General features: G+C 37.2%; 5 protein-coding genes across 9 annotated transcripts; 4 read left to right on the forward strand and 1 right to left on the reverse strand.

The window, feature by feature from the left end:
* The first annotated feature begins 21,828 nt into the window (after window positions 1-21,828).
* On the forward strand, window positions 21,829-36,949 carry LOC136753071 (type-1 angiotensin II receptor). The gene is made up of 2 exons (XM_066708889.1): window positions 21,829-21,916; window positions 31,988-36,949. The coding sequence occupies exon 2, from the start codon at window positions 32,098-32,100 to the stop codon at window positions 33,157-33,159; it is 1,062 nt and encodes a 353-aa protein (XP_066564986.1). The 5' UTR covers window positions 21,829-21,916; window positions 31,988-32,097; the 3' UTR covers window positions 33,160-36,949.
* A 3,164-nt stretch (window positions 36,950-40,113) lies between these two features.
* cpb1 (carboxypeptidase B1 (tissue)) lies at window positions 40,114-46,742 on the forward strand. Of its 2 annotated transcripts, XM_066708892.1 has the most exons (11): window positions 40,114-40,214; window positions 40,336-40,411; window positions 42,759-42,883; window positions 42,981-43,083; window positions 43,189-43,290; window positions 43,747-43,851; window positions 44,400-44,510; window positions 44,912-45,002; window positions 45,382-45,584; window positions 45,869-45,953; window positions 46,503-46,742. In XM_066708892.1, exons 1-11 carry the CDS (start codon window positions 40,144-40,146, stop codon window positions 46,688-46,690), a joined length of 1,260 nt encoding a protein of 419 aa, XP_066564989.1. In that variant the 5' UTR covers window positions 40,114-40,143; the 3' UTR covers window positions 46,691-46,742. The 2 variants fall into 2 exon arrangements, with proteins under 2 accessions (XP_066564989.1, XP_066564990.1); XM_066708893.1 differs by lacking the exons at window positions 40,114-40,214; window positions 40,336-40,411 and adding an exon at window positions 40,474-40,966.
* Window positions 46,743-48,516: 1,774 nt separating this feature from the next.
* Window positions 48,517-63,713, forward strand: gyg1a (glycogenin 1a). 2 transcript variants are annotated; one of them, XM_066708894.1, is made up of 8 exons: window positions 48,517-48,671; window positions 53,771-53,906; window positions 54,174-54,348; window positions 54,740-54,902; window positions 59,640-59,766; window positions 60,826-61,045; window positions 61,942-61,992; window positions 62,426-63,713. In XM_066708894.1, exons 1-8 carry the CDS (start codon window positions 48,665-48,667, stop codon window positions 62,594-62,596), a joined length of 1,050 nt encoding a protein of 349 aa, XP_066564991.1. In that variant the 5' UTR covers window positions 48,517-48,664; the 3' UTR covers window positions 62,597-63,713. The 2 variants fall into 2 exon arrangements, with proteins under 2 accessions (XP_066564991.1, XP_066564992.1); XM_066708895.1 differs by lacking the exon at window positions 61,942-61,992 and having other exon boundaries at window positions 48,518-48,671.
* On the reverse strand, window positions 55,383-86,993 carry hltf (helicase-like transcription factor). 3 transcript variants are annotated; one of them, XR_010817394.1, is made up of 28 exons: window positions 86,726-86,993; window positions 86,185-86,403; window positions 85,385-85,551; window positions 82,319-82,452; window positions 81,661-81,749; window positions 80,145-80,216; window positions 79,631-79,822; window positions 79,342-79,437; window positions 79,038-79,110; window positions 78,678-78,771; window positions 76,508-76,584; window positions 76,373-76,420; window positions 75,813-75,905; window positions 75,246-75,338; window positions 72,692-72,783; window positions 72,171-72,314; window positions 71,934-72,066; window positions 71,034-71,169; window positions 70,431-70,610; window positions 70,042-70,166; window positions 69,702-69,877; window positions 67,834-67,953; window positions 67,343-67,455; window positions 66,169-66,349; window positions 65,390-65,470; window positions 64,404-65,023; window positions 56,724-56,916; window positions 55,383-55,588 (listed from the first exon to the last, which is right to left on the reverse strand). XR_010817394.1 is itself a non-coding variant. In XM_066708890.1 (26 exons), the coding sequence occupies exons 2-26, from the start codon at window positions 86,386-86,388 to the stop codon at window positions 64,877-64,879; spliced, it is 3,060 nt and encodes a 1,019-aa protein (XP_066564987.1). In that variant the 5' UTR covers window positions 86,389-86,403; window positions 86,726-86,993; the 3' UTR covers window positions 62,361-64,876. The 3 variants fall into 3 exon arrangements, 2 of the variants coding, with proteins under 2 accessions (XP_066564987.1, XP_066564988.1); XM_066708890.1 differs by lacking the exons at window positions 55,383-55,588; window positions 56,724-56,916 and having other exon boundaries at window positions 62,361-65,023; XM_066708891.1 differs by lacking the exons at window positions 55,383-55,588; window positions 56,724-56,916; window positions 82,319-82,452; window positions 86,185-86,403; window positions 86,726-86,993 and having other exon boundaries at window positions 62,361-65,023; window positions 85,385-85,471.
* A 9,858-nt stretch (window positions 86,994-96,851) lies between these two features.
* Window positions 96,852-111,625, forward strand: bdh1 (3-hydroxybutyrate dehydrogenase, type 1). The gene is made up of 5 exons (XM_066708897.1): window positions 96,852-97,153; window positions 102,925-103,035; window positions 103,804-103,945; window positions 104,568-104,720; window positions 110,504-111,625. Exons 1-5 carry the CDS (start codon window positions 96,944-96,946, stop codon window positions 110,968-110,970), a joined length of 1,083 nt encoding a protein of 360 aa, XP_066564994.1. The 5' UTR covers window positions 96,852-96,943; the 3' UTR covers window positions 110,971-111,625.
* The last annotated feature ends 3,787 nt before the right edge of the window (window positions 111,626-115,412 follow it).

Consider the following 115,412-nt stretch of genomic DNA (forward strand, 5'->3'; position numbering starts at 1 on the left):
CATCTAGATAAAATAAAATTATTTTTTAAATATGTCCCATATATATTGTGAATAAAGATGATAGTAGTGCAAAGACCATGATTTACTAGCATTTCATGGCTACAAACTGTTGTGCACTTTTAATACAGCTTACACTATTTTAAATTATTGAGATTGTGTTTTGTCTTCATGCTAAAATCTTCAATGTTCCCTAGCAGTTCTGTCCCTGAAAATCTTTCCCAACAGGCTTATTTTCATATCAGTGTCTGTTGTATGTCTTCACTCCGCAAAACGCAGCTGTCAATCCTGATTTGCTTTTTTCCCAAGAAAGTGAACATGCTTTATATACACTCACCTAAAGGATTATTAGGAACACCTGTTCAGTTTCTCATTAATGCAATTATCTAACCAACCAATCACATGGCAGTTGCTTCAATGCATTTAGGGGTGTGGTCCTGGTCAAGACAATCTCCTGAACTCCAAACTGAATGTCTGAATGGGAAAGAAAGGTGATTTAAGCAATTTTGAGCGTGGCATGGTTGTTGGTGCCAGACGGGCCGGTCTGAGTATTTCACAATCTGCTCAGTTACTGGGATTTTCAAGCACAACCATTTCTAGGGTTTACAAAGAATGGTGTGAAAAGGAAAAAACATCCAGTATGCGGCAGTCCTGTGGGCGAAAATGCCTTGTTGATGCTAGAGGTCAGAGGAGAATAGGCCGACTGATTCAAGCTGATAGAAGAGCAACTTTGACTGAAATAACCACTCGTTACAACCGAGGTATGCAGCAAAGCATTTGTGAAGCCACAACACGTACAACCTTGAGGCGGATGGGCTACAACAGCAGAAGACCCCACCGGGTACCACTCATCTCCACTACAAATAGGAAAAAGAGGCTAACATTTGCACAAGCTCACCAAAATTGGCGAAAGGGGGTCAAACATAGTATTAGTATGGTGTTCCTAATAATCCTTTAGGTGAGTGTATATATATTGCACTGATTTTATGGCATTTACAACAAGTACCTAATCTGAACCTTCTCTGTACTCCGGCAAGGGATCAAAGATAAGCTATCTATCTTCAATGAGTCCTGTAAGTGTAGCAGTCATCCTAGATTTCTGTGGTGTGGGATGTTTTTCTGGCAACAATATTTGGAAGTTTTCCATGCATCATAATTGTTTTCTAATTTGGTATGTTAAGTATCTAAATAATTTGGGAACAGTAGATTAGATCACACAGAAAAAGAGAAACTGTCATGTTTTGTTTCCATTTCAACCACTTTTGCCTACCTCAAGGCTGAGAAATCATAATTATATGAACCAATGTGGAAGCTGTGGTCATCATATTCAGTTAAGATGGCACAATACTTACAGCATTTTGTGGTGTGTCCAAAAAAGGAAACACAATTTTGGTGGTCTTTGTGTAGTCCAAAATATAAGTCTGATTATGATATGTGGAGAAATTGAGTAGGAGTACAGTGAATCTCATTTTCATTGTAATAGAAAGAGATTCCACCCACTAATATGTTTCTATTAATTATTTGTATTATTATTATATTCTCTGAGATAATCTTGAGTGTTATGTCATAGCCATGTATCCAGTAGATATGGAGAATAGTGACAGGCCTTCAGTATTTTGTTGCATTTGAAGTTGCAGACCACAAGAGGGCAGACTTTGTGTGAATTTTTCATCATTTCAGTTGGATGGTAAAATTTTCACTCATCAAGCAAATGGATGGATATTAACATTCCTACATTTGATAAGTTGTTGGGAAAAGTAAATCTCATCAAAATCAAACTGTTCACAAGACGGCCTTGACCCAGATAAAACTGATGGTTATAATGATAAAAAGGGATTCTACTGCCATATTCTTTTAGCAGCAAATGCATCTCAATATTCAACTTTCTTTATACTATTTCTCTTATCAGGGCAAACTTCTATTACTGATCTAGTCTGTATTTGTTTGTTTGCATAAAAAAAAACTATGTGACCTGTCTTTTAAACATCCTGTAATGACTGCACTTATCTCTGTAGCAAATAGATACAAGCCTGGAGTTAATCTGTAAAAGCCAGAGTACCAACATCCCCATAGTGACCGGAGTCAAGTGGTTCATCTGGTATGTATGTGTGTTTGTCTGTTTGTGTGTGTGTGTGTGTGCATATAAGGAAATAAAAAAATTGACTGGTAATGAGTCAAATCCTCTCTAAATATATTTAACAAACAAATCATCCCCCTAAAACATCATACCTTCCCTCACTTTGGTTCTGCTCAGTAATTATGTGGTCAGCATACATTGGTTGGATATTAAAACCAGTGGCCACAGGATGGCAGAATTGAGGGACCCTTCTATTACTTATGTTATGTTCAAAATTAGAAAAGGAAGCTCAGCGAAGTACAACAATAAAGCATCAACTTCCGGCAAAGAAAAGCAAAATGCAGTAGACACTGACAAATAAAATATATATCATATGAAGAAGGAAAAAATGCCTACAATTGCTATCACTGACTTGCATGTTTATGACACTCTAGAGACAATGGGGTTTTCAGTCTGGTTATTTTAACATTTAGGAAAGTTCCAAAGTCATACACAGGTCAAAATACTGGTCCCACAACACTTAATTCATTTCCTGAAGTTTTACGTTATAGAATACATAAAATAACAAGCTGTGAGATTCTAAATATACAGAATATACACAGTGTGCTACTCGTTCAGGAACTGTTCATATTGCTCATCAACTTTGACAAAATATAGACTATTTAATTTACTGAGATGATTGTGTAATCCTAGGACAACATAGCCACAAATACACAATCTATAGAAATGTGGATTACTGGGAACATTTATTTCAGCATATTTCTACAATTTTAGCTTAACTAAATTGCCCACGTTGGTTTTGTTAGATCTCGCAGAACAGCACAAAGTAAACAGAATTCTAACCACTTTAGTCTGAATTGTTACTTGCTAAAATGCTAAAAATGCTATAATGGAATGCTTTGGGGGAAAAAATTGCCACCTCTATTTACAATATGGAAAACCATAAAACACGATTTAATTCTATAAGAAACAGTACAATATTATTAGGAATTAATAAAAAGTAAATATGCAATATATTGGTCAAATGCAACAAAACGCTTAACACAATAACAGAAAATGTTATATTTCTTTTTATACTTATTTTAAGTATAATAATGTGCTTTATAACTCATTTAAGAGTCTATTTGTATTTGTAATTGTACTATATATTTTTTTAAATAAATATCAAAATGGTACTGTATGATGTTGTAAACTCTTCAGTTTTAAGATAGAGTGTGCCTTGATGCTACACTTTACAACACTTTGTTGTCTGTTAAACCAACAGAAGGTGTTTTTGTGACATACAGTATGGAAGCCAAAGCATTTATTGTTAGTCCTCAGACTAGAGATGCAGTGGTTTTCCCTGCTGAAGCATGCTGATGCTGAATTTCCAGAAATCTACCATGAGAGTTGCTTGTGCACTTGTTCTGAGGAAATGAGGTTGCATTTGATCTGCCAGCATGTCTTTGTAACTACTTTCTTATCTCTGAGTTCAAGTGATAGCCTCATGGCAAGCAAGGTCTCAGAGCTTGTTTTATGTCATGTTGAACAACAGTTCCAATTAAAACTGATAATGTGGAAATGGAACAATACTGGTTACCACCTAGTGTTTTCAGCCTGGGGACCCGGAGCATCCAGCAACAATTTCTCAACCCTGCAAGCCCGGGTTTGGCATAGGTATAAAAATAAATAAAAATAAAATAAAAATCATACTTGCGTGCACAGTGCAACAGCGAACTCTTGTATACTTTTGTGTATTTTTTCATTCAGTGAGAAGACTGAAGCGGGAATGTTCATTCAGTAATCTGCCGGCAAAACCTACAATATAATTGAGCACTATTCCAAAATAGTTCAAGTTCAAGAAAATAGTTCAAGAAAAATGTTCTGATCCAAGCTCGGTTTGGTTCTACTTCCTAAAAGAAGGACATGGCCAATCAGCCAAATGCAAAAAGTATGCAAACAAGGTATTGCAAACAGCTGGGGGTCACTTCAGTTTATACAAATGATCAATACATAATAACTATGTGAATTAATAAATAATAATAATGCAGTATAACTGAGTTTGTGTTTAATTTCAGCTCCACATAAAGTACAGACACAAAAAATGCAAAATTATTTTACTTATTTAGTTTAATTAATAAAATAAACTAAGATTTCAGGACTTCAGTCAACTAATGTGTGGCAGTGTGGCAGGGTGAGGCATGCGCCTACAAGGTACAGTGGCGCACATGCTGTGCTGAAAGCATTGTATAATTGCATTTGAGAGAGAGATAGAGAGAGAAACGCCATCGGAAAAGTTTAGAGTGAGCTTAGTGTTTTTTAGTTGCTTATTTTTGTTTCCTATTTATATGCCTATGAAATAATTTGTCATCAAGCCCGGGTGCCCCAGGGATTTTAAACTCCAAAATCCCGGGCCTGGAATTTTCTCCCGGTTTTGGAAATGCTATTATCACCATACAGTAATATAAATGTTTAAGGACCCTTTAGTGGTTTTCTGACACCATTAATTTAAGTTATTGCTTATTCGAGGTAGAATGCTTCACTATGTTGGTTCTATGATGGAAAACAATGCACCACCAGTGCCAAATTGTAAGGTAGTTTATATTATAATGCTTTTAAATATTTCTTTATATATAATTCTATGCTTTATAACATATATTAGTCAAATTCACCTGAGGTGTATGTACTATGTATAAGAATTAAAAAGGGTATTATGAAATCTTCTTCTCAAATGATTCTGGGTTTCTTTTCAGACATGACACATTTTTAAGTATTGTTCACTTCAAAATTGAAATCTCATTTATCCTCAGATAAGCAATGGTACTTTCGTGTACTTTCATTCGGGAGATGGATTTCCAAGTTTATAAATTAGTATTATCAAATTTGGATCTATACCCTTAGATGTTATCTCTCATTTCACATTGCAACTAAAGCATCCCTGTCATTGATTCTGTAGATATATACATAACTAGAGTGGTGCATCATTTCTTATCTGGGTTTTGTATGTCATATAATCACGTTTTTCATTGCAAGCAAGTAAGTCTGTGAGAGAGTAATTCTCTCTGATCCATCAATAGCAACACATTATGTACTGGGAGGTCTATTCTTTCAGAGCCAAATTAGTAGCTTTATTACTGCCTCAATTAAGTATTGTATTAAACTTCAAGTAGATTAACGACTGGATGGCCTTATCGCCACTTCAATACCTGTACTTGTACCTGTGCATTTAGTTTTATGATAAAATGACCCAGCTAACCAATGAAAGACTGAATTTAGATGCAATACTGTGTGAACACCACATGACAGTGCACTGATCAAATAACCTAGGAGATTTCCATTTTAACTTATTAAACCATGCCATTCCCTTTCACTCCATGGCATTTCAAGGGCACAGTGCTTGGAACAACACTGCTTAAAAACTTCAGGTACAAAACATTACACTTTTGTTATGTTGCTATCAAATTACTTTGTGTGCAAGCTTATCAAGATCCCCAATAACTATTTAATTATTATTTCTAGTAGTAGGTGGAGTGTTCATTAGCAATGGTTAGCATTAGGGTTAGAGATAGTTAAAGGTAGTATTAGGGAGAGGGATGGACATGTGGTCAGTGTGCAGTTTATCGTTTAGTGTTATATTTTGGACTAGGCCTTTGGTTAGAGTTAGTAATGTTTTTTTTGTTGGGATATGTCAAATTGTACTTGGGTTAATATTAGAGTTTACTTTTAATGTAGTGCTGTTTAGTTATACTATAGCTTCAGGCAAATGCCAACCACTGTGTAAATCTAAGGAATCAATGAGCTTCCCCACACAAGACTAACTGAAATGTTCTCTTAGGTCCCCCAGGCAATTTTCTACATAAACAAAACCCATCAAGAGGCAAATTAGGTGTATTCATTCAGTTACTGCAGTGACTAACACTTCAGTCTGCCAAAGGCCAATGTACTCACTATGAAAATAACTGATGCATCCTTGTGATAGTACACTTGTTTCTGTTTAACATGTTCAATTCAACTGCCTACTTTTCCCCGCTCAGCTTATGTGCTGTTTAAATGTAATAAATTAAGTTTAATAATGTTGATGGCTTTGGGAAGTGCAGTATGTAGTTGTTCTGTTGTTGTTTGCTACCAGTGGGGGGGTGGGGGGGACTTAATTACATTGCTTTTAGTGTAATTTGCCGTTAATAAATATGATTAAAGAGATGTCCGTCAGTTGCAATTTGTGTAGACTGACAATTAGACACAAGCTCAGTGGAGCTTTTTCAAAAATGAATCTAGCTTCTAAGAGCCTTTACAGAGTTTTAGGGTTTGAGTCCTCAGAATTCTCTTTTTTAATGATTCTGCCATTGTCTACTACTGATTTAGAAATAATGACTGATGAAAATAAAAGTGTCTGATTTTGCATTTGGCTTCATGTTTTTGTTATCTGGAAAAAAACTGCTTTCCCTTCTTTAATGACTTGGGTGTCCCATGAAATGTTTAATTAACTGACTACAAGTGGGGAGGAGAAAAACCACGACAGTTTCATTCTAGAAGCTTCACTGGAATGTATTTTGCTGCCAAAGAAAAGCTACCTCCCTCTGATGGTGGTATCATAGAAAACGATCTGTCGTTCTTTAAATTAATTATTGGCATGATAAATGAATCCATGAAAAACAGACTGTAGGGGTTCATTTTTGTTTTCACTCAGAAATTTCATATACACATTTTAAAAGAATGATAACAAATATTCTGAGTCATATATATTAGCAAACACCAGAAACCAAGAGTTGTGGCAGCTGCTCAGAGTCCAGGTGGAGAATACTCTTGTATTTTGCAAGTCAATCAGAAATGAAGATCTCTCCTGACAGTATTTAAAAGCACCTGAATGTATTCAATGTGATATGTAGTGTTGTAAAAAATGATGCTTAAAATAATGTTACTCCAAAGTGCTTTTGCTGCATCAGTGGTGGTATCTGGTGATCCCATCTATATCTGAAAGTTTCAGAGCACCCTTGTATGAAAAAGACAGGTTTCTGGAATAATGCTCCAACTAATTTCTTTGCAAAGTGAAATTAAAGTATGTTTAAAAGTTGCTTTTTTTACAAGCATTATAATTAAAACAAAAATTATAACGGGAATGTTCATCTCTTTTAATCTAGTAGATTACTAATCAAAAATTTAACAATCTGGTTCTTAAAAGATCCCAAAGATTTAGGAGCCACAAATAGAATGTTTAAAAACATTGCAGGAATGATACTTTTTATATGTGAAGAAGTTCGTGTCACTCATGAATATAGATTAAAAGAAAAACACAATTGAAGTATCAGGGTGATATTGTTTATTAGAATTGCAAAATTATTAATGTTGTGCAGTAAATCTAATGAGAATTTTACAAAGGACACTTTGGGCTTATATGTTAGGAACACTACAGCTGAGATAAAAGGAGCTGTTGCACAAAATCTGTACCATTCTGATTTGCAACTCAAACAGGAGATGCTGGTATTTCAAATGGAATCAGAATATGATTAGATAACAGTGGTTTTGGCTCTTCCAGTTCAGAGTTAATTTTAAGGGCACACAAAAATAACTTGATTGATGATTTATGAGCACTGTGTTTAATGAAAACACAATGAATTCCAAGGAGTATTAAACATTCTTGGGTTGTAATTAAGATTTGAAGAAAAACAAAGCATCTTGGACCAACTGACTGTGAAGTTACAGTGCAATTTACTAGAGTGACAGGAGCAGTGCATATATTGCATTTCTTATTGATCAAAACTGATAGAACCTCAAAGTATACAGAATATGTAGTAGTTATTTTACAATGTCAGTGGTTTCCAAAAAATAACTTATATTTATAAATAATATTGTATATGGTATTATTCAGCTGTTGATTCATTCTGAATTGTAATCCATAAGAAATGTTGATAAGATTCAAACAAAGAGAAATAAAAGTCAATATCAATGGTATCAAGGCTTAGGGAATTAAATTGTATTCACACACTATAAACAATTATCTTGCAATGCTGTGCATGCAACAATATCTCAAACACTCCACAAATTGGTCCTGTATGGTATGGTGGCAAGAAGGCCATTAATCAAAAAGCCCACCTTGAATCCCATTAGAAGTATGCAAACAAACACTCACACTCTGTTTTTATGTTAAAATGGAAATTCTTGCCATAAATGCAAAGCCTTATGTGTGTGGCGCATGTTATGTTATGGAGATGTTTCTCATCAGGGCACTTATTATAGGGGGGGGGGGTTTCTGCACACTTCCGTAGCAACAAAAAGGAACAAAAAGGTAAATGTCCTAGAGTGGTTAGAGCCCTGACCTTAATCCAATCGAAACCATGTAGCATGATTTGAAGATTGCTGCCCATCAACGCTCCTCAAGGAACTTGACAGACCTTGAACCGATTTGTAAAGAAGAATGGTAAAATATTGCAATATCTAGGTATGCTAATTTGGTAGAGACTAATCCCAACAGATTTACACCTGTAATTGCTGCGAAGTATTAACACTGGGGAGTGAAGACTTATCAAATTATGATATTTCAGTTTTGTATTTTTAATATATATATATATATATTTATATATATATTACACAATAAAACCTTTTTCTCCTTAACAGTGTGGAGTATAGTGTTTATTTACATGCATGGAACTGATACAACAGAATGCTCTAATCATGAAAACAAAACACATGGGCAGAGCAGGTACTTTGTACGTGTATGTGCCATGTAAGAGACACACAAAATATCTAGATTAATGTGTACAGTGACAAATTCTGTGTCTGAAATAATACACTGCCTTGTCTTGCTTTTAAGGTATACTAACATTTAATACAATGAAAAATGAATATACTGGGCTAATTTTATTATGACCCAACATAATCTAGCCAGACCAGTGAGAAAAGCTGCAAATTCAAAGGCAGATGAAAGCACAAGGCAAGGCTAGTAATTTGATTTACATGTATCTTTTCTTGACTGCTGTTGTTTATTAACATTATAGGTAAGATAAGTCTTTTCCTCAGTAGGCATCATGACAAAACAACAGGTACTGGAAAGGTCACTCTGAGAAATTACAACATGTTATATGCCCATTCAAATCACAGTAAAGGTTTTCTTGCTCTACATTTTAAACAAAAATAAAGATATATGGTGCAAATTGACAGTGTAACACAGTAAAGCCCAAAACCTAATGAAAGTGATGTGTAGTGCATAGTGCATTTGTATTCTTATTTTTTTATTATTTTGAATTTCACAAGGTAATGTGTTTACACTAGTTATTTTGGTTACATAAGCCCTTACTAAACCAGTACTAAAGGAAATCTTCTGGACAAGTTGTCTAAAATCAATTCAGTGCCTTTATATGCAATAAGTAAGAATATTTGTTAGTGAGGAAATTTGCATCAGGCAATAGGAATACATTACAAATACATTGCCTTGTATACATCAGTTTGGTCCCACTGCCACTGGAACTTCATAATATTGACACTCTCACCCATTCAGGACACATATTCGATCAGCAGAGTTGTGTGATCACCTAGCTTTCAAGAATCAATTGGTGTTTTGGATCATTCCAATGTGGATTAATTGGCTTTAATTTAGGACTAAATCACCACTACTGATTTTCCTAAGAGGAACTGCCATCCTAATGCTATCTCCTGTACCTCTTAACAATAACCTGCTATGATTAATTAGGAACATGCTATGGAATCAGTCAATCAGCTGAATCAGCTGACACTGAAAATATTACATAGCTCTTTAGCTTGTATTTCATTAGGAGCAACTGATGAGTTTATGCCTCAGTACAACTCTCCTTGGAAACGTGTGGGGGAGGAGACTGCAACTCACCGAAGCATGTAGAAACACCAAGCAAATACATGACAACATCAGAGCATTTGTATAGCCCCACACACCTGGTGGGAGAAAATGGGTTAGAAACACATGCATCTTGGTCTCCAATATGACATGTTGCTGAAAGACAAAAATGAATGAAAACTTGTTTGTTTGTTTTGAGGGGATTTTTCTTTTTAATACCTTAAATCAGAATCACTATTTAATTCTGTTACCATGAAGAATATTTTTCACTATTTCATATTATGTATTTATATATATATAGTTCATATTGACAGCACAATAAGCAGAAATAATAAGAAAATGTACAACCCGCAGGCTGTTCTCTTGCAGAACGTGATGCTGTGGGCACTGTGTGCACGACACGAGGAGGTTGTATGTTTATTGCTTTCCTTCACAGACAGATTTCTGATTCTGATGAGGAGCCCCGTGGCTATGTTATTTCCTGAGGCTATATGACTTTCCTCAGACCCCTGCCGGAGTGAGCTCAATCAATACTTTCTTTACTTGCAGTTTTTGAATGCATCAAGTTGGCCAAGCAGCACTGTGGATAATCTTTTATTTAATTTATGAGATCACCACAACTACCTTAAGAACAATAGAATACCAAATTGTTGGATGTATACTGCGTATGCATGCATCTTAATATATGTATACATAAATATATAGATACATTCATTCTGGAAGTCAAAATGATGGGATCACATCTACCCACTACCTGACTAAAATATAGTTAAGAAGATAGATTAATGATGGAGTGTATGAACTGTCTCTAAAGAATAGAGAACACAAGGCGTCCATTTGTTATTACCCTTACAGCTGTCATGTGATTATTTATTTTGTTAAAAATAAAAAACTGGTTTAGATCTTGATGGAGTAGAAGCATTTTAAGACTTACCTTGGTAGCTGTTCTTCAGTTTCAACTTCAAATTTTCCCATTCATGTGGCATCCTGTTTCTATAAGCTGTCCAATAACCAAAACTGCAGTTCCCCATCAGACTTTTAACATTGTGACTTCTGTGTTGCATGGTGGGCTGCAGATATTCCCCTTGGAATTCTCATGATAGGTTTCTCCAACCATCATCTTCCCTTCTCTGAAATATAAGCATGTCAATTAAAAAAAAAAATTGGGAGGAATTGTTTAAACAGCTTAATGACTGACAATAAACAAGTATGTCCAAGCTGGGCCTGAAACCAAGCATTTCGATTTCACTTTTAAACTTGACTTTCCAACAGTTTCACGTTTCACTGTTATTCATCAAACAGTCTCCACGTACACTTGGCAAACCGTGAGTTATTCACGCAGAACAGTAAATTAATTGGCAAATAACATGTCATACGTCATCTTTTTCATGAGGATTTTAATATTAAGTGCTTTCTATGACATTTGTAATGATATAGCAGGAGCAATGTATTTAACTGAGGTCTGTTAGGGTATGGTTTGTCTCTTTTCATGTGCGGATATCTGTATTATGAGACTTTACATTACTAGTTGTTAATTAATAATTGTGATCAAACAGATGTGTATTTTTGTAATGTACATCTTTGTACCTTTTCGCCCTCATAATCATACAATTTATTTTTTAATGTTAGTAATTATTGTGAAAGTAATTACTCTCTATTTGTGATTTTACGTATTACTATCAAACATTCACTTTTGTGATTAACAATCACCTCAATTGTAACCAAAAAAACCTCAATGTTGTATTGCAATTATTAAATGTATGATACTATAGATAAATTCTCACGTAATTACTTCTCCATCTGTGATTAATTTAATTTGAAAGGGTTAAAAGCATATGTGTTGCATACATACCCTGACCCTGATGATGAAACATTGTCTTTCTAATAAATATTATTTTGGGGGATTGCATTTTTAGTGTGTTGCTTTTCTTTTCCTTTTTGAAGTGAATTCTTCCAGGTGACTTGCACCTCATCTATACTACCGGTGTGCGTACAATTTTGTATTGCTTTATTTTGCAGTCAGTTGTATGTTGAAATACGGCCACTTTTGCTGTAATTCCTCATAATGTCTACTCTACAGTCACAATCTGTGGGAAATAAAATCAAAGGTAATGTCACATGAACCTACAGATTAGTTCAGGGTCATAAAAGGTGTTTTAAACTGCAACATTTAGTTCCCGAGGAAGAGAGTGTACAGATTTGAAGGAAATGAACATTAAAATAGTTCATACAAGCCAATGTCACAGTGACCTAGTTCGAATTACAGTACGGCAGTCATTAAGGCCCGTGAACAGCTCAGCTTTTACATAAAAAGTAGACAAAACTGAGAGGACCAGACATACCCTAATACTCACTTCTTAAAGTGAAGTTGCAAAGCCTGAGGCCGAACAAACATACAGTGTGGATGCATTAAGAGATTACGCCATTCAGCAGAAGAAAATGTTATATGTCACCCTGACATTTTACCGATAGCTTCATTTCTCTGTGTACCTTGGAATAGCAGCTTCCAACACTTATCACTTAAAAGTGTGCCTCATCATTGTGTAGCTAATGCATTTTCTTCATGTGTTAATCACATTATTAGCAATACACACGTAGGCCCTGTGGCAGTTGTCACACCTGAATTTTGTAATCAATGTTTTTGGGGAACTTTGTATTTGATTAGAAAAAGAGAAAAGAAAATTCACATCCGGAAATGCACGCCAAAGAACAGAGAACAGTATTAAATTAGCTTTCATAGGCAATATGCAAGACAGTTGCTTCATCTCTTCAGTTCAAATGACTGTGAGAAAGATTGCTGTGTATCCACTCCAAGAAAAGATCAAGAGACTTTGATGGATACCAGTTGGTTTACATCACAATTAAAGTGCCTGAGACTGTATTCTTACACTTTTCAATCCCACTTTCACATGATTATTATTATTATTATTATTATTATTATTATTATTATTATTATTATTATTATTGCTGAATACTGTCCTTGAAAATACATTGTGAAAAATGCGGCTTTAAGCCTTACAGTCAGCTAATTATTATGTAAATTAGGCTACACATTTCTGACTGAGGAGAGTTATAACTAAATTGATGGAGTTATCCAAAGCAGGGTACTGTTTACATGTTTAAATCAGCTGACTCACAGTCCTGAGAATGGGTCACTTTTATCTCCTAAGTACATTTAATTGGCAATCAGTCTCACTATCCTGAAGGTTCAATTTAAGTACAAGAATACACATCACATTCCCACAAGACTGGTCCCTTGTTTGAGATTTTGTTTTTAAATATACTACTAAATAAGTGGTGACTGTACTGGTATAACATAAGAAGACAAATTTGCAAAGGAACACAGAACTGAGTTTCACTGCTGTGCATTTTCCACTTTCACTCATAAACACCATCACAACTAGTTCCTTTTGAGAAACTAACAGTCATGGTGTGAAGTTCTGAACTAGCTAATTGCAGAGGGTTCGTCAGTGCTGTTAAACAGTTGAACATGATCTGTTTGATTAAATTGTTTATTGATAAGTTTTATATAAAATATTTGTAATGAAAATGTGAAATAATTTAGTACAAATGACAAAATTGCCAATTTCAAATTTTGAGACCACCCTATGTCGCTCAGATAAGTCCAACCATGTTAGACCATGTCAAAACCTATGTTAGAACATCATTAATATTTGCTTTAATAATATAATAGCTATTATTTTTTATATGTGACAATGGAAATACTGCATCAAAAGTACCAATATAATTATTTCCACGCAACTTTTTTATATTAAAATTCATTTTTATTTCATTCATTTAAAAATACCAGTACAACTATGATATATGTATGTATATCGATTAACCCCAGGTCACCATTACCTAAAGTATGTGATTAAGCTGTGGAGCATATTTTAAATAAATACAACATTTGACCATAGTCAGAAAGCCTGGGTTTATCTAGAGGCAACTATTTATTTATTTATCACACTGTTGGACCCAACAGAAGAATTAAATCATACCAATATTACCTTCAATTAATCTGTCAAAAGAAGCTGAACTGTTTGTTACAAGAACATAAAAATGTCAAAACATATCGCCATGGATCAAGTCACCAATAACCCAAAGGATAGAAGTTGTGTATTTAGATTTACTCAAAGTCATGAAAGCAAAATATTGATTCAGCTGCTGCTCCACCTTGCTGCAAGGGAATGACATGGGGAAACAAAGGCTATCATGCAGATAACTATTCCCAAATAGAAACCTCAAATCCCTCTGGATTCCTTCAGTTTGTTGGTCACAGACAGATCAGTTCATGTTCATACGTAAAAGTAAAGCACATTCATTCATGTGAAAGTTTCAAATATGACTGTTAAGGGCTTTTGACATATTTACATTTTCAAATTGAATTTGCTTAGAAACATATTGCAAGGAATACAATTAAACTGTAGGTGAAGTGAAGAAGGCTGTTCCTTCCAGGACAATTAATACCAGATTACATGTGTTTATACCTTAAACAATTAATCCTGTAGAAAATTATGTTATTCAAATATTAACATTTGACATAATGTCAGCTCAGTGGTAGGTTATCAATTTTTAACAAAGCCACACCATTTTGACATTCATATTAAAATGGGGGAAATGGTAGTAAACAGTATACAAATTAAATCAACACATCCAGAATATTTTGAACATTCTGGAAATAATGTTAGTACAGTGAGCATTTTGTGTTGTTGACTTCTTTATGAAATCCTTTCTCTAGTCTACTTGCAAAACTTTCAGAATGTGCTAGAAGCTTTTTTGTAACAAATAACTTTAATAAGAGAGAAGATAAATCTGCTGTTTAGCAGCAAGATCATCACATTGCTTGCTTGTGGGCAGCATTAGCTTCTCGCTATAAGAGTATCTAATTTTGTCCGCACTAAAGTCGTAGTAACCCGTTTAAAGAAAATAAATATACCCAGGTCTGCTTCGCTTTATCACAGACTTCAGAAATATTGAATTACATTTACATAATAGTCTCCTAATCTGAAGATGTTGTTGCAAAAGCAAACATGACATTCAGAATCTATTCAGATTTTTTCTACTGTAAATCAACATTTCCATTGCGGTTTTGAAAAATAACATTATTCTGAATTTTACAATTTGTAAAACAAAATGTACTGACATTTTGAAAACAGATAAGTTTAAGTCTGTATAATTTTAGAATGAAATTAACTCAATATAAAATATGATTGTTAATCCCTATTGCATTACCTCGTGTTAATAACTGGAATAATTTTCCTTTTATTATTTAAATACTCTCCTTTGTTGCTTATAATTTTCTTGAGGTATGGAATCCATTCTATTAACTTTAAAAAATATTGACAGTTTAAAGTTTGGTGTACTATTCCCAGTGCTTGGCAGTCAGGGAGATATTTCCTGTTTGTGTATATATTTGTTCTCTCTGACATATCTGTTCCTGCTCCTGAGTTATAGTGTAAATGTTGGGGTCCAGTATTAGACTGATTATTATCGACCATGTTTCTGTAAACAAAAATGTCTCCATGTGTGAAACAGTGTAGTTTCCATGACGTGAAAACTTACATCGGTCAAGGCTGTGTTAACTAAACCAGGATGTGCATCCTCCAACGTTTTTTTTTAAGGAGTTCACCCTATTGACATTAATAATTTTTTCTTTTTATTATTCCTTTCTCTTCTCCTTAAAACAAAAACTTTGTTACACTCAGCTTCAGAGTATCTTTAAATTATCACCTTCGTTCAAGATACAAACAAAGTGTTTAGGTTTTTTCCATGATGAGCCTCCTTTCGGAATGAACCCAAGGCATATCTATAGTCTCTGAACAGTTAGAAAAACAGTGTTGGGCTTTTCATGTCAATGGCGATGTAAATATTTTAACAACCTTGATAATTCATCTGAGATGTGTCAAGTAGGTTCACCCAGAAGAGTCTGAGGAAGTAAGGAAGATATTAAAAAAGAAAGGAGAAAGAAAAAGTGAATAATACTTTCAGTTGTTGGTTTCCTCAAAGAACATCATGTTATTAACAGAAATGTTAGCTTTACCAGCTCTGTAGTAAGTGGGATGAGAGGAGGTTGGATGGCACTGATTTTGCTTGGCCTCAATGTTATTTAACAAACCAGTTGGCTCTACCTCCACTGTGCTTCCTGTGGAAAATTCTTACTCCCCTGGGCTGCATTGTGGAGATGGTTTAGTTTTTCATTTTCACGTATTAATTAAAAAGCTCTGAAAGCACAGCTGGCAGGGCTGGCACAAGTGTGTGTCATTCCCTCCCTTTCAATTTGTGGTTCAGTAAAATTCTGCACTAGCTGTAAATCTTTGAATAGATTTGAAACCTTTTCCTTGGATTGTTTTCCTTCTTCGTTGATTTTGTTTTCCAACCAAGGCTTACATTTCCCCGTCTCCCTGTGGAAACACAAGTTATTATATTTTAATTATTGTATACTACGATGTGAGAGAATATTCTAAATCTACTTTCCAATATAATGTACATGTGCGACACACTGAATCTGATTTCATCATGCAGGTTATATTGGAAAAGGTTAATGTTTCCCCAAATACATTAATTATACCTGCCTTTCCATGAGGTTTCATGAGTGTTTATAATTGCATCAACTCTTACCTTGGGGCCATATCCATTTGATTTTGGTGATGTTAGCAGCACTAATACTGCCTTGTGTCTTTCAAGCTGATCTTAACTATGTTAAGTCATTTGATTTGCGGAGGCTTTGCTCAGTTATACTCCTCCAGGTACAATTGATTTAATACTTTGGCTCAAGTTGTTCTCTAATTAATCTGCAACTGCCAGGCTGGTAACCAGAGACACACTTCTCTCTGGAACACTTAAAGTGAACTTTCCAGGAGAGGTTTTGTTTCTATGCAGCTACCAAATAAGTACATTTTCAGTGTATTTAAAGGTTGACTGCAGCATATTAACTAAAGCAGTACTTAAATGTGAATGGAAGGAAAATGTCAAGAAAAATGTATTCAAGATGATCCTGTAGCACTTGTAGTAGTAGTAGTAGTACAGTGCGTTCTGACTTATGACAGAGTTCCGTTCCTATGTATGAACTGTCGTAAATTGGTTTAGAACGTAGGTCGGAATTGTGTTGTTATTACTGTCGTAAGTCATGCTAAATTTTAAAAGTTGTAACCATATTTAAACGCATATACTGTACAGTACATACAAATTGCATACACACAGGTAATGTTCAAGAATGATTATTACATCCATAAAGTTCACACTAAAAAAATATGAAAATAAAGGTGAAGATCTCACACAGGTATGTCTAACTTATGCGTAGGTCAACAATTGCCAATATTTACACATACGGCAGAGTTGCTAGGTAAAAAAAATAAAAATAAAAGTTTAACACTTACTCTGTATCCTGATGCTGACTTGCACACATGAAGGGTCATGTTTGGAGGAGGAAAACTTTAAAGTCATTGGAGGAGTGAGATGCTGTATTTTTCCTCGCTCTTCGTAAGTCACGACACAATCCATGTCAGTCGAAATAGAAAAATAATGGGGCTTCATTGAAAGTATGGAATGTCGTAAATCGAGGTTTGCCCTAGGTCGGAACTCACCTGTAGTAGTATCCTATACTGCAACTAATAATAATCATATACTTTGTTTAGCTGATGCCACTTTTATGTTTATTTTACTTTGCAAGTGGGCTGATGATAGGGGCAGTGAGAGGAATACTAGAGATCACAGCTTTTTATAGTGTAATCAAATCCATTTTGAATGCACTAAAAACATTTAACTGTTTTTGTACACCTGCAAGATCATATATATGATATAATAATAATATATATGTCACACTCTTATTTTTTAAACTAATGTAATTTTGCTATTTTTCAATCTGTTTTAACATTACATTCTGATAAAAAAAACTGCAGATTAGAAAATAATAATAATGCTTTTTAAAGAATATTAAGCTATAGCCTACATAATGATATAAGAGTTACTTGATTAAATAATTGCATAAGATTTATTAGCGCTGTTGGACATATAAACTTACGTTTAATATCTCTGTAGTTTTCGAGATTTTAATAAAACCAACCATAATTACTCGTTTTTACAGATCAATAATGAAATCATAATGCTATTATATAGTTAGCCTACATTTTCAAGATAGAAAGATTATACTGTTTTCAAACTAATATGTATATCTATGTGCTAGTGTTTACTGGTAATCACAAAAGTGATTATTTACTTTTGTGGGATATTTATAGGATCACAGAAGTGTGCTTGGAGAGTACTAACATTTTCAAAACTGGCTTGCAGGCTTTTGTTTATTTTTCTGTAAGAATTTTTTTTAATTGTTTTCATATATAAACAATAGCAGATCTGCTGTATAAATTATTTACCTTGATAAATTATTTTAAAAACAAGTAGGGCCTAACATTTTTCTAAACATGATCAATAAATTCCATATAATCCTTACATCCAATAGTCAAATGGAAAGACTGGTGTATAAGAATAGTATAAAAACTAGCCTATATAAATTAAATTGCACCCTTGTCAGATTGCCAGTGGCCTACAGTAAATAGATTTTAGCAGCTGTGCTGAAGATTGTGATGCCTGTATGTGAGGTTACAAAGCAAAATTAAGATGTATGCAGCATGGTGGCTGACTATCAATAACATCTATTGAATTTGATTTCTTTCTCTTTTTTTCCAGGAGATAGGAGCAGTTCTTCAGAGCTGTCTAATATCCTTCCGCATTTCATATGGGGAGGCAAAGAGGGGGTGCAATAAACCCAGGTCATATTCTTATCTTCTTACTACATTAGAAGACACTTTCCAACCCCATTACAAAGTATTGAGTAAACAGTGCAACAAATGCTATAAGGCTGGTGGTATGTTGTCCCAGAGAGCAAAGCTTTTTTTGTTGAAAGGAGATCATAATTCATTATGTATATATGTATAAGCAGTGTGGAGTAGTGGTTAGTGGTTAGGAATGGAAGGTAGTGGGTGGGGGACACTGCTGTTGTACCCTAGAGCAGGTTACTTTGCCTAGATTGCTCCAGTAAAAACCCAGCTGTATAAATGTGTAATTGTATGTAAAAATATTATGATATATTGTAACAATTGTAAGTTGCCCTGGATAATGGTGTCTGCTTGGAAATGTAATGATAATAAAATAATAATAAGTAAACTCAAAACTGTCCTTTTCTCACTTCTCTAACTAGTTACCTTCATTCTGTGAGACAACTGCCGATGTGTCTGTTAGATGGCTTTTATATTCATGTATGTAAGGTATACCAGTAGGCTTTATTTATTTAATATAGAGTATATCCAATTTGAAATTACTCTTATGGATATTATAGTTGTGTGAAACATCACCATCCAACAGTTTTTTAGTACTTTTAGAACTATGTAGTGTATTTAGTGGTGTTTCACTCCTGAACAACAATCCATTAGTTAAATCAAACCATGTATTCTCAAGGGATGTCATTGAAATAAGATTATTCTCTGAAACTCAACCATGCCACACATGTACAATCATGACATTTTGTCATGGTTCACAAAGAGTGTGGATGGAAAGATTGACCTCACAAGACTTTGGGTTTTGTAGCTCTCTAGGGTACAGCCTCTCCCCTCTGCAGAAAAGTTATCAAATTCCAAAAGATATTTGAAAAAATATATATATTTTCAACTTATTGTCTAGCAAACAGCATTCCCAGAAAGATAATATTGTATGTTGTATACATGTTATACTGTAACTTCATGTCATATAATTTGTGACATATCCCAGGGGTTTTCTTTAACCCAGTCTGCAGCTTACAACCCACGTCCCGGGACACACCTGTCCCTCGCCCCTCGAAGTGTCACGAACCTTACAAGAGCCCATGTCTAATTACAAAACTGTTCAGTATTTCTTATAACTTTCAGCATTTCTATCATAAAGATATTCGCACCATTGATAGTCTAATCTAATCTGCAATCAGACCTTGATCAAAAGTCTGGAAACTTGAAATTGGAAAAGGCCTTCAGGACACAATCTTTCTAGACCTTGAGAAGATTTGTGGACACATAATGCAATTATTTCTGTAACCTAACTGGGAGCTGGCCACAGGCTCCTCCTGCACACTGCTAAAGGGTATATAAAGATAATGAAGATAATTGGAAAAACCATAAGATTGCAAGCTTCCACAGTTTATTATCATTTGCATATTATTTATTACCATTTTAATAATTAAAATTGCTTATTTTCCTTTAAGCATGTAAATCAGCTTTGGGTAATTAATTGGTATGCTTAGGAAAATTAGTTTTGGGAAAAAAAAATCATTACATATTACTAATATTATGAGAACAGGCACAAATGTTAATAGGATATGTTATTTGGTCGTTTTTTTTTCAGTGTCCCAGTTTATGTGTGCTGCATAAAGCACAGCTTTGTCATCACTGCAGAGGAAAGACAAAGTTAAACCCTTAAAGGGGGGGTGTAAGATCATGAGAAAGACAAATGAGTGGTTGTGTGACAGAACTGAGACAGAATGTATATACAGTCAAGAATTCCAGTCTCCTTAAACAACCAATCTTATGGCCACATGCTCATACTACAACAGAGGACAAGAATGTGATTGTAGGTATGAGCCAGTGTTGAATGTCTGTTGGAAGTACTTCATCAGCTAGTTGACAAGAGAGGTGTTATAAGGGCTTCCCAGTTCAACCCAATTTGGAAAACCTGAGTAAAAAAAGGAAACCAATTTTCTTGCTTTTCAGGGTGGGAGGGACTGCAAGAACTGACGATATAAATGGGATATAAATATGATGCTGACAGGTCAAGAGAATAGGTAAATTAGTTAATTGGAAATGAAGTCTGAGGTCAACTTGCAAGAACTGACAGCACCACAGGACTAAGAGGCTTAGGGCCTGTTCCAGGAAACACAAATCTTAGTTTTCCTGTGATATAACAGTAAAAGGGTTCCAATTTTAACTTTCTTATTGAAAGGATTTCCTTATTCCAGTATAGTCCATTATGTGTTACTTAAAATAATAGGATCCTCTAGTATAAAAAGGTTCAGAACAACAATAATAATAATAATAATAATAATAATAATAATAATAATAATAATAATAATAATAATAAAGTTAGTAGTGGGATATTTAGTTTAATATCCAGATGCTGCTGAGATTTTCATGTTATCCGTTCAGACATCATACATTTATAAGATGAGTCTTAATAGGGGCAGAGATGACAAATATAAGAAAATGTTACAATTCAAGTCTTAAGATAACCAGCTATTCCATAGTGGTTAATGCTATTGTGTGATAAATCTAAAGGCCTTTTATAAACCATACCTAATATGACATTAAACACACAGGGAGAAAAAAAAATACATGTTTATTTCTCTCCTGGGTGTTGTATTGAATCCTGCCATGCTACAGATAGCATGTGATTGTTTTTCACATCTTCACTTCAAATGTAAGTGCTAATTAGTTATATGCTATCAGAAGTTGGGTTTATCAAGGTATATAATACTTAGAGGCACCTTTATGTGTGAAAGTCAATGTTCACAATCCAAGGAAGAGGCAAAGAACGAGCATTGGGACTGTTTACTAATACCTGCCACAAACCCAGTTATATCATTGACTGTGCCTCGAGGCAGGGGTTGGATTTGTAAATTACAGCTGGCACATCATTGCAGGAGAAAACAAAAATATTGGCCATGATAACCAGTGAAAACCAATCCCGCTTCCAGCTTCCTTTCTCAACAACCTGATGTGGTTCAAATGCTATGGAGGTGACAGAGCTATTAATACAACCACTCAGAATGCCAGTCACTGGACTGCTTTTAAAGTGGTCACTTGTGAATAAAGACAAGAGAGCTTTTAAAATGGTGGCTGATGGAGGGTTCCCAGATTGGAGTAGGGCTGTACCATGAGAGAAGTGTGTGCGGGGGTGGGGGGCTGAGCTGAGAACTGATGAGCAGTGTGCCTCTGTTCACAGTATCAGAGTACAACTTATTTGTCCAGCAAAGTTACATAAGGAGCGCTCAACACCAGAAGATCACAGATCCTCTCACAGCATCTAAAGCGTCTTGCAAGGTAAGGAAAATAATGTATAAGTTAATTTTAAGTTAACATGGCTTTTTCTGATACAGCTTGTGTTTTATTGTATGTTATTTCTTCTATACTATAGGTCAAATATGTATAATTGTTTATTAAAGTGTGATCTCTGGACAGTTGTGATAGTTTGGTTTTTCATCAGTCTCCATTCATTCCACAGCAAAAGGCTACATTCCCTTTTTCAATATTTCATATATGTTTAAGGGTTTTTCATTTGATTCAGGTAAAGGAAACTTTTAGACTTCCACCTTACTGTAAATAGCAAAAACATGAGAACCATTTCCTGACTTTGTCATATGATTAAAGTATATTTCTGTGAATTATTTACAATACATATATTATAGCATGCACATATAACATTGACAAGTTATATGAATGTTTGTGTTTCGTTTATTGTAATGGATGTTAACACAAATCCCAAAATAAATTGTCTTTTGCAAAGTAAGGCATGGGAAATATATATTTGGCTTGTTGTAAAGAAATAAAATAAATGAAAATGTAATTTTAGAAACTACTTTGTCATTTATCTTTAGTGCATAAAAAATGCAGGAAATTGTGCTTTGCGAATCAAGGCTTCTTCAATCTGATTTTCAGTCTAAAGATTTTTTTCTTTTTAAATTTTTCATCTTTTTGTTGTTGTTGTTGTTATTTGTTTTTTTCCCAGTTCTTTTTCCTTGCGTCCTGATTTTCTATTAGAAACACCAGTGCAACTTACTGTAAAACGTCCAGTACTCGCCGGGTCTCAAACAGCAGCCGGTCTCCAGTCGCCGGGTTGATTTGCATAACCATGTAAACAAAACGCCGGTTTACGTTAGATAGTGTCTCTATTTGTTGCGTTATGACGCGATGCGCACCTGCAAACAACCAAGCAGTGACAATATCCACAATAAACAATTACAAACATACACACACACACACACATATATATATATATATATATATATATATATATATATATATATATAGAGAGAGAGAGAGAGAGAGAGAGAGAGAGAGAGAGAGAGAGAGAGAGAGAGATTTGTTTGCTGTCAATTGTGCTGATTGAACTGTCAATTGCGACATAGACAATGCATTAATTAAGTATAATGTGGATGGTTTGGTTTAAAGACTATTTCCACAGTTTTGTTGAAGTGCTTTGTGTTTATTTAGCGAGAGTTCACAGTATATCGAATATTAGACTGCTAACAGAATTGCCGGTATCTTGTTTTCAATCGAGTGTATCGTTCACCATACATTGAATGTGATTTGTTTACATCTTTGGAAAATAATAATTAAAAATAAATAAATAAAACCCTGGCCTATTAGTCTACTTTTACAATGAAGTAATGTTCCCATGCTCTTCTGATCTTCTTACCCTGCATGAGTCCGCAATGTCTTTTTATTTATGAATGTATAATACACAAGCTCCGGTCTCCAATTGACGCCGGGGTTTCTAGCACTTATGTGGAATAAACTCCGGGGGCGTTTAATTGAAGTTTTACGGTATTTACGTCAGCAAAGCGTACAAAATGTACAAAGAAAAGCCCTAAGTACACTGCTCACTGATGTTTCCTAATATACACAACGTTTTGTGAGTAAATTACTTAAATAAAACTACATTTAGACGTGATTGAGTCCCATGGGAGAATATTCTTACTCTGACTAAAAGGTCACAGATTTTCTTTTCCTTGGGTATAGTTTATTTAATAGCTTGGACAGATTCTCATTTCCTTAAGCATCTAAATCTTGTATTGTTTCGGCCCCTTGTGTAAGTGCATAAACCTTTTTATAACCTTTTATACACTCATTTAATGGGGTAAATTGCATCTAAAATCAACGTAATGCCCAAATTATACTTATGACATTGTTTGACATACACACACATATACACACGTATATATATAATACTTCGCTCTCAGGATAAAAGTAAACCCTTGAAATGGTGTGCTAATGAATAACTTCGATGATGATTAAACTTCCATTGCTTGTATTTATGATGGAACTCTCTTAGTAGTGCCATATGATGGTACTATAGCACTTGGTGCAAATAGCAAACTGATTATGTAAGTTAAACATATTTTTGTGTCCAAGATTCTACATCATACGCAGCGTTGGCAGTAGTTTGTTGTGGAAAAAGGCTAGTGCAGAATTTTTATCAATATTCTCAGTAACACCAACATTTGGTAGGAAGGTATTTGCAATACTCTGCATTGCCTGGTGTGGGATCAGATACATTTATGCAGGTGTATAGAAAATAAGAACATAGGAAAGTTTACAAATGAGAGGAGACCATCGTGCTCGTTTGGTGTCCATTAAAAACTGAGTGATCCAAGGATCCTATCCAGTCTATTTTTAAATGTTCCCAAATTTTCAGCTTCAACCACATCGCTGGGGAGTTTGTTCCAGATTGTGACTACTCTCTGTGTGAAGAAGTGTCTCCTGTTTTCTGTTTTGAATGCCTTTATTCCATGTGTGTCCCTGGGTGCGTGTGTCCCTGCTGATCTGGAAAAGCTCCTCTGGTTTGATGTGGTCGATGCCCACCTTGATTTTGAAGACTAGAATCAAGTCCCCATGTAGTCTCCTCTGTTCCAGGGTGAAAAGGTTCAGTTCCCTCAGTGTCTCCGAGTAGGACATTCCCTTCAGACCTGGAATAAGTCTGGTTGCTCTCCTCTGAACTGCCTCTAGAGCAGCGATATCTATCTTGAAGTGTGGAGCCCAGAACTGTACACAGTATTCCAGATGAGGTCTAACTAGTGCATTGTACAGTCTTAACATTACTTCCCTTGTTTTAAATTCTACACTTTTGACAATATACCCTAACATTGTTTGCCTTTTTTATTGCTTCCCCACATTGTTTGGATGGAGAAAGTGAGGAGTCCACATAGACTCCTAGGTCTTTCTCATGTGATACTTCATCTAGTTCTATTCCTCCCATAGTGTAATTATACTGGACATTTTTGTTACCTGCATGTATTACCTTGCACTTGTCCACAATGAATTTCATCTGCCAGGTGTCGGCCCACAACTGAATATTATCTAAGTCCCTTTGAATAGCCTGTGCTGCTGAGATCTGCTGAGCCACCTATTTTAGTATCATTGGCAAATTTGACAAGTTTGCTAACTATCCCAGAGTCCAGATCATGAATATAGATTAGAAAAAGCAAAGGCCCTAGTTCTGATCCCTGTGGAACTCCACTAACAACCTCACTCCAGTTAGAAGCAACTCCTTTAATCGACACCCTCTGTTTCCTATACATCAACCAGTTCATAATCGATCTACTTACATTACCCAGAATACCTACAGCTTCCAATTTGAGGATCAGTCTCTGGTGTGGAACCTTATCAAAAGCTTTTTGAAAATCTAAGTATATCATATCATATGCTTTCACATGATCTACAGCTGCAGTTACATGTTCAAAAAATTCGAATAAATTAGTAAGACATGATCTGCCTCATCTAAACCCATGTTGACTATCTCCAAGAATATGGTTTTCATTAAGATGCTCCTCTATTTTCTGTCTAATAATTTTTTCAAACATTTTACAGGTGATGCAAGTGAGACTGATTGGTCTGTAATTTCCTGGCTCAGTTTTGTCCCCTTTCTTGTGGATTGGTATGACATTTGCTGTCTTCCAGTCAGTTGGCACATCCCCTGTTCTAAGTGTCATTTGGAATATTTGAGTTAGTGGCCTAAAAGTAATTTCCCTCATTTCTTTAAGTACTGTTGGAAATATACCATCTGGCCCAGGTGATTTGTTTGATTTTAATTCTGCTAGTCCCTTTAGTACATCCTCCTCATTTATCCTGATCTCTCTTAGGGTTTGACTGGACTGATTGTTAACCTGTGGCATGTAATCCGTTTTTTCTTTTGTAAAAACCTCTGTGAAATATTAATTGAGAACATTTGCCATATCTTGTTCATTTTCCAGGATACGTCAATTTTTGCCCTTTATCTGTTTCACTTCCTCCTTTATTGACCTCTTGCTGTTGTAGTATTGAAAACAGCCCTTTGCATTAGTTTTAGCTCCTAGAGCTATGTTTCTTACTATTTCCCTCTTTGCTTTCCTGATCCATTTCTTAAGATCTCTTTGCAGTTCAACATATTCTATGTTTTTAGTTTCATCTCTATCCCTTTTGTATGCGCTATACAACATTTTATTTCTCTTGATATTTTTTTGCATACCTCTATTAAACAATTTAAGCCAATGTTTTTTGGTCCTCAATTTGCTAAGTTTTGGTACAAATTTCCCACCCCCTCTTCGATTTTGCCTGTCTCTCCTAAACTGTGTGTATCCTTCCAACTTGTATTCATCCCCATTGTTTTCTGTAAGCCATGTTTCGGTCACTCCTACAACACCATAGTCACCCGCCAGCACTGTGGCTTCTAGGTCTAACATCATGTTCCTTATACTCCTGGCATTGAGGTACAAACACTTCAGGACTTTCCTACTAGCAGTTTCCCTTTGTTTTCTTCCCTTAGTGGAACATCTCCCATTGCCAGAGCTCCCTGCCCCCTGGTCCGTAGTTTAAAAGATTCTCAATTACTCAGTACATACCCTCTCCCAATGCATTATCCCCCCTTCTGTTCAGATGTAGACCGTATTGTGAGCTAAAGGCCAGTTACAGACATTAAAGACCTTAAATCTTTGGTAAACATACTAAAAGTACTGCTATGGCATAAAGTAGAGTTAAAAGTGTAATCCATTCATAATCAATTGGTCACTTGAAACTCTTCAGTTTATACAAAATATGAATGTTGTGCCTGTTCCTACTGCAATTAAGAAATTAAATCTTAAATCTGCAGAGATACTTGGTAAGAATATTAATTTATAGCAGATGTTTTTATCCAAAAAGTCTAGGAGTGATCTATGCTAACACGCTCAACAACACCTTGTATGTCCATCTCTTCTGAAGGACTAGGTGAGGGTGGGCCAAGTGCATGACTAGCTCAGGGTGACAATCAGAAAGTTACTGGAAAAGTTGATGCTTGAACTTTGGTTACTAGTTATTTTACCTCAACCACTCTGCTACCTAGATCCTTCTGTCACAAGCAGCTGTTCAGTATCAGCCACTACTGCAACATGTTTGAAACTGGTGTCCCCTTCATAAATAAAACAGCTTGTATGAAACTGCGTGTACTACAGATATTAACAGATTATAATTTTCTAATTAAACACTTATAGAAACTATACAGCCCCCTTTTGTATACAATTGTTTCTTATAAATATTTTGAAACATTTTTGTAGGTTAAACTTGACTATCCTTTAATGGTCTTTTCACAATAGGTTGTGTTTGTTTGGCTTCCTGTCTATCATCACCTTAGGTTAAAGATTCAATCCAATTCTATCCTGAATAATCCCAGCCCTAACCTTGCCCAACATAGCAAAATTTATTGTTGTTAATTTATGTATTAAATGTATTATTTTTCTTAAATTCAGCATCTCTACATGTATGGCAGCCATTCCATTCCATTCATATTTTTATTTGGAATTAGGGAGAAATGTTGTCAGTAGTTTATAGATTAAAACAAAAATGTTAATTTTACCCAAACACATACCTATAAATAGTAAAACCAGAGAAACTGATAACTGATGCAGTGGTCTCTTATTTTTTTCCAGAGCTGTATATATATATATATATATATATATATATATATATATATATATATATATATATTAAATCAAGGAATGGTAGTAGGTTGTCAATATGTCAGTTTTATTTATTGATCGATTTATTTATTTGTTTATATATATTATCTTAAATAGCAAACTGCAATACATACATTCTTCTGTTATCTCCTTCTTAAAATGTAAAAGGCAAGAAAACTAAACCAAAGCTGCCTCTTTACATATACATTTCCATACCTGTCTTTATCTTTGTGCCATATTTTTTGCAACAGCCTACTGATTAAATGCACAGTGTTTTCCTTCAGGGCTTTAGTACAAGCCAGGAACTTAAAACTTGAACAGAAACATGTGCAGAAAATCTCAGAAAATTAAAAACAAAAAAATTGAGATACAAAACTATTTTGAATTTAAATTTTAAAAAATCAAAAATAGTATTGCATATTTTTGTATGCCATTATCTGCAGCCCAGGACTCATAATCATTAACTAAAGAAAACTTAGAAATCTAGCTTGTGACATCTGTGTCATTCATTTTATTGCAAACTCGGTCTTGAGAGGAAACAAAGTGAGTGATATTTCATAATTTTGTTGCCTTTGGCACCATGACATCTTCCAGATGCAATAATCCAGCACATCTGCAACTAATATCTTTGTTAGTTTACACAGGAAGTTATTTTTCAAAGAATGCATTAACTGTGCAGCTTAGTAGCACACTCCTTCATACACCGAGACAACCGTACAGCATGTGCAAACGGGGTCAAGATTTCAGGCATTTACAGATAGCTAGTCAGGTTCTTATTCAGTATTATACCATATTATGAATTGTATATATACAGACGGGTGACAGATTAAAGGAAAAACCAACATAAATTGTCTCAGTAAGGTGTTGGGCCAACACAAGCCGCCAGAACAGTTTCAATGCTCTTGGCACAGATTCTACAAGTCTCTGAACTCTACTGTAGGGATGGAACACCATTCATCCAAAAGATATTCCCTCATTTGGTGTTTTGATGATGGTGCTGGAGAGTGATGTCTAACATGTCGGTTCAAAATCTCCCATAGGTGTTCAATTGGGTTGAGAACTGGGCCTGCTCAGCATTTTTATACATACCACAGAGCATGATAGGATTTTAATTGCTTTATTGTATCATGTAGTACACCTCTTTAGAGGCATCTGCATTTGTCATGTTCCTCCACTCATTTATTCAGGTTCTTCCTTTAATTTGTCACCCATCTGTATAGTCAGGGAATCACAGAACAATCACACTTGCCTGTCCCCTACACCCATAAGGCTATAAAACACTCTTTCTGTAACAAACTCCTTCTTTAACAGTCTCCACTGCAGGGAATTCAGTGTACATAGTCTAGTCTTGGAGTGGTCATATTCACTCCAGCCCACGTTAGAAATGTTCCCCAATCAGTCCTCCTGGGTCCACACCTTAAACAATCCTGCTGCACTGAAGCCCAGTTGTCACAAACACCTTCTCCCACATACCAGCTATTTCTCCCTTTTAGCAAAGCATCACTATGTAGAAAACTAGGTAGCTGATATCAAATAACAACTTGTTGCAGTACGAAGACTAATAAGGTGGTCCACTAGTAATGGAAAGGGAAGGTTACCAGATTATTACAGGTTCAAACCATAGTTCTTCATCTGACACCTTGAGCAAGTCCTTTGAATGAGATGGAAGATGTAAGATGTTTTGATAGGAGCTGTTATGAAGGCATTTTTCACGAGTGGTTCAGGACCAAAAGCTCCACTAGTTTGCGGGACAGTGGAACATTTTCCAAGCCTCAAAGTCTCTGAGCTGCCACAGCATTGAGCCCCAATTACATTATCAGCCACTGCAGTGGTCCTGTTGATTGGACTCCCCTCCTCCTCTGCTGGGGACTGGAGGAACTGTGACTGCCCCTAGGCTGAAGTCTGGCACTATCACGTTAGTACTGCTGGGATTCTCTAGGGAGACCGTATAGATACAGCTCTCCAGATTTTGTGCTAATTGCCATGATGACTAAATAAAAGCTTTCCACCTTGCTCTAAAAAAAAAGAATGTCTAAGACAGTATTTGTATTTAATTGAAAGATAATTGAAAAGGAATGGTCTGTTTTGACAACAAGCAGCCAGCAGGTTTTTCACTGTGTCAATAGCAAATAAATAAATAAATTACTATTGATGTTTGTATTTATTTATTTGAGGTATTTCAATCTAACAATTAGAAGATATAAACAAGGGCAGACATTGCTGTACCAAATATGTACTGTGAGGCATTTTCTATTTTAAAGTACATCTCGTCCTGCTACAATCCTTGTCTTATCTCTGCAACTCTATTTATGGGGTGACAATTAATGTGGATCAGTAGCTTGACAAACACTAGACACCCTAGAGCTTTCAATGAGTCACAGATAAGTGTCAACAGGAAATGAATATGAGAACTCCTTTTTAATTTTTTTTCCCTTTGACATCTGTTGCATGTCCGTCTCCAAATGCTCACAGGTTCTGCCAAATAGAACACTCTACTAAAGTCTAAAGTCACGTGCTTGTTTTCTGCTTTTCACAATGATATCCTGATCAAGGTTTTATTTTAATCTTTTTTTCTGGCTGTATGTTTTCAACCTTTATTTTCTGTGACTTTATGTTGGATAATAGCAAATTACAAATGTGTACTTGACAGCAGATATTTTCATGGGTACAAGAAATATTATCTGACCAAAAATATCCTGTGCTGGAGACCATATAAATTGAGCTCTGTCACATATGAATACCCCAAAGTAAGCTCATAATAAATCTGCTTAGTTACCAAAGATTTGAATAAATAATAATTTAATTACTTTGAATCTTGATACAGATGGGTCATTTCCCCTGTCTTGTTGTCCATGTGGAATTGTTCGTTTAGAGTTTATTTTTAAATGAAGAACCAGACTGACGCCTTGTGGTATTTCACTGATACTGCAGGTCAACCCTCCCTTGTACATTCTAATGCAGCAATTTTCTTAGAAAGAAAAATACTTTTACACACGTTGCATGCTAATATACAGCAGGGTATAATAAATAAATATATATTATGTTATTTTGTTAGGTGTTATATTAATATTAATAATAATAATAATAATAATAATAATAATAATAATAATAATAATAATAATAACATATGTTCTAATTGGGACAATTTTAAAGCCGTTATTAAACAATAATGTGAAAGTCAGTGAAAATAAAACGCCTTTTATTTTTAAATGTATTATTTCATTTTTTGTTGTTTTTAACTAAGCTTTTCGTTTAGCAAGATGTACTGTTGTTATTTATGTTTGTGCTCTTAAGCTAAAATACCATTCTACAATGAACAAATTTCAAGGGAAGCTATCAATATTTCTAAATTACAGGTGGTGGGAAGTCAGTAGATTACCTGTAAAAAAGATACAATGGAAGTGCAGAAAAGGAAATTATATTATAAAAAGCTAATATATATATATATATTTCTCTGTGTTAGTTGGAAGGTTTGGTTTTGCACAAGGTTAACTTCATGCTCAGTTCATTCTAGCAGGTTGGGTTTTCTCACACATTAGGGTTACTATTCCAGAGTGTCTAGCCGTTCTGTTTATTTAGGTGTCTGCTGAGCAGATATTCTCAGGTGCAGGAAGTACAGATGAACATAAGAGTTATTCTTAGAAAATTGTCACCCAGAGAATGTTAATCTCAATATTAACCCAGACACATTTTAGTAATACATTTGTTTTGGATAATAAAAGGCATGTTTATTAATTACTGTATAAATTAGAATACAAAACTTATTTTTTTAAGAAAACATCAACTCCCTTAGCAAGTGAGATGATAGCATACATTTACTATTGTCGTGCATTATGCATATTTATAGCAGGGTTAAATATAGGCATTTTTATGTGCCTATGAATCCTTATTTTGATGGATGGTGTGCTAAGAGATTTAACCCCTATGTTTTATATAGTCCTATCTTTGTGTTTTGATAGATTGTCAAGTTAGACATGCAGTACACAGAAATCACTCCTTACAGATTCATTCAAGTAAATAGTAGTGCAAAATCATATTGAGGAAATATGGACAATATTAGGACAATAAGTCTTATGTGTGCTCTTTGTAAGAGTGTTTTACTTTAGTAATGCATCTAGACAGTCAACATAATGATCAGTGATGTGATTAGTAATAATACAATGCTCATATTTTAGTACTGGGAAGAAAATATGAATTTTAGAAACTGGTGGTAATGTGTTCTTAAAGTAAAACAGTCCCCAATGGTGAATTAATGTTTAATGACAAGGTGTAAAAATAAATACATCCCAGAAATGTTAAAATGCTTGTAAAACTGAAGTTTACAGTGTGTGTGTGTGCGTGTGTGTGTGTGTGTGTGTGTTTGTGTGTGTGTGTGGTGGGGGTGATAACAGATTGTTTGACATCTGTGTTGTGTTCTTCACAGGAAGCTGAGTGCACTCCACCCTGAGACTCCTTCCAGAGGTGGAAGACCTATCCCCCAGTTTGAAGGACAAATTGGTCATACCTTAAACACATAGGAGTAAAAGCAAAGTGATGAATTCCACAAAGGAAGTTTCATTGAACTGCAGCCGGTCTGGGAGGCACACCTTTGTTTTCACTTTGATCCCTGTAGTGTACAGCTGTAACTTCATTATAGGCATAGTGGGGAACAGTATGGTGGTGGCAGCCATTTACTGTTACATTAAATTGAAAACAGTCGCCAATGTCTTCATACTCAACCTGGCTTTGTCTGACCTCACGTTCCTGATCACTCTGCCACTGTGGGCCACTTACACAGCCATGGGCTACCAGTGGCCTTTCGGGGCTTTCTTTTGCAAAGCCAGTGCTGGTTTGGTGACGTTCAACCTGTACACCAGCGTGTTCCTGCTCACTGGCATGAGCATTGACCGATACCTGGCCATCGTGCACCCAGTGAAGTCCCGCCCAAGACGCACTGTGTTCTACGCCCGCATCACCTGCATTTTAATCTGGATCTTCTCCTTCCTGCTGAGCGTGCCGTCCATATGGTTCCGTGACATCATCTACTTGAAAAGCCTCAACATCACTGTGTGCGGGTTCCTGTACGAGAAAGACAAACTTAATCACATCTTGGTAGGTGTGGGCCTAATCAAGAGCATCTTCGGCTTTCTGATTCCCTTTGTGATCATCATAACCTGCTACTGCCTCATCGGGAAGGCCCTCCTAGAAGCCTATCAGATCCAGAAGACCAAGTCCCGCAGCGACGAGGTCCTCATGATGCTGGCAGCCGTCGTTGTTGCTTTCTTCCTGTGTTGGGTGCCACACCAGATATTCCACTTAATGGACTTGCTGGCTCACCTGCACATCATCAAGAATTGTCGCATTCTTGACATTGTCGACACTGTCATGCCGTTCACCATCTGCATTGCTTACCTAAACAGCTGCCTCAACCCCATCCTTTACGGGTTTGTGGGGAATAATTTCCGAAAACACTTAATTCGCCTGCTGAGGTGCGCACCTCCCATAACCAGCTCCCACCCCAGTCTTTCTACCAAAATGAGTTCAATTTCCTATAGGGGGTTGGAAACATTGCATTTAACAGCAAATAAACCTATTCCCTTATGTGATGCCAGATAATTCTAGAACAGCAGCAAATGGTATTTAATTCATTTTTCTATAGGGAAAATGTTTGGGGTTGCAGGGCTGAAACCACTTTCTAACATAAAGGACCTGGAGGTGTCAGCACAAGCAGGGGAAAACTTTAACCCAAATATATATTTCAGAAAAATCACAGACACTAAAATTATATTTTTTTAATTTGGGTTCAAACACATGAAAAATACATTAATAAAAAAAACAGAAATTGTGATGAGAAAAGCAATCAAAATGGTGAAAGAGAAAGGCCCAAGGTAAATAAAAAAACCAGACACAACCACAAACTGCAAATTCCTGGATTTAGTTTAGTATCATAGTTTTGGGTGAAAGGAGAACATTTCTTGCAAACAATGGTGGATGGGTCAAAAATTTGATTTAATCCTGGCCTAAGACTAGTTTAAATATGATACAGTCTATTACGATGAGTAATTTTTTTAATAAATCTTGAATTTTAGTACACTTTCTTTTTCCATACCTCTGTGTTCTTTCTGTAATTCTTGTGAGCAAAGTTGAAAAGGGTTCAGTTGAGAGAATTGTTTCTACTTGGACACAACTTGATGCCCCATTGAAACATCGTTTTTATTTCTGAATTATTGGAGAGGAAAATGCTCTTTCAAATGATCTCCAAGACTTTTCTGGAAAGTATTTAGATCTTTCTGTTTGATCTCAGAATCCTGCTCCTAAAAAAGCTGATGTGTTGTAAAGTATGCAGCATTCCATTGTTCTGTACCAAATGTAATCCATTTGTAGCTCCCAGAGTGTGCTGCGTTGTGTGTATTGTCTTATTTCTATAAGCCTTGTTTCAAGTAGCTGGTAACATAAATAATATACTTCTGCACATCATATATTTTACTTTTATTACAATGTATCAGGTTTTTCCACTTGGCTCACTCTTTAGATGGAAATATGAAATGGAACTTGGCCGAGACTAAATCAAAACTTTGATCCACAAATTCCAAACTACAGGGGACAGGTTTCTGTTTGACAGAATCATCCTGCGTCTTACTCAGTGGCCAGATAGGCATCAACATTTGAAATTGCACTTGGCATATGGGTCTTTGGCCTAGGCCTATACCAAATTCTGACCTATCCATTTATTGCAGATATGTATCCAATTGATTGTCAGAAGCCATTTGCTTCTACTTGTATATAATACCCAATACAGGAGATACAGACTGGTGGCAAATTAAAGGAAAATTCAACATAAAGGTGTTGGGCCACCACGAGCTGCCAGAACAGCTTCAATGATCTTGGCACAGATTCAACGAGTCTCTGGGACTCTACTGGAGGGATGGAACACCATTCTTCCAAAAGATATTCCCTCATTTCGTGTTTTGATGATGATGGTAGTGGTGGTAGAGAGCGCTGTCTAAAACGTTGGTCCAGAATCTTTAATAGGTGTTCAATTGGGTTGAGAACTGTTTGTAATTAGTGATTTGTTGGGGGAGGACAAAGTTTAGATTTTTATCTGGGTCCTAGTTTTTATGTAACCTGGTCTTTTGACATAGTACATATGCCCAGCCAAAGACCCCCATTTAAACTCAAACATATTTAATTCACTTTTTCTGCCGACCAGTGAATTCACAATTTTTATGTTATTTTCAGCCTAATCTTACCCCCAATTAAAAAATAAAAATCTGCCTTAATTTATTTTAATGTATTTATGAAACGTGTGTGAATGCATGTCTGTGAGATTAAGAACAGCATGAACTAGAACCAACGTATGTACAGAGTGCTTCGTTACTCAGATATAGTCTAAACATGTACAGAGTTATTTTTGTTGTTTAAATTTTATGAGCTATTTAGGGCTGTTACAGATGCTAATTCCAGTAGCTTTCTCATAACAAAATTTAAAAAATATAAAAACATGCACGGAATTAATACCAAACAGAATCTGAAGTTTACATTCATGACAAACTTTTTGTTTTTTAATTAGGGTGATGGTATGTTTTATGCACAGTACTACACTGTAAAACCTGTATATTTACAACTTTGTGAGAAGTCAAATTTGATTGTGTTAGAGTTTTAAAAGAATTTAAAATAATGTAATACAAAAAAAAAAAAATGTTAGTGTGATGTTAGAGCCTGCAGTTAAATTATAATCTGTCTGATCTAATATAGATTGTTTTTAAAAAGGGAACTAGCTTTTGTTTAGGCTGTTTAGGCCTATTGTGAACTTGGGCTTTTCCTTGTTCCTTCTTGCAGATTTTTGTTTCTGCATTATAATCTTATCAATACCATGTGATTGTGGAACCCACTTACAGTACTTTATTATATAAATATGTGATAGTTTGATGCTGGGGTATTGTTAATTCTGAACTACTCATTTTGGTATGAAAGGTGTTTCTTCTACTGTAACATTTGCTATTGATGTAAAATATCTGTCAAGTGTTTTAAGAGTATTTTCCTGTGATGGCTGCTATCCATGTATTGACATGAATTCCATTGTACAGTATGGGTGGCAAACGCAGTCATGTATTTGTCTAGTTAGGAGTTTTGAGTTATGAGTCTAGTTAGGAGTGAAATGCTATGATTCATTTAGACAGCCACATTTGCAAAGACTGCAGCAATGAAGATTTCCTGCCTTGGCCTTCTACAAACCTAAGGGAGACCGACAATTTACAGTTAACTTTGAGAGAGATTTGGCCCCTACAAAATAAATAAACAAATAAATACATAAATAAAACAAACTAAACCATAAAACAACAATGAAATCGTTGTTGTTTTTTTCCATTGCTCCATTCTGGCTCAGAAATACTCAGTCTGCTTCATACACAGGAGAAAATATGTCAAGGTTTAAACTGATTGGAGGAATCCCAGAAAAACTTCCATAAGATAGTTCTAGAAAATTCTAGAAAATATCAAGGACTGCTCTCATGATGTTGTCTTTATACAAATAGGGTCACACCTAAACAAAAGTATAAAATGGTGTTTCAGACTAAGGCAGTGGAAATTGAAGATAATGGGTTCAGATCAAATGGACTTTGATCATCTTGTATTGTGTTTCGGTGACTTATGTGATGTCCTTAAATAAATCCAGTTATAAAGATGGGGTATACAATGTACAACCATAACATACAGGGCATTGATTTGTCTTAGAATATTGCTGTTCTTGCTATAGTTGGAATGTTATGCTGTATTGTAGCATAATTCATATAAGGCAGATACCTTTTGTGGCTCTGTTGTAAATAATACATCTTGAATAAATCTGATAGCGTCACACTAAATATTAGGCAGGTATTAGCTTGATAACCAGCTATCTGGTAAGAAAGATAATTCTACAATATCTGTAAAAATCACTAATAATGTTATTTTTGTGGTTTGTTTATTGTTGTACTTAATGTAAGCATTACAAATTAGCAATGTTTATATGTCTTCATGTTTGTGACTTTTTGGTGCATGTACAGTTCAATGGAATGTGTTTAAAAAAATATTTCCATACATAACTTATGGTTTTGTGTGTTAATGTGTTATCTCCACCCAAGGCCTTTCTGACACAATTAAGCTTTCAAAACTAAGGTAAAGAGGCCATGATACTCTTGAATACACTACTAGTTGCTTACTTCTGAAAAAGTCTTCCTTAGTATGGCTGGCAAAAACTCTTGTTGAATGTACTAACATTAAAAAAAAAACACTTTCCAAGAAATTCAAATTAAGCTGTTTACATTAAAAGCATTAAAACAAATTACTAAAAGTAACTTCCTTGTTTTCTAAGGGATGTGCAAAGATTAGCTGTAGATACCAAGAGCAAAACTGTGACTCCCTTAGGTGTGAAAGTCTCCAGATGGCACTGCAAAACTGGGAAATGTAAACAGGTTCAGATGTAAGATACAGTAAGATTATAAGAACATAACATAAGAACTTAAGAACATTATAATAAATTAAAAGCACCATGCGTTGAGCTCATTGTTGCAGGTCACATCTCTCTTCAGAATCTATTTAATCCTGAAGAACCTTTTAAAGAAGTAAAGGAGGCTTTGAAATGCAAAAAATAATATATTTATTTAACAAGCCAGCTTGGGATTAATTTTGGGAAGGTCCCATCAGTTAGTCTCCCCGAACAATAGAATGTAACAGCATTTATCTAATCTATATTAATGATTATTCTAATCTACACCGATCAGCCATAACATTATGACCACTGACAGGTGAAGTGAATAACACTGATAATCTCGTTATCATGGCACCTGTCAGTGGGTGGGATATATTATGCAGCAAGTGAAGATTTTGTCCTCAAAGTTTATGTGTTAGAAGCAGGAAAAATGAGCAAGCGTAAGGATCTGAGTGACTTTGACAAGGGCCAAATTGTGATGGCTAGATGACTGGGTCAGAGCATCTCCAAACCTGCAGCTCTTGCGGTCTGCAGTGGTCAGTACCTATCAAAAGTGGTCCAAGGAAGGAAAAGCAGTGAACCGGCAACATGGGTGGCCAAGGCTCCAACAGACGAGCTACTGTAGCTCAAATTGCTGAAAAAGTTAATGCTGGTTCTGATAGAAAGGTGTCAGAACACACAGTGCATCGCAGTTTGTTGCGTATGGGGCTGCGTAGCTGTAGACCAGTCAGGGTGCCCATGCTGATCCCTGTCCACTGCCAAAAGCACCTACAATGGGCACCTAAGCATCAGAACTGGACCACGGAGCAATGGAAGAAGGTGGCCTGGCTGATGAATCACGAATTCAAGGTGTTGACTTGGCCTCCAAATTCCCCAGATCTCAATCCAGGAGTGTAAGTGGACTCCTCACTTTCTCCATCCAAACAATGTGGGGAAGCAATAAAAAAGGCAAACAGAATGTTATGGTATATTGTCAAAAGTGTAGAATTTATAACAAGGGAAGTAATGTTAAGACAATGCACAATGCACTAGTTAGGCCTCATCTGAAATACTGTGTACAGTTCTGGGCTCCACAGTTCAGGAAAGATATCGCTGCTCTAGAGGCAGTTCAGAGGAGAGCAACCAGACTTATTCCAGGTCTGAAGGGAAAGTCCTACTCGGAGAGACTGAGGGAACTGAACCTTTTCACCCTGGAACAGAGGAGACTACATGGGGACTTGATTCAAGTCTTCAAAATCATGGAGCTTTTCCAGATCAGCAGGGATACACGGACCCGGGGACACAAATGGAATAAAGGCATTCAAGACAGAAAACTTCTTCACACAGAGAGTTGTCACAATCTGGAACAAACTCCCCAGCGATATGGTTGAAGCTGTAAATTTGGGAACATTTAAAAATAGACTGGATAGGATCTTTGGATCACTTAGTTATTAATGGACACCAAACGAGCATGATGGGTCAAATGGCCTCCTCTCATTTGTAAACTTTCTTATGTTCTTATGTTCTTATAGAGAAAATTATGTATGGTCCTGTGAGCAGGGTCCAGTCACGTGCTTGCAAGAAATGTAACCATGGGGTCAGGTCTCTGGCCTTTGGGTTCCTGTGTCGTCAAAACAGATGTATCCTGCTTTGTGCTTATGACCGGCCTTGAGCTGAAAAAAGGAAAACCACAAACGGCCACCATGACAACTAGTAAAAACAGTATTTAGTTTAACCCTTAACATGCCAGTATTACGTTTAATGCAAATGAAAATAGAGATCATAATGGATCCTGCAACTCCATAAATATTTGTCCTATTCATACAGTTGCCAAAGAGGATCCATTAGAAATGTATTTGTTTGTGTACTAATTCCCACTACAAGAGGAGAAATGCATTAAAAGACTAGTGCATTTGTTGCAAGGGCAACATCTGCCTCAGAAATCAACAGCCCTACAAAAAATGATCAATATTGCGGAAACTAGACAGTGGAACTCATTCAGGGCACTACCTTTTGTCCTGAGCACTGGGATATGCAATGAGGTATATGTACAAGTCAGGGCTGAGGCAGTCTCCCATTAATCTAGATGAAGGAGCTCCCCCACTCCTCCTTAGACAAGGTAAGATCTGTAGATATGGAGCCAGGGAGTGCTGAGTTTAAATCCTTATGTACCCCAGTGCAAAGATGCAATAGTGACCCTGTAGTAGCCAGTAGAGTCATAGTTAAATGGATGGTGAGACCAGATGGAAGGCAATGACTGTCAGGAAATGAATTTAAAAAAATCTATATAGCTCTTTAAGTGCTGTCTGTTGCATGGGAAATGGCTGTGAGATTTGGATTTAACGTCTGCTTCTTGCATCTCCATCAGGTATTTTGTCCATGTGAAAAAGAAAACTAGCACATTAGGTATCATCAGTGAGGAATAGCTTTCTATAGCCAAGGTCAGGAGAATTACCTTTCCAAATGCTAGGCATAAGTTTAAGTCATATCTATACTGCTAATAGTACCATAAATGGTAGGTAATATTTCTATACAGTGAATTGAAGAACCTTTGGAGAAATGTGTGTAGAACATTATAGACTGCTGTACCTTAAGCATGGTTGTTGTAACTGATATACTGTACCTAATTCAATATATCCCATGCCACTCCATCCCATTATTAGTATGCATCATTGAACACAGACCACGATTTATGTAAATGTAATGCTTTTCTGTGCGGATTTAATAAATAATGACTGTAATGTCTCTAAAAGTATGTATTTATTTCAATGTTTTCCATGCCCCAGCATTTGAACCTAGATCAGGTTAAAACAAACACACACACACAAAATAGTACTTCATTGTAGGTTTTAATTGTTCATTTACATTAGTGAATAAACTGATATGTTCAAACCAAAATAGATTCTGACCTCGGCTCAAGGCTTTTATTTTCCCTTCAAAACCCTATGGTTGAATGCCATGGGTACATATGTATTGGTCAATTATTACTTTTTTCTGCTTAAAACACTGCTCTATCGGAAAATAACAGGTGTTGAAACTCCAATGGAGATAGTTCTGAGGAAATCACGTGCACTACAGAAGGAGCTGACTGGTCAATGCTGGGATGTGAATTTGGTATAAATGTCACAAGGAGCCATTCTGAGACCACAGCCAACATGAAGGTTCTTCTGTTCCTGCAGTTTGTTGCAGCCGCTTTGGCTGTACCCTCATCCACAAGATATGATGGGTAAACTCTTATGTTTGCATAGTTTTTTTTTTAATATAACTAGAAATTAATGTTTTTCTATAACATTTTAACTGTCAGTAGACTTAAGCTTATTGAAGTACACTTTTTATCTTCTTTACAGGGATGTGGTTTATCGTCTGAAACCAGAAAACCAGGATCATGTTGAAATAATTAAAGAGCTGGCCAATAGCATTGAGGTAAAATTTGCACACACACATATATGAGAGCTTCCTTTACAGTTCTCTTTCCTAATTACAACTGCTATCTCTACCAACTTTGGACTCTAATTTGGTGCAATTTTTGGCCATTCTTTTTGGCAGATTTGCTACAGCTCACTCAAGTTGTGTGGCATTTGCTTAAGGACAGCAATTTTCAATTTTCAATTTGACTGGTCCACTCACGGACATTCACTTTCTAACGTAATACAAGTAACGGCATTACGTAGTCAGATTACAGAATTCTGATAACTGTATTTCCGTTACAGTTAATGCTGTCAGACGAGTATTCTGATTACTGATTACTGAATACTTCTAGATCGTTTACATGAAAGTGTACAAGTGTAAGGGAATCTGAAGGGGTCCACGTGTAGTATTTTTGCAACATTGTTTTTATTTAGGTCTTATTTTAGGCAATTGATAACTTTCAAAGAAAGAAAACTGAACAAATATTAAAGTGCAATACAACATGTGCCCACCACGGGACAAAGTCTGCTTCCAAGAACTCAACTTCAAAACTTAAAAAAACCTCTGGAGGTAAGATTTTATTTTTTAAATGTGTGCAGTCCTAATACAATTATGCTTGACATGCGATTAGAAAATATGCATTTTAATATAAATTATTACATATTTCATATTTTTATGAAAGCATAATAATAATCAAAATGGCAGCACAGCCATAGTATAAATACGAATAATATGAAATACTTAATATAATACCAAAATAAAAATAAAATTTAAGAAAAACATGTTTATAGTCTAAAACCAAACAAATCACACAGACATTTAAAGGGTATCAAAATGCAGTTTCAATAGTTTAAAATGCATCCACTAATACACAATGCAAAGTATAAAGATGCAAGAAAATTAAACTGATGTAAATCTTAATTACCATCTTAATTATTTGTACTGTGGATACAAATAAACAATTTCAGTCCGTCATCCATATTAGAATGTGTAGAACAATTTGTTTCACTTCTTGAGTTCAGCTGCTTTTGTTTATTTAATAAAGGAAAAAAAGTATTCTGATTACGTTACTGATTTGGAGTAATGTATTGGATTAGGTTACAGATTATTTTAAAAACAAGGTAATCAGTATTATGTAATGGAATACTTTTTAAAAGTAACCCTCCCAACCCTGTTCTTTAGCCATTTGGATAGTGTAGCTTTGGCATTATACTTTGGATCATTGTCCTGCTGAAAGCTGAATTTTCACCCCAGTTTTAAGTCTTCAGCATACTGAAACATTTGTTTTCTCTGATATTTGCCTGTACTTTGCTCCATCCATTTTTCCTTCAGTCCTAATAAGCTTTCCAATCCAATGATGCTGCCACCACCAGGCTCGACTGTAGGGATGGTGTTGACTGGGAGATGTGCTGTGTTGGGTCTGGGCCAAACATAATCCTTGGCATTTAAACCAAAAAAATAGAATTTGATCTCATAATTTTTACAGGATCACACAGGTGCTTTGTTACAAACTCATTGCAGCCTTCAGATGGCCTATTTTTTTAAGTAATGGCTTCCTTCTTGCCACCCTGCCATACAGGCTTATTTTGTTAAATGTTCTGGATATTGTTGACTGATGTACATTTTCTCCCATCTCAGATATTGAACTCTGTAGCTCTTTCATAGATTGAATTGGCCTCAAGGTGGCATCACTCACCAGTTTCCTCCTTGCCCGGCTGATCAGCTTGGAGGGATTGAGTAGACTGTGGTCACAGGGATATTCAGAAACTTCAATATTTTTTCAACCCTTCTCCTGACAATGATTTTGAAAGCTTCTTGGTCTTAATGGTTGAGTCTTGGGTTGGAATTCACATCCTGACCAAGGAACCTCACAGAGAAAGATGTTTTTATTCAGAAATTATGGGAATCACTATTACTGCACACAGACAGAGGCTATTCAACTAATTGTGTGGCTTGTTAAGGTCATGTTGTATACCTGAATAAACTGAGGTTTGCCATACCAAATGGTTTGAATACTTATGCAATTTGACTTTTCCAATTTTCTTTAATATTATTGATCTATTTACTTATGTGTTTTTGTTTTTGTTTTGAATGTGTGGAATAGGTTGTGTATAACATATAATAAATCGTACTTCAGAGTCATGACTGCAAGCTGTAAAGCAACAAAATTTGAAAACTGTGAGAGGGTCTGAATACTTTTGCAAGGCACTGTAACTGGATAATTTTAGTATATTAGAACTCCAATTGAAATTAAATGTATAACATACTGAGTCCCCTCCAGGAACTGAGTTTGAGACCCCAGTAATATAGCTTTCAAAATCTGTAAAAAGGAGCTTAATTGTGTTTTTATGATGCTCTACAGGTTGACTTCTGGAGGCCAGAGAATATTGAGTTAGTCACTGCCAACTCACATGTGGACATCCACTTCAGTGCTGAACACTTTCTGCTTGTGAACAACCTTCTGCAACAAAGTGGAATGAAGCATGAGTATGTCAGTGAACTTTACCATTGAAATGTCCAGTTTTATGCAGGTATAACAGAGAGCAATGCATTCAAACAGTTTACTTTTTCTTTCCATGTCCAGAGTACTGATTGAGAATCTGCAGGAGGCAGTTGAGGGGCAGTTCAATGCTAAAGAGCGTTCAACTGAAATTTACAACTACGAAAAGTACAACAACTTGCAGCAGGTATGTTAATTTAAAGCCTTTTCAAGATGTCTTTAAAACAGGTGTGTTTTCCTGGTAATAGCAGTACTGTATGCCAAAGTATAACTACTGATGTCCCATCCTCAGATTGAATCCTGGGTTGCCAATATGGCAGCTGCAAACCCCAGTCTGATAACAACATCCCAGATTGGAACAAGTTACGAGGGACGCAGAATGCACCTGCTCAAGGTGATGTCCACTTAAAAATCTTTACAGGTTTTGTATAGGGTTTCTTCTTTGAAGATATTTCAAAATATTTGTGACATAAAAATCCTGTAGATATTATTATGATGATGATGATGTATTTATTTATTAGCAGACACCCTTATCCAGGGCAACTTAAAGATTACATGAGAAATATTTTAAAACATTACAAATTGCAGTAATACCATAAGCATACATCCTAATGCAATGAGCTAACAAGTGCAGACATAGTTAAGTCCTAGATATGTGCTAAATGGAGTGGTAAGTATAGGACAATTTGCAGTAAATCAAAAGAAGAGCTAACAATAAATAACAGATTTCCAAAGGGTGTCTGTTCTTATTCGAACATGGAACATGCAAAGAGAGGTTCAGATATAATTCTATGTTGCTGTATATTTACAGTTATGTGTTCTGACAGATCACTGCTAATTTCTCCTACAGCTGGGTAAACCTAGTAGCTCTCCTAAGCCTGCAATCTTCATGGACTGTGGAATTCATGCCAGAGAATGGATCTCTCCTGCTTTCTGTCAGTGGTTTGTTAAGGAGGTCTGTTTATTTAACAAGGGCTTCTTGGTATCTACCTCAAGTAAAATAATTAACTAATTAATGTATTAATCAATGCATACATGTTCAGTGTCATCTTATGATGTCATTAATGTCTTGTGGTTTTCTTTCTATGTTTACTGTTGATCTAAAGAGCACTGAAGGAACCTTGAAATGACATCAAGTTCATGATGTCATGATTGCATTAGTGCAGTTGGGTATGTCCTCAAGTTTGCTGTCTGTCTGGATCTCTCACAACTGCTTTAAATTGTATCTAATACCTGTGAGTGGCACTGAGAAGGCAGCACCCTTCAGGGCATAGTCTCTGCTCAAATTCCTGCAGATGTCATTAAATTATTGCTTTAGATTTGTAATATCTATGTTTAAAAAACCTGTCAGGATGGAAAGAAAACTTAAACCCATGTTACTTGAACATTGGTAGCAACTTACAAATAGAAATTCTAGATTTGTATTTACAAAGTTAGTTCAATTTTAATTAATAAATACATTGGTTTTGTTTTGTTTGTTTGTTTGTTTGTATATCTTCTCAGGCTTTAACAACATATGGAAGTGATTCTGCAATGACCAGTCTGCTGAATACCATGGATGTCTATGTCCTGCCAGTTCTTAATGTTGATGGCTATGACTACACTTGGACGAATGTAGGTTGACAATATAGCTAACACTAATAAACTGGGAAAATAGGTCTGTCTTTAATCTTTTTGCATGACCAAAACAGTCCTCTTCCTTTTAATACTGGGTAACAATCTTAAAAAAACTACTTACATGCTGAACCTTCGCCTACTGTACAACTGAAATCCCTAATTTTAAATGTCATCATGCTTCAGTTTGGGGTATGAAAGAAGACCCCATGTTTTAATGAGACTGATTAATAATTCAGTTGCTGAACAATGAAATTCAGACACAATTTACACCACACTGCCATAGGTGTTCTAAACATGCTTTCAATAGGTTATTGAGAGCAGCTGTTACATATAACACAAACTTTCTAATATTGTTTTCCTGGAGATATATTCTAATGACTGATGTCTTGGCCTTGCAGAATAGGATGTGGAGGAAGACCCGGTCTAGGAAATCTGGCAGCTCATGCATTGGGGCTGATCCCAACAGGAACTTTGATGCAGGCTGGTGCAGTGAGTACATGGCAACTACTTTTAAATACTGAAGAGATATGAAATACTAGCATAATATCAGGAACCAGCTTTTTCATCAGATCATAATGAGAAGGCCTGCTTCTAAATTAAAAGGTCTGTAACAGTAATAATGAAGGGCATTTGCAGAGCAATATTAAGTGGCCTGAACACTGGTAAATATGTTGTGGACAAGGTTTGTAACAAAACAAACACTAAAAAAATGTATTAAGCTATTGTAATGAATAGCATACTGCCAACACTTATAGGATTTGTTAGAATGACTTTTACATAGACCACAAAATTATGTATTGTGTGTTGTCCCATTTCGAATGGTCATACAGAGCACAGCTGTAGACTTAAATCTGTTTTATTATTTCAGGAATTGGGGCTTCAACCAATCCCTGCAGTGACACTTACTGCGGTGCCAAACCAGAATCAGAGGTGGAGGTTAAGGCTGTTGCTGATTTCATTCGGAGAAATCTTTCCAGCATCAAGGCTTATATCACTGTCCATTCCTACTCCCAGCTGCTTCTCTTCCCCTACTCCTACACTACCGCACTGGCTCCAGACCATGAAGAACTGGTAGGGATATACTATATAGGATTTGTTATCATCCCTAATGCTGCACAAATGCCAGCCAATGGGATATATAACTATAAACCAAGTAAAGATTAACATACAATAATAATATGATCCTGATCATATCAACAGCTGCTATTATATGTAGATGCATAAAGCAGAAACTCGAAAGGTTAAGAATTGTCATGCAGGCAAAGAGAGGGGTCATTGAATTAAATGGATAAAATAACTTTTCAAATTGTTCTCAAATTTAAGAATTTTCAAGTTGATACTCTTTGTGTTTTCAGCTTCGGGTTGCCAAAGCAGCTGCAAATGCATTGACCAGCCTTTATGGAACTCAATACACTTCTGGGCCAGGAGCTGTGACTATCTGTAAGTTTGAATATTATTGTATTGTTTTGATCATATTTAATTTCACTGAAATATATCCATAAGACCGTTTAAGGCAAGGGTAGGCAATGTTGTACCTTCCATTTAAGCTCTTTTCTCCCCTCCAATACTTAAATATTGATCAAATTTATAGATATTAATTGATAATTAACACAAATACAGCAATAATAAAGCCTAGAAGATACTTAGCTAATTACCAAAGGACATCCAGTGTGTTTTGTAACGAATGCAAAACTGATCATTGAGTGATTTTGTCTTGGGTTGATATATCATTAGGCTTTTGTGGGGATCCCCTGTGCTGTCTGAAGTTTAAGAGAAAATAAATTTAAGTCTGCATTTCAGAGTCACACAGATTTTTAAAGCGTTTGACGTTCGTTCAGTTGCCTCTAGCAATCTATACAAGGAGTCCATGTGATGTCACTGTCAGAAAAGATACATAATCATTATATTAATAATAAGGAAATAGGGTGGTTAGTGCTCCACACCTCTTTAAAAAAAATGCAGTTAATCACTTCATCCTTATGTTTTCAGACCCTGCTGCTGGTGGTTCAGACGACTGGGCATATGACCTGGGTGTCAAGTACTCTTATACCTTTGAACTGCGTGACACAGGACGTTACGGCTTCCTCCTCCCAGAATCTGAGATCAGGCCTACCTGTCAGGAAACAATGCTGGCTGTCAAATACATTGCCTCTTACGTTCAGAAAAATGCTTACTGAACAGGCTTAATGAAATTGCATTACAATAAATAAAGTAAAACGACTCAATCAATCCTATCCTTAGATTTTACTTTCTTTCTGTCATTATGTATTTAATCTGTGAATTTACTACATGGTCTGTCATTATTTAATTATGGAAATGCCTGAGACCAAAGTGGCTTGTAAAAAGAAGATTTGTCAATGGTTTTTAAATGGGATTGTGTTTTGTTCACTTTGATGCAACTGCTTCACCTACATTAAAGCAACATTCTTTGTAAGTCACATTGGAAAAAGGCATAACCAAACTAATAAATAATATGACTAAAATTGCTCGGAACTGAACCAATAAAACCAGTAAGGGAAATTGAATCATAAATATAAAAAACTTAAACCTGGATCTATATGTGTAAGTCAGATTGTTCAGTGAAAGGGATTTTGAAGTGGTTTCCAGTTATTTAAAAATGTATTTGTAGTTGCTAGACTATGCCTCAGATAATTATATTCTGAATTTAATTATTTTATTATATCAAATTTTAAAACATCACAAGACATTTCTTCTTCAAGGCTATCTCAGTTCCCAGTACTCTTAAAGAAAGACACACTTCAGACAATGGGAAATATCTGGCTTTGGCAATCTGTTGGGAAAATACATACATGGAGAATGGAGAATTTGGTGGAAGACACAAGGCTTTCACTATAATTGATCTTTTCCATTCCTTTCATACTTTCATGTCAGAACCAAATGATTTTTTTAAATTGCTTCTTTTTGTGTTATAGATTCCTGGAGAAGAAAAGTCGATGCAACCTACTCAGGATGGGTTTTAAAAACAAACTCTAATTATCTGTCCAGAATGTACCTGCCAAATATGTGTGAAAATATTCCTCTTAGAGATAATTGACAGTAGGCAGTTCCCCTGTTGACATAGTCCAGAGAAGGACTAAGCACTCTCCCTCTGCTAATGTATGAGAGCACAGTTCAGGAAACATGTTTTTTTATCTGGAAGGAACTCTTTAAGCCTTGAGTGCATTTAAGACATATTCATTATTTAAAACTTCAATCGAAATCCCTCTATTAAAGCAAAACAAAGCAAGGATTCTAGTTATGTAACATTTAACTTGATGCATTCTGATATGATTATGTATTTATATTGTGTAAAAACTATTCATATTAAATCCAGATCATCGAACATTATATTATTATTATTATTATTATTATTATTATTATTAGTAGTAGTAGTAGTAGTAGTAGTAGTAGTAGTAGTAGTAGTAGTAGTAGTATTTAATTGATTGTAATTGAGCCAGGGTAACTGATCCAGTAATAATAAAAATAATACAAGTACAAGTAGTCCAGTGTACTTTGTGTATTTTTGTTTCTGGTCACTGGATGGCACCATTAAAACTAAGATGAAAATGGAATACGACTTTTTGTTTCAAACCAAACATCACAAGCTACGCATCAAGCAAAATATACATTGCACATGATTAGTTATAGATATCTGCAATTGTTTGGATACTAATAAGAACGTGGAGAACCTCTCCGGTATTTTGCAATGCAATTTGTGTCGGATTGAAAAGCGAAGTTGAAGAAAGTGAAAAATAACAGCATTATAGAGTGGCAGAGCAGCAAACACGATTAACATGACCTTGTAAATATCATGTCGGAAAACCAGATGTCACACTCATGCATTTATACAAATGTATGTATTTACTGTTTAATAAAAAATGCTTTTTATACATTTAAATTGAAAGAAGCACAATGCTATGTATGTCTCATAAGTATATGTTCATCACGCATGTATCTATGAATCCTGTAAGTATCATTGCATTGGGGGGTGTGCTCTCAGTGACCACTGATCACATGACAAGGGAGTATATAAAAATGGTCCTGCCTCCTACTATAAACCTACTGCTGAAGTATTAGTCTGTTTCTGACCAGAATAAAGTCTACTTGCTCCTGCGTCTGGGCTACAAAGTAGCTTTGACTCCAAACGAACCATGACAGGTAGGTGCACACGTCTGTAGACACGATGTAGCTTTTCGTTCATTGTTGATTCTTGTTTCGGTCGACATGCTGTGATGAAGTTGTAACTCCACGCAGTTTTAATTCCTGGTGAGGTTCGGCTGAAGTAGAATAAATGTTTCCCGCAATTAAAATTTAAAACAAACCTGTGAAAAACGATCGCGTTTAGAAACCCGTTCGTCCTCTTAATCCATGAACCTAATGATGCCGTAGCGCAAGCTTTTCTTCCTGGATGTGCGCTTGCACAAGGAGGCGTGGGCCTAGACTCGAGTGGGGTAAGACCTCCACAGCCAAGATCTGTAGAGGTTGTATAATGTCTGTTTCATACCGATTTAAAATGGGGAATATGCCATTGTCCAACGATACCTGTAGCGTACTTCTGTAAAATGTGCACAAATATGCCGTCTGTTGTCTGTTAAAAATGCCGAAGTATAAAGCATTGAAAATAAATAAAACGGAAATGTTACTTTTCTGTCGTTTCGTCACCTCTGATTGAAACTGCAGCACGTACGCCTCCCTCCAGCCTTCTGCATTTGCTACGTACATCACCGACACCGGCCCCTGTCGCGATTAGTTGGGTCTTGCTAGTTATTCTTCACGTTTAACTAACCATGACATTTCCCTACATCTGCAGGTCTGTCGGAGGTCCATGCAAAGGGGGTAGGCATCTGCAACGAAATGTAGCCTACGTAATTAGTATAGCGGACATGCATTTAGATAACCTCGCACAACAGCCGTGGCAGTGGCATTACGCTTCCAGATATTGACAGCTGATCACTTAATTTTGATTTGCTTTTTATTACTCAGAGCTGCAATTCATTTTACTGATTTATACAGCTGGGCAAGTACCTTGTTCAAGGGTACAACAGCAGTGTCCCCCATCTGGGATCCGCACCAGAGTCCAGAGCCCTGACCACTAATTCACAATACTGGCCTTTATTTATTACTGCTTTTAATCTGCACTTGTCTTGGTAACTCCTACATCTTGTTAGCTTTTACCTTTGGTGCATGAGATTTCGTTACACCCTGCTTATCATTTGTGTTTGTGCATGTTTGTTGGCAGTGACTTAAAAAGGTGTTTCTCACGTTGTTCAGTGATTCAATAATTCGTATTCTCTAAAAGGCAACTTTGGAACAAAGACATGCATTTCATCATACAAACGGTCAAACGAGATCGTATTTTTTTTAATACTTACTGTAGGTTGCAGTTTTAAGAAACTTTATATCGTGCGTGAGGCTGTCACTGAGTACTAGTGTACTTTCTGGTTTTGATGGGATTAGAAAATGTATGAAACTCGGTATTAGTTGCACCTCTATAGCCTAGTATCCTGAAGTCTTTCTACGAGCCTACATTTAAGATGAATTGTACACCTCTACTCACAAACTAGGAGAATGACAAAAAAAAGTTTCAAGAAAATCTAATGTTCTGAATTCTTTCCAGAAGCAACCCTCCCACACATGTTTTATCACCCTTTCACAAAAGTGCATGTTTTTTCTTATTAATTTACAATTTTATCAAAGCAGAAAATGCATACTTTAAAGTAAACTCAAGTTTCTCATTTTAGACTTAAGTGATCTTTTCTTCAAAGCTTGATAAGAATTTATTTTTCTTCTATTTACAGGATTTTATTGTGCCTTCAGATAGAGACACATGGTAGTGTCTGTGTGTATATGTATGTATGTATGTATGTATATATAATATACATATATATAATGTATACATACACACAGTGCTGTGCAAAAGTTTTAGACAGGTGTGAAAACACTAAAGTAAGAATGCTTTCAGAAAGACATGTTAATAGATTATATTTATCAATTAACTAACTGCAAAGTGAGTGAACAGACTCCGTGGTCGGCCAAGGAAACTTACTGCAGCAGATGAAAGACCCATCATGCTTACTTCCCTTTGCTATCGGAAGATGCCCAGCAGTGCCATCAGCTCAGAATTGGCAGAAAACAGTGGGACCCTGGTACACCCATCTAGTGTCTGGAGTAGTCTGGTCAGAAGTGGCCTTCATGGAAGACTTGCGGCCAAAAAGCCATACCTCCGATGTGGCAACAAGGCCAAGCGACTCGACTATGCACGAAAACGCAGGAACTGGGGTGCCGAAAAATGGCAGCAGGTGCTCTGGACTGATGTTTGGGGCTGCATTTCTGCAAATGGAGTTGGGGATTTGGTCAGAATTAATGGTCTCCTCAATGCTGAGAAGTACAGGCATATACTTATCCATCATGCAATTCCACCAGGGAGGCATCTGATTGGCCCCGAATTTATTCTGCTGCATGACCACAACCCCAAACATACGGCGACAGTCATTAAGAGCTATCTTCAGTGTAAAGAAGAACAAGGAGTCCTGGAAGTGATGGTATGGCTTAGGGCTGGGTGATATGGCCAAAATACAATATTGTGGTATTTGTCACATTTATGACGGTATTTTTTAATGGCCATTTTATACTGTTCATAAAGTAAAAATAGGACACAACTGACATTGAATTACGTTTCCCTGTTCTGTGTCAGTTGTCTTGAAACCAAATCATGCCCACACTAACGACAACGCCCCTTTATTCGGGACAGATTCACTGGGGTCACTTTGCTGTGAAGTTTCACCCACACTATTCTCCTCCATCTCGTCTTCATTGATTGTGCATTGATCACGTTTGTTTGTTCATGTCAACACGTAATACACATGGAATTTATTTTCGATATTTGGCTGAGGCGCATTAATTCCAGAACAAGGGTCGAGCTGAGAAGCGCAGATCTGCGCAGAGACTCAGAGATGCGTGTTACTGCATTGTTTCTGAGTGACGCCACTAAGCCCCGCCTACAGAAATCTGCGCAGAATCGCACAGCGCAGCACAGCTCTGAGAAGTTGCTGCGGGAGGCGAGCTGTGGCTGTGAGACAGAAGATTATGCAGAAATCAAGACTGAGTTCAGTTGAATGAAAACTACTTCCCCCGTTGTTAGGGGAGGTGAATGTCAACTTTCATTACACAATGAAGCACTGTCAAATCCATAGATCTAGAATTCTAGATCGACACTTGTCAATGCTTTATTAAATAATTACATCAGTTATTTTAAATTGAATGTAAATCTATGATGCACAATTAAGTTGTTACTTAAATGATTGGCAATTCTATTTTTTAAAATGTAATTGGATGATATTATTTTTATGTTTCAGCAGGGTTTGTGAAGAAAGGTGGTCACATTCTTGAGGATCCAACCTATCCCATTGGTGCAGCTGTGCAGATCTGCGCAGATCTTTGGAAACTTGCGTTACACGGACACTATCGGCGTTTTTTGATCAGATGCGTCTCATGTCAAAAGTTGTGGGACACGCGAACACGATCCAGTTTATTGGAAGCTGAATGCTATAACTCAATGACGCAGTAAATAGTACATTATTCAAAACTTTAAAATACAGATATAAAGGTGTAGTAAAAGTCCAAACTGGTCCTTAAATTAATACCGGTATACCGCCCAGCCCTAGTATGGCCCCCACAGAGCCCTGATCTCAACATCGAGTCTGTCTGGGATTATATGAAGAGAGAGAAGCAACTGAGGCTGCCTAAATCCACAGAAGAACTGTGGTTAGTCTCCAAGACCTGCTGAGTTCCTTCAAAAACTGTGTGCAAGTGTACCTAGAAGAATTGATGCTGTTTTGAAGGCAAAGGGTGGTCACACCAAATATTGATATGATGTAGGTTTTTCTTCTGTTCACTCACTGTGCATTTAGTTAATTGATAAATATAATCTATTAACATGTCTATTTTTGAAAGCATTCTTACTTTACAGCATTTTTTCACACCTGCCTAAAACTTTTTTGGTGTGTGTGTGGTTCTCTGTATGAATGCTTGGATTTATGCAGGTGGTATCCTTAGTCATCTCTTAAGTCTCTGAAGGCTGCAGGATGTGCTTCACTGACATTTGCATTGTAGGTTTGAGAAACGGGCAGCTCTGAGTGAAGACGGGCAGATCATAGCATTTTGAATGTGTGCTACTACTATTTCAATTAAATCTTGAATGTAATAAGCTTAATATTGGATTTGTATATTTCAAAATTATAGGCATACTACTTGAAGTTGGTGCAACTTGCCTTTGTTTTGGCTTTTCTGACATGGCACCAAACATGCAAAGATTGTTTTGTAATAGAAGGCATAGGTTGTCCTGTCCCCATCTGATATGATGGTTCATGTTTTTTTAAATGGTTTCCATTTGGTACAAGTCTGTTTTTGCATACAGTTGGAGATGCAAGCTATGGTTTGGAAGAACAGTTTCCAAACTACTTTAGCCCCTTTAACATGCTAAATGGGTTTAATCATGGGGGACTTGGGTTTTATTTTAATCGAGCAAACTTCTGAAGAAGGGTTAATCATGCTGTTTTTGGTTGCTCCCTCCCTGTAAGAGTGTAAATGTCTGTTTCCTCAAAATACTGAGGTGAGGCTTTATCGGTAAACTAAGTAAGGTTCATACTTGCTGCAGTATCCAAAGTGCTTTCTTTTACTGAAAACCATGATAATTGCAAATTACAGGTCATCTAATGCAATTAATGTAAATGTTCATGAAAAATGTCTGCAGTTGTTTGGTATGTGTGTTTTCTTCACCCCCCTTCCTTCCTTCTCTTTGCATCAGGCAGTAACCTTGCATGAACTTCTCTCCATAGGGTATGACTGCAATAATAAAAAGTTAAATGGTTGAGAGAAATGGTTTCTGACAGATCTTGCATTGTACTTTTACGTGTCTGAAATGTAATATTCAATATTTTGGTTTGCATTCAGAGTGCACTGAAGGTATTTACTCCTTTTATACAAATTTAAATGCAAGGATCTGTGCAGATCTGAAATATTAATCAACACTTCTGGAAAAGTAAATGCTTTCAGAATAGTTGTGGCTGAAGGGAACCTAATCCCTGTTTTGATCAAGTGTTCTTCAATGTTGGTTACATGTCAAGGCCCTGTTCAGAGAGAAAATCGGAATCTTAAAATGTAACTACTCTGTATTATAGCCTAAAGAGGAGAGTTAAAATATAAAGTAAATGCAAAATTGTCTTACTGTATCCAATGCCTACATTTTTGATCCACAGATCAGGCCTTTGTAACTTTAGCCACAAATGACATCTATGGCAAAGGAGCCCTGGTGCTTGGCGTGTCATTGAGGAACCATAAAACGTCAAGACAACTGGTGGTGCTGATAACTCCTCAGGTCTCCCAGTCGATGAGGTACAGTGTCCTTGGGGATTTGACATTTTGCATATTAAACTGTAATGCACTAATGTACAGAAACCCCATGTTAATTTGAATGATTGATATAATGATATGAATGATATAAAAGCTATTCACTGATCTAGAATGCACTTTGGGCATCTGGTTAAGTACAATTCTGAACATTGAGACTTGTGGAGAGTTATTTTTCATATAAAAGTTTTAAGATGGGAAAACTATCCCCCCTTTTGTGTATTTTTAACTATTTTTTTGTATTTGTTTCAGGACAGTGCTTCAGAAGGTATTTGATGAAGTTATGCAGGTGGACGTGCTAGACAGTAAAGATTCGGCACATTTGACTCTGATGCAAAGGCCAGAGCTGGGTGTCACGTTGACTAAACTCCATTGCTGGACATTGACACAGTACTCTAAGTGTATTTTTATGGATGCAGACACACTGGTTAGTTTCTTTTTGTTTTTATAATAATGCATATTTTTTTGGACAAATGCACTTGATCAGTTTAAATGTACAATAACTGGGTTGCCTGCCAGCTAGTGCTTTGAGGTCTGAATTTTTCACTTAGATCTTGCCAATATATAGAACTGTATAAAATATGAATGAATAGACTTTTGGCATGATCCCCTGCCTGTAAATTTAACTGGGGAATTGCATGCTTGTATAACTTGGGAAGTAATATGGTCAAGATGTATGGTAATTAATATCTAATTCTAGTGTAATTAATGGTGTATGAATTAGGGGGGATGTGACCTTGTAACTTTGAAATTTAACTGCATACTTCTGTGGGGGTAGGTATTTTTGTATTTATTTGCATTACATTTTGATTCCTCAGGTTTTGTCAAATATTGATGAGCTGTTTGAACGGAAAGAGTTGTCTGCAGCTCCAGACCCAGGCTGGCCTGACTGTTTCAATTCAGGAGTATTTGTCTTTAGTCCTTCCAATGAAACGTATGAAAAACTCATAAAGTTCTGCACTGAGAAGGGAAGCTTTGACGGTAAGTTTTTTTTTTTTTTTTTTGGGGGGGGGGGGGGTTTATTCTTGAACTTCATTTTCAGTCTGGGAAAAATCATGTTAATGTTTTATAAACGCAAGCTTATCTTAAGGATAGTCCTCAACCTTAAAAGGTAAAATTTTTAAAATTCACCCTGATGGAACATTTAAGTGCTAGTGTTTTTTTTTTTTTTTTTTGTTTGGGAACCATTTAGTGCAGACACTGAAAACATTCAATTTGTCTGGCTAAGCCCTGGCTGCATGTGTTAAGTCATGCATTATTACTCCTCTGACAAGTGACATTTTTGTGTGTCCAATAAGCTATAAAGGGTTATGAAATATTGGTTAAATCTTTTTGCATTTCCCAATGGAATAAACTAGTTTAATCTTGACCACTCACTTAGTAAATATTATTGAAATAAACGGGCAACACCAGCTTTGACACTTAAGCTTTACTATTTAAAAAAAAAAAAAAAAAAAAAAAAAAACCTTAATTCAGTGTAGTGCCTGGATATAAAACATGTCTGTCCTGATGTACCTTCCCTCAATTTCAGCCACAAGGAAAAGGGACTCTTCAGGGTGACATCAGAGGGGTCCCTTTTTGTAGAATCCAATCTGGCAGATTTTGTGATGGGTCCCTTCGATTGTCCTGTTTTATTCAATTTGCCTTTTGGTCCTCTAGAACAACCTCTGAAATGTGTTTAAATAAAAGCCAAATCCATGTTAATGAAGTTAATAATTAGTTTCTAACATGGAATGCAGATTATCACAACCCTTTCCAGCTAAGCCTTTTTAAAATCCAAACGGCCATTTATTTTGCAGTCCTGTTGGCACTATGGTGCTGCTTCGTGGGGCTATAAAATGTATAAACCAAAACCCCATGGGGAGTTTCTAAACAAAAAGCCCTTTCACTGCACCCTTGTTCAGTAGGGAGTTTTATTTTAAGATGTTCTACAGAGTCACCTTTATATTTAACTGCTTCTTTGCCTTTGTGCTGCTCCATGAGGTGGCGTGTCGGAAAGGAGAATTCCTGGGAGTGCCTACTAAATCTGGTACTGGACAAAATGAAAATCTATACATGCTGTGGGCTTGTAGTGCCTTTTTATTCTAGGGTGTTGGGGAATGCTAGTTTGAGTCCTGTCCAAACACCTACCCACAGTGTACATGTTTGCAGTAAACAAGAGGCCATCTCTTCCCTCAGACTGACTTTTTAGTAATCACTTGGATGGTCTTGGGCATTTGTAAAAGTCTTGCATGGGTGCTCTGTACACGGTGGTTAATGAAGCAGTTGCGGTGGTGCTCTTGTGCTGGAATTGTGTAGATTTGACCAAGGAATATGAGTGACCATGCTATTTCTAAGGACATTTTTCACATTCCTTTCTTGCATGTGATCAGCTTTATTGGAATACAACAGCTGCACACCATGCACAACCCTTTAGTGCCTACAGTGAGCTGTGACTTGCAAAGGATACAAAAAAAAAAAAGGCTTGCATTTTTCTGTTTAAAATCGGAAAATGCCTTTTTAAAGCCCATGGTGAGCACCATTGTCCTGCATTTGGTCATTTTAATATGTCCAAGCTTACAAATATAAACACATTTGCAGAAAATGTAAGCCTTAATCTAGGAAAGCATTTCCAATGCCAAAACCCTTTTCTTACCAACTAGTAGAACAGGCATTAGAAAAAAGCAATTATGGGAGAGCAATTGCTAAAAACTTATGTATATTGGATATCTTCATTTGTGTTGGCTGAACACTGACCATATTTTATTCCTCTAAGTAAGCAAACCTAATTTCTAATACATTATTGAAAATAAAATCACCTACTGCGGAGTCATAACCCTTAATGCTCCTTTGTTTCCACATTTTGTGTAAAATGATGCCTAGTGCTGCCCTTCTTGAGGTCCATTGGTATGTTAATTGGTACAGCTGGCCATCAGTGCTGTAAATAGGCAGTTTGGATGGACTCTCCATGCAGTTTGTGTTGGAACACTGACCAAGTTTTTACTCTTCTGTGCCCCTGTAAAGAAATAAAGATTGTATTTATATGCTGCCAGTCTGTAGTAAATATGCTGAAACCATCTAAATTGCAAACCCTTTCCTTAGTTATTGCAAGCCTTACTAGGGAGGAAGTGGTGGGGAGGGGGGGTCAAGTTATGCCAAAACAAACTTGGAGCAGATGTACATTCTTCATGATGTCTGATCATCCTTTAGAAATGAACAGATTTAAACCCATATAAAGTTATAAAACTGCTTACATTAACAAACCCCAGAGGGTTTTTGTACAACAAAACCGACCCTGTTAGTGTTCCTATTTTAAACTGGTTGTAGTCCAGGGATTTCACTAGAATGAGTTGCCTTGGTTCGAGAATACAAATGGATGATGCTTTTGGGACACTTGTCATATTTCTGCTTTTAGTTTGTGATGCCCTGTGGCAAAATGCCATTGAACAAATGACTGCCTGGAACAGGTTTTCCTTAATGACAAACTGCCTTATGAGAACACCAAGAGTAAACCTTTACTGTTGACAGGGGGCTGGGGAATGAGCTACTTGATTCTAGGCATAATGTGTGGCTCTACATATGTACATAAACTACATTTAAAAAGTTAGGCTTTTTAGTTTAGATTTAAGATCTTAATGTTTCTACTTTTATAGTAGGCCAGTGAATACCAGTGGTCAAGATAATCACTGTGTACTGTGGTATTTTTGGGATGTTAAACTCTAGCAGCAGGACCCCTAAGAGGGTTGTTACATTCCTTAGACTGTTAAACCCTGTTCTGCCTAATGAGTATTCACCTTGCAAAAGCTGCAGTTCTTTTTATATATAAACAGTGGTGTAGTTGTAGAATTTAAAAAGACTGGATAGGATCCTTGGATCAGTTATTAATGGACACCAAATGAGCACGATGGGTTGAATGGCCTCCTTGTTTGTAAACTTTCTTATGCTTTTAAAGGAGTGGGTGCTGCACGCAGTTTTTTTATATGAATTGGTACGTTAATAAGCAGGCTTTGTTACTTATTCTCATGATTTCATACAAATGCACCTCGCAAGGAAAGGTTTTTAATATATTAATAATTGTAAATATTTTGACTTGAGAAGCCTGGTTTTGAAAGTGGCGCCGCTCTGCCGGCAACACTAGACCCCTGTGTCAGAGGAGGAGTTCCGCCTTAACGGATTTTAAAGAGCGGCGCTCTGGTCTGTTGCGCTCCCAAAGCGTTATAGCTCTATCTAACAATCCCACCATCTCTTCTCTCTGTAAAATAACATCTGGACCATACTGAGTGAATGAGGGGACTGACTTCATGCATGTGCGTATTGCAACTTCGTCACAACCCTACTGTCAATGCCACTAAGTAGGTATTAAGACTAGACTAAATGGAACTTGTAAATATTTAATGTTGCAATTTTTTTGTTTTAAATTGTTTTTTCTCCGATGCAGTTTAAGGAGAGAGGGGGAAAAAAAAAAAAAAACGTCCATAAGACTGCATAGGGAGCGAGTGCGGATGTCTGTGTCTCCGTCTCTCAAATGAGTATGGTGGGGACGAGCAAAGGCTTTTTAAAATAACACCTTTCGTAATCCAGTATGAAAAGCATGACTTAATTTTGTTCTCCGCTTACATGCTCTTTATAGATGACCCCTTTCAACTTCAGCAATGTATGCCTCCCCCCCTTGTTTTTAACCTTGGTAAGCCACCTGTTACAATGCCAACACATGCCCAAACTGCCACATCTGGTCTTCTGCAGATGAGGCTATTCCGGAAGTTGCAAGCAATTGCTTAGTCTGTTGCTTATGAGGTCATAAGCATTTTAGATTATTTTTTAATGTTCTAAAGCATCAAAGTCTATTGTCTTGCTTTTTTTGTTTGTATTCTGGGGTTGGTGGAGTGGTCAGGCATCTCTTGCTCTAAAATAGAAATGCAAGCATACGGTTGTGTGCCTGAAAAGAATTTTGAGGATCTGCGGCTATTATTTTTCCATCTGATTGGCTAAACACTAAGACTCATTCATCCAGTAGTAATGCAGGTTTTAGTGCCAAACTATCTGATTTGCTTCCTGTCTGATAAACATCAGTAGGAGGTTTTATTTTTGTGAGGGAGGGTGGTTTTAGGCAGCTCCACCAACTAAACTGAGCTAGTGTAATTGCAGCACACAGGGCGTTGCAAGTATGTCTCACTGAGCTTTCACTTTTCACTATGTGTTAGTCTGATCTATAAATGTGTGGTTTCATGCTTTTTTTGTTTTGTTGGTAAAGCATTAATTTACATAAGGTGGGGTGGCCCTTTCATGCATCTATACCTGGTAATGCATGTTAACATCCCCCTTAATATTTTGTGATACTGTATAGCTATCAAATGTGGGCAGTAGCAGTAGGTGTCAGTGTGCTTCATGTGGTTGTATGTAGAACTTGATTTCTACATAATTTCTATATCCAGCCCATCTGATTTCTTGAATTGAAATGTTTCTAGTCTTCCAGTACTTTTGAGATTTCATCAGTTATCTAGGGCTTTCTATGTAATTTCCTTTCTATTTTAAGAGTTTATAGAAATTTCTTGCCTGGAAAGTGTATTTCACAACATTACCAGTGTAATGGGATTCTGGTTAAGTTGATATCTTAAACCAATTGCAATTAGTGTAATAGGATTCTAGGTTTTGAAATGACCTGTAGTTATTGTTGCTTAATCTGGAACCATTAAATCCAAGCCTGTTACAACTGTTGATGGGTGTTTTTATTTATTTCAGGAGGGGACCAGGGGATTTTGAACAGCTTTTTTAGCAACTGGGCAACTGCAGACATATCCAAACATCTTCCCTTTATTTACAACCTAAGTAGCATCGCAATCTACTCCTACCTTCCAGCATTTAAGCAGTAAGTATATGTACAATACTGAGCAGTTCCGTCTGTTGATATGGTTTCTTTAGCTTGCAGATTTGTAACACATTCCAAGCTGGTAAAGTAGGTTTAGAAAACCTACAGATTTTGTTGCTCTACATTAAACCCTTATTTTCTGCCTTATCATAGTTGTATCTAACATAGTAGTTCAGTAAGTTGCTGTGTAATTATTTGGCCTTTGTTAAAATTGTTCATTATTCAACACATAAATGTATAATCCTAATCTATAGGGGTTCTATCCATGTGTTCAAATTGAGGAACTTGTATAAGGTCACATGAATGTGTCATACCAAGGTATGACATCAGGTTACTGGAGATTAGAGCAATAGCTAACATAAGCATTCGCAATGCTAGCCTGCTTTCAGTTCTTAGATATCCACCATGGGTTCCACAGATGAGATGCCATTGGCTTAAAATAGAACCATTTATTTAAAGACGTGTATGCATGGCAGGAGTGTTCATTAGGTGGGGTCAAAGACCCAGCCATCCTATTTTCTGGTAATGGAGATGAGTGGGATTTGCTAGTTTTCACATCTTAAACTAAGTTCTCATTGATTTAAGCAAGACTTGGTTGTAAAGATATTACTGCAGCCTAAGTATGTGGGACATTCTAGCTTTTATGGATTCATATTGTAATGTTAATAAAAACATGCAAACATTTACAAGGGGGAAACCAATGAACACTATCTTTGAACGTATGATGTTCAGCAGAACCGATCTGGTTAAAATATTTACAGAACACTTCATTTGTTTCTGCTTTTATCAATGTATTGCTAATTCATGAACATTTCGGTTGTTCAGAAAAAAAGTCAAGCTAGTCAGACTTTTTTTTTTTTGGTTTGTTGTAGTTCTAGTTATAAATCGGGGGTTTTGACCATTAAGTCCCCCCCATTACTCTTAATGTCACCTTGTGTTTTCTGCCAAATGTAAAGGGTGCAGATGTAACTGAGTTAATGACAGATTAACTGATTTATAGGTCCATGAAAACTTGAATGAGTTTGTTTTTTACTAATATATACTAATTTTATTATACAGGTATGGTGCCAATGCCAAGGTGGTCCATTTCCTGGGTAAAGTTAAGCCATGGAATTATAGTTATGACTCCAAGACAAAAACTGTTCAAGGTGACTTCCAGGAGTCTTCCACACTCCATCCGAACTACCTGAACATGTGGTGGGAGATATTCTCCACCTCTGTCATCCCTCTGCTTACAGAGCAGGGTGTAATAAAGCCATCCGAGACTGGATGCAAAGCGGTAAGGTTCTTGGTTTCCTTCTCATTAATTTTCAAAATGCATATGAAAGCTGCCTGCCACTGTTCTTTGAAAACTGTATAGGCTGCTTGGTTTCTGTATACTGACTTTATGTAGCATGCTAAATGCAGGTACAAAAAAAAAAAAAGTGTTGATCACATCTTTAAGGATGAAGTTAGAGAAATCTTCCACTGCTGCTTCAAAGATCTGATCTCTACTGTATTTGTACCAGTCTTTTAATAAAAACGCAAGTAATTTTAGGGGGCTATTGTCTTGCATTGTGATCAAGTCACACTTCTGCAACATTTGTTTGATCTTGCAAGTATTGCACATAGAATGCACACACCCTGTTCTGCACATGCAATTTTATTTTCTGTTGATAGTACATGGGCACACCTCTGTATGGTTAATAAAGAAGTTGACAGTATGAACAGCATTACATGCACAATCTGCATTCCATAATGTGAAGGAGTTCTAGCACCATAGGTGGATAATTTTTAAAGCATGCAAATTTGTACTGTAATCCCAGGCAAACTTAAAACGAGCTTTAGTTCCAAAACCATTGTCATTGGCCCAACAACAAGCTGCCATAGGCCAATTTCAAGATGAAGAGCCAATCTAGCTTGTTTTCACAAAACAATTTCCTGGAACACTGGTATGTTCTATGACCACATGGTTTAAGGTAGTGAAAATGGTCCTGAAATGTCCAAGTGTTAATTGTTATAGGTTCAAATGACCTTCAAGAGTCTTATGCTTTTTTTTAGAAGGCTGGTTTTGAAGTAGTTTATTTTATTTTTTTAATGTATACATTATAAAAGGTTGAAAGGTTTGTTTTAAAGATGGTTGGTTGGTAATGTTGCATCTTGCTTTATCTTCCCATTTATCTGATAAACTTCCAGCTCTCAGGCTTGGTCTATACTCTGGCATTCTCTTGTGGCTTCTGTACAGAGGTATGCTGGACTCTAATCTAGGTCTGCCTCTACTCTGGCTATTATTTCCCTTCTTTCTGCTCCTGTGTTCATTTTCTGTTCTAATGGTAAGATTGGTGCTTTTAAGGGGTTCCCCCAGTGTTCTCCCCCAGTGTTCTAAATGTCTTCTGAATATAAGTGGGAAGGAAAAAATCCTTTTATTTAATAACCAAGATAAATCTAAGTAGTTAAGTGACCATATGATCAGAGCAAATTGTATGTTTTTTTTTTTTTCTTTTAAAATTTAGATCACATGCCCCTTTATTACTGATCATTGCAAGAATTATATTTTAAGGTGATGCCCTTTTTATTGTGAAAATCTTGCACTGCATGAGATTCTATGGTGTTCATTTTCTATTGTTAATTTTTTTTTTTTTTTTTTTTTTCCCCTCACCCTGCCTCCCAATCCACCCAGGATGAAATAAGTGAGGGAGTGATGCACATTAACTTAACCCCGCCTCCTCCTCCTCCTCCTCCCATCACCTCAGAGGAACGTAAGCAGAAGTGGGAACAGGGACAAGCGGACTACATGGGAGAGGACTCTTTTGATAATATACAGAAAAAGCTGGACTCCTTCCTAAAGTAAAAGATCGAGAAGATTTTGCAGTTGTACAGATTGATTTGAAAAGGGTATTAAAGCACATGCAGAACAGTCTATATTCTTTGCTTATGGACTGACTGGCTGAGTGACATTTAAAGAGGTTGAACATGTATATAATGTGGACATTTTGTTTTGGTCCCCTTCCCCTTTTCTCCCCGATTCTATTTACTGGTAGAGGATTCTCTTTTGCAAAGAGGCAAAGTCCTGATCAAAGTAACCAACCAATACCCTTTTAATGTAGCAAGTCTGACTTCTGCAATCTCTTTGGTAAAAACCTATGCCACTGAAGCAAGACCATGTAGAAATAACCAATTCAGGAAATTAGACTTCACTAAAGTTTAGCAATTCGCAAGTTTGACTGTTGCCTTAATGTGACTTACCCCTTGACCTATTTAATGCAATACAACACTTTTAAGAGTGTATCTGAGACCACTGTTCCTAACTCTGTATGCTAAATTATATATTGAATGGCTTGCAATAACGATTGGTCAGGTGACTTATAATGAAATGTAGTTCAAACTTTTTTCCAAAACTGTTTCTGAAGTTGGCGATTTTAAGTTTTACAGAATGGCCTTCAACTCCCCCAACCACACATGTGGTATGCCAAGATACCTTGAGTGACAATGTGAACTCTCTAGAACCTCTTTGTATATATTTTGCATGTTTATTACTGAGCAGTTATAAAGGAAGCAGCACTTGACATTTAAACAACGACAAAACCCTTAGCTTTCCTGTAACTGTTTTAGGTGATGTTTCTCTTCTGTTGCCCCCTCCCCCCTAACCCTCACCAATCCTTAAGACCAGTGGGACAGACCCTGTTGCTGCCTTAGCTTAACTTCTTGTTTACAGAACATTTGACTGCTGCACTGACTGGCCGAGACTGTTGCTGTACCTTTCCAACTGTTTCATGCATGAACACTGTTGTGATCCCTTACAACCACAGGAACACTCCATGTTAGAAATGTTAAAGGCAGTTCAATCCTGTGCATACTACTGGCTCTGAAGTGTGAAGGTAATTTCAAGTTCACTACTGGGATAATTGAAATCCTTCATGTTTTCTGTACCATGGCACTTTATCTGCAAAATAAAACTAGTGATGTGAGCCTGTTTATTTGTATTAATTCCACCTGCCCTGCCTCTTTGTTTGTAGAGGGGCTCAAGTTGGTTATTTTAGGTTCTGCTAAATGGAAGGGAACCTTGATTTAATTTTATACCCATCAGTTTCAGAATAGAGACTTACTATAGAACATAAATATTGGTCACTCTTCTAGAACTGATTTGACCCAATAGCCTTACCTCTTTTATAAATGTGTATGTATATAGATTACTTTGTGTAAAAACAAATGCTTCTAGTTTTCAGTTTTCTCTTTCCCCCTCCCCTCGGCATTAACCTGGAGATGCAGGTAGTAACGCCAGAATGAATTTAAGTATGTGAGAACACTGATCAATAATGTATTTATTAAAACTTAAAATGTTGCAGCCATAAGTAGGGGAGTGTGATTTCCAAGAGTCTAGAACCTGTTCATTTAAGACCTTTTAAAATGTTCCTTCAACTTGCAGATAGATGTGGGGGAGGTGGAACCTATGATCGTGTCTATGCAATGCAGCATTTTGGAAGGCAAACAATTGGGCATTGATAAAGGACTGTTCCTTTAAAAAAAAAAAAAAAAAAAAAAGCTCATTCATGATTGTTCCTTTCCAGAGAACACAACCTATTTATTTTCCCTCTCCAATTTTGGAGGTATCCATGTCTGATATTTAAGTAATGGACAGATTTTCATATTGCATGTACCTTGAACCTCCTGTCCTGCAGGAGCAAATTCTGGTTTTCTTGAAAGCCTCAAACTGAAATACAACCCTTATGAAAAAGTAAAGAGAAAAATGGTAACTGCAGCATGAGAAATTTGCCATTGCATCTTATTTGAATTAAGTGATTTCAGTAAGGTAGGAATTTAATTGATTAAAATGCACATTTGTAACTTAACTGTTTCTGGAGCTAAAAATGCATTTTTTGGGGGTATTAAGATGCAAAGTGAAATCTGGAGGTGGAGGTGGTTACATTGATAGAAATGCATCTATGCACTTATTTAAATTGGACAAATCACTTCCATAAAGCTTCACTGCTCTCATTTAACAAAATTAAACAATTCTGTGAATATAAAGGGTTTTTTTTTCTTTTCTTTCACATAAACAGGAAAATATATATATGCAGACAAACAAAAACATTGAACCCAATATCCACATTCTGTTGGTCACATCTGATGACTAGATTTCCATCAAAGCCTTAATTTCCTCAATCCTTGCTTGGTTTCTCTCATGTGTGTGCTGGCCTCCAAAAGCTTTTGCCACAAGGTCCTGCTTCTTCTTTTGTATTTTTGTCATGTTTTCTTCAACAGAGTCCTTCACAATGAACTGGCAAAGGAAATAAAGAAATTAAGACTTTTAAATCATTCAGGTTGACCTGTAAATTAAAGCAGAATGCCTTACCTGTCCTTTTCTGGTCAATGTACTTCTTAACAGGAGAGGCTGCCGAGTAAATACAGGGGGTCTCCTGCCTGATTTGTCTGTATTATTGGGTGTTTAAAGCTTTTTATCAATTAATTTATAACACCTAAATCATATACTAGTTAATAGTGTATGAATATAAAGTATCCAATATATATGCTTCTAAGGTTACTGTATCAGATCAACATGAGCCAGTAAGAAGAACAATGTCTAGGACAAGGTTTGTTTTGAATAAAAATAAATTTGTATAATTATATGGAGAAATCATATTACCTTAGTGATTATCACATCTCTTTTCTGACCAAGCCTGTGGCATCTGTCAAAGCATTGGTCTTCAGCTGCAGGATTCCAGGCCTGCAGAAATATTTGTATACATTCCTCAGGACTTCTCCCAGAACTCCATATGTACACCAATAACAATTTGAATTCCATTAATACTGTTCAAGAAAATAAGACTCCTTATGGATTTCAAAACCATTTTACAATAAATTAGTGTTTTATACAGGACTTGGATTTCTAAATAGTTTGACCCAAAACAATTGTGCAGCTTTAATAATTACAAATGAGTCTTTTGTAACAAGTATTTTTGTGGACAACAAAGCAGCTGCTGTACACCAAATCTAATTTCAACTCGTTTTCAAAGAAAGTAGATCCAATTGGGATAACTCACTGCACATTCACATTGGAAAAAGGATAGCTCAAGGAGCAGGGCCTTGCATTTTACACAACCAACTTTCTTACGCTGCACATCTTTCCACTTCATTCCTCTCCGTCCAAGGTGTTCATGTAGTCTGCTTAATTAAACCACTTATTGATTCTGAATCTCCTAATTCCATTAATCATCTCAATAAGGCATTCTATTAACACACACTGGTATGCTGTTTTAGCGTTAGGCTCTACATCCTTTTATTACCAATACGTCTTATCCAATATTATTTCTTGGTCAATTTAAGTTTACTAGTAGGAGCTCAATTTGTCAACTAAAAAACATAAAATGGCACCGATTTCCAAAATAATTCATATAGAATATCTAAAAAGCACTGGGAACTCACTGGATCCATCAGGAAAACCTGGGATGCTGCAGTTAGATTCAGGCCCACTCCGCCAGCTTTCAGTGACAGCAGCATGATGGTCGGCGCTCCAGGGTCAGTGCTCTGAAAAGCCTGGATGGCCGCCACTCGGCTAGTCTGGTTCATGGAACCATCCAGACGAGTAAACAAAATCCCTGCTTCCCTGACCCCAAGCAAGGAAAAAGTGTCTGTTATCCAAACTGACAATATCCGGACTTGGGCACAACAATGCAAACCATTCCCCCTTTTTTTTTTTTTCCTCCCTCCCAAATATGTCCCAAAGGTAGCCTCAGTTTAAGCTGAAACTACACTTTTTTTTTTTGTTTGTTTCAAATATATAAAGCAGCATATTCATGCAAATTATTCAGTAAATTATTATGTTCACACCCTGATTAAGTTTTAAACTTTTGAAACGTTTTAATTCCAATGCAATGTCAAGCAGTCAGTTTGAAATTGTCACGAGGACGTCCTTTTGTCTGTTTGACATCTCTCACAGCTGCTGGAGAAACGCCAATCACTAGCACCTCCATTGTATAAAGCTATGGAGGAGGACGTTTCTCCAGCACCTGCAAGTGACATCAGACCGACAGCAGGTTTGAGGAAGTCCCTGTGAACACAAGTTAACATTACACAAGTAACTGCATTAAACATGTCACTATATGCACCATGAAAAGGGAAAATTCAGGGATTTTATTTAAATATTTCAAGCATAAGCAAGAGAAACATTAACAGTATCCATGTATTTAAGTGTGCATGTGTTATAGACAATTAAGCCATGGCTATGTTATATCAGAATAAACCATTATATCCATTGCAAGCACATTAGTTGTATTACTTCCCTCTTCAGCCTATTAACTATAATGTAGTTATATCTTATTTAATAAATATTGTAATCTGGGAATAAAAGTCTTTACTGAGTAGAAATTCTACCATAGCAAGATAACTACTATATTTAGCCTACATATATAGCTATGGTTTGAAATTAAAGTTGATGAGCAATTTCAATGTTATAGTCATAATTTCTATAGGCTGAATCAGTGCTCCACAAAATTTGATATAACTGATAAGTTTTCTTTTTTCAGTAAAACAGTTGTTTCAAATGAAGGGTTTGATATGTATAAATATATTTTTATATAGTGTATTTTACAATATGTACCTCAATGGGATTTCCATGAGAGACAGAAGCTTTGTGAACTGAGACACCACCAAACTTTTTATGCTAGGATCTTTTTTGCGAAGTTTCAGCAAGTTGCTCATTAGGGCATCAACCTACAAAACAACAGATATGTAGAAAGAACAAAAAGAAAGAAAGGAGAAAATATTGCTAATACTAATTCCATACTAATTCCAGGAAGTTACACATTTCTCATCGCTTAGATGTGTTGTTCACTTCCAATTAACAGTTCTATTGCTCACTCATCATTTTAAGATTCAAGTTTAATCTTGACAGTTTCCTGTTTCCTTTGCACAAAGTATTGACTCACCAGTAAGAAACCTGTCTGCAGTTGGCAACCAAATCTATTATCTATCATCTATTATTAACACCAATGAAGAGATTAAGAACTATACAACTTGCTCCATCAGACATCATTGAGAGATTCTGGAGAACTTAAAAGCACATTCAACAAAAGTAAAACAATAACTTACCTTTGAACTAGACATCCACTTGGAACTGCTGTCCTCAGATCCAGATTCGTTTTTCTCTCCAAGATATTCAACCAGCTCCTCGATTTTGATGTCTGCCCTACACAGAGGGCATTTAGCTTTCTGATGAAATGCACATGAAAAATCAGAACAGGAAAGGTTATTACTCTATGAATGGAGTAAATGCAAAACTACAATCAGAAGATGTTGTATATGTATGGATTAAATCTAAATTTGACCATGAATCTCAAATTATAATCCCACTGATTTCTAATTCACCTTTGGTGTGTGGTTTGAACTTTTATTATAGTCTTAATTGATATGTATGCCTACATTTTTTTATATATAGGGTGCGACCACCCTTTGCCTTCAAATCAGCATCAATTCTTCTAGGTACACTTGCACAGTTTTTGAAGGAACTCGGCAGGTAGGTTGGCCCAAACATCTTGGAGACTAGCCACAGTTCTGTGGATTTAGGCAGCCTCAGTTGCTTCTCTCTCTTCATGTAATCCCAGACAGACTTGATGATGTTGAGATCAGGGCTCTGTGGGGGCCATACCATCACTTACAGGACTCCATGTTCCTTACACTGAAGATAGCTCTTAATGACTGTCGCTGTATGTTTGGGGTTGTTGTCATGCTGCAGAATACATTTGGGGCCAATCAGATGCCTCCCTGATGGTATTGCATGATGGATAAGTAACTGCCTGTACTTCTCAGCATTGAGGAGACCATTAATTCTGACCAAATCCCCAACTCCATTTGCAGAAATGCAGCTCCAAACTTGCAAGGAACCTCCACCATGCTTCACTGTTGCCTGCAGACACTCATTTGTGTACCGCTCTCCAGCCCTTTGACGAACAAACTGCCTCCTGCTACAGCCAAATATTTAAAATTTTGACTTATCAGTCCAGAGCACCTGCTGCCATTTTTCTGCACCCCAGTTCCTGTGTTTTCGTGCATAGTTGAGTCACTTGGCCTTGTTGCCACATCAGAGGTATGGCTTTTTGGCCCCAAGTCTCCCATGAAGGCCACTTCTGACCAGACTTCTCCGAACAGTTTATGGGTGTACCAGGGACCCACTGTTTTCTGTCAATTCTGAGCTGATGGCACTGCTGGACATCTTCCGAATGCAAAGGGAAGTAAGCACTTCCTGCTGCACAAAGTTTCCTTGGCTGACCACTACGGTCCTCAATGTTGACCGTTTCTTTGTGCTTCTTCAAAAGAGCTTGGACAGCACATCTGGAAACCCCTGTCTGCCTTCAAAGTTTTGCCTGGGAGAGACCTTGCTGATGCAGTATAACTACCTTGTGTCTTGTTGCTGTGCTCAGTCTTGCCATGGTGTATGACTTTTGACAGTAAACTGTCTTCAGTAACCTCACCTTGTTAGCTGAGTTTGGCTGTTCCTCACCCAGATTTATTCCTCCTACACAGCGGTTTCTGTTTCAGTTAATGATTGTGTTTCAACCTACATATTGAATTGATGATCATTAGCACCTGTTTGGTATAATTGTTTAATCATACACCTGACTATATACCTACAAAATCCCTGACTTTGTGCAAGTGTACCAAGAAGAATTGATGCTGTTTTGAAGGCAAAGGGTGGTCACACCAAATATGGATTAGATTTACATTTTTCTTCTGATCACCTTATATTTATCAATAAACTAAATGCAATCTATTAACATATCTATTTTTGAAAGCATTCTTATTTCACAGCATTTTTTCAAACCTGCCTAAAACTTTTGAATAGTACTATATGTTGAAAGATCAATAGCTCCCCTCACAGAGTGCTTTTTAAATCGCCAGCATAAAGGGCTTGTACTTGAATGTTAAACACTCATATAGTCAGATAATAATTTGATTCTAACCTGCTCAATGCGAATGACTTGACAGATACAGAGCTTACAGTACACATGAGCACAGTATGTTATGACAGGCAGCCTCAGGGAATCGAGGCAGATGGCACATTCCTCATCAGAACCAGAGTTCAGAACCATTTGTATCTGGTTTATTAACTTCTCTCTCAATTCGGTGGTTGTGGGGTCTGTAGGTATTTTTTTAAATGAGAAAGGCATGGACAAAAATTGAAATAAAACTGCATATTTCAACAAAATAAAGTAAACAAAAACATACCATATGGATACTACAAAAGGATAGAAATTGATATTAACATGATACCGATAAGAATGTATGTTTATTTCCTCTAACCTTTTGGTCCTGCTGCGCTCAGGGAGTTTCCCATTAGAAGAGGGTGGCAGCACAACTGCCGAAGCCTGACCAGAATGGCTAAAATATGAGCGTAGTTGCTCAAGACAGTCCCTTCACGGAAATACCTGACAAACACAGTGACGAAATCTGGAAGATTAACTAGAATCCAATTTCACTTAAATTTAAATCTAAAAGTTTGACAATCAGGGCTAACAGTTTATAACAGTCATTCATACAGCTTCTGCTGCAGAAACCAGAAACGTGCACACTTCATTAGCTTTCGCAATACACTACTTGATGACTCATGCTGGAATACAAATTTGCTTAATCTGAAAAGCTTGTAAAACTTCGCAATTTTTGGAGAGACAGTTGAAGACAGTTGTACTTACTGGCCAATGACAGTCTTTCCTTCAGATTTGACAGTGTCATATACCAGTCTCTCCTCCTCGCTCAGAGTCACGTGCTGAATGAACACTGTCCGCCCTGGCAGCTCCACCACGGGCTTGCCTTTGATTTTACTTCTTTTTGTCCTTCTCAGTGTAATGCCTTTAACCAAGGCTTGGAGGTTTCTGGAAAAAACAAAATAAAAACTTAACATTAGTGTTCTCAGGTGCAGAGTAAACAGGGCCTAGTCATGCTAAAATGAGCATCTCTAAGGTCACAGTGTCCCATTCCTCCATGCCACATCCACAGATATTATGTTTGTTTGCTCTGCTCTGTGCTTGGTGTTCTGTGGCAGTTGTGTCATCTCTGTGCCAAGGCAGCTTTTCAACTTTAAATGTAAATAATGTAACAAAACTGCAATACATACACACAAGAACCATCCATCCAAAAAAATTGATATTATTAATGAGTTATAAATGTTGGCTTACGCAAAACAAGAAACATCACATTATTTTAAAGAATGAATAACTACAACATGAAAAAATAAAACACTTTCCTCTCTTAACCACCAGTTACATGCAGCAGGCACCTTGCCTCTCTATACCTACTTGAGTCCGTCTTTGTAACCCATTGCAACAGGCCGCTGGATGGTTCTGTTCCACCACTCCTTTACATCAAAGGGTTTCAGCTTCAAGAAGGCGATCAACGTCCACAGATCTTTCAGGGAGTTTTGGATTGGGGTGCCTGAATTCACAAAGCAGAGTTAAAGCCTTGTGCAGTTTGGAACTGTTATGATTATTTTGCCCTGCAGTGCATCCATACTCGGAGATGCAAGTGATTTTTTGTTTGTTTTTTAAAGAGTGGTAAGACTTTGTGGGGTTGAACATAACTGAATTATGTTTTCATTTCTATATTTCCATCTTGAAACACCAATTATTTTGATCTCTTATACCCTCCCAATTTGGAATTGCCAGTTGTTAAATCAGGTCACCTTCATAACCCAGATAAGGAGAGCTGAAGTTAAATCATTCACTTCATTAATACTGTGAGTCAAAAGTACAAACAGTAGAACTGAAGCCCTAGGCCTGGACTATATGGATGAACCTGTTTCAGATCAGTTTACCAGTTGAGGTCAACAACAGTGATCTATTTTACATACCATTACATTAAATGTGCGTCACCAAAAATAAATGTTAAGCCAATATTAACCTGAAACAAATATTTAAATGAGATTTGAAATTAAGTTAATCTGAAGCTTCCAACTAGCACTATAATAGCACTTTCAAATACCAATATTTCTTCCTGTTATTTCTCACATTTTTAATTGTAGTGCTTGCCAAATACAATGATATATAAATTCCAGTTAAAATGCGCCACCTGGTGGAAATACAAACATAAAAGGCTGTAATGTCTATGTCCATTTTCCATATTCCTAATACAAATCAGCTAATTATTAATAGGCCATTTATCTGAACAATATTGGGGTATCCAATCATTGACATACTAACCAGTTAGGATCCATCTTCTCTGAGCCTTTAAATCCAGCACAGCCTTAGTCTGCATTGCACTGGGATTTCGGATAACATGTCCCTCGTCCAGCACGACCCGCAGCCATTCCACTTTGTGCAAGGGGCTATTGTTCTTAATTTGTTTGAATAGGAATAGGAGTACCACATTAAGAAACATTGCCTCCTTATACACAGATGTTATTAGAATTAAACTACATTAATTTCTTTCTAACTCACCCTATAATCGACAGTTAGCACATTGTAGGTAGTCAGCACCACATCCTGCTTCGCTAAGAAAGAGGAGTCTCTGCTTCGGTCTGTGCCATAATACACATACACATTGAGCTTCACATCCACACCAACATGCTGCTCAAACTGTTCCTGAAACATTCAATTTGTTACATTAATTGATACACACATTTTAGATAAAGATTCATATTTTGCAGGGTGGTGGATTGTTTTAGAATGAAAATGCAAGACCAGAAGCCAACCAAGGCTTCAAACAATCAGGCCCAATTATTATATTTTTCAGCCTGTGTAAGCGTTCTAGGTTTTTTCATTCATACAGATTGATTTATCTTACAAGAAAGCAATACAGAAGCATATTATTTTCATGCCAATAATATACCAATATGGATATACCAATACTAAAAGGAAACCTTTTTTGATTAATGAATTAGAGATACTAATTGCCTGGTTAGTTTCTCACTATACAGATTGTATGTTCCTGGGCCGACAGATACAAAGCCTATACTTACCTGCCAGTTACTGAGCACTGACAGAGGGCAAATGATAAGGGTTGCTTTGGCATCTTTGATATTAGATTTTTTCAGGGATGGTTTTGCATCACCTGGATGGAAAGAAGATTGTGTTCAAGATGAATTAGGGAAAAGTATTTACTCTTAAGTCGTTTACGACTTTTAAAAAGTGTTCAGTTGAATAATATGCAGTAATTAATATGGATAAACATTGTAAGCTACAGATTTTTGTATTCAGCTCTTAAAAAAAAATAATAAAAAAAAAAAATAATAATAATAATAATAATAATAATAATAATAATAATAATAATAATAATATTGTACGTCTCATTGGCTTTAATTGTGTGTATATGAAGTACAAACTTTATAATCTGATCTTGTGGTTTCCTGTTCAAACAAACCTTTGAAATTAATGGAATCTTATAAATCAGAGAACCCCAACACTCATAACCAAGTTAGTCAGGCTCATTTAAGTTGTTCCAGTTAAGTGAATTAGTTAATCAAATGAACCAACTAGGACTGGGCGGTATACCGTAATATACCGTAACTATATACTGGTATTCATTTACGGACCGGTTTGGACTTTTACTATACCTTCATATCGGTACATCAATTATTTTTAAAAATTTAAATGTAAATCTATGATGCACAATAATAAAGTTTTAACTTAAATGATTGGCAATTCTATATTATTTAATAAAAACTAAAATAATATAAAAATAATAAATTAATTACATCGATTTCTGCACAGTTTGTGAATAAAGGTGGTCGCGTTCTTGTAGCGCAGATCTGCACAGCTCCACCAATGCGATCGGTTCGATCCTACAATTCTGCGCTATAGAATTCTATATCTATGGTTTTGACAGTGCTGTTCACAGCTTCATTGTGTAATGAAAGTTGACATTCGCCTCCCCTAACAAGGGGGCAGTAGTAGTTTTCATTCTACTTAACACGTCCCTCTTGATTTCTGCATAATCTTCTGTCTCACAGCCACAGCTCGCCTCCCGCAGCAACTTCTCAGAGCTGTGCTGCGCTGTGCGATTCTGCGCAGATTTCTGTAGGCGGGGCTTAGTGGCGACACGCAGAAACAGTCAAGAACGCGCATCTCCGAGTCTCTGCGCAGAGCTGCGCTTCTCAGCGCGACCCTTGTTTTGGAGTAAATGTGCCTCAGCCAAATATCGAAAATAAACTCCATAAACAAACAAACGTGATAAATGCACAATGAATGAAGACGAGATGAAGGAGAGGAGTGTGGGTGAAACTTCACAGCAAAGTGACCCCAGTGAATCTGTCCTGAAGAAAGGAACGTTGTTGAGAGTGTGGACATGATTTGGTTTCAAGACAACTGACACAGAACAGGGAAACGTAATTCAATGTCAGTTGTGTGCGATTATTTTTTACTTTACGAACAGTATAAAATGGCTATTAAAAAATACCGTCATACTGTCAAAAATGTGAAAAATACCACGATACTGTATTTTGGCCATATCGCCCAGCCTTAGAACAAACCTTCTCCATTGATTTACTAGACCAGTGGTTCTCAAACCTGTCCTGGAGGACCACCTACCCTGCTGGTTTCTGTTCCAGCGGAGCTCTCAATTACTTAATTGAACCCTTAATTGAAATAATTTCCTAAATCAGAGCCTTTACATTATTTTTAACAGTAGGGGTTTCAAGTATAAAAGTGTATAAGGAAATACTTATGTTATTAAGGAACCAAATTTTGATCAGCTTAAAGAGTCAAATGTAATCAAATAACTTCAATTAAGGGTTAAATTAAGTAACCAAGAACTTGGTTGGAAAAAACACAGCAGGTTAGGGGGTCCTCCAGGACAAGTTTCAGAACCACTGCACTAGACTGAACTGGATAAAAAAAAAAAACAACATATATATATATATATATATATATATATATTAAAATGAATAGACCATCACTACTGCTATATTAGATATTAATTATCATATTAGCAAGTGTGTATGTACAGGATCCATTTCATTTTCATTTCCGGGGAAAACCTAAAACAGCCTTTCTGTCTCAGTGTCTTTTGAATTATGAAGAGAAAAGTGAGCTGTGCCAGAGCAACTTACCAGAGGTAGTTTTGGCTTCCTTCTTAAAGCCAAAATGGAATAAGTTTAGGTTGTCACACAATTCCATGCTTTCCCAGTTGCCATTTTCTGTGAGCGGATGTAATCTATGAACGGAACCCGGAATGGAACCAACAATCAGCCAGTAAAGCACGCGTTATTATGGACTTGCTTAAGGCCATTGGCTGTGGAAAACGTCTCGAAAATGGAAGTGATTTGCAAATGTATATGTTTGATCGCTCAAAATAGATGGCAACAAGCTCTACACTGCGCAGTGGGAAAAAAAAAACATGGCTTTCAGCTTTCATATGACAGCACTGATAAGGTGTGTGGTTGGGGGAACCACATCTCTCATTGAGTCAATGCATTTTATTCACATCAACCTAACAGCTTATCTTACTAATAATCTACACCCTTCCTTTCCAGAGCTTGGTCTTTCACTAAAATCCACAATACAAAATATTCTGACCTGTTTTCTGAACCTTCTTTTTTGAAGAGCTTGCCATTGCTGCACCAAGGAGAGTAGCAAAATTCATATCTTCCTTCAGGGTAGAACAACCACCTAAAAAAGATTGCAATCAATGAAAAGAAAAACTGAAACAAGAATATGAATTGAACTGAAAAAAATAATTAATGAAATGACATACTTGTGCAGCTGTATAAGAGACTAATTCAATTAAAAAAAACATCAACAACTTTTTCCAAGTTTAGGCTATGTATTGCGGATGAGGTCAAAATAAATACACTATTAAAAAAAAGTTAGAATGGCTTTATATAAAAGGTGCCTTCTATGATAAACAGACTCAAACTGAGTTTCATATATGAACGGAAATGGCCAGGGAAATGTTTAAAGGCAGCTCAGTTAGGGATTGGCATTCGTTCATGTGTTGACATGTCTGGAGAATTCAATTACATTATATATCATCCCAACCCCCTTCTCTTACTAATAATCCACACCCTTCCCTAGTTTCAGTCAAATACCTGTAAGGTGTAGGGAGCTGGGTCTTTCACTCAATGCACTCATAAAATGTCTTACCTTTTTTCTGGACCTTCTGTTTTGAAGAGCTTGCTGTTGCTGCCCCAAGGACAGCAGCAAAATTCATATCTTCCTTCAGGGTAGAACAACCACCTAAAAAAAAAAGATTGCAATCAATGAAAAGAAAAACTGAAACAAGAATAAGAATTGAACAGAAAAAAAGACTTAATAAAAAAAAAATACATACTATTGCAGCTGTAATTAAATACAAAAATGGAGCCATATAGAATTTACTGAATGTATCAACATTTTCCCAATGTAAATATCGTGGATAAGGCTACAATAACTACACTACATTTTTCTTTTTTACCAAAAAAACAGTTCGAATGACTATGTAAAAGGAGCCTTCTATAATAGACTCAAATAAGACTTCTATGATAAACAGACTCAAATGGAGTTCCATATAAGAATGGAAATGGTCAGGGAAATGTTTAAATGCAGCTCAGTCTGGCAATCACTCATGTGATGACATGTCTACAGAATTCAATAATGATCCACTGTTAATTGAATGTCAACTGTTTTTATATATAATGTAACAGTAAAACACAGGCATTGCCTACCTTTACATGCACTGGTTTTGACCTTAACCTGGTCTGTTTTGGATTTGCCTGAAAGACAATAATAAACCTATGAAAATCCATAGCACTTTCCCCATGAAAAATACTAATGCCGTTATTGTGTTGATGCTATCTTACTTTTCTTCTTAGGAGACACTCCATCATCAGAGACCTCCGAGGCAGTGCTATAAGTGTATTTCACTTTTGCTTTTGGCCTGTTTCAAGAAAATATGAAGAACAATGTGCAATATTTGACTTATTATAATTATATACTGTGAGGGGAAAAAAGTATTTGATCCCCTGCTGATTTTGTACATTTGCCCACTGACAAAGAAATGATCAGTCTATAATTTTAATGGTAGGTGTATTTTAACAGTGAGAGACAGAATAACAACAAAAAAATCCAGAAAAACACATTTTAATAAAAGTTATAAATTGATTTGCATGTTAATGAGGGAAATAAGTATTTGACCCCTTCGACTTAGTACTTGATGGCAAAACCCTTGTTGGCAATCACAGAGGTCAGACGTTTCTTGTAGTTGGCCACCAGGTTTGCACACATCTCAGGAGGGATTTTGTCCCATTCCTCTTTGCAGATCCTCTCCAAGTCATTAAGGTTTCGAGGCTGACGTTTGGCAACTCGAACATTCAGCTCCCTCCACAGATTTTCTATGGGATTAAGGTCTGGAGACTGGCTAGGCCACTCCAGGACCTTAATGTGCTTCTTCTTGAGCCACTCCTTTGTTGCCTTGGCTGTGTGTTTTGGGTCATTGTCATGCTGGAATACCCATCCACGACCCATTTTCAATGCCCTGGCTGAGGGAAGGAGGTTCTCACCCAAGATTTGACGGTACATGGCCCCGTCCATTGTCCCTTTGATGTGGTGCAGTTGTCCTGTCCCCTTAGCAGAAAAACACCCCCAAAGCATAATGTTTCCACCTCCATGTTTGATGGTGGGGATGGTGTTCTTGGGGTCATTCCTCCTCCTCCAAACACGGCGAGTTGAGTTGATGCCAAAGAGCTCGATTTTGGTCTCATCTGACCACAACACTTTCACCCAGTTCTCCTCTGAATCATTCAGATGTTCATTGGCAAACTTCAGACGCGTCTGTACATGTGCTTTCTTGAGCAGGGGGACCTTGCGGGCACTGCAGGATTTCAGTCCTTCACGGCGTAGTGTGTTACCAATTGTTTTCTTGGTGACTATGGTCCCAGCTGCCTTGAGATCATTAACAAGATCCTCCCGTGTAGTTCTGGGCTGATTCCTTACCGTTCTCATGATCATTGAAACTCCACGAGGTGAGATCTCGCATGGAGCCCCAGACCGAGGGAGACTGACAGTTATTTTGTGTTTCTTCCATTTGCGAATAATCGCACCAACTGTTGTCACCTTCTCACCAAGCTGCTTGGCGATGGTCTTGTAGCCCATTCCAGCCTTGTGTAGATCTATAATCTTGTCCCTGACATCCTTGGACAGCTCTTTGGTCTTGGCCATGGTGGAGAGTTTGGAATCTGATTGATTGATTGCTTCTGTGGACAGGTGTCTTTTATACAGGTAACAAGCTGGGATTAGAAGCACTCCCTTTAAGAGAGTGCTCCTAATCTCAGCTCGTTACCTGTATAAAAGACACCTGGGAGCCAGAAATCTTGCTGATTGATAGGGGATCAAATACTTATTTCACTCATTAACATGCAAATCAATTTATAACTTTTTTGAAATGCATTTTTCTGGATTTTGTGTTGTTATTCTGTCTCTCACTGTTAAAATACACCTACCATTAAAATTATAGACTGATCATTTCTGTGTCAGTGGGCAAACGTACAAAATCAGCAGGGGATCAAATACTTTTTTCCCCTCAATGTATGTGTAAGACAGGTTGCCTTCCTAATATGATTGTTTGATAAGAACTTTTGCAGAAGGTTATCAGATTCATTCAGATTTTGGCTACATAAGACAGTCATACACTAAAAAGCAATTAAGTGTTCACTTATTGTATTAATACAAGACAGGGATTCTAAACTAGATAATATGCTTAGAAGACAACATGTATTCATCTGTTTTGCTACTCAGACAATAGTCACTGAATAAAAATGATAAGAAATTAATTCAGCTTATTTTTTATATAGTCCAATGTACACATACAGCATTTGTGTAGAATCTTTCATATGTTTATGCTGAGAAAAACAATATAGATTTTTTTTGTATATATATATATATAATGCCAAGTTAGAAAGAGGTTTGCTCAAATAAAGGGCATATGCATGACAGATCTATTGGTTTTCTTGGGATGCGAGTCTCATTTTTTACCTTTTTGAACATGAACTGCTGCCTGAAGTTTCTGAGCAAACTGCATCCTGTGAATTTTTCCCAGGCTTAGCTTCCACTGTACACTTTCTTTCCTCTGGAAATGGACAACAGAAATAAATGTATTTAACTATGGAGGAAAATTAAGAGATCCAACACGTCTGGGCTGTTCAATCATCTTTCCAATATATTTTCATTACTTTAAAAGGTACATTCATATAATATTTTCTTGAAGCATATATAATTTCAAAACAAGGAGAACAAAGAAAATATCTTCACAAAAAACGATGTACTGTACAAATGGTCAACTAGAGTAAATATGCTAATCTAGCTCTCCTTAAGAAATTGCTGAAACACAAACACCTTTTACTTTCTGACTCCTGCATATATCCATCTTGGATCCTGAAGTCTGAGGATGAGGAATAGTATTTTTTTCCTGCAATAAAAGAAAAGGAAACAAAAGTCAAATGCCTCAATCCATTACTGTATTTATGTTATGATATACTCAAAAGAATAAACTTAGAATAATATATTCTAGGATTGAGAAATAAACTAGGAAAGATGTCTTTCTGCATTTTAGAAAACTATACTGCATTAAAATAAAACAAAAACAATTAATATTAGTAATAGTATTCCTTAGGTATATTTTATTATGATTTGTTTTTACCATTGCCGGTTTCTCTACTTCGGTCTTCCCCACAGGCAGGGGTTTCCCATTGTGAAAGTTGGTGAGAATCAATGCAATGGTGGTAAGTGTTTTACCCTAAATAGGAAACAAAACCATTATTACTGCAGTAGTGCAATTACCAAGGAAGCAATAATTCAGTTCAATAATTATGTAAATTTGAATTTGTAATGTTTTATGCCTCATACTGAACTTTGTATTGCGCTTATATTTTGTAAATCGCCCTGGATAAGGGTGTCTGGCAATAAATAAATAAATCTGGTCTACTTACCAGTCCCATGTCATCAGCCAAAATCCCACCAAGAACTGTCTCCGGTCTCTCTTTAACAGCAAAGTTGGTGAGTACATTGAAATACAAATTATTATTCTGCTCCCAGAAAGGGGGAAGATTGTTGTTGTTTTCTCGCAAGACCATCCAAGCAAGTGCCTGCTTTTGGTGTGGTAGTAGAGGAGTCCTGACTGCCTGAAATGGACGGAGAAAGTTTGGGCTTCAAACACAACACAGTGCTCCAGTCACATCAATGTTGTAATGCAGAATAGACAAGGCATCACTACTCTCGGATATAGAAAAGAGGAGCACAGTGACGTATGAAGCTCACCTAGATTTTGTACATATGGTTCCAAAATAAAAAAAGGTGTAGAAAGGGCTATATTTACCTTTACATTTACAAAACACAGTTAAAGTTAAAATAAAAAACAGTGGTCTTTTTAGCACAGTTTGTGTAGGAAAGGCAGCACAGAAATGTAGGGAAAGTCTACCAAAAATAAACAAGAGTACATATTACTTTAGTTGGTTCCATCTCCTGTGTTTTCTCTTCCATCAGATCTTCAAACAATTTGTCAAAGGCACTCTTCAACTAGGAGTAGGAAAACAGACAGGAGAGTTCATAGGACAGTTAATATGGTGTTGGGAAAAAGACTGGTCATAATTACAGTCCATTCAGAAAATAAATAGGTCAGTAAGTATAGACAAAGATATATATGCCCTGAAGTGCAAAACACAACTGCAAAAAGAAAAACGCAATTGCAAAAAGAAAAAAAAATGAAAAAGAAACATAATAACAAAAAATAGAACGCAAAAGCAAAAAGAAGAACACAAATTCAAAAAGAAAAACACAAACAAAACGAGAAACAAAAACAAAAACAAGAAACACAAAAAAATAAACTGTTTCTTTTTGCAATTGCATTTTGCACATCAGGGCCACCATACGAAACGTATTGAAAAACAATAGAAAATGCCTAGCTTTCACTTGCAGTGTCTAACAGAAATGTGGATCTAACTGGCAGCGGTTTTTCCTTGGTTTAGATAAATTATGGTCTAGATACCGTTCCTGTTGCTCTGCACTGAGATTATCATAATTACAGTATACATGGTCTATGACCTTTCTATGACATGAACTCTCATGGTCTTGCATTTCTTTAGAAAAAATAGTTATTTCTAAATATTCAACATTTTTATTAGTGTTAAACACATTTTCATGGTTTTTTTCGAGTTTATGAAAATTCTCCTCATTAATTCAATATATTTATGATCCTGTTTAGCATGAATTGTTCTAGAACCTCCATCGTGCAAAGCTTTGTATAACTATAGTCTTTTGTGCTAGTGCGTTTACATTTTCAATATTAGTGATTTAATCAGTCGGACTAATTCTGTTTACCAGCAAATAAACTGGACTTTATTTATACATGTTTCTGTGCTCTTTGGATTTATCTGCAGCATAACAAATTAATCTGAAGTTTAAAAACAACAGCTCCTTAATCAAAAGATAAGATACAGCAGCACAGCATTCTTTTGAGCAGAGGGTAATGAGGGGCTGCCTACATTGGACTTTTATATCTGCTGTCCCTCCCTGCCTTTAAAGCTGTAAAAATAAAATAAACTCCATAGTATATTAAACAAGTTGAACAAATTATTGTATTCTAGTCTAAAATATAGTAGACCTATACTATACTATACTATAGACAATTCAGTTGCATGATTTATACTGTGGTATTTTTGCTTATGGTTATCCTACCATTGGAATTGTATACCCTAGTCAGTAAGCATTATAAGTCTATCTTAAAGGCTGGTGAAATTCCCATTCAATTAACACCCTTAAAATGAAAATATAAAACAGCTCAGTGAATCACCATATCCTCCTGCAGATTTCAAGAACATTTGTTTTTATTATTAGGTGGCAACATTACCTTAAGAAGCAGAAATACTCTGACAGCACGCACTGAGACTTCAGGATAATTTAATGCCACATTATAGAGAATACTCACAATGCATTACACTCCTTTTCTTTCTAAGCTACACACCTGTTCCTGTGTCATGGGTACAGCAGCCAAACTTCCACCAGACTGCCACGGATTGCTCCACGGTTGTTTTTCTGCCTTTGATGTCAATCCTGAAAGTATATCACAGCATTTTATAAAGTGGTTTCACATATACATTTTTCTTTACTGTCACTAAATATTATTTTATTTATGTCTTATATTTGAAGTGTTTATCATGAGCTTAGAACCCTCAAATCAAGGACACATTTAAGACATTGAATGTTAGATGTCAGATTTAGAGCTAAATTAAATTAAAACCTTGACATACCAGCAAAGCATAAATTACAAACCTGTACCCTATCATAGTTTAATTTATTGTCAGAAGTCACTTTTAAATACTTACGGATCAAAATGCAATAGGGTAAAAGTTCGTAATTTATTATAGGTAGGCAGGGCACAGTTTTGATTTGGTCTAGGCCTTACAATGTGTGACAACACAAAAGTCCTTTTAATCTCCTACGAATTCATCTACTGTACAGATTCTCTTTTATCTATTCACCAGCGAGTCCTAATGAGTAAGTGTATTGCCTAGCTTTGGGGATCTTGCAATTCACCTCCAGTTTCATAACTTAAGAAAACTTCCATAATTTCTCTTAGTTGAGCACTGAATATATGTGATGAGCCCATGAGACATAAATACCTTCTAAAGCAGGACCGAGTTTATATCCATGCCCCTTAAGCTTATTAATTACTTCTGCTTTATTTTCTTCTTTGCCCCAGAAGTACAACTGAACAGGCATTGTAAATGCATTCGTAACGCCAAAAGGAACAATGCTATTGAAAGGATAAAGGAAAAGAAGAACATTTTAGCCATGAAAGAAAAACTGCAAAAGCATACCCATATTACAACTGAGATATAGGCTTGTGATTGCCTATAGTAGCCTCCACTGTCATTTTACATTTGAAATAAAGGTTCTTAACAGTAAACCTAGTCCAGTGCATCAGTTTTGGAGTTATTACTCATAACTCATTATTCATTACTCATTATTACTCACAAACCAAATTACAGTGTCTAATTGTACCACTTAGTTAAGTGTTTGTAAAATGTAAATCACAGTAGAAAACCAGGTGTTAGCTCAAATGATGAAGGGATAATTTGGCTAAACAACACCCTGTTTTAACAAGTGCAGACAAGAGTAAATTACAAACATTCCTGTTAAATAGATCTCAGAAATACACTACTGGTCAAAAGTTTTAGAACATCCCAATTTTTCCAGTTTTTATTGAAATTTAAGCAGTTCAAGTCCAGTGAATAACCTGAAATGGTGCAAAGGTATGCAGTAAACTGCCATAGGTTAAAAAAAAAAAGTTTAGGTAAAAGTGTAGAGGGGGTTCATTCAGACGGTCACAGATCATTCAGATTCCATCAGATTTTTTTGCAAAGAGGCTTGTTTTGTTCAGAACAACCTAATTTTGTTCTAGTATATATTATTTGATGTTCTGTCAAACACAGAGAAGTTCAGATCCAAATTTATAAACCAATTATTTTCACATCAGAGTCTCAGCTTTCAAACAACATTACAGTGAAGAATACACATGGGATTAAAGAGAAGCACACGGATTTGGTGCTCTTTTAAGAGTACCAGAGGGGTTTGTCAGTTTAAGTGGTTACATTTTGTTAATCAACTATTAAACTATTTTGTCAAATCACTATTCCATGATTTATTTTCATCTCCAATTGTATATTTGTTCTATACTTTAATTTCAGAGTACACCGAGACATTAAACTGCGTAAATGTCTATAAAAACTGGAAAAATGTAGGTGTTCTAAAACTTTTGACCAGTAGTGTATATACACTCACCTAAAGGATTATTAGGAACACCATACTAATACTGTGTTTGACCCCCTTTCACCTTCAGAACTGCCTTAATTCTACGTGGCATTGATTCAACAAGGTGCTGAAAGCATTCTTTAGAAATGTTGGTCCATATTGATAGGATAGCATCTTGCAGTTGATGGAGATTTGTGGGATGCACATCCAGGGCACGAAGCTCCCGTTCCACCACATCCCAAAGATGCTCTATTGGGTTGAGATCTGGTGACTGTGGGGGCCAGTTTAGTACAGTGAACTCATTGTCATGTTCAAGAAACCAATTTGAAATGATTCGACCTTTGTGACATGGTGCATTATCCTGCTGGAAGTAGCCATCAGAGGATGGGTACATGGTGGTCATAAAGGGATGGACATGGTCAGAAACAATGCTCAGGTAGGCCGTGGCATTTAAACGATGCCCAATTGGCACTAAGGGGCCTAAAGTGTGCCAAGAAAACATCCCCCACACCATTACACCACCACCACCAGCCTGCACAGTGGTAACAAGGCATGATGGATCCATGTTCTCATTCTGTTTATGCCAAATTCTGACTCTACCATCTGAATGTCTCAACAGAAATCGACTCATCAGACCAGGCAACATTTTTCCAGTCTTCAACTGTCCAATTTTGGTGAACTTGTGCAAACTGTAGCCTCTTTTTCCTATTTGTAGTGGAGATGAGTGGTACCCGGTGGGGTCTTCTGCTGTTGTAGACCATCCGCCTCAAGGTTGTACGTGTTGTGGCTTCACAAATGCTTTGCTGCATACCTCGGTTGTAACGAGTGGTTATTTCAGTCAAAGTTGCTCTTCTATCAGCTTGAATCAGTCAGCCCATTCTCCTCTGACCTCTAGCATCAACAAGGCATTTTCGCCCACAGGACTGCCGCATACCGGATGTTTTTCCCTTTTCACACCATTCTTTGTAAACCCTAGAAATGGTTGTGCGTGAAAATCCCAGTAACTGAGCAGATTGTGAAATACTCAGACCGGCCCGTCTGGCACCAACAACCATGCCACGCTCAAAATTGCTTAAATCACCTTTCTTTCCCATTCAGACATTCAGTTTGGAGTTCAGGAGATTGTCTTGACCAGGACCACACCCCTAAATGCATTGAAGCAACTGCCATGTGATTGGTTGATTAGATAATTGCATTAATGAAAAATTGAACAGGTGTTCCTAATAATCCTTTAGGTGAGTGTATATGCAAAGCCTTTCTGCATTTGGTGTTTTGAGAAATCATTTTCAGGAAGAAATCACTTGAGGATGGCACTAAAGCACTTTTATCTTGTATTGAATCATTTAGATCAGTGGTTCTCAAACCTGTCCTGGAGGACCACCTACCCTGCTGGTTTTTGTTCCAACCTAGCAAGACTGAACATTTAATTGAAGTAATTTGATTACATTTGACTCTTTAAATTGTGTAACTTTAAGTAATTGTGTAATTGTATACTCAACTTAAAACTCATACTGTTAAAATGTATTAAAAGTCTCCGATTTAGTAAATTATTAGTTCATTAAGTAATTGAGAGCTCGGTTGAAAAAAAAAAAAAAAAAAAACACCAGGGTAGCTGGTACTCCAGGACAGGTTTGAGAACCACTGATTTACACATTTTCAACAGAATTCGTTGGTGTTTATTTTTTATACTTAACTGCAGTTAAATGCACACATAAAAAGTAACTGGACTCATCCTGACCTATTGATTGTGATTGTGTAAAGATCCAAAGTTCTGAAGAATGCAAATACAATTCAGTCTCAGCTTGATTTATTGTTTTGTCTGTCTTAAAGCACCAATTGTTAAACAATAACTTCATACCTTTGTAAAATGTAAGCAAATGTAGATGTGTATTCAGAAATATAACTTAGCAACTAGTATCACATTTTAAACTCACCCCTCCACCTTTGCCAGGTTGTTGTCCATGATGTGAGCTATTGGTGCTGCCAGTTCTCGTTTGATATGCCCCACCTGGTGTCCATTCACATTGTTCACTTGAACTGCATTCTTGTCATAAGGGTTTTGAGGTTCTCGCACCAATGAGACCATTTCCCTTTTGTTGACCTGATAAAAATATAATTAATACATTCGTGGCATATCCTCTAACAATCCTTCAAACATGTACTTATACACATATATAGTTCAGAATAAAACCATATTTAAAGTCACTGCTGAACAATATAACAAAGAAAATATGTCCTAATGTAGTGCATATGAAAAACACTTCCATAGCACAAAGGCACATGATTGTAAAATACCTGGAAGACCTAGCACAATCATGTGTAATCTGCCAGTACTGAAGAGAGAATCCACAGATCTGAAAGTTTTCTGCAGACATGCTTCAACAATACCTTCTAGGTTCCTTGTTTAAACCCATTCCTGCAGGACATTCCCTTTAGGACTCATGGATATTTGCATGAATGCATAAGATACGGACCCTAATATTATACGATTGTATGTTGTCACTTTGGAGAACACAAGATCACATCATCACACTATCAAACCTAATGAGTTTATATTGTCAATGTTACGAAATACTTAGGCCTAAATGAAAAGTATTAGCCTAAACAGTAATACATTTCTTTGGACACGCCTTCCTGTCATTTCAATGCAAATGTACAGTTTTTGCCCTTCATAAATGTATTCTCTGAATCTCCATATATGCATATACATACAGGACATTTGTATCCAGCTTACCACTCCAGTGTAGTAGCGTAACCCTACAACACTGCCTCGCAGCACTCCGAACAGTTCTCGAGCATCTTGATCATCATCTCCAGTCACAGCGGACTCATCCGCATCAGGACTGTTAATGGCCTGGGACAGTGATACGGATTGCTCCTCATCGGCGAAGAAATTTACAAAAGACAGAGACTGTCCCGCACGCCGAGTTAGATTCATGTTCCTCCAGCCAAGCTGCAAACCGAAAGTAATTTGAGTTTTATAATAGGAATCAAAGCTGTAAACGTCATGATTGAGGTAGCGACAAATGATCATTCTTGAAATTACACACAAAGGTTTCCCTAAAAACAAGCCAACCATAAAATAAGAAAAGTATTTTACAGCTGCATCTTAATGAATTATGAATATTATTATTATTCTGACCCAGAGGTTGTATACACAGCGGCACTGCAGCATCCCACCAGAATACAAACAAACATATCTAGCTGTATAACATGCCCTGAAATGCACATTATGCTTCAGTTGAGTCTTGCAATGTCTACAGACGAAACCTTACCTCTGCAAGAAGACTCAGAGCGTTTCAAATCAAATACAGACTAGTTCGTTTTAAAAAATTACTCCACCGAACTGATGTTATTTGTAAACAGTTACTTTAAGTAAATGCGTAATAACAATGTGGCGCTTAGACGTGCAGATTGAATCCTCGGATTGATGTTCAACTCAACCAATAGAAAATTAGTTTTACTCCGTGAACCAATCGTTTTAGCGCAAAGAAATTAAACGCCAAGCATACTTTGCCGAGTCTGCGCACAATCTACACAGACTTTACAATAACCGTCTGCGTGAACTCAGCCGGAAAAGACGTCACCAGGTCCCGCATCCACAGGTTTAAAGGTCTGCACAGCCGCGCAGCTTCTCAGGACCCGCGCTGGAGCAGCCGCAGCTGCAAAACAATAACCAAGCGCTGTGTGACAAAGACGTGTTTCAATCAGAGACAGCGCTCACTGCATGGGACAGCACCACCTAGTCAGGAGGTGTGAATCGCCCTTGAGTCACGTCATGAAGGATCTTACGAATTTCATGCTAGATGTGGCAAAGTACAACAGAAATATAATATTTTTTAAGATTGTCAGTTCAACAATAAAATAATATGCATGTTTTAGAGGTGTACGTATACATTGTAACCTAATTTTCACGTATTATGTGCATTTGTAAGTTGCACACCTGGCAAGGAAATCCATAATAATACACAATGTTTTACATGTCTATTTCTTTCAAATGACACATTTAATGTAGATTCAAAACCAGTGTACATATAATATTGCACCAAAAAAGTTGTAATTAATTTGATCAGTATTAGTATAGTGTTAGTATTTAACCCTTAAGTGTCCCAACAATGAGCAGGAATAAAACATTGTACAAATGCAAATGTATTAAAAGAGTCGTAAAGCTACTTAAATGGCCCATTTTCTGATTACAACTGTAAAGTATGAAGGTGGTGCAGTACCTTTCTAATGCTGTAAAGTAAGAATGCTTTCAAAAAACACGTTAATAGATTATATTTATCAATTAGCAATATGCAAAGTGAGTGAACAGACGAAAAATCTACATCAAATCAATATTTGGTGTGACCACCCTTTGCCTTCAAAACAGCATCAAATCTTCTAGGTACACTTGCACACAGTTTTTGAAGGAACTTGGCAGGTAGGTTGGCTCAAACATCTTGGAGAACTAACCACAGTTCTTCTGTGGATTTAGGCAGCCTCAGTTGCTTCTCTCTCTTCATGTAATCCCAGACAGACTCGATGATGTTGAGATCAGGGCTCTGTGGGGGCCATACCATCACTTCCAGGACTCCTTGTTCTTCTTTACACTGAAGATAGTTCTTAATGACTTTCGCTGTATGTTTGGGGTCGTTGTCATGCTGCAGAACAGCGGCATCATTAGGCTAGAGGAGGTGGAGGACGAGGATGAGTTATCTCCTGTAGCTGTAGCAGCAGATGAGTCAGGACGTGAGAGTGCCACTGCCTCATCTAACATTACAAGCTCTGGTTGGTGAAGAAAAGGGCTCTTTAGCTAGTTAGTCTAGCTCAGTGGTTCTCAAACATTTTTGTCATAAGGCACACCATTTATGAAAACAAGTATTTCCAAGGCACACCTTTACATATGATTATGTAAATCATCATAAATAAGACTAATTCCAAAGCACACCTGGCCAGCTCCCAAGGCACACCAGTGTGTGACAGCACACAGTTTGAGAACCACTGGTCTAGCTAGCCTGCACTCACTGTGATTTTGTGGAACATGGGCTAAGCATAGAAAGAAAGTGGGATGACCTTACTTTGCCTTTGTGGAATCCAATTGACAAGACTTCAAGCGATAATTAATTTATGACTCATATGCATCTCTGCAACTGATTTAGTGATTGAAACACTCATTTTGTTTATTTTGATTTCATGTTGTGAAAGCCAGCCTACGCACCTGAGTGGAACCTTTTGGTAGAGCACAGTGTCTCACATCTTATATTCATTTTACTCTAGTTTGATTTGGGTCCTCTCAAACAGAGGCACTGCTCTAAGGTTGCTTGATGCTAGAAAACCCGCATGGTCTGTTTACCAGTACTGTCGGTGGTAGTGAGACTGCCTCTGCCAGCTAACGACGTTGAATTTGGTGAGGTAGCCAGCTAGCTAGCCAATTTGTTTCTAAGCATCAGGATGAAACCATCAAAGAGACATTAGGTAGACATTAGGGTGTTTTTTTCACACAATGTGAGTGCTTATAGCTAAGCTAGATATTTATGATTTAATCAAAATATTCCAAGAACAATATCAGAAGTACAGCTAAAGAGTTGATGTCTGATTGACAATGTATAAATCTAACTAGCTAGCTAGCTAACGTTACTGCTGGCTGGAGATTTTTTTCAGATCAGTTTTTCTTTCCTTTTTTGTCAAAAATTTTAGTTAATCTTTTTTTATTAATACTCATTAATAAGTGCACCAGATTAATACATCAATATTTTTCTTTTGGGGGAGAATGCCCCCGGACCCCCCTACTTTGGGTTTGGATTCTGGGCTAAGCCCCAAATGTATTGTAATCCTAGCAATGCCTCTGCTGCAGAATAAATTTGGGTCCAATCTGAGGCCAGAATAATCCAATCAGAATAAATTTGGGGCCAGAATAAATTTGGGGCCTCCCTGGTGGTATTGCATGATGGATAAGTATCTGCCTGTACTTCTCATTATTGAGGAGACCATTAACCAAATCCCCAACTCCATTTGCAGAAATGCAGCCCCAAACTTGCAAGGAACCTCCACTATGTTTCACTGTTGCCTGCAGACACTCATTCATGTACCGTTCTCCAGCCCTTCGGCAATCAAACTGCCTTCTGCTACAGCCAAATAATTCAAATCTTGACTCATCATTCCAGAGCACCTGCTGCCATTTTTCTGCACCCCAGTTCCTGTGTTTTCATGCATAGTTGAGTCACTTGGCCTTGTTGCCATATCGGAGGTATGGCTTTTTGGCTGCAAGTCTTCCATGAAGGCCACTTCTGACCAGACGTGTGAGCTGATGGCACTGCTGGACATATATATATATATATATATATATATTGTAGTGATCTGGGACTGGGGGGGTGCATGTGCCTGTATATATGTGTGTTGGGGGATGGGCAGTTTAAAGTGTTCGTGCTGCGAGTTGTGTTTGTGTGTGTGAGTGTGCTTGTTACAGCGGGGTAGTTCCGGGGTAAGGGTCAGCCCCGCGCGGGAACACGGGAGGCGCCATGATTGGAGGAGCCAGTCACGGGTCAGAGGGCAGAAATGGTGGTGCTCGGTTCCCGTGCGGGAGAGTTGGAGTTAGGAGTGGGGAGTAGGTCAGCGTGTGCAGAGGGTCAGAGTGCAAAGTGTGAGAGGGTAATGTGTTAGAGAGGGTCGCTCCAACCTGAAGAAGCCTGTGTTCAAATAAAATTGCTGTTCGTGGTTAAACCTGCGTCCTCTCCGTTATTCCTGCTGTTGGTGGTGAACTCCCGCAACGATATGGCAAACAAAAAGCCCGTATCGTTACATTGGCGTCAGAAGCGGGATGACTTAACCCACGCCAGTGTCCGGGCAGTGAAAGCCTGAGAGCCTGAGCTGTGGCCCGGTGATGGTGGAGCAGCGCAACGATTTGCTGTGATGACAGGGCGTGCTGAGAGGCCCTGTGTGTGCCAGTGATGGCAGAACGCGAGGCCACGCTCCAATGACAGAAGGGGGTAGTGTAGTGCTCTCAAGCCCCGCTAGGAGGCCTGGGCCTTTTAGTGATGCGGTGAGATTGCTGCATTGTGGCGCGGGAGGTCAGGGCTCGAGTCCCCGGTGCAGCCAGAACCCCCGAGTATATTATATTATATTATAGTTTTGAGATTCAAACCCAGTCATCTGCAATATAGTGCAATAGATTATATAATAACACGTGATCACTACAGGGGTACTTATTTTATATTGTTTATTTTGTTATGTGTTTAACTCTTTGGGATATATGTATATATGTGTGTGTGTGTAAACAGTGAGTTTGCTAAGAAAACTCAATTATTTATATAAATCCCCTAATGTCACCCTTTGTTAATACTGAATACACATTAAAGTAATAGCCAGATATGTGCCTAAATAACATTTATTTTTGCCGGACGTGGTTTTCTTCAAGATAAAATTGAGGAACTGTAAAATACCTTGATAATTTATGGAAAATAAAATGTGGGATTAAAACATCAAATGAATCGCTTGTGTGGCCCCTTTATAAGGCTCACACACAAACCCATCCACATTCACTTTATTACTAAAATCACAATTTACCTTTACTTTTGGTACTTGAGTACTCTTAAAAGTAGCTACTTTTTTACTTTTACTCAAGTACTGTTTGAATGGGAGACTTTGTACTTTTACTGGATTAAGTTTTAGATAGAATATTTTTAATTTTACTCAAGTATGACTTCCGAGTACTTTTACACCTCTGGTTATAAGTCTTGAATGTATTTGATACTTATACATACAGTATCCCAGCATTCAATTGTTTATGGCAGTAATAATTCATGTCAATGCAAGAGATCAGATCACCTCCTTCAAATGCTTTTTTAGCTCTGGTGTGTGACTAATATTGGCTAATTTAGAGAGTACAGTAGACACTGCTTATTTGCATGTTGTCATTATCTTACATTTGTTAACAAGCAAAAAGATGTACATGTATGGTATAGCAGTGGTTCCCAACCCTGGTCTCTGAGGACCCCTGTGTCTGCTTCTTTTTGTTCCAGGTGAGCTCCAAATTACTTAATTTAACAAAGTATTTTTTCGGTTTTCGCTATTAAATAGGTGGGGGTACACCAGTTCAGCGTTCAATTTAATTATTCAGAGCTCAGTGTGAACAAACACTAGCACAGTGGTCCTCTGGGACCAGGGTTGGGAAGCAATATGGTATAAGATTAATTCTTCTAAAACTATAAAAAATCACAGCTGTCTTTATCATGTCTGCTAATGTGTCATATACTTCATTCAACCAGTGTAGTTTTCTCCTTTTTATCTCTCTCTTTCTTTCTTTCTTTCTTTCTTTCTTTCTTTCTGTCTTTCTTTCTTGCAGTCACCTCTAACAGACTGGCTACCAGACAGTTTTACAGTTTTACACATTACTAATATCCATGTTTCTGGGTCTGTCTGTTCAAGAGATTAACTAAACAATGTGCTAGAGTGTCAGTAGAGCACCACTTTGACATCTTTCACTGTCTGGTAAGAGTAGTTATGTCATTAATACAGTTAATACAGGAAGTATACTATAGTATATTCCATGATAGTGTGTTATGCCTTTCACATGCAGAAACACCTAACTTTAATCCCCACTGTTTATTATTCTAAAAGATTTGAGGTATACCCTTCAATACAGGTTATGTAAATTAACTATCTTTATCTCCATGTTAGGTCTAATGACAAAAAGAAGAAAGAAAAAGGGATGCAGCAACTCATTTGGCAAGTAGAGGATTTCTCAGACAGTGTGCCACTTGCTGTGAACAATCATGTCATTTATTGCTGTCAATATGGCAAAGCACACAGACGGAACTCAATTTGTAAAAAGGTAATGTGTAATACAGCTTTTAACCCAGTTGGCCCATCTGGCCAAAAATACACAATCATGTGTATATTGTTATGTTTATAGACAAATATATTCAGGACTAGAAGTGAGGATAATAGAATTAGATGATACAGTATATCATTCAGAATTTCAAAACACATCTCTAATTGGTACTGACAAAAACATTTTCATTTATGAATACTATTATACACAAATGTGTAACATGTCTAAATCTATTTTTAATGAATTTCAAATTTAATTTACAAGTTTGTATACACCTGCAGAATAACTGTAAAGATACATTTATTCTAAATAAAGCAGTGGTTCTCAACCGTGGTCTTGATGGCCCACTGTGTCTGAATGTTTTTGCTCCAATGGATAACTCAATTGCTTGATGCCTTAATGGAATTATCAACAAACTAAAATTACAAAAATTAAAAGTTCAATCAAAGGTTTCCTAAAGTAATTAAGAGTGCAGTTGCAGTGAAAACCAGAAGGGACAGTGGGTTGTCAGAAGCAGGGTTGAGATTATAGCACTATGTTATTATTTAATATAGATAACAATAATATTTTCTAACATTTTCTGTCATTACAAGGAAGCAAGTTAAAATTCAGTAATGTTCATAAAAAGCAACAGAAGTAAACATATGGTATGTGTGTGCTAGGAGGGCTTAACACATGGTTTGAGGTAGAATTATGCAAATTTGATAAGTCATACTTTTTTAGGTGTAGTGGGTGAAGTGTGTGGCAATGATGAAGTGTCTGTGTTTGATGAAGAGTGGACTGTTCACAGCACAAACACTCAAAGTGAGCCAATGGCATCCACACAAAGTTTTCGGAGAGAGAAACTTAAGATTCTTTAGGAGGATGCATTCTATCTCTGTGTGAATGTAGATGCTTTAAGGAATGCAGCCACATGATTTTGTCATGTCTTCTTATGCAGTTGTCTTGTGGGTGGTTGCAGAGTGGGACACCTGGTTGTTCAAAAAGGTGACAATTAAATTATTTCACACTTCAAAATAAATACTTATATTACAAAGTGATGAATAAATAGAAATAATTGGATGCATATTTGTCTAGCTGATCTGAGGCAAGTTTGTGTAGCAGTGACTAAGCGTCCATGTTTAATTTGTATGAATCTAATACAGGTTCAACTGTCAAAGTTTACAAGGATATTAGTTGCCATCAATGCCTAAGAACATACGAAAGTTTACATTCGACCCATTGTGCTCATTTGGTGTCCATTAGTATCTAAGTGATCCAAGAATCCTATCCAGTCTATTTTTAATTGCTTCCACATTTTCCGCTTCAACCACATTGCTGGGTAGTTTGTTCCAGATTGTAACAACTCTTGAATGCATTGAATCACAATTTCCATTTGTGTTGCCGGGAGTGTGTGTCCCTGCTGATCTGGAAAAGCTCCTCTGGTTTGAAGTGGTCGATGCCCTTCATGATTTTGAAGATTTGAATCAAGTCCCCACGTAGTCTCCTCTGTTCCAGGGTGAAAAGGTTTGCTAAATATCTCAGAGTCCAGATCATTAATATAGATTAGAAAAAGCAAAGGAACTAGTACTGAACCCTGTGGAACTCCACTAACAACCTCACTCCAGTTAGAAGCAACTCCTCTTATTGAGGATGCAAATCATTGGGTGATTCTGGCTGCAAACTTTCCACAAATGGAAGTTTCAATATTGGATTCCTTTCCTGGAAACAATAATATCCAGAACATTGGAAATGTGGAGCTGTGTATTGTTGTCATAAAATATGCATTTTGACACCAACAAAATATCACAATTATCATTCAAACCTTCACAATTACAGTGGCTGTCAGCTTTTGCTTAATATTTAGGAATATTTGATGTCCTTATCTGTCTTTTATGTGTTCATACATTTCCAGGAAGTATATACACTCACCTAAAGAATTATTAGGAACACCTGTTCAATTTCTCATTAATGCAATTATCTAACTAACCAATCACATGGCAGTTGCTTCAATGCATTTAGGGGTGTGGTCCTGGTCAAGACAATCTCCTGAACTCCAAACTGAATGTCTGAATGGGAAAGAAAGGTGATTTTAAGCAATTTTGAGCGTGGCATGGTTTGTTGGTGCCAGACGGGCTGGTCTGAGTATTTCACAATCTGCTCAGTTACTGGGATTTTCACGCACAACCATTTCTAGGGTTTACAAAGAATGGTGTGAAAAGGGAAAAACATCCAGTATGCGGCAGTCCTGTGGGCGAAAATGCCTTGTTGATGCTAGAGGTCAGAGGAGAATGGGCCGACTGATTCAAGCTGATAGAAGAGCAACTTTGACTGAAATAACCACTCGTTACAACCGAGGTATGCAGCAAAGCATTTGTGAAGCCACAACACGTACAACCTTGAGGCGGATGGGCTACAACAGCAGAAGACCCCACCGGGTACCACTCATCTCCACTACAAATAGGAAAAAGAGGCTACAATTTGCACAAGCTCTCCAAAATTGGACAGTTGAAGACTGGAAAAATGTTGCCTGGTCTGATGAGTCTGGATTTCTGTTGAGACATTCAGATGGTAGAGTCAGAATTTGGCATAAACAGAATGAGAACATGGATCCATCATGCCTTGTTACCACTGTGCAGGCTGGTGGTGGTGGTGTAATGGTGTGGGGGATGTTTTTTTGGCACACTTTAGGCCCCTTAGTGCCAATTGGGCATCGTTTAAATGCCATGGCCTACCTGAGCATTGTTTCTGACCATGTCCATCCCTTTATGACCACCATGTACCCATCCTCTGATGGCTACTTCCAACAGGATAATGCACCATGTCACAAAGGTCGAATCATTTCAAATTGGTTTCTTGAACATGACAATGAGTTCACTGTACTAAACTGGCCCCCACAGTCACCAGATCTCAACCCAATAGAGCATCTTTGGGATGTGGTGGAACGGTAGCTTCGTGCCCTGGATGTGCATCCCACAAATCTCCATCAACTGCAAGATGCTATCCTATCAATATGGGCCAACATTTCTAAAGAATGCTTTCAGCACCTTGTTGAATCAATGCCATGTAGAATTAAGGCAGTTCTGAAGGCGAAAGGGAGTCAAACACAGTATTAGTATGGTGTTCCTAATAATCCTTTAGGTGAGTGTAGATGCTAAGGCAACAAAAGAGTTGCAAGAGGAATGGACATCTGGTCAGCTTGTATCAGCCAGGCAATTAGATGGCAACAGTTGTGGGGCATTTGTATAGCTGGTAAGATCAGCCACTTTTGATTTGGGTTCACCTTCACCAATTAAGTTATTTTGATGCTGAAGTAATTAAACTATGTAAATAAGAATACAGTATCTTGTATCGACTTATTTATTATTATTATTATTATTATTATTATTATTAGTATTGTTATTATTATTTATTGGCAGATGCCCTTATCCATCTCAACTGTCTTACCTTACCTCAAGTGTTCTATGGTCAATGCCTCTTGCTCCCCAGTGGATCCATCTGCCTGTGAGTATCAACACTTTCCGACGCCTCTTCAAAACTCATCTGTTTAAATGCCACTTGAAAATCCTACAAAACTTATCTGCCCCTTTCAAGCATATTTCTGTACTATCCCAATTAATCTGTGCTTTCACTGTTTACTGTTGTCTGGCTAAATGTATTATAGAGATGGTGAAATGTATACAATTACAAAAACATGTATAATTAGTTTAAATACTTACTTTGGATTAACCAAGATAATGATCTATCTTATTTCAGAATGCTCTTCCATTGACGAGGAACATCAAGCCAGAAAGTCTGAGTCAGGCTCATGGAATTGCGCTGAGACAATATGTCATGGCCAGGCTTTTACAGGATGAGTCTGTGATATGGCGTGCTGTTGTAAACCTGATCTGCAGTCAGCCTATGATGTACAGTATGTGGACGATGGTGACACTAAGTATGTGTGTGTGTGTGTGTGTGTGTGTCACCAAAAAAAAACTAAAACTCAAGGGTGACTGTTTGTCTGGTATGCAAAACCCAGTTAATGTGTTCCAGCAAAGGCACAAATTTGCACATTCCCAGAATTCCAGAATCTTAATTTATGGCCGCAACTCCAAAAATAGATAACACGTTATTAGTTATAAGTTAACTAAAACATGCCAGTTCACTGAACTGAAGTCACACTAGGGGGTTGGTATACCTTAAGAATTTTGTATTCTTAACTCTCACTAGGCTTTAATTTCCAACAAACTCAAAATAGGTATTAAACTAAATGATTCACATAACTGTTTCAAATGAAAGGTGTGAATATTTTGCTCTAATATATTATTTCACAGAGATTTGTGATAGACCATTAGCTGCCCGAATTAATTTATTGATATGCGGCATTACCCCGTGTTTGTAGGGTTTCAACCTATGGATTACTTAAAATATCACGGATTAGCCAGATATTACGCAAACATACAAGGAAATAAAATAACCTCACGTAGAAATAACACCATAATTCTACATGGCAGCAAGTTAGATTTTGTGTCTGTGTGAAATGCAAAAACAAGAGCACAGCGCTGAGAGAGAGTGCGTGAGTGAGGGAGTATGCGCCGCAGGAAGTGGGACTGGGTGATTTACTGCGCTGTGAGAGGGGGGAAGGTCATATTGTTTTAACACTAGTAGTAGTGTGCTACTGATTGAGAGCAACACAGCTGAAGTTTTTCCACAAGAAAAGATGACTCCCTTTCCTTTTATTAAAATGGCGTTTCTCCTGTTTTCTTTTTCTTTGACTTTAGTTTTAGGGTTCGGGCTCCCTGAAGCACTAAATGCTGTTGCTAGAAACTGCGGATTTACAGAAGCTAGCGTAACGCACGGCATCGTTCTGGTGTATCTAATGTTCGTCTGTTGTGTGGCAGTGCCTTCCATTCCAAGAGGGTCTTTGAAAGTAAGTACCATGTGTATGTGTGCGTGCATTTATGTTTTGACGGGCTATTAAGTAGTTTGCCATTCTGGTTGACAATACTGCTGACTTCAACACTATTCATTTGAATTGCTACTCCAAATAACGTTTCACTGTGCGTGTACACTTGTAATGACTTGTGAAATATGATATTGTGATGGTGAAAACAATGATGATCATAAACGATGTAAACGTGTTTGCTTTTGTTTTTCTAATATTCCATACCGTGAGATTGATTATTCGACACTTCAGTTTAAAAGTGTACAACAGTTCAAATGACTGAATGTGTATTAGTGTAACACTACAATCGCGAAAAGCACAGTAGTTCCAGGTTGCAGACATGGCAATAACAAAGTACGAGTTCATTGTTTTGCTTGCGCTTGTGTCAATTGTTTTTCTAAATGTAAATCATTGAACAGCAAAGAAGGGGGTTGTTTGTGTTTATGTTGCAACAGTGGTTGCACTATCACTAGCAAAATTAAATTAAAAATGAATCAACAATTAACCTAGCAAAACAATGCATACGTGAAGTGCCTGCTCTGGTACTTGAGTGCTGCCTGCTAAGTGTAACTGTTCTTTCATACCCGCCTGTATTCGTCAATTTGCTGCACAAACTTTGTTTTAACGCCTTAAAAGTATATTCATCCCCGACATGTTTGCACATGCGTCGTTTGACAGTTCTTTCTACTGGAATCCAGTCAACCCCTCAAGCAAAGCTCTTTTGCTATATATCACATATAAAACACAGACAAGTACAAGTCTCATAATATCTGATTTATGTTATTAAAATAAATACAATACCAGAAATACACTCGCCTAAAGGATTATTAGGAACACCTGTTCAATTTCCCATTAATGCAATTATCTAACCAACCAATCACATGGCAGTTGCTTCAATGCATTTAGGGGTGTGGTCCTGGTCAAGACAATCTCCTGAACTCCAAACTGAATGTCTGAATGGGAAAGAAAGGTGATTTAAGCAATTTTGAGCGTGGCATGGTTGTTGGTGCCAGACGGGCCGGTCTGAGTATTTTACAATCTGCTCAGTTCCTGGGATTTTCACGCACAACCATTTCTAGGGTTTACAAAGAATGGTGTGAAAAGGGAAAAACATCCAGTATGCGGCAGTCCTGTGGGCGAAAATGCCTTGTTGATGCTAGAGGTCAGAGGAGAATGGGCCGACTGATTCAAGCTGATAGAAGAGCAACTTTGACTGAAATAACCACTCGTTACAACCGAGGTATGCAGCAAAGCATTTGTGAAGCCACAACATGTACAACCTTGAGGCGGATGGGCTACAACAGCAGAAGACCCCACCGGGTACCACTCATCTCCACTACAAATAGGAAAAAGAGGCTACAATTTGCACAAGCTCACCAAAATTGGACAGTTGAAGACTGGAAAAATGTTGCCTGGTCTGATGAGTCTCGATTTTTGTTGAGACATTCAGATGGTAGAGTCAGAATTTGGCTTAAACAGAATGAGAACATGGATCCATCATGCCTTGTTACCACTGTGCAGGCTGGTGGTGGTGGTGTAATGGTGTGGGGGATGTTTTCTTGGCACACTTTAGGTCCCTTAGTGCCAATTGGGCATCGTTTAAATGCCACGGCCTACCTGAGCATTGTTTCTGACCATGTCCATCCCTTTATGATCACCATGTACCCATCCTCTGATGGCTACTTCCAGCAGGATAATGCACCATGTCACAAAGGTCGAATCATTTCAAATTGGTTTCTTGAACATGACAATGAGTTCACTGTACTAAACTGGCCCCCACAGTCACCAGATCTCAACCCAATAGAGCATCTTTGGGATGTGGTGGAACGGGAGCTTCGTGCCCTGGATGTGCATCCCACAAATCTCCATCAACTGCAAGATGCTATCCTATCAATATGGGCCAACATTTCTAAAGAATGCTTTCAGCACCTTGTTGAATCAATGCCACGTAGAATTAAGGCAGTTCTGAAGGTGAAAGGGGGTCAAACACAGTATTAGTATGGTGTTCCTAATAATCCTTTAGGTGAGTGTATAATGTATCCCTCTTTGTTTAAAATACTTATCCAATTGTTTCCACAAGTAATGATATCAATAACATTCATATGTAAAAAGGCAGTGCAAACTTTTTTTTTTGAAGAATGGCTTTACTTTGGAATTTGCTTAGTTCATTAAGTCTTACCAGGGAGATCTGCAGTGTAACTGAAGAGCTCAGTGTAATTTGTAGGATTTTTGAAGACTAACAGTTCACAAGTTCAGTTTGGATAGACTAAAGCTGCAATCCTCTTTGTAATGTTTTTGTGCTGGCACCCAACCCGGTTATTGCTGTATTCAGCACATAAACATTTATATTTATTTTTATTCCATTTTATGATATTACATTCTAGCTCTATATCAGCCATACTGACTGCTGGTTCTGCATATATCTGTGTCTGTATTAGGGCTGGGCGATATGACTTAAAAATAATATCTCTATTAATGGAAGTTTGGGCGATACACGATATATACCTCGGTATGCCTTGTTTTTATCCAATCAAGCTACAAAATAAGACCAAAGACATTTAAATAACAAGTCTTTATTTAATCATTCAATATGCAAAACTAACAAATACTACATGCAGGCTGTCATGGTAAATATATGCAGAATGCAACATATAACAGCGCAAGTGGTGTGTGCAACAGCGCAACTACTATTACGTGTGTTATGTTATGGGATATATATATATACACTCACCTAAAGGATTATTAGGAACACCATACTAATACTGTGTTTGACCCCCTTTCACCTTCAGAACTGCCTTAATTCTACGTGGCATTGATTCAACAAGGTGCTGAAAGCATTCTTTAGAAATGTTGGCCCATATTGATAGGATAGCATCTTGCAGTTGATGGAGATTTGTGGGATGCACATCCAGGGCACGAAGCTCCCGTTCCACCACATCCCAAAGATGCTCTATTGGGTTGAGATCTGGTGACTGTGGGGGCCAGTTTAGTACAGTGAACTCATTGTCATGTTCAAGAAACCAATTTGAAATGATTCGACCTTTGTGACATGGTGCATTATCCTGCTGGAAGTAGCCATCAGAGGATGGGTACATGGTGGTCATAAAGGGATGGACATGGTCAGAAACAATGCTCAGGTAGGCCGTGGCATTTAAACGATGCCCAATTGGCACTAAGGGACCTAAAGTGTGCCAAGAAAACATCCCCCACACCATTACACCACCACCACCAGCCTGCACAGTGGTAACAAGGCATGATGGATCCATGTTCTCATTCTGTTTAAGCTAAATTCTGACTCTACCATCTGAATATCTCAACAAAAATCGAGACTCATCAGACCAGGCAACATTTTTCCAGTCTTCAACTGTCCAATTTTGGTGAGCTTGTGCAAATTGTAGCCTCTTTTTCCTATTTGTAGTGGAGATGAGTGGTACCCGGTGGGGTCTTCTGCTGTTGTAGCCCATCCGCCTCAAGGTTGTACGTGTTGTGGCTTCACAAATGCTTTGCTGCATACCTCGGTTGTAACGAGTGGTTATTTCAGTCAAAGTTGCTCTTCTATCAGCTTGAATCAGTCGGCCCATTCTCCTCTGACCTCTAGCATCAACAAGGCATTTTCGCCCACAGGACTGCCGCATACTGGATGTTTTTCCCTTTTCACACCATTCTTTGTAAACCCTAGAAATGGTTGTGCGTGAAAATCCCAGTAACTGAGCAGATTGTGAAATACTCAGACCAGCCCGTCTGGCACCAACAACCATGCCACGCTCAAAATTGCTTAAATCACCTTTCTTTCCCATTCAGACATTCAGTTTGGAGTTCAGGAGATTGTCTTGACCAGGACCACACCCCTAAATGCATTGAAGCAACTGCCATGTGATTGGTTGGTTAGATAATTGCATTAATGAGAAATTGAACAGGTGTTCCTAATAATCCTTTAGGTGAGTGTGTGTGTGTGTGTATGTATGTATGTATGTATGTATGTATATATATATATATATACACACACACACGCATACATACATACATACATATACACATACACATGATTTACTGTCACATAACAATAACACAAGTAATAGTAATCACGCAACACGTGATGTAAAATGGTATAGATTCATTTATATTTAACACAGCCGGGTTTACAGTGGCGCGTTTAACATCTGCTAGACGGGGACATTTCTTCTCTGACTGTCTTCTTTCGATTCTACTTACCGGTACAGCGCGTGTTAATACTAAATAGTTAATAATAATAATAATTATATTATTATTAATAATAATTATAATAATAATACAAAAAACTGTTGTACCACTTCACCATCTCATGAAACTTTCTGCATATGTTTGCATTGCTTTCCAATGTATTAAAATGCAAACAAACTATTATTCTTTAATTTTATACAAATTATATCCGTCTAAATTAGCGGGGGTGGGGGGGTGCTGCTTGCAGATTGAGTTCAGCTCGGTGACGAGAGCAGGGCGGACCGTGTGCGCTTGTGCATTAAATTATCTCTTAGTTATTGTGTGTCAGTTCACTCTCCTCCATGTCTGTGTTTCTGATGCACATTTCTTGCCGCATCTGACACGTGTGGAAGAACTGGGGAGAACGCAAACTGTCATAATGACGAAAAATATTGCCGTAAAGAGTGCGATTTGCGACACCGCGATATAAACGATAGAGCATAATATGAAACGATAGATGTTTTTCTATCGTCAAACGATATATATCGTCATATCGCACAGCCCTAGTCTGTATACCTTTGATCTATGCAGCGCTGTAAAATCCACACTGTCCTTCATTGCATAAGAAAATATGCAGGTCCTCATTTACATTGAAATGTATAATAGATGTGATTCATATGCAATATATGGTATTGTTAAAATTGAAAACACATTTTCAGTGGTGGTTGAGTCATAATCGTGGACTGCTGGAGGGTTACTGATCCCTGTAGTAGAAAAACACAAACCCACATAGGCATAACATTGGTGTGTAACCTGTCTCTGCAATATTCTCATGCCTTTATATGCATGTTCTGGTATTCAGGTAGATCATTAATTCATACTTCTGTAGTGTCCAATTTGACAATGCAGTTATACCAGTGTTTTTAAGGTCAAAGTCTAGTAGCACTAGCAATAGTTTTTGTCTCAGTTACAGACATTTATCAGAATAAACAAACAAAAGCCCTCAAATATAAAACTAAGAGAGAAGTCCAAACTCATCAGATTAGCAACAAGATTTTCCCTTGGAAAAACAAATATATATTTTAACATTAATTGGAGGAGCTCCAAATAACCTTCAAGCTGACAAGTCCTGCATGAAAGAGCACATTGTTAAAGTCTGTTTAAAACTTGGGGGTAGGGTATTATAGTCCATAGTATTATTTTTTTTTTGATATAATTTTTACCAAAAGTGGAGAGCAATTCACTAAAAGTGCTTGTGTTGATTGTTTTTCAGAATTAAGTGGAGCATGTTGAAGGAAACAATATATCACATCTTGTACACTGTTGAAGCCATTGCATAAGGCAAAACATAACTGAATGCAAAGCCAGTAAAACCCACCTTAATGTATTGGTCCCATAATTTGTGCCTAATAAAAAGACATTTATAATGCAGGTTCTTGCAGTTTATTGTATGTCAGGTGTAAAGTATATTCAGTATGGTTGTTGATTTTAAAGGTCCTTAACTGCTTAATATACATTAATTCAGTTTCATGGAAAAACTTAATATGTTTAAATAACCTTTTTTCTCTCCATGGCAGACTGAGGGAAAGGCAGTCTTCATCACAGGTTGCGATAGTGGATTTGGATTTGCTTTGGCAAAGCATCTACATGCACTGGGATTCACAGTGTTTGCAGGATGCCTTCTCAAGGTATGATTTCATTCTCCAGCTAATGTGTTTGTTGATTTTACCTAATAATGAGGCCTTTTATGTCCATAGACATTTGCATATGTATGAGTTCTCATCTATTGCAAGTACTATAACACACATCCATCTTTTCTCTACAGAGCGAGAGAGTCAGGGAGGAAATGACAACACATTTTCAGTTTCTGAAAAAGCATGAGTGGGTAGAGAAAAAAAAAAACTTCACTCAGACTAATTAAAGGAAAAAGCAGATTAATTTCCTGTGCTTTTCATGTTCTTTTTAAACTAGACAGGAACATGCCACCCTTACATTTTGCCGTAGGTGGGTGGTTTGAAGGTTTGATTTTATCTGGGCCAATACATTGTGAGAAATAATAGGTTTTAAAACATGTTAAGACTTGCTTTACATAGTGTAATAGTTTAATAATAAAACCACTACCTCTCTACAAAATCCTTGAAAGTAAAGTTTTAGCATAGATTGGCTTTCTTCCCATTACCTTGCATTATGGGAATTGCTTCCAACCCAAATTTCAACTGACCAAAACACACTGCAGGAAACATTTCACACCAATATAAACAATACTAGTGAAAAAGGCCAGTGAACGGACTTCAAGTCGGGGATCAGAAACATATCACATTTCGATCATTTATTCACATGTAACCCTTACATAAATCGTAGTAATTGTTCTGCGTGTGGATTAATTAATTACCTGTAGTCTATAACACAGGTCATATCACACCCAATAATTGGCACTGATGATTATTTGCTGACAGGATAAGAGTGGGACAGGAGCATGTGACCTGGAGAGTATGAAGTCAGACAGGATGAGAGTGGTGCAGCTGGATGTGTGCAGCGAGGAAGTGGTTAATCAGGCTGTGCAGTTTGTCAGGGAAAACTTAAAGGATCCAGAGAACGGTAACAAGTGCTTTACCTCTTCTTGCTTTGCAAAGTCCCACAAGATTCTTTTACTTTGTATTGCCTTCACTGTTGCACCGCCGCCATAGAAGTTCCCTACTTTTGCTCCATCTTGTTTTGCTTGTTTCCTCAGTGTCTTTTAATGCTTTTAGAGCACGGATTCTCTAATTACCATTCCTTGTGCTCTCAAATTGCAACAGTTAACACTTACTGATAGTCATAGTTATTATCTTCTACAAAAAAAGTGTTATGAGAAAATCTGAGGAGAAGGGAGTTTGTCAGGTGACTAGAATCTACATAAGGTGAAGAGACTCCGGCTTCTGACATGTTTGAATTTGGAGTTTTATATGCTGCATGTTAGAAAAATGCTTCATACATGGGCCTAGACCAAATCAACATTTTATATTACTGTTGAATTAGAAATTACAAACCTGTGCTAAGGAATCAGAAATCATTAATGCCAAAATATCCCTTTAATTAAACTGTGATATGGTTGAAATGTGTAATTGTGAGTAGGATGGAGATTAGGTAGCTGGGATCTGAAAGAAATGTGTAGCATATCTGTTAAACAGTCATTGAAAAACACTGATGTCAAAAAGCTTGTTTCCATTGTCCCCTCCAGGTCTGTGGGCACTGGTCAACAATGCTGGAGTCTCAACCTTTGGAGAGGTAGAGTTCACAAGCATGGAAACATACAAGCAGGTTACAGAGGTGAATCTGTGGGGCACTATCAGAGTAACAAAAGCCTTTCTTCCCCTGATCCGGAGAGCTAAAGGTAAGCAAGTACAGGGCTGAGTGGCGTACGATTAGACCAAGATTTCTACAGCCTCGTACCCATTAGAGTCGAACCAGGAGGGAAGCATTGTTGGAATCACATTTTCTGAATATTTACCTCTAAAACCATTAGTTAATATTGTATTGTGTTTGATTGTTAATAGGATTACATTAAATTGTGTTATGGAAATGTATGGGATGTTATGGGATTAATTAGTGTTATTACAATTTTCTTACTATTCCTACAATTACACTACTATTACTAAAGGGGGTCCTCGCAATTCATTGACTAGTTTTTCTTCATTTCGCAGAGTTGTCCGTAAAGAGAGAATATAGGACGTTTTTATGTCAATCATCATTTTTTCGTCAGCCGAGTCTCCGTCAGACTTTTGACATTGGTGCTACAAAGCCCAGGATGGTGGCCAGCAGATATTATAAACTGATGTGATTACATTATAAAAATAATACAAGAAAAAACGGAGCAGTCAAGAGCGAGCTGCTCCTCACTACTTAAAAACATATGAAAGTTTACAAACGAGAGGAGGCCATTCGACCCATCGTGCTCATTTGGTGACCATTAATAACTAAGTGATCCAAGGATCACGTCCAGTCTATTTTAGAATGTTCTAGGGCTGCAACAACTAATCAATAAAATCGATAATAATCGATAATGAAAATCGTTGTGAACAAATGTCATTATCGATTAGTTGGTCTGCTCACGTCACGGGGAGCGTTTACTGATGACGTCACTTCCATGAAAACACAGTCATACACGAAATGGCAGAGAGTACAGGTCAACCTGCAACAGAAAAAAGTGTGCGCCCCAAGTCATCTAAGGCATGAGAGCATTTTACATTAAATGCAGCATAGAAGATGGTAACCTGCAAGTTACGCAAAGCTGAGCTTGTGTGGCAGTGAAGTACCACAGTGACGCACGAGCACTTGAAAAGAAAACACGTTGGTATCGGATGAAGGTGAAACATCAGCATGGTAAGCAAAAACTGTATATCCTCATTATATGAAGATGTGAAAATTGTATAGGCTAGTTTAATTCAATGCTATTGTGTAACAGTTTTGTTTACTAACTTCAGGACAGTCACACTAGATCTATTTTGTCTCGAGCATCAGGCTGCGCAATCAGCTCGCTCGCAACATAGTGATCGATTAAAATAGCGCTACCACAGAAATAAGTTGAATTAAAACGGTGTGAACAAAGTGAAGCACTAAATCTAAAGGCAGTTAAAAACAGCAGCAGTAAAATGTTTTTTTTTTTAGTCACTGTAGTGGTTTTCAGCAAATGCTTATGCACTTGTGCACTAATACATATTTTTTCCTGTCCTTTTAATCAAGCCTGTTAGCTTGCTGCGTTGCTTTGTTCCATTCTCTTTTTATAGCATTTGTCTACTACAATTAACTGTTATCTGTTTTTCAAACTGTGACTCTACTATGTTCACACGCTTGTTTTCAGTCTTTCTATATTTAATTTATCTATATATCCTTTAATTATTATTCAAAATTAAATGAATTATATATTTGAGATGTGAAGATATAAACCAAAAACATCTGACCATGTCTGTAAAAAAAGTAACAAATTATGTTAAAACAATGTTTATTATTATTTAGATTTTTTTATATTAATCATGGTTGTTGATTTGCCATCAGCAGTTATCATTAAAAACAATGCAAATATTGATTTACACATAAATTGCTTCTCCTTGCATGCTCAAATGCTGTTTTTTTTTATTTCAGAAAGAAACTGCTCACCATGAGTGAATTTGTTCAGAGGAGAAATCCACCATGCAGTCCTCAACAGATGCCATCCTGAATATGTTGGTAACTGCTGACAATTTTAGCGCATGTCATACTCGACCCAGGATACATTCTTCCCTCAAGGACCCACTTCACAAAATTGATGGAGAGGAAGTACCAAGAGGCATTCCAAAAAATTAAGAGTGCTATAAACCCCACCAACAGCAGAATGGCTTCAACTACTGATATATGGACAAGTGTTGCCACTGAAGCTTACCTTGGCATTACATGCCATTACATTGGGAATGACTGGAAGATGACCTCTGTCTGCCTTACCACCATGCTCTTTTAGACAGACATACCTCAACCAACATTACAGAGTGGTTGGAAGAAGTAGCAGTCAAGTTTGAAATCCCTTCTGAGAAAATTAGTGCTATCGTACATGACAATGGTGCAAACATCGTGGCTGCTGCAAAATTACTGGAGGAGAAACATGGGCGGACCAGTATACGCTGCACTGGCCACACCTTGCAGTTAAAGAACACAGGCATTGAAAGAGCTGTTGGACCTGCAAGATGTCTTGTGGAGCATTTCCAAAAAAGTGAGCAAGCCTGCAGCAAGCTGAAAGACAAACAGAAACAAATGGGCACACCTGAGCACAAGCTTGTTCAGGATGTAAGTACAAGATGGAACAGTACATTCTATGATATATGATTAACAGACTGATTGAACAGAGGTGGCCTGTAACTGCAACTCTATCTGACCCATCCATCACTCACAGAGGCAAATGCTATCTTGACTTGAAGCCAGACCAGTGGAGTCTGCTTGAAGAGCTTTCCACTGCTCTTAAGCCTTTTGAATGTGCCACTGTTTTTATGAGCGGGCAGGAATAAATAACAGTCTCATCATTGCCTCTACTTGTGAAAGGGCTGTTGAAGTCCACTGAAGGTGCGGCCTTCAATTCAGCTTCGGTGAAGCCACAGCAGTTGAGCAGCTTCAAAACAGATGGAAGGAAACCCTCTTTGATCAGGTAGATAATCCTGTGATTGTCTCCTCTGCTCTGGACCCAAGGTTCACCTGGGCAAATTATAACTGTGCAAACTGAAGCACTTACAGCACGAAGGGAGATGGTGCAGCAGTAACAAATGACCACCTCAGCCATAAGAACAGCAGCTGAACCTTCAACATCTTTGCTTGACTCACTCCTTGAGTCTGGAGGCAGCAGTGAGGAAGAGAGCAGAGAGGAGAAAGCTGAGGAGGACCTCAACACTAAAATAAGAAATGAAGTCCTGGCTTACTTTGTTGAGAGGCCCCTAGCCAAGGAAGAAAATCCTTTGGATTGGTGGAAAGATAATAAAGATCTGAGCCAGCCTCAACCCGGAGCATGTGGACATGCTGACATTTTTGCATTCCAATTCAAAGTTTTGGAAGAGTAAATAAGAAACATGTTCGTATGAACACTGAACAGTGAGTTTTCCTCTTCTGCATTCTGTACCAGACAGTAACATTTGTTTGTTTATTATTTATAATTTTGATATTTTAACATTCTGCTCCTTAATATCTTATTACAAACATGTTTGTGTCCTAATTTAATAATGTAAAGTTTATAAGAGTACAACTCAATATTTTGTTTTGTTTTGCTTATTTATATTTTGCATATTTAAATAAAGTTTTACTGTTTAAAAACTGGACAAACATTTGTGTTTTATTTAAGGTTTAAAATGTCAAAATTAAAGATTATATTAGTAAAACTCAAGATGTGGCTTTTGCACTTTTTAAAGTACACTTTTACACATAAATACCCTGATTTAGGGTTTAATTTAGTTATAATAAACAAAATATCTAATTGAAAAATTGTTTAGCTTTTTATCAGATTAATCAAAAAAATAATCGTCCGATTAATCAATTATCAAAATAATCGTTAGATGCAGCTCTAGGATGTTCCAAAATTTTCAGCTTCAGCCACATTGCTGGGTAGTTTGTTCTAGATTGTGACTACTCTCTGTGTGAAGAAGTGTCTCCTGTTTTTTGTCTTGAATGCATGGAAGCCCAATTTCCGTTTGTTTCCCCGGGTCCGTGTGTCCCTGCTGATCTGGAAAAGCTCCTCTGGTTTGATGTGGTGGATACCTTTCATGATTTTAAAGACTTGAATCAAGTCCCCACGTAGTCTCCTCTGTTCCAGGGTGAAAAGGTTCAGTTCCCTCAGTCTCTCAGTAGGCCATTGCCTTCAGACTTGGAATAAGTCTGGTTGCTCTCCTCTGAACTGCCTCTAGAGCAGCGATATCTTTCTTGAAGTGTGGAGCCAAGAACTGTACACAGTATTCCAGATGAGGCCTAACTAGTACATTGTACAGTCTGAACATTACTTCCCTTGTTTTAAATTCTACACTTTTGACAATATACCCTAACATTGTTTGCCTTTTTTATTGCTTCCACACACTGTTTGGATGGAGAAAGTGAGGAGTCCACATAGACTCCTAGGTCTTTCTCATGTGTTACTTCTTCCAGTTCTATTCCGCCCATAGTGTAATTATAGTGGACATTTTTGTTACCTGCATGTAATACCTTACACTCGTCCACATTGAATTTCATCTGCCAGGTATCAGCCCACAACCAAATATTATCTAAGTCCCTTTGAATAACCTGTGCTGCCAAGATTGTATTTGCTGAGGCACCTGTTTTAGTATAATTTGTAAATTTGCTAACTATCTCAGAGTCCAGATTATTAATATAGATTAGAAAAATCACAGGCCCTAATACTTATCCTTGTGGAACTCCACTAACAACCTCCTCTTATTGACACCCTCTGTTTCCTATATACATCAACTAATGCATAATCCATCGATCACCGATCAGCCATAACATTATGACCACTGACAGGCGAAGTGAATAACACTGATAATCTCGTTATCATGGCACCTGTCAGTGGGTGGGATATATTAGGCAGCGAGTGAACTTTTGTCCTCAAAGTTGATGTGTTAGAAGCAGGAAAAATGGGCAAGCGTAAGGATCTGAATGACTTTGACAAGGACCAAATTGTGATGGCTAGACAACTGGGTCAGAGCATCTCCAAACCTGCAGCTCTTGTTGGGTGTTCCCAGTCTGCAGTGGTCAGTACCTATCAAAAGTGGTCCAAGGAAGGAAAAGCGGTGAACCGGCAACAGGGTCATGGGTGGCCAAGGCTCATTGATGAACGTGGGGAGCGAAGGTTGGCCCCTGTGGTCCGATCCAACAGACGAGCTACTGTAGCTCAAATTGCTGAAAAAGTTAATACTGGTTCTGATAGAAAGGTGTCAGAACACACAGTGCATCGCGGTTTGTTGTATATGGGGCTGCGTAGCTGCAGACCAGTCAGGGTGCCCATGCTGACCCCTGTCCACTGCCGAAAGCGCCTACAATGGGCACGTGGGCATCAGAACTGGACCACGGAGCAATGGAAGAAGGTGGCCTGGTCTGATGAATCACGAGTTCAAGGTGTTGACATGGCATTGAAATTCCCCAGGTCTCAATCCAGTCGAGCATCTGTGGGATGTGCTGGACAAACAAGTCCGATCCATGGAGGCCCCACCTCGCAACTTACAGGACTTAAAGGATCTGCTGCTAACGTCTTGGTGCCAGATACCACAGCACATCTTCAGAGGTCTAGTGGAGTCCATGCCTTGATGGGTCAGGGCTGTTTTTGTGGCAAAAGGGGGACCTACACAATGTTAGGCAGGTGGTCATAATGTTATGGCTGATCGGTGTATATTAGCCTGAATACCTACAGCTTCCAATTTTAGGATCAGTCTTTGGTGCAGAATCTTGTCTAAAGCTTTCTGAAAATCTAAGTATATCGTATCATATGCTTGCACATGATCTTTAGCTGCTCAGAAAACTAGTAAGACATGATCTGCCTCATCTAAACCCATGTAGACTATCAACAAGGATATTGTTTTCATTAAGATGCTCCTCTATTTTGTCTAATCATTTTTTCCAGTAATACCCAAATCAGAAACATTATTCATTGAGGATTTGTTTCCCACACTTGCTTTTCAGGGCGAGTGATTAACCTCGCCAGCATGTACGGAAGAATGAGCAACGCCCTTCGCTCCCCATACTGTGTGTCCAAGTATGGCGTGGAAGCCTTTTCCGATTGCCTGCGCTACGAGATGCGAAAATGGGGTGTCAAGGTCATTGTCATTGAGCCTGGCAACTTCATCGTGGCCACGGGCATCCTCACACGTGACATTGTCTCCACCACAGCTGACAAACTGTGGAGAGAGGCACCCAAAGTGGTGCAGGAGGATTATGGGAAGGCCCACTTCGATCGCCACATTGCAGTGGTTAAGTCTTACTGTAACAGTGGCCAGAGGGACACAACACCCGTTATCCAGGACATCTCTGACGCCATCATGTCCTGCCACCCCTTCACTCGCTACAACCCCATGGAAGCATACTGGTGGATTCGTATGCAGATGATGACCCATCTTCCGGCTGCTATTTCCGACAAGCTGTATTTTTAAAGCCAGGGAATCTTTCGTAGCCACAGATACACTGAGATTATAGCAGAGCATCGGTGCTGTATGATGTAACGGTCACATATCGTAACCTACTTCCACACAAACAACTTTAAAGGTGTTTTTTTTTTTTTTTTTTTCCCATTCACCTACAGATCATAAAATGCTTACAAGCTTTTCTTACAGGATGCCATTTATAATACCAGTCATTTTTAGCCTGTTATAAATCAGTTTAACTAAGCACTTTGTGCACGTGTCACAGTATGAAACAGAAACCAAGAAAATGCCCCTTGCCAGCCAGTGTAATTTCTCAATAAATTTATTAGATTGTCCAGCTCTAATAAATGGTTAAAGCATTCAAATCAGACTGTTTATGTTGGCATGGTTATTATTTCATATGGTCATATTATGAGCCCATTTATTTTTCTGGCATTTGGTGGGCACTTTCCAGTAAAGGGAACCTCAGAATAGCTACAGCTCCCTGTGGGTACATTATTGTGCTTACTAGAATAAAATGCTTTTGACAGCAGTGAGAGAAGCACATCGATTTGCTGCCTGCTGTGTGTTTTGTTGTTGTTTTTGTTAGTCCAAGAAAAAAAAAAAATACTAAAATGCCCCATAGAAATAGTTTGCATCTTAAAGCTATAACTGGATCAAACAGTATTTAGTCTTATTTGTGATTGGTGTTTAACAAAGTAGGCTGTTTTGTTAGTTATATATAATTTGTAATTCAATATTTAACCTCACCAAGAAATAATTTTAACCATATTGATATAATGATTATCCAGCACACAAATTGGGATACTGGGAATGCAAGATCAGTAAAATGTATACAGCATTTCTAATCCAAAATGTTTTTTGCAATGTTCTTTTGAATATAGCAGACCAAGCAACAAATTCGGAACATTTTTAATCTAATTTACTACACTGTCAGTTCAAAGAAAACAAAAAGCTGTAGATTTAAAGGTACTAAAATTGCAAAGACACCATCTCCCTCCTTCACCCTTCCCAGTATAAACTGACACTGAAACCATAAATGTTCATTAAAATTAAATTCACTACAAAGAATTTAAGATCTCTTTTTTTGTCAGTTAATGGGAAAGCTAGATAATTGTATTTATGTATTTAAAGTGCACACTTAAATATATATAATTTCAACTACAGATACACAATGGTGGAAGTGAATATGAAAATATCAGATCTGCCACCAGAGAGCACAGTTGAACACATCATTACACTTTTACAGGAAAGAATAAAATGTTCCATCCTTGAATTATATAAACCACGCTTTGAACACTTTTGAATTGTGGGTTTAAAGCCGATAAGAGTAATGCACATTTAGCACAATAAACAGGTCAGTCATCTTGTAGAAACACACCCACTAGAATTACACTACACTGCCTTTGTAGTGCTTAAAATAAACTGACCTATATAAAAATGGATCCTACAGTCACAGCTGGAAAATAGGAGGGGCTAAGAAACAACATAGGACATCATAGGTTTTTCAAACATGAAACCCAAGGAGTGTAATCCTGTAATGTTTTTATTGTAGAGCAGGTGTAAATAAAATGGTTTGCCACATCATAGGTCAACATAAGCAGTGGCATAAATCACCTCAGTATCTGGCATACACTAGCGTTTAAAAGTTTGGGGTTACTTAGAAATTTACTTGATTTCCATCATACATGAAATGAGTTTGATTAGCAAATATAGCAAAATGAATAGGAAATATAGTCATTGACAAGGTTACAACAAATGACCTTTGGCATTGTAGTTGTCAATATGTTGAGGTAATCTGAAAAGATTTCACCCCATGCTTCCTGAAGTACCTCCCACAAGTTGGATTGGCTTGAGGGCCACTTCTTATGTACCATATGGTCAAGCTGCTCCCACAACAGCTCAGTAGGGTTGAGATCTGGTGACTGTGCTGGCTACTCCATTATAGACAGAATACCACTGACTGCTTCTTCCCTAAATAGTTCTTGCATAGTTTTGAGCTGTATGTAAAACATTGTCCTGTTGTAGGAGGAAATTGGCTCCAATCAAGCGCCGTCCACAAGGAGCGATAGCCTTCCTTCTTCAACATCCCTTTTACCCTGTACAAATCTCCTACTTTACCACCACCAAAGCACCCCCAGACCATCACATTGCCTCCACCATGCTTGACAGATGGCATCAAGCACTCCTCCAGCATCTTTTCATTTTGTCTGCGTCTCACGAATGTTCTTCTTTGTGACCTAAACACCTCAAACTTAGTCTGTCCATAACACTTTTTTCCAATCTTCCTCTGTGTCTGTGTTCTTTCACCCATCTTAATATTTTCTTCTTATTGGCCAGTCTGAGATATGGCTTTTTCTTTGCAACTCTGCCTAGAAGGCCAGCATCCCAGAGTCGATGTTGATGTCGAGACTGGTGTTTTGCGGGTACTGTTTAATGAAGCTGCCAGTTGAGGACCTGTGAGGCATCTGTTTTTCTCAAAAGCAGACACTCTAATGTATTTGTCCTCTTGCTCTGTTGTGCACCGGGGCCTCCCACTCCTCTTTCTATTCTAGATAGAGACAGTTTGCGCTGTTCTGTGAAGGCAGTAGTATACAGCGTTGTACGAGATCTTCAGTTTCTTGGCAATTTCTTGCATGGAACAGCCTTAATTTCTCAGAACAAGAATAGACTGAGTTTCAGAACAAAGTTATTTGTTTCTGGCCATTTTAAGCCTATAATCGAACCCACAATTGCTGATGCTCCAGATACTCGACAAGTTTAAAGAAGGTCAGTTTTATTGCTTCTTTAATCAGCACAAAAGTTTTCAGCTGTGCTAACAATTGCAAAAGGGTTTTCTACTGATCAATTAGCCTTTAAAATGATAAACTTGGATTAGCAACACAACGTGCCATTGGAACACAGGACTGATGGTTGCTGATAATGGGCCTCTGTACGCCTATGTAGATATTCCATTACAAATCAGCCATTTCCAGCTACAATAGTCATTTACAACATTAACAATGTCTACACTGTATTTGTGATCAATTTGATGTTATTTTAATGGACAAAATTTGTTTTCTTCGAAAATAAGGACATTTCTAAGTGGCCCCAAACTTTTGAATGGTAGTGTACATAAGCAAAATAAAAGCATATTCTATTTGGTTGACCAAGGTTTGGGGGTATGCGTGCCACACTTATACTTCCTTTGCTGCAGTATTCAGAAAATAAAGCTTCATATTTCCTCCACCCAACACTGAGTCAGTCATCAGCTGCGCTCTACCAGCTAAAGGCCTGAAGCTCCTTTTTCAAGTATGGATGTGACATTTTCCTGCTGCTTTCAATAAAAATTTAGCTGGATTGCTAGACGATCCAAATCTGACATGACAGAGAATATTGCAAAAGTACAATCATGAAATGTTCTTAAGCAACACTCGTAAACTAATCAAGTAAGCTTCTGCCTCCAAGACTGAAAATGTGTTCCGTTTCAAAGTGGCTGCTATTAGCTGAATGTAAAGGAATGAGAATAAGGTATTGCTGTATTGGCAAGTCCAAACCTTTTATTTTGTTTTCTGCATTCAAGTAAATATTCAGGAGTTCAAGTCTTGTGTGTTTGGAGAATGTGGAGTTATTCATGCGACACCGTCATGTCAGAAAGGAGATTACAGATTTGATGGCTAATCCTAGCACCTGCTCAGTACTGTGTAGAAAATAGGATTTAAACTTACCTGCATTATTACTGAAGAGCTCCAACATGCCTTTATAAAAGGTCTTCCTCAACATCACATGACTATCCACTATGTACCAGGCTTGCACAGTAGATCGAAAGTGTTCACAGAAAACCTTCCATATCTGCAGCATTTTGTTAGCGTGGGTAAGCATCACAAACAATACAACAGAAGGAACAATGTGTGAGATGTGTGTGTGGTCTGGATATGACTAAGCTACAAGTATTGTCACAAAACATCAGGACGCATTTTTTTATTCATTCTCCACATCTGCATTGTGTTCCATTAAATGGATCAGATCCTTTCTACCCATACCACCAAAAACCATCTCTTCTCTTTGAGGATTTCAAAGTTTTTAAATTTTATAATAAAATAAAAAGAAAATTCAAAACTTTGATGCAATAGCTTGAGGGCTTCTACTCAAGGAAACATTAACCATCACTCATTCATTTGGCCAAGGAGGCTTGCAAAAGGTCAGTGAACGAGGAACAATGTATCCAAATTCAACAAACAATTGCTATTGTGGCCACGATTTACTTATCTTCTGTTCTCCACAATTCAGTATTTGAAGTAATTTTCCTAGGAGCTGAAGAGAGACGGGAGCCATCATCTTCTCTATAAACAAATTCACCTCACAGTTTTAAAGGGAGTTCTGCCCTCCAAGTAGAGGCAGAATAAAAACAGCTATATTATGGTGTGCTTTAGTCAGTCACTAGAGGTCCCCAAAACACTATTGTATGTTTT

The sequence above is a fragment of the Amia ocellicauda genome, chromosome 7 (genome assembly GCF_036373705.1).
Source record: "Amia ocellicauda isolate fAmiCal2 chromosome 7, fAmiCal2.hap1, whole genome shotgun sequence".
Classification (NCBI taxonomy): domain Eukaryota; kingdom Metazoa; phylum Chordata; class Actinopteri; order Amiiformes; family Amiidae; genus Amia; species Amia ocellicauda.

Excerpts from the sequence above, each read along its gene's own strand:
- LOC136753071 (XM_066708889.1), top strand. The coding sequence starts at position 32,098 with ATGAATTCCACAAAGGAAGTTTCATTGAACTGCAGCCGGTCTGGGAGG.
- cpb1 (XM_066708892.1), top strand. The coding sequence starts at position 40,144 with ATGAAGGTTCTTCTGTTCCTGCAGTTTGTTGCAGCCGCTTTGGCTGTA. Across the intron at positions 43,084-43,188 it reads AGTACAACAACTTGCAGCAG|ATTGAATCCTGGGTTGCCAA; the intron begins GTATGTTAATTT and ends TCCCATCCTCAG. Across the intron at positions 45,585-45,868 it reads CTCCAGACCATGAAGAACTG|CTTCGGGTTGCCAAAGCAGC; the intron begins GTAGGGATATAC and ends TTGTGTTTTCAG.
- gyg1a (XM_066708894.1), top strand. Across the intron at positions 59,767-60,825 it reads TACCTTCCAGCATTTAAGCA|GTATGGTGCCAATGCCAAGG; the intron begins GTAAGTATATGT and ends TTTATTATACAG. Across the intron at positions 61,046-61,941 it reads CCGAGACTGGATGCAAAGCG|CTCTCAGGCTTGGTCTATAC; the intron begins GTAAGGTTCTTG and ends ATAAACTTCCAG.
- hltf (XM_066708890.1), bottom strand. The coding sequence starts at position 86,388 with ATGAATCTAACTCGGCGTGCGGGACAGTCTCTGTCTTTTGTAAATTTC. Across the intron at positions 76,585-78,677 it reads AGCAGTTCATGTTCAAAAAG|GCCAAAAGCAAAAGTGAAAT; the intron begins GTAAAAAATGAG and ends TTCTTGAAACAG. Across the intron at positions 70,611-71,033 it reads GGTTACAAAGACGGACTCAA|AAACCTCCAAGCCTTGGTTA; the intron begins GTAGGTATAGAG and ends TGTTTTTTCCAG.
- bdh1 (XM_066708897.1), top strand. The coding sequence starts at position 96,944 with ATGACTCCCTTTCCTTTTATTAAAATGGCGTTTCTCCTGTTTTCTTTT. Across the intron at positions 103,036-103,803 it reads TTGCAGGATGCCTTCTCAAG|GATAAGAGTGGGACAGGAGC; the intron begins GTATGATTTCAT and ends ATTTGCTGACAG. Across the intron at positions 103,946-104,567 it reads CTTAAAGGATCCAGAGAACG|GTCTGTGGGCACTGGTCAAC; the intron begins GTAACAAGTGCT and ends TGTCCCCTCCAG.